The sequence below is a fragment of the Cynocephalus volans genome, chromosome 2, assembly GCF_027409185.1.
Source record: "Cynocephalus volans isolate mCynVol1 chromosome 2, mCynVol1.pri, whole genome shotgun sequence".
Taxonomy (NCBI): Eukaryota; Metazoa; Chordata; class Mammalia; order Dermoptera; family Cynocephalidae; genus Cynocephalus; species Cynocephalus volans.
In genome coordinates, this window is record NC_084461.1 from 190,078,505 (window position 1) to 190,222,683 (window position 144,179).

The 144,179-nt window shown below is 43.7% G+C and overlaps 2 protein-coding genes across 4 annotated transcripts; both read left to right on the forward strand.

The window, feature by feature from the left end:
* The first annotated feature begins 22,490 nt into the window (after positions 1–22,490).
* Positions 22,491–95,072, forward strand: RPH3A (rabphilin 3A). Of its 2 annotated transcripts, XM_063087273.1 has the most exons (20): positions 22,491–22,561; positions 26,500–26,511; positions 38,064–38,210; positions 53,514–53,643; positions 54,915–55,001; positions 56,582–56,747; positions 58,138–58,176; positions 58,276–58,428; positions 63,528–63,614; positions 64,096–64,158; positions 65,059–65,295; positions 67,511–67,590; positions 76,853–76,927; positions 78,380–78,489; positions 82,839–82,965; positions 85,161–85,217; positions 85,957–86,111; positions 89,230–89,311; positions 94,071–94,167; positions 94,942–95,072. In XM_063087273.1, the coding sequence occupies exons 1-20, from the start codon at positions 22,491–22,493 to the stop codon at positions 95,070–95,072; spliced, it is 2,106 nt and encodes a 701-aa protein (XP_062943343.1). The 2 variants fall into 2 exon arrangements, with proteins under 2 accessions (XP_062943343.1, XP_062943344.1); XM_063087274.1 differs by lacking the exon at positions 26,500–26,511.
* A 13,476-nt stretch (positions 95,073–108,548) lies between these two features.
* OAS1 (2'-5'-oligoadenylate synthetase 1) lies at positions 108,549–120,518 on the forward strand. 2 transcript variants are annotated; one of them, XM_063085744.1, is made up of 6 exons: positions 108,549–108,788; positions 109,762–110,050; positions 113,039–113,223; positions 117,657–117,889; positions 118,702–118,852; positions 120,087–120,518. In XM_063085744.1, exons 1-6 carry the CDS (start codon positions 108,612–108,614, stop codon positions 120,153–120,155), a joined length of 1,104 nt encoding a protein of 367 aa, XP_062941814.1. In that variant the 5' UTR covers positions 108,549–108,611; the 3' UTR covers positions 120,156–120,518. The 2 variants fall into 2 exon arrangements, with proteins under 2 accessions (XP_062941814.1, XP_062941815.1); XM_063085745.1 differs by having other exon boundaries at positions 120,106–120,518.
* The last annotated feature ends 23,661 nt before the right edge of the window (positions 120,519–144,179 follow it).

A 144,179-nucleotide genomic window follows, 5' to 3' on the forward strand; every position in this document is an offset into this window, starting at 1 on the left:
CATAGTGCATGCAGTAGATGCTCAACAAGTATTTGTTGGATAAATGAACACTCACAGTGTCAATCTAATGCTCCTTGCTCTTGTTGGAAACTTTACCTCCTCTCCAGGCTACTCTAACCTAATGGGTCATTAAACAGTAACAGGAAAAAAAAAAAAAAATCCCAAGCCTTGGAAGGGGTGGGAGATGGGCAGGGAAGGTATAGCAGCACCAGGGATTTTGGTGATTAGGAAGAAAGTGAAGGTCTTTTATAAAACCAGCTCTGCAGCCTGATCTTTTTAACCTGATTAATCACATTAAACCTTTGTCAATATCAACATTACCTCAGCCCTGGCTGCGGTAGCTGATGGAGCAGCAGACTTATTCAATATTTAAGAAGATCTGCATTGCAGGCTGAGAGTTTGAACTGCTGGTGGAAGAACAAAAGGCAAATGCTCAGGGACAGTCTTTTAAGTGGTGGATTATTTTTAAAAAGAGAGAAACAAGAGAAGGAAAAGTGAAAAAGCCCTCAGACTCTCCTTGCTTTCCCTACGTTCTGCTAGATGTTGAACAGCACACCCTAGAGTTATTAGCTCTGATTCAGGACAAGACAGCGCTGCTGGCAGAAGGGAAACTGTGGATCAGGAAATTTGGTCTCCCGGGTTCCATTTTCTGCATTGCATAAAGTGGTAGTTCTCAGAATGTGATCTCCAAAGCAGCAGAATCAGCATCACCTGGAACTTGTTAGAAATGCAAATTCTCGGGTTCTGTCCCAAACCTCCGCAGTTAGAAGATGGGGCTCGGGAATGGGCATTTATTTGTGCTTTAAGAAGCCCTGCAGGTGATTCTGATGTACTTTCACGTTTGTGAGGCACCAGCAAGAAGGAAGGGAGCCTGATGTGGGCAGGGCAAGTGATTCTCAGCCTTGTCTGCACATTATAATCACTTGGGGGACTTTTGAAACTATTGATGCTGGGACCTACCCCCAAAGTTTCTTCTTTAGTTGGTTTGAGTGGGGTCCTACCATTGACATTTTAAAACTGCCCCCCAGGTGATTCTAAGGTGCAGCCAGGTTGGATGTGACCCTTTGCTTACCACCTGCATGACTTTGGTGAGTCATCTTACCACACAGGTCCTGTTCTGGCATCTATAAAATGGACCCAAATCCTCCCATCTTATGTAACTCACAAAGAAATTACAAAGCTTAAGCCAGTTACTTTTGTGAAATGTTTGTGGAGTGTTCAGTGCTGTGCCAGTGAGGAAGTTAGCGAGGGTTTCCTGGGATGTGCCCGTGTCTTTTGACCATTCTTGACCATTTCCTTCCGGTGCCTGATCTGCTCCTTATTTTCATCTTGGGGAACTAGGGCCACAAGAACACTCACCATCCAAGAAATTTAGAAGGGCACTTGAAGCCCTTATAAGGAGATCACTGTACCTGGGAGAGGAAACTTTGACATGAAGTGCTGAAGGCAGAAAAAAACAAGAGGAAATGAGTATAAATCCAGACTTTACAGGCTGTGTTGACAATGAGGACTTCATACTGGAATTATCCTTATTCTAAAATGAGAGCTACCAGTTATTGACTGGTATGGGCCAGTGAATAACTATGGGTCAGCACTATTCTGGAAACTCCACATGCCTCATTTCATCCCATTCTTCCATCAGCCCTGGCAAGAAGGTACAGTTATAACACCCATTTTTCCAGACAAGGAAAGCGAGACACAGAGGAACTAATAAACTTGTCCAAGGTCCCAGGCTAGCAGCAAAGTGGGGACAGAGCCAGGACTAGCCCCAGTGAAGTATCTGAAGTTAGCCACTTTATGTCAAACAGGTCCCTAAACTGAACAGGAGTCAGTGTCCTAGGAAAGGTAATTATTGAGGAGAGGTGCTGAAGGTGTCTCTAGAAGCACCAGGTGAAGTGACTCTGGGAAGATTTGAGCGTCACCTTCCCCTTCTCTTACCTCTAAATTCTCACCCTTAACACAATGCCTCCTTTTACTGGTTTCAGTTCTATGTCATAAGAGCTTGGTTTTCCATTCAAGGCTTCTACATCCCCAGGTCCCTCAATGAGCAAGAAAGTGAGGAAGTAAGAAGGCTTGTGGGGGATACTTCAGTTTCCTTTCTTGATTTTCATATGGCAGCTTGGCCATGCAAAACCAGATCAGAAACTCAGAAATAACCCTGAAAAGCCCCAACTCTTTAAGAGAGAAATGACCCTCACGTTTTCTTTTCTTGCCTCAAGAAAGAGCTGGAATTCAGGGCTGAGGAAACTCAATCCTTACTTGTCCTCAGCTTTAGAATATGGGAACCTCCCTGTACCCTCAAATGCAGTCCCTATTTTATTGTAGAAACTCAGCCAGCAGCATGGCTCCTAATGAACACTTGCAGCTACCCCAGCTCACCCTTGGCTTGCTGCAAACTTTTTGCTTCTGAACATCTTCTGCAAATGCTGGAGATGGAAAATACACTTATAAACCCATTTGCTGCTCATTTCAGGTTTGTTATCTAATCAGACTCCAGAAAGGCCGTGTGCTAGATGATTCCTGTAAGTTTTCTGTCCCTGGGGAATCCCTAATCTGATCTGTTCACTCTTGGCAGTTTTCTCCTTTCCTGTTTTACATTCCTCTGCCCCCACAAAGGTGATGGTGGAGGAACGGGTTGAAATGCACCTTTGGTTTCTTGTGGGAGAAGCTGGACCAGAAACAAGCCATACTGACAGTACTTTGTACGCCCCTGGTACTTTTCCACCCAAATTGCCTCTTTGCATCAATTATCTCATTATTTGCTCCTTGCCTCCACCATACTCTGAAAAATAAAACAAAAAACAGACTAAACTACTAATCATCTGTCCCACTTAATTTTTCTCACTGTAAGATGGAAAGGAAAAGGTAGGAACACTGTCTGATTATTCTAGTACTTTATATATATTTTTATATGTGGTATATTATGTACTATATATGTAATACATTATATTTTATATAGTATATAATATTTTATCTGCTTTATATATTACCTATCTGTTTTATATGAGAGTACTTCAAAAAGTTCATAGAAAGATTCATATTATCTTTTAATTCTATTTTTCCATGAACTTTTTGAAGTACCCTCCTATATATATATACACACACACGTGTTTGTGTGTATGTGTGTGTAGAGAGAGAATCAGTTCTCATTACTTATGGTAATTGTGTTCTACAATGTTGCCACAAACATGGAATTAGTGAATACTGAACCATTGCTGCCACGGGAAAAACAGGGTTAGGTTCCTGCAAGCCTCTGGTCCCAACATCTTTATCAACTGACCAACACATAACCTTGTTTTATGTGTATTTCTGTTTAAGGACACATAATTTAATATATATTGTTGATTCATTAACATTGAACTTGTGGCCAATAGCACTATAACTCACACCTGAAGAAAGCATATCTAACATTATTTTCTCTGTAAGTGCATCACAGCCTTCTTGCTCTTAGGAACACTAGGCAGTACTTCAGCACTATGCTTGGGGACTAAACAACAATCACAGTAATACGTTGAACTTTTAGAAAACTAGAGGTGGAAAAGGGAAGGGGAGGAGAAAGGAGGGGATCTAATGACGAATTGGTCAACGGACATAAAGAATGATGAATAAGCTAACTATGCTGATCCAGCCACCATACATTGTACACAATTATTGAAAATCAACATTGTACCCCACATGTATGTATAATAAATTATCTAAAAAAAAAAAGCAAAATCACCAACAAAAAGCACAAAAATGTGAAAAACATGGCACTAAATAGATCTCAAAAAAGGAGACCTATTAACAGGGTGAGAGCTGAAATAAGAAGGCAGAGAGTCACTTTGTTTGACTTCAGCTGGAAGCATGTACATCAGATGACTCAAATTTTTAGCCACTCTGCACATGCCAGTGAATGACCATGAAAGCACTGTAAGTATTTGTTTTGGGGTTACAAATAAATTTTGGTGAGTAGGCAAATTCACAGATATGGAATCCATAAATAATGAGTTTTGGCTGTGTGTATGTGTATTGCTATCCATCAGGACTATATTGATTGCAAACCTAACTCAAACTAGTCCAAGTGATAGAAAAGGACATTTACTGGCTAGTGTAATTGAAGAGTCTCCAACACAGCTGAGGAATGACTGAATTCAGAGGCTTGACAATAGTTTTAGGACTGAGTTCTCATCATTTCTTAGTTCTGTTTTCTTCTGGGTTGACCTCACTTTTAGGTAGACTGGTTGGTAGATTACAACTTTTAGGAAGTCTATCAGTTACTGATTTTATCTCTTCTCTCTCTCTCTGTCTGTCTCTCTGCACACGCACACACACTGTCCACATTTTCACTAAAACTGGGAAGAGGAGTGTGCACTGTCGCTGTCCGTCGTGCTGAACCATAGTTCTACCCATTGCTGATTCCTGTCCAACCTACCTTAGGAATGAGACTCTAGCTTGTTTTTGTTTTTGTTTTTTTTCCCTGTCTTAATGGAAAATGTACACCATCGACACTACCCATGTGAATCAGGGTCCCAGAGGGAAAGGGATGAAAATTCAAATTATGTAATTTGAGGAGAGCTTTAAAAAGGGACAAGGGGGTGAGCAGGACTAAGGAAAACCAACCATGGGTAGTGAAGCACCTTGGGGCTAGCAATAATGGGGAGCTGTTACTACCCCCAGACCTGAAGGAGGGAGAAATAGTGTTGCCAGAACCAGGAGAGAGCTGGAGATGTAGTTGTAGGTGTATTTCAACCAGAACTGTGACCATTGTCCAGGGAGGCACTGTAGAAAGGGAGCCCTGACCTCCCTCTCCTCCCTTCATTCATTCTCCCCTAGTGCCCCACTGGCTAAATCAAAATAGAACCCAGAGGGCAAGGGAGCCAGTTGAGATTCAGCCTTCTGGGGAAGAGAGTAGAGAAGACAAGTGTGAGGAGTAGAAAATTGAGCAGGCAAGCAGAAGATATGGTCCACTACCAATACCAGTTAGCTATGCTGTGTAACAAATCACCCCAAAAGTTAGTGGATTAACACAACCACCACTTATTTACTTGCAACTCTGCAATTTGGGAGAGAGTCAGTTGGGTGGTATGTCTGCTGGTCTTGCTGGGGACACTCATGTGGCTACAGTCATGTGGTCTGAAGCTTGATAGCTGGGTAGTACAAGATGGTGTCACTCACATGTCTGGTGGTTAGCTGGGGCTCTTGGCTTGGGACTCAGTTTTTCTCTATGTGGTCCCTCAAGCAGGATAGAATGGATTTCTAACATAGTGGAAGGAGTCCTCCAGAGAACAAGTCCCAGTGGGCAAGCACTTATCAAGCCTCTGTTTGCCATATTTACTGACCTCCCATTGACCAATGAAAGTCACATGCTAAGCCCAGAGTTAGGGAGAGACTATAAAATGTGGAAGGCATGTTCTTTGGGAAACATCAGTTGAACAGTCTACCATTCTGCCCCTGTTCAGTAGAACCATGGCCTATGTTTCACGTTTTTGCTGTTGGCTTCATATACTTTTGACAGCCCATGTAAGTTCTTTGACTATTAAAAAATGATCCTTGGAAAGTTGGATGTTGAGGGTGTGTGTGTCCACATCTGTCCTTAATGCAATACAAATGCTTCACCTCCCTGAGTGAGTAGCTTTGGTAAGAAGAGAAACTAGACCAGCTTCAGATGTATACCCCCCTCAAAGGGGATGGACAGTGACTTCTCTGGTGTAGTTTGAAAGTGGCATTTGTCCGTGCATGTGTGTATTTGGATGGTGTATGGTGTACGTATATATGGAATCTGATACCTCAGGTTTGGATACTGGCTCTGACATTTGTTTAACTGGTGACTTTGAGTTTATGATTAACCTCTCTATGCCTCAGTTTATGGGTGTAAAATGAGGTGATGATTGAATTGAGAATTAATTTAGGTAACACTGTGCTAAGTACTAACATGTGTACAGCACTTAGCACTGTGACTGGGATGGATGAATGCTCTCTTTTTGTTAGGGGTCCAATGAAGAAGGAGATGGAAGAGGAAGATGATGGTGGGGGGATGACTTAGGGTCAGGCATGTCTGTGTTTGGCTCCCAGCCCTCCTACTTACTGGCTCTGATTCAAACTTAAAGTCAATTAACCTTTATAAACCCCAATTTTTCTGTCTTTAAAATGGACTCAATGGTGTCTCTTTGCAAACCTTATATGAGCCAATGTATACAAGTCACTTGGTGGAGTCCCTGGCACCCAGTAGGTGGTGAATACCATTATACTGTATCCAGCAGCCTTTATATCCTGGAGACGATGACAAGAGTAACTTAATCCTCTATCTGACCATGTGCCAGGCACTGTTCTAAGCCCCTTGCTAGTAATAACTCATTTGATCCTTCAACATCCCTATAAGGTAGGTACTATTATCATTATTATCATCCCTGTTTTTAATAGGAGGAAAGAAAAGCCCAGAGAGTTTAAATAACTGTCCTAATATCACATAGCTAGAAAGAGGCAAAGCTGGGATCGGAATCCTGGCACTTGGCGCCTCTCGGCCTCTGCACTCCTCCAGTGATGAGAATCCCATCACCCACATGCCCGGGTGATTAGGTAGACCAAGGGCTTGTAAATTGCTGAGTTTTCCCTTTATGATACTTGATGTTTTGATGGCTGTTTTCATGGGGGCAAAGGGAAAGAGAGAGGAACATTGTGATTCATTCATGTTCTCCTGCCCACACTGGCCAAGGTTCATTTTCCTGCTACTTTCCTCCACCTGATGCCAGGAGGGCCTGGCCAGGGGAGGAGAATGGATGGAGGCAGGTCTTCAAGGTCTGATATTCATGGGAACTAAGAAATCTTTTCATTCTTTCTGAAGCGGTCTCAGGTTTCCTAGAATCCACACTCCAGGGAAGTGGCCACAGCTGGACTGTGTGAGGCAGGAAGTGTAATTCCCATGGCCAAAGGCTCTGGGTTAAAATGTCACTTTGGGGACATAGGGGAAGAACCCCTGGGTGACACCTACTGAGGGTTTGCCTGGCATGGGCTAAAGGCTCTCTACCTGTTACTTTTCACTTCAACCTCAAACAACCCAAGGAATTAGGTGCTGCTTTGTCCGCACTTTACAGATAAGGAGCCGGAGGCTCTGAGAAGGTAAGTGACTAGCTCTGGCTCAGCCCACTTAGCCAGGGATGGGACACAGTTCTGTGTGACTCCAGAACCTGTGTCCTCAATCTCTGCCCTTGATGGGAGATGCTGTCCTGAACTCTATACTGTGGGTGGAAATAAGTGTGATGTGTGTGTGTCAGGGGGCAGGGTGGAGCTGGGAGTGGTTGGGGTGCAGGTGTAGTGGGCGCAGGTGTAAACTGGGGTGTGAGGGGTTTATGTGAGAGTGGATCATGTGGGTGCGAATGAGATGTGTTTATGTGGGCGTGTGCATGTGAGAGAGCGTGGGGGAGGGTTGTGGGTTGGTGCAGTGGGGTGTCTGATGTGGGTGGGGATGTGACTGTGTTTGTTGTGGCAAGTTAAGAAGACAAGAAGAACCCTTTCCCGGGCAATAGCTTCCTCTTCTTCACAAGGATAAAGGCAAAATACTCATTTCCTAAGGCATGAAACATCTTAGGCCAGAGTATTTGAGCTGTCTTTCTGGTAACCAGAAACTGGCTCTGTCTGTTTGATAAGAGGGTCAGGCCAGTCAAGAAGTTAGTATGAAAAGTTTGGCCCACATATGAGAGAAGAGTCTGTGAACTTGAGCTTTTCCTTTCCAAATATGGAAAGGGGCAGTTTCAGAAAAGCACATCACCCTCTACATGAGCCCCAACAAGTGGTTTTGCTGCTTGTGCTTGGTCACCTCCAGTGACTGGGAACTCATTGCCTTTCAAAGTAGCATACCCACATTTTGATTGCTCTGATGGTTAGAAAGCTGTTCCTTATCTTAAGCCAGATTATTCCTTACTGTACTGTTCACCCACTGGTGCCAGTCTGGCTAGGTGGCCATGTTCTAAGAGTGTTTATCTAGAGTAGTGGTTGAGAGTGCTGGTCTCAAAGGGTGACCCACCTGGATTTGTACATGACTGGCCCCACCATTCCTGTTTGGTGACCTTGGACAAGTTAATTCACTCCTCTGAGTCTCAGAAATGGGCATAACTTCAGTGCCTACCTGATAGAACAGTGGTGAAAATTTAATGAGGCAGTTTATGGAAACTGCCCAACTGAAGACTGGCGCTGTGAATTTCTGTGCTATCCTGCCTCTGCAGAGCTGTGAAACATAGACCCACAGGGCAGGACAGTGAACATGTCAAGAGCACGGGCTCTGGAGCCACCTGGCTGGGACTCCAAACGTGGTCCCATCATTTACTAGCTGAACAACCTGGGGAAGTTGTCATCATCTCTAGGCCTGGGGGTGGGGGGATGGGTGGGAAGAGAGCAGTAAGTTAATGCAGGAGAGAAAGTGTTGCATGGAGAGGTCCTTCAATAGATGGCCACAGCTGACCCATGGTGACCAGCCAGAGGGGTCCCCAGCCCCTTTCTCCTCCTTCCCTCATCTTCTGCTGGTGCCTCGCATTGGACAAACCCATCCAGGACCCAGATGGCAAGGCAGCCTGTTCGTGCTCGCATATGGGTCCACCTCTCAGGGCACAGAGCAGAGCGGAGGGTGAACGGATCTGGAGGAATGAATAGAGAATATCCCACAAAGCTATTTTTTATTAGGTTGAACCACATGAGGCCGCCACAACGCCATCATTTTTGCATTATAAAAACAGCAAATTAATATATTTAACCCAACAGATAATAGCACAGGTTGGTCAGGGGGCTCATTTAAACAAGACCCAGATTTGAATCATTGGCATTCCACCTGTTTCCAGTGAGACCTCAATGAATTTGGGCCTCACTTTCCTCTGAGAATGCTATGCTTCCCATCTACAATTTGTGAAAATGCCCCTCAGATGAGAGAACTGGAACTGATGCCATTTTCTAAGGGGATAAATGCCCCTCTCTGCTCTGAGTATTTTGTCTCTGAGGCAGAGAAGGGACCAGGATGACACTTGTGGTCTTGTATGCTGTGAGGAGACTTAAAGCTGCAGATAAGTCAGCTCCAGCTGAGTTTTAATCAGAATGAGTTTCATTGCAGCCTGGCCCTGAGTGGCAGCCAGGGGCTATTAAGCTAAATGACTTGTTTTAATATGCATACTTGCTTAATCACATTTTCCTGTTTGGAGCCTGGTGCATCTGTGCACGCATGCGTGAGCACAGAAATCAATCCTGAGCTTTTGCTCTTTTCCTTGCTCCCCACAGTGTACCTGGGGCAGAGATAAACTTGGTTAACAATTTGACAAAAACAAGCTTCTGCTTTATTGAGGAATCAGGTAATTGGCTGGACTGTGCAGGGAGCGCTGAAGAGTGTTCTGTTAACAGTGTCTGTGGTGTTTAGGTTTGTAGTCTCAGGGTTCAGAGGGACTCCAAAACCCAGGGGAGGAAGGAAAATTTTGGGGTTCCCCTAAATAGCAGGAGGCATTCTCTCCAGGAAGATTAGTTCTGATTGTTCTGCCCTGCCATTGATGTGAGTCATGTATTTATTTCTGTAGACTCATTTCAAATGTTCACCCTGTTGTGACTTGCTGGCTGTGTGTCCTTGGGCAAATGACTTTACCTCTCTGGGCTTCAGTAAATTTGGGTAAAAAGAGATCCTGTTTTCTTGGAGTGTTATGAAGCTCAAAGGAGATGTTGCATGTGAAACATTTAATGTCGTTCCTGGTCCATAATAAGCACAGGCAGGATGGGTTAGGTTGTGCTGTGTTAACAAATAATTTCCAAAGTTTCGTGTTTCTGATTCATGCTACCTGGATGGTGGGTTAGCAGGGGTTGTCCGCACTGAATTGTCCCCACTCAGGGACCCAGAATGAGGGAGGCTCCATCGCCACACATCCATGATCATCAAGACAGAAAAAGAGAAATGTGGTAAAGCGTGCACTGGCTTTCAGGTTTCTACCTGGACACCTTCATTGGCCAAAATAGGTCATGTGTCCACTCCTAGGTTCCTCAGAGAGAGGGAAGGCCAATGCTACCTGCAGTGGAGGGTCAGAAATATTTAGTCGTTAGTACTAATGACGACCACAGCACTCAACAAATGACTCTTGCTTTAATACTACTATATTGTTATTATCATTGTTTATCATAATCATTCTCCATGTACTTACTCTGGTTTCAAGAAGCCTAAGACATTTCATTCAAGAGCCAAAGCTAGGCTGCCATCTCTTTAGGAAAGCATAACTGAGATTATTATTAATAAATAATAAATTAACGATAGCTTCCATCTGACAAGGGGGTGTTTTGTGCCAGGATGTGAATTAAGGACTTCACATACAACATCTCATTTAATCTTCACAATTCCATTTTGAGATGGGTCCTATTTGTCCCCACTCTACAGATGAGGAAACTGAGATGTAGGAAGGTGAATAAACTTGCCATGGCTCATAAGTGGCAGAATGGGCTTGGACCCTAAACTCACACCCTTGGTCATCTTGCTGACGGGTCTGCTAAGAGCCTCTGGATCTTCAAATGGAAGTTAGGGTTGACTGAATGGAGAGGGCTAAAGATTTTATGCACTGTCGTTGTTGACCCACAGAAACAGGGGTTCACCTCTGGGTCCCACTCTCTCTATTCAGCCCTCTTTCCCTTTCTCTCTGTCTTCCAACCACCCCAGTCTCCATCCGATGAATTTTCCCATTCCCTAAATATTCCATGTCCATCACAGCCTCTGAGCCTTGATTCGCTCAGCTCCCCCATCTTCCCTTCCATCCTTTACGTGTTGCACACTCCAGCTCATCCTTCAAGGCCCAGCCCCAAATTTTCCTTCTCTGGGAAGATACTATCACCCCCACCCCAGGCAGAGCCAATTCCACAATCCATCTGCTCCCATGGCATTTTGTACATAAACAAAATCTAAGCCTTTTCTAGAAACACAGACAGCCATTTTAGAGGAGGGAAAAATTATTCTTTGTTTTTAATTAATGCCAGCTCTCTTGTACTGATTTTTAATGGTGCCACCTCATTTGTCTTATTAAATACTTAGTTTTGCTTTTAATTAGTGTTGTTTATTGTCACTGAATTTTAATTGTCAGTGCAGGGTCTCAGCAGGCCTTGGTGAGGATGCCTTAGAAACATTTCCTGTCCTCCAAGGAGCTTGGGTGGCAGCACCTCTGAAGGGGTGGCTGAAGGCTGGTGTATTTTTCTCCAGGCCTCAGCCAATTCTGGTTGCCATTTGGATTCCTGTTTACTCCAAGGTAGCTTGGTCTCACCATAAAGACAAACAGAAAGAACTCAAGAGGATTGCAATGTCAAAAATTCAATTAAAATTTGACATGAAAAGAATAAAAAAAAAAAAAAAAAAAAGGAACATATTGGCTCATGGTAGCCAAAACAGCCATGATAGATTCAGGCATGGCTAGATCCAGCATTCCTACAGCATCATCAGGAATCATTCTCTCCCCATCTCTCAGCTCTGCTTTCATCCTTTAGCAAGCTTTTCTCATGTGGTGGCAAAAGTGATCAATAACAGTTACAGGCTTCTGTTCTACCAGCTTAGCAATCTCAATGGAAAGAGAATGCTTCTTTCCACATAGTTCCAGCAAAAGTCTTAGGGCAGATCAGGTCATGTAACTGAGATCATTGGCTCAAATCAGGTCATGTAACTATCCCTGAGCCAATCACAGTAGCCCATGGGATATAATATACTGATCAGCCAGGCATGGATCACTGACCCACCTCTAGGGACCAGGTCTGAGTGAGCTCCACCTGAGCCACACAGATTGGTACTGAGAGAGGGATGGTTTCCCAAAAGAAAATCTGGGTGTCATTACCCCAGTAAAGGCAGTCCAGATAAATGCTGATAGGCAAAAACAAGAAATATGTAGCTCAGATATCTCACACAGGCCTAAACAAACACCCAGGATTTAGATCTTTGTTCTCCCTGGTCCTACCCTCAAATAACATTAACAGTGTCCTCCCTGACTGATTCTTGGCAAGCATTTTAGATTACAAAGTCCCTTCACATGTATTAACTCATCAGCTCTTCCCAACAACCCTGTGAGGTAGGCATGACAAGGACAGGAATTTTTATGTACTCATAGAGTATCTAAAACTTGCCAGAGTCACACAGAAAACAAAGAGGAGAGCTGGGGTTGGATTCCATGATTTGGGGTCTAAGGCTGGCAATTGTCCTACCAAAAAGGCTGCTCCACCAGTTTTTGCTGCATAGCAAACTACCCCACAAATTTGTGTCTTAGAATAACACTATTATTTATCTTGTGATTCTTCAGGTTGGTGATTGTGTTGAGTTCTGCTGGTGGTTATTCTGGTCTAGGCCAGAGTTGGACGACCTTGGCTGGGCTTGCTCATGTGATCACTCATCCTCCAGCAGGCTAGCCTGGCTTCTCATACAGTGATTGCAGGTTTTCAAAAGCAGCTAAAGAGACCAAGCTCTGAAGTGCTAGCATTTTCAAGTTTCCAATTGTATCACATTTGTCCCGTGGCTACAGAAAGTCTCATAGCCAAACTCAGATTCAGAAGGTGGAGAAATAGATTTCAGCTCTGGATCTGAAAGAGGCATGGATACAGGAAAAGAAGAAATGAGGCTATTTAGTTTCTGTTTTTGCAATCAGTCCACCCCATCTGCAGTGAGCTTACCTCTCCATTTCTTGACCTAGGTGAGATATAGTGGGCTAGATGCTCCTTTAGGGAGCAATGCTGTTGGAGGGAATTTGGACCATGGTGGCAAGCCACGGGGGCATTTAGTACCCTTCAAATTACATCATGTAAGTTATGACCCACATTTGCTGCTGGAGAGAAAGAACAGTGATGGTGATTATAATAGTGGTGACAATAATTAGTGTTTACTGAGCACATACTACGTTCTAAGTACCATGATGATTGTCTTGCCTGCATCTTTATACCTTATTCTTCACAATAATCCTAAGAAGGTAGAGTGATTAAGTATGCAGAGTCTGGTGTCAGATGTAGTAGGTACAAATCCCAGCTCTGACAATCACCAGCTGAGTGGGGAAATCACTTACTCATCTAAGCCTCAGTATCTCCATATGCAAAATGGAGATAATATTAGTACCTTCTTTAAAGGGTGATTGGGAAAATTACATGAGAGCATCCATGGAAAGCAGTTAGCCCAGTGCCAGACACACTTTAAGTAGCCATTATGATGAGGTGGGCAGTGTTGTGATGACCATCCTCATATTATTGATGAGAAAATAGGGTCACAGATGTTAAGTATCTGCCCAAGACCATGCAGCTTAGAAGTGCAGAGCACTGGCAGGTGGACACTGTGCCCTCCATAAAACCTGTAAAATGGGGACTGTTCTGTGGGAATCTTTGAAGCCCACAGTAGGAACCATCTGTTATTGCTCTATGGCAATGGAAAAACCATGTGGAAGGGATAGTGAGTTTGTTTTGTTTCAAGGCCAGGAACACAAAGTTGCCTTCATCTCCAGCACCTCTCAGACCTGTCTCTGTCCTAGTCTCTGGCACCAACCAGCTCAGCATGGAGGGAGCCAAGCCCTTATCATTCCAGCCTTGGCCAGATTCAGGGGAGGCTGGGGATGTCCCAGCTGGCTCTCAGAACAAGGAGAAGCCAGCAGCAGCCTGCACCACCTGGTTGTGACTGAATGTGTTAGGCCCAGTGGGACTGAGAGAGGAGCAAGGCAGGCAGGCAAGCAGAGGGGCATTCAGTCCCAGCAGGTGTGGCGGACAAAGCAGGAGACCACCACCCTTCTCTTTGCTCTCCCAAGTGTGCTTGTCCTGGCAAGGGTGTGTAGGACCCTAAATGCCTGGCAAAGAGTCAAAGCTGGATGCATACTGAGACAGAATAGAATATATCTTATATATACTGTATTCTGTGCCCCTCTATTTTATATATATTCTGTTCTGAGCCTCATGTCTCCTGCATTACTCAGAGTGGAATCCTACAGGGCCCTCCTGACCTGACCCCCTTGCCCCACTAGTGCTCTGATCTCAGCTCCCCCTTGCTCACTCCACTCCAGCCACTCTGCCTTCCTTTCTGTTTCTCCAACTTACCAAGCACGTGCCCACCCCAGGACCTTTCACTGACTTTTCTCTCTGCCCCAGATATCCACATAGCTTAGTCTATCACCCCCTTCAGGTCTTTGCTCAAATATCATCTCTCAGTGAGGCCCCCTCTGGCCACCTATTTAAAATTAAACTTTCCTCCCAATTCCCAATCTCCCTTCCCTGTTTTATTTTTCTCTAAAGCACTCATCACCAGCTAACACATTTTATACCTGATTTGTGTACTGTCTGCCTTTCCCACTAGAAGGTAAGCTCCATGAGGACAATAATTTTTGTCTTCTTGTTTGTTTTAATGCTGTATCCCCTGTGCCTAGAACAGTGTCTGGCACATAATATTAGCAGATGTCCTATAAATATTTTTAATTTATCCCATTTCCCAAGAGAAGCTGGCAATCTGCATTTTTAATTAAATACTGTGCTTCTAAGATACTGGCTTAAGTTTACTTTTAAAGAATACTGTGTGGGCCAAACAAAACTTATTTTCAGCCTGGATTCTGTTCGTGGACACTACCCTTTCCCCCAGTTTGAGGTCTTTTGGGCAACTGCATTTCCTAGCCCATCAGATAGTCTGAGTAAGTTTTTTTAGATACCTAATTAAGCAGTGATGGGCTGGACTCAGGGGAAGAGAGGAGGAGCAGGGAAAGAGATGGAGAGGTGGAACTGTTTGGCACCATACAAGCTGGTGGCTGCAGGTTCTGCTGCAAAGCATCTGGTTTAATTCCAAGACAGTGGGGCAGGGAGGCCAGCTGTGGCACTGAACTCCATGCAGACAGCTGCAGCTCACAACATGGGTTTCTGCAGTGCCTCTACCAGCCCAGCTCCTCTGGGTCATGTTCATACACCTGCCGCAGCTCAGAACCTAAGTGGGATTTGAGTTGTTCCTTCCTTCAAGTACAACTGGCAGAGGACCTAGGAGATTTTGGGGGGTTGAACCATTGTTCCTTAGCAAACGATGCTGAAGGGAGGCAAGGGAGAAGTAAGCAGAACAAAATGCAAAGGGGTCCGGGGAGGGAAGGCCTCACATCTGATTTTTCTGGGGTTAGTATGGGGTCTTCATGGCAGTCTAAGATGCAGAGTGGTGCGAGGGTTAGCATCAGGCTGTGGAGGCAAGCCTACCGCTTCCATGCAGATTTATTGAGTGTCCACTGCATTCACTCAGCTCTATAACTATGTGAAGATTTATTGAGCACCTACTATATACCATCCTCCAGACTGGCTGCAAAGTGAAAATGTGGGACCCTTTGTTCAAAAATTAAGGCTTCCAAGATGATAACAGAGAGCAATAAGCCAAGTATGGGCCCTTGTAAGCTGGAGGTCCTTCTACACATGGAATCCTGTTTCGGCTCTGCATGCACTGGAGGTGCACCTGTTGAACAAATATGGCTCCAGGCCCTGCTCTCAAGGATCTTACAGAACAGGTAGAGAGACAAACAGCAAATAAAAAAGAATAATAATTGCAAATCGTGATAAATATTACAAAGAAATGAACAGGAGGAGAGTAAGTAATAGGGTGACGGGTAGTAACTTAGACAGTGGGTCAGGGAAGACTTCTTGGAGGAGATGACATTTGAGCAGAGACCAGCAGAGCCATGTGAGAGAAGAAGGAAGATGCTGTCAAGGCAGAGAGAATGGCAGAGGCAAAGGCCTGGAGGCAGAAAGGCCAGTGTGACTGGAGCAGATTGGAAATACAGGGAGAACAACAGAAAGAGGGTCATGGGGAGGGTCTTAAATCTTATCCTCTGTGCAAAGACAGCCATTGAAGTGCTTTATTATTTTAAAATTACATTTTGTAAAAAAAAAAAAAATGTTCATTTATTTTTGAATAGGTAGCACATCCCCCTGGTTGCAAATACAAAGGGGTAGATCCTGAAAAGTCTCCTCCCCATCTCAGTCCCAGCTCCCCAGCTCCACTCCCAGAGGCAGGCAATGTTATCTGTTTTTTACGAGTTCTTTGTAGAGATATTTTATGTGTATCAACCAAAAATCACATGCACATGTTCTACTTTCTCATGTGCACACAGATGGTGGTATTCTGGAACACTGTCCTATACTCTGATCTCTTCACTAGATAATTTATCTTGATCAATCCATATCTGTCATAGTGTCCTTCTTTATAGCTGTGTAGTACTCCACAATATGGATGTATCATCACCCAGCTAACTGGGGCTTATTATTAGACACTTAGATTGCTTCACTGAAGGAATTTAAGCAGGACCTTGGGAAGCCCATGTAAACTCTCCATGACTCAGTTACCCACCTGTAAAATAGGATAAGAAGAGCAGCTACCTCATAAGGCTCCTGTGAGGATAGAACTTGAAAGGTGCTCAGCACATAGTAAGCCCTTTTTTTTTTTTTTGTCTTTTTCGTGACCGGCACTCAGCCAGTGAGTGCACCGGCCATTCCTATATAGGATCCGAACCCGCCGCGGGAGCGTCACCGCGCTCTGAGCGCCGCACTCTCCCGAGTGCGCCACGGGCTCGGCCCAATAGTAAGCCCTTTTTACTTGACCTTTCATAGCTTTTGCTTTTGTTACTGAACATAGACTGTTCCTTAGAGCTTGTACCAGGACTGTAAGGAATATGTGCCCAGCTAAGGAAAAAGAGTTAGAGCCTCTGGGTTTCCAGGAGAAGCAGTTATTTTATGCTTTCTGAAGTTGCAGCTGCAGGACTGGGTTTAAGCCATGGCCTTGGCCCTGCCCTAGCCAAAGCATGATCTCTCAGAGTCACCTGACAGAGGCTGGGTGGGCAAGTTTCTGTTCATTTCTGAGGCTGAGAAGTGCGAATGCAGCCAGGAGCCAGAGGGCCAGGACTAGACAGTCACCAACCCCCCAAACACTCGTCAGAACTCAATAATCTAAAAGCCCAGGGAGAAATGAACAGATATGAACAGAGTAATGAGTAAGCAGATGGGCTTTAGAGTCAGGGTTTGAATCCTGGCTCTGCTACTTGGTAGCTGTGTGATTTTGAGACTCAACCACTCTGAGCCTCAGTTTTCTTACCTGTAAAACAAGGATATACCATCTACCTTGGAGTAGGATAGTAAGGACTAAAGCAAATAATGAAAGTATGGAATTTGATATATAGCAGGTACTCAAGAAATGTTAGTCATTGTTGCTGAATAAACTATAGAAGAAGCAGGAAAAGGGAATTACGATTTTACAAATGCTTACTGTGTGTCAGGGACTGTAGTCAGTGCTTCAACTCATGAGCTCAGTGGTCCTAGGGCTGGAAACCTAAGATTTTTTTTTTTTTTTTTGACCGGTAAGGGGATCACAATCCACGGCACGGTGTGGTCAGCACCACGCTCAGCCAGTGAGCGCACCGGCCATCACTATATAGGATCCAAACTCGCAGCCTCCGTGCTCCCAGCGCTGCACTCTCCCGAGTGAGCCATGGGCCAGCCCAAAACCTAAGATATTTATGCAAGACATGCATCTGTATCTTTGCTTCTGGCTTCAATGGTTGGCTTCCCTCTGCTGGTCCTTCCTGAGCCTCAGGCCTCCATCTGCTGTGGTGATGGCTTCTCTGTAGTGGGCAATGGGAAGGGGGGGGGTGGTCTGAAAATGTCAGAGGCTCACCACTGGACCTTCTCCATTTCTGTTAACTCGCCCTCAAATCTGAGATCTTGGCTGGACCATGAGGTATCATCTGCAGGCAGGAAGGAGAACGTCTTAGGATCATGTTCTGTTAAATCATAAAATGGCTAAGTGGCTCCATCCCCACAGCTCCGTGTCCTCTGCTCCAGGTGGCTCTATCATGGCCTCTGTCACCCTGTGACCTACAGACTCTCCAGGGACTTTCTGAGAAGCCGATAATCATCAACTCCTTGAGGTCAGCAGCCGAATTACAAGACTGAGCACAAGGTCAAAACTGTTGTGATATGAAACCATGACCCTAGAGGAACCCTGTCTTAGAAGTTTTCTTTTTACACCTTATGCTCATCACTTAGATTCTATATGCTTAAGGGTTAAGATTAAAACTGAATCCCTTTTGTCTCTCCTGCTTTTCTAATCAACTTTGTGGACAAAGGCATTCCAAAGAAAGGCCAAGCTGATTATTAACCTATACTGTTGCTTAAAGAAGCCTGCATTAGGCATGCACATTAGTCAAAGGTCTGAGTCAGGTATTTTAATGTTCCATTGATGCTTGGCTGAGATTATTGTCTTTGAGTTTTCTCCCAGGAAATAATGACTCTGGCCTCTGAGATAACATCAGGGACACTAAACTCATCAGTCCATCAGCCACAGCCTTCATTATGCCAAGAACCCTGTCCATTATGGGACACTGACATCTGATTAAGAGCACCTGCTCACCCCTGACTAAGTCTCTTGGAATCCCCTTTCTCCATAATCCTTCTTCTTTTCCTTTATAAACCCCAGATCAGGTATCAGAAGGTGAGATGGCTTTAGCCTGATCATCTCCCAGATGCTGCTTATCTGAATAAAGCTTCCAATCCTTGCACCAAAAAAAGAAAGAAAAGAAAAAGAAAAAATGGCCAAGTGACTGTCCAGGGTGATGTAATGAGCTTGTGGATCAGAACCACACTTTCTGTGGGAAGCAGGACAGGGCAATGGAGGATGTTAGGCAAGGATGTAACTTCAGCCAAAGTCTGGCCTCCGCCTGATCTACAGGGAGCTCTGGAGATGATGGCACCACAGAGCTGTCCTCCCTGAAACAAGGGGGCTGTGCTTTTATACTCTCCCCTTATCAGTTAGTCATTGGCTTTGGGCTGCTCCCTGGTGTCTCTGGGCAAAGCAGCTTCTTCTGGCTGAGGGCAGTTCTCTGGAAAATGGTGCTGCTAAGAACCCTTAGTTGCTGACACCCCTAGAGGCTGGGGGATGGTGCAGCAGCTGTGAGAGGGATCCAGGTGGGGCATCACCAGTGTCTATTATGTCCCCTCCCTCACCTGCATCCCCACCCCTTGCCAGATTTGCCTGCGGACACAGGACCTCTTTTCCCTGGGTGTGTTTCTCCAGTTGTTCAAAGAGCCTTGACTGCTCAGACATTTCCCTCTCCTGGTCCAGGCCTGTAGACTGGCATGAGCACTTGACAAGGAGTCTAATCCTGGGATATTCAGTGCATTGAGAACCCTGAGTTGCTAAGCTGAAATAATCAGGGATGTCTAGGGAGGATTCTGGCCTGGAGGGATGGAGCTGGGTGGTTTCCACTGGCAGTCAGCTGGTGAGTTTGAACTTTGCAGGTGAAATTTTCGTGGGAAACGTACTCCTGGTTTGTGTGTGTGTGCATGTGCAGGAGAGGGTGGGCAGGCCTGGTTTTGTCCCAAAGGCAACAGGATTTGGAAATTAGAGTTCCTGGAAATCCATCATGTGTCTCCCCTGCCCCAGCTCTCTCTGCATTCCAGGGTCCTCCAATGGCAGCATTTCCTCTCTGCTGCAAAGCAGGAGGTGAAGCATTTGATCTCAATTGCAGAGTTGGCTGTCCGGACCTAGGGCAGCCCAGGAAACTCATTCCCAGGGACTGAGGCTCTCTGCACCCAGCAGGGGCCAGGGGCCCCAAGGAAGACTGAGCTGCCCTTGGCACAGGCAATAATGAGACAGTTAAGTTTTTTTTCAGCACATTTCCTTCACAACAGGAGCCATCTCTCCTTTCTTTCTGTTTTCAAAGTGGAAACAATGAAATGTTTCCATATTAATCCGGGAAGATTATGTTAACCACATGGGGGCAGATGAAATGGCTTTTCTGTAAGGGGCCTTCTTCCCCAGGAGTCCAACTAGCGGCCCCGCCTCTGGCTTCCCCCACACAAAGATTTAATCGTTCCAAAGGCTGCAGGATCGGAAAGGGAGTTTGCTCTGTGTCCCGCCTCCCAACTTCTTATCTATTCAGCATCACAGAAAATAAGACTATGTTGTAAGGAGACTTGCAGGGAAATCAGCACCCTCTGGACACACTGATGCAGTTTCTGTTTGTTTTTAAAATAACTAGTGTAATTTCCACCTCCACAGTCTCTTTACCCTTACTCTCTGGCAAGACTTTCGAAGGTGGGGTGGGGCCAGATTCAGAGAGAACATAGCCAGGCTAAGTTCAGCTGGACTGACTTAGTTGATGGACACACACACACGCATTCAGCAGATGTTAATGGAGCAACTTCTCTGTGCCAGACTCTCAGCTGGGCGTTGGAAATTAAGCAGCGAACAAAACAGAAAAAGTTCTGCAAGGAGCTTACATTTTGGCAGGGGAATTCAAACTCTAAGCAAACAACCAAATATAAAAATAAGCAAATTATAGATTTGGGTAGTGATAAGAGCTATGAAGAAAAATAAATCAGAGTAAAGGGAACCAGAGGGGGGAGGAGCTGTTTGAAATTGAGTGATCAGGGAGGGCTCTTTGAAGAAGTGACATATGAGAACAGAACTAAACAAATGGAGAATGAGCTGAGCATATGCAGGAAGTTCCAGGCAGAGGAAGGAGCAAGTGTGAGTGTGTTTGGTGTTTTCGAGGAAGCAGCAGGAAGACCCATGGGGCTAAGGAAGAGAGCATGAGAAGAGTGGGAGAAAAAGAGACGGAGGCCACAGGGAACCAAGCTGTGCTAATGGGTTTAGATTTTATTCTAGGAGTGATAGGGAGCCATTGAAGATCTTTGAGCAAGAGAGTGACATGAGCTGACTTACTTTTTTTGGGTGAAGGGAAGGACATAAAGTCCATACATCTTAAATGTTTAGCCTGATCGCTTTTGCAGATGTATATAACGGATTAGTGACCACCCAGATCAAGATACAGAACATTTTCACCCCACGGAGGCCCCCTCCTGCCCCTTCCCTATCAATACCCTCCCCAAAGTTAGTGATTGGTTTGCTTTGATTTCTGTCAGTGTCAGATAGCTTTGGCTGTTCTTAATCTTCATGGAAATACTGTCAACTTGTTTCTTTTCCTTTGTTCCTGGCTTCTTTCACTAAGCATAATGTCCGTGAGATTCATCCACGCTGTTAAGTTTATGATGAGCTTTGATTGCTCACTGTATTCCACTGCACAAATAGACCAAATCTACTCTTCTGTTGATGTGCGTTTGGATAATTTCCAGTTTTTAGCTCTTATGAATAAAGCTGCTATGTACATTCTATACAAGTCGTGGAATATAAGCAGTTTTTTCTTGGGTATATACCTGAGTAGAATTCCTGGGGCACAGCGTAGATGAATGTTTAGTTTTAACAGACACTGCCAAACAGTTTTCCAAAATGGTGGTACCATTTTTTCAGCTTTATTGCAATCTAATTCACATATCCTATTCACCCATTCAAAGTGGACAATTCAGTGGCTTTTAGCATATTCACAGAGTTGTACATTCATCACACAGTCATTTTAGAACATTTTCATTACCCCCCAGAAGAAACCTTGTACCCTTTAGTCTCTTCTAGCCCTAGGCAACCATTAACCTGCTTTTTGTCTCTTGTAGATTTACCTGTTCTGGACATTTCATATAAATGGAATCATGCAATATGTGGCCTTTTGTGACTGGCATTTTTCACTTAGCTCAGTGTTTTCGAGGTTCATCCATGTTGTAGCATGTATTGATACTTCATTCCTTTTAATGACCAGGTATTGTTTATCCATTCATCAGTTGGTGAATATTGGGTTGTTTCCACTTTGTGACTATTATGAATAATGCTGCTGTGAACATTTGCATATGAGCTTCTGTGTGCACAAATGTTTTCATTTTTCTTGGGTAGATATGTAGGAGTGGAATTGGTGGGTCATAGGGTAACTTGATGTTTAACCATGGTGGTGCTATTTTTACAAGCTGTGATACATGTTTTTCAAGATCTCCCTGGCTGCTGTGTGGAGCATAGACTGAAATGGAGCAAGCATAGATGCAGGGAGACCAGGAGAAGGCTACTGCAGTCAGTCAGGCAAGGCTAGTGGTAGTTTGGATCAGCATAATAGCAAAGCTGGCTGGAATCAGGGGGGCAGATTCTAAATCTATCTGGAAGATCACACCAGTAGGATCTTCTGATGGCTTGGATGTAGAGCATTAAAAAAAAAGGTCCAGGGATGACTTGAGGGTGAGTCAAATGACCTGCTCAGGTGAAAGACTTTGGATTTGAGTTAAAAACTCTGAGCCATGCCCAGCTGGATGTGTGGCCTTGTGTCAACAGTGAATAGGAAAAACCTGGGTTTAAGGAGGGAGCTCTCCTCTTTGCTCCATTTGTTGCCAGTAGGTGGCTGTGACTTCCAGTGGGACATTTCCCTCTTGGAGCCCAAGATTCCCCATCTGGAAAGTGGAAGTCTGGAGGAAGTTTCCTTTCTTCTGTGTATCCCCTGGTGTGCATGGCACAGAGTAAGGATCAGAAGAATAAGAACAGTAAAGAATAATAATAGAATAATAATAGGAATAATAATAGAAAATAATAATAGTAGAGAATAGTAATAATAACAAGCTGAATGACCGGGCGATGTCCTCTCTGGATCGATGTTTTCCAGGAGCCCTAGACCTCCACCATGACTGATACCGTGTTCAGCAACAGCTCTAACCGGTGGATGTATCCCAGTGACCGGCCCCTTCAATCCAAGTAAGTCTCTGGGTCTTCTTGGGAGTGGCTTGTTTTGGGTCCGTGAGGTCCTAATAGTGCTACTCTTGAATGAAGAGAGGAATAGTGAGCAAAGAAGTCAAGTTTACTTCCCTGGGGTGGGGGAAAAGGAACTTAATGGGAGTTTTGTCACGGAAGTTTCTCCCCTGGTTTGACTGCTTTGCAAGGTTGGAAGAACAAGATTAAATGCTGAGCGCCATGCCCCACGTTAGAGGAGGCTTGGTGGAATGGAAAGAGAACTAGCCTGGTGGCCAGAGCCAGACTTGGGTTCTAGTTCTGGACTGGAGCTAATCTACTAGGTGAATCTCTTTCCCTCTCTGGGCCTCAGTTTCCTCATCAGTCAAATAAGGAAGTTGGACTAGATTGGAGGTTACACACTGGTGAGTCACGGGCTGACTCTGACTTGTAGAATCGCGGTGTTTTTTTTGGGGGGGGGTTGTCCTGATTATGTGGAAATTGGGAGATAGTTCCAGATTTCTGTCATCTCTTGAAGTGGTGAAAGACCTGACAACAGTGGACCATAATTTTACCATGTGAACAGTTCAGCAGGAGCTGAGTAGCAGCTGATATCTTTAGACTAGCAAGAGCTTTCCAATTTTCCACAGTCCTCAGTGTTCTCCGTTGTGTCTCCAATACCTAGCCTGCTTTTGGCATTTATGTTACCCATCTATCCCTGTTGGTCGCCCTGGAATAGATGACCTCTAAATTTCTTTACCTCTGATCTACTGTGGATTTTATGTTGGATAGTATTTTAGAGCCAATTTCGGAGTTTAAATGCTAGGTAGAACAGTTGAGAATATGGTTATTTTTGTGTAAGTAATAAATGTCAGGGTGTGACTATTTGCTAATGGTTGTGGCTTGCACAGGGAAAGTGGAAAGGCTTTTTAACAAAAGTCTTTCCTTTTTGGAGAGCACTGTTTCCCTAAATTTGGTTATTTGGACATCACCTTCACAGTTTTTTACCTTATCTATGAAACATCACTATCATTGTTTTCTCTAAATTGACTCACAAAATGTAAACACTTTAACAAGGAAATTTTAGGTCATGCATGGATATAAGCAGATAATCAGTTTATGTTTTCTATGAAAAAAGGTAACCATAAAAATAAATAATTAAAGGAAACGATGTTATTCTATTCTAGCTATACATGGTAGCCTCCCTAACGCTCTCAGCTTGAGAGCTGCTCTCCACTTCTTAAAAAGGGAGCTCAACTCTTGGCTATTGTAAATAGAGCTGCAAAAAACATGGGAGTACAGGTATCCCTTTAACATGATGATTTCCACTCCTCTGGGTGATGGTAGTCAATGCTGTACCCCCCAAAATATGTATGATCAATTATGCTCTAATAAAAATAAAATAAAAGAAAAATCGCCTTATAAAGGTATAATTAATATACCTTCAACAGTACACATTGAAAGTAATTTCAAATAGAATTTGATAATTTTTAAACAGGTGTATACCATGAAATTATCACGACAATCAAGATAATGAACATAATCATCAGTCCCCAAAACTTCCTTGTGCCGCTTTGTAGTCCTTCCCTCTTGTCCCTCCCTCTTTCCACCCATTCCTAATACTCACTAATCTTTTTTCTGTAACTGTAAATTAGTTTGCATTTCCTAGAATTGTATATAAATGGAATCATGCACTGTGTACTTTTTTTGGGGGGGGGAGGTATCTATCTTTTATTCAGGTGTGACTATTTTGAGATCCCAACCGTATTGTTTTGCATATCAATAGTTTGTTTCTGTTTATTGCTGAATAGCATACATTATGTGAAGATACCACAAACAGTTCATGCATTCATGCATTGATGGCATTTGGGCTGTTTCCAGTTTGGGGCTTGTACAAGTAAAACTTTGTATAGTCATATGCTTTCACTTCTCTTGGGTAATTACCTAGGAGTGGAATGTGTCTGTCATATGGTAGGTGTTGGTTTAACTTTTTAAGAAACTGCCAAACTATTTTACAAATTAGCTGTATTAAGTTTCCACCAGAAGTGCATGTGTATGAGAGTTCCAGCTTCCCTACCACCTCACCAGCACTTGGTATAATCAGTCTTTTTAATTTTAACTGTTCTAGTATGTGCATTTTATTGTGGTTTTAATTTGCATTTGCCTAATGAGGAATGATGTCAAACATCTTATGTAATTTTGACATTCATATAACCTCTTTGTTGACTTATCTGTTCAGATCTTTTGTCCATTTTTAAAATCAGGTGATTCATCTTCTTGTTATCAAGTTTTACAAGTTTTCTTTAATGTTACAGATAAAAGTCCTTTGTTGGATATATATATATATTTTGCAAATGCTTTCTCCCAGCCTATAACTTGCCTTTTCTTTTTCATAAGAGTCTTTTGAGGAGAAAAAGTTTTTTATTATGATGAAGTCTATTTTGTTTATTTGTTTTGAAAGGGAAAAGGGTCTTGGAGAATTTTCTTACTTTCTAGTAATCTCATAGCTGCATTTTAAAAAAAGGTTTGTTTTAATCTGTCTAGGACCTGATATATATTGGTGAGGGGTCTTTCTCAATATGTAGTCCACTTACATACTCCCAAGCAAAAGTCCTGTTTACTACTTCTACCTAAAACTTCCTCCAGTTCTATGAGTTTTACAGTTTTGAAGACACTATTGAACTCTGTTGATTTCCTTTTTGATAAGAAACTCTAGTTTCCAAAGCCCCTCCTATGATGACTTCCTGCAGCCAAACTTATTTTGCAGAGAATATTTCATCAGCCTAAAAGTATGTCTCTGTTTGATGAACAGTTGCCTGAAGGATGGATGGGGTAAAATATTTATTTTATTTAAGAAATGTCAGTTAATTAAAATCCCATCCATTAGAGTTTACTTTAGTCAATATGAAGCCAAACAATTTGCCTTAAAATTAAATTAGAATTATTCAAACAGTCTGGATGCAGTTCCATTAAAGCCCTGGGCTTTATCTAAAATTTCTTGGGCTCCCGTGAAACATCTTGGGATTCTGAATGCATCCAGCTGGCTCGATTGTCACTGTGTTTTCTTCAGATATCAAAATTATTTTCCAATAAATGCTAATGGGTGAATTATAGTCATCACCCATGCTATCTAGTCTGCTGTAGTGGTGATGTGCTAAGGCAGACACTTCTAATGTCTTTCTTCAGTAAATTAAGAAATCTAGTCTTAATTAACTGCTGGCTAGCTAGGCAGATACAGTTACTGCTTTTGTGATTTTCAGATATCTTCCTTTCTCAGCCTCCTTGGATCTAAAGATTGTGTTTGAAATTAACAGGGGGATTTGAAAGAAATGAATGCACCTGCTCCTTTCTTGGTTGGGGCAGTGGTTCAGTTCTCCATCCCGAGAGTACTTGGGGAGAAATGCCAATCTCTGAGAGTTGATATTTCTATCTAGCTTTCAAGTCTACAAGCCAGAGACTGCCAGAAATGGGAGGTGGAAACTGAGGCACAAAGAGAGGATATGACTTGCCTATGATTGCACACCTAGTAAACAGAGATGCCAGTCTCCTTTCTGGAATGGAAGAACTTGCATCCCCAAACTGGGGTACTACAAGTTCTACTGTTCAGGGCTTGTTGCTCTAACTAATGTGGTCCTTATCCCCCAGTGTTTGAAATAATAGAAACAAAGAATGATAGTAATCAGGCTCTCATTAAATGATTTCTCTTCAGTGCCAAAAGAATTATCATTCAAATACACAAATGATTAGCTTGGTTAATTCATAAGCCAAACTGACTGGTCGATTTAATCAAAGATGTGGATTTTATAACCCTACAGCCTTGTTTTAGATGTGCTGAAATAAGATAATGATGACTAAAAATGAATAGTAGGTCATCATAACTCAAACTATGTGGTTTTTGTATCCATTGTTATAAAATTTCTTACCTAACTTTATTTCTTTTCTTTCTCCTCTTTCTTTGCCTTCAGTGATAAAGAACAGTGAGTACTTTATGACACTTTCATTTTTCTACAAAACATATTTTATCGATTTTTCTGATCAAGGTGGCTTGCCCCTAAAGAGAGATGGTTTAAAAAGGAACGAACATATTTTACATACCTTAAAAAAAAAAGAAAAAGCCAAGTTAGTAAAAAACACACACCCATCTCAAGAAAAAATTTATGATGTTTCCAAAAAAATTTCACACTTGTTAAAAGGATAGAAAATATTCCTTAGAAGAGCCCTCAATTAATTCTTGTTGGTAATTTGTGGGATTTCAGCAACTGTATTGACTTGTGCCTCTGTTTCAGCAGCATTTTGCCCGGGAACACAGTTCTTACATAAGGAAAATGTTAATTTCAATAACTGCTACCATTAATAAAAGATGACATTAAACAGAACAGAGCTTGTGGGATGTTATGTGCTGAACACTCAGTCCCTGTCACCTCATCCAAGGTCATTCTGATTTCCCAGCAAAATGCTTTGACTCACGGCTGTATTTTTGCTCGCAACTTTTGTGTTTTTAATTGGTCTCATTTTCTAAATATGCATGACAGATTGGATGCTGGGTTCAATAAATGAACAGCCAGGCTACAAAGTTGTGTGCACACAATTTAAAACATTTTTATCCTCTTCATGGTGGGACTTTGGAACTCACTGTCAATGTGCTCTTTGGCACTTCTCTTCACCTCCTTGAGCCCTGGCTATCTCATTTGTAAAATGAGTATGATAACCTTGCCCTTCCTCCCTCACCAGGTGGTGGTAGGATCAAGTGAGATGTGCAGGAAAGCTTTATAAACTGTAAAGCACCAGGCAAAGTCAGATGGAGGTGTGAGCCGCACCCTCGCCTTCCCCTGTGTTTTTACCGTGAGCACTTGCACAATTTAGTCAGCTTTTTTGGACCCAAATGATCATATCGTCAGGCCCAGAACACTCTAAAGGTTTACTTAACACAGATAACACTTAAGCAGGTAACCAGGGAAATTCTTCTCCCTGCTCTGTGCCTCAGTTTCTTCATCTGTCAAGTATGAACTTTGAACAAGCTGACCATTTGAATGCTCTACAGTCTGTTGTTGGCTGGTAGGACCCTGGCCAGGTAAGATCTACTTTTTATAAAATTGTAAATATATTATTCAGACATGACAGGGCGAGATGCTGAGGAATTGTCAGATTATAAATATGAACATCACAGCAGAGAAGTTCATGACTCCACAGGGTCTCAGGGCTCTTAGAGGCTTCCTGAATACTGAAAGTTAAAAGGTAGAATGTATGCCTATCCTCTTCCCTCCTTCCCTCCTTTCTTTCCTTCCTTCCTTCTTTCCTTCCCTCCCTCCCTCCCTCCTACTTATGAGTGAGAACATGTATTTCTCTCTCTGTGCCAGGCTTATTTCACGTAACATAATTTTCTCCAAGTTCATCCATGTTGCTGCAAATGGCAGAATTTCATTCTTTTTTGTGGCTAAATTGTATTCCATTGTGTATATATATACACCACATTATCTTTATCCAGTTGTCTATCAATGGGCATTTAGGTTAGTTCAATATCTTGGGGCTGTAAATAGAGCTGCAATAAACATGGCGGTGCAGGTATCCCTTCCACATGGAGATTTCCAATTCCTTTGGGTATATACACAGCAGTGGGATTGCGGGATTATATAGTAATTCTATCTGCAGTTTGAGAAACCTCCATGCTATTTTCCATAAAGACTGTACTAATTTACTGTCCTACCAATAGTGTAGAAGAAATCCCCCTTCCCTGCATCCTTGTCAGCATTTGTTATTCTCTGTCTCTTTCATAACACCCAGTCTAACTGGGGTGAGATGATATCTCAGTGTGGTTTTGATTAGCATTTCCCTGATGATTAGTGATATTGAGCATTCTTTCATGTACCTATTGGCCATATAAATTAATTTTAAAATGTCCAAATGTGTGAGAGAGGATGGAATCTTAGAAAAACTGAATAGAATTTAGTCTGGCTTAGAGGGTCAGCAGGAGCCTGAGGTCCCCTGGGCATTCTGAGGGCCTGGGGGAACTACAGCGCCCCTGTGCACCTCCTTTACTCTGGACGGGCTTAATTTCACCCAAAAGGGCCTTTACACCAGCTGGGCATGTTTAAACGTTTGCTGCCCTTCCTTCCCCATCCTTTCCTTCAGGATTCATTAAAATCTCATTTACTGAGCTGTAAAGAGACTTCCTGCTGACACCTGCCCAAGTTGGCATCCTGGGGGAAGAGAGGAGGAAGAAGGGAGAGAAAAAGGATTAATTTTCTGCACACTGCTGCTGTTGAAAGCTTCAAAGCCTCTGTGGCCCGACAGCACCTCCATCATCCCACACCTTTTGGGAGTTATAATTTATTAATAGAGACATCTGGTGGGTATTTATTATGCAACTATTGTGTGCATGAAATGAAGAATCAAGGTGGGAGGCAGGGAGGAGGCGGGAGGCTGCCCTTCGCAGTATTTTAGGGAGAAACTTCTGTGAGTAGCTTCCACCGGAGTCAGGACTAATTCCCTTTGTCTTGGGCCATGGATTCTGGCTTTGGTGGGAGGATTCCTCTGACCTTTTCAGGGTGCACCTAAGCAGGTGACTTCAGATAGCAGCTGAAGCAGGTCTAGAAGGCCATTTCTCGAGTCTCTGATCATTCTTTCTCTCCACCCCTGTTTCTTGGCAATTCCCTTCCCTCTAGTGAGTCTCTTGAAAATGAGCCGGTTGAGGGCACAAATCTTTTGACTTTTTGTTAGCAGCATAACTCTTTTTCTGAACGATATTTTATTTGGAAGCTAAATATTTGACAGGTAAGAGTGGAACTGGATAAAGACATTTAGTGGCTAAAAGCATTCAAAATATCATGGTGAACTTTACACAATTACAATTTAAAATAATACTAAACTATTAATTAAGTGTAGGAAGTCTAACAAGCTTCACTTTTTTTTCTTTTTTGCCATATTTGATACTCTATCATTTAGCTTTTGCTATGTAACAAACCATCTTAAAACAACAATTTTTTTTTAACAATCCCCTATTCATGGGCACCTGAGTTATTTCTAACTTTTCACTATTTTCACCAAAAAATAAATCCCCCAAATAAACATCCTAACCTCACATAAATTTGTGTACATGTGCAATTATTTCCATAGGATGGATTGCTGGCGTCATAGGATATGTATATTACATTTCAGTGAGTACTTTCCAGTTGCCCTCCAGGTCACATTCCCATAACACTGCATGAAACTTCCACGTGTCAACGAGCGAGCACAAGCTTCATGCTGCACTCACTCCAAGCACGGTCCCCAGAAGGGCAGCAGCGGCAGCATCACCTGGGAGCCTGATGGAAATGCAAATCCTCAAGCTCCACCCAAGACCTCCTGAATCCATATTTCTGCAGATGGGACCCAGAAATCTGTGTTTGAGCCAGCTCTCCAAGTGATTCTTAGGCACGCTAGTTTGAGAGGCACTGAAATCTATCACAGGTCACCCCACTGCACTGTCCAGGAGCTTTCATGGGTTCATACTGGTACCCACTTGGGGTTTGCATTATCTTTTCCCAATAAAGGTGTTTAGGTTCTAGATTGGGCAGTAAAACATCTACTAAAATGATCACAGATGTATTTTGGGTAAGGGGCATAGAACCAATTCCTCCCCCACAGTTTCTCCCCCTCCCTCCACCCCAAAGACAGCTCTGAGCATTTCGTCCTGTGGGCGGGGCACGGCACATCACATGCGCACACACGGCACATCACGCTCTGCAGGTACGCCAGCTCTGGACAGGTGCTATAGAGCCCCGGCTCCCATCACCTGGGGGCAGTGTCCTTGTTTTCATCCCCATCCACACACACACACATCAGCATTTGAAGTCAGTGGTGGGTTCTTGGTGTCTCTGGAATTTACATTCCCCTAATTAGACCGATCTACTGTGGTCCTCAAAATGAAGCCCAGTTGGAAAAAAAAGGTGTTTGAGACCAACAGTCAAAAGCTCCTGAGATTTGAAGTGCTAAACGGCATCCTCTAAATCCAAGAGCCACATGTCATCATGATGAGGAGGGTGAAGGGTCCGGGGCAGCAGACTCTGGTTTGGGAGAAAAAGCATGAGACTGGACCAGTTGACTGCCTTTTGTAAAGGAGGGACAGCATGGTGGCTCAGAGCACAGGCTGTATTCCCCATGCAAAAAAATCTGCTTCAAGCTGTGTGACCATAGGCAAGTGAGTAACTCCTCTGAGCCTTCGGTATAGTAGAGAGGAGAATAATGCCTACCGCATAAAATATTGTGAAAATTCAATGAGGCAGTGAGTGTGAACCCTGTGAGGTAAATATTATTATTAACTCCATTTGACAGATGAAGAAACTGGAGTTCAGAGAGATGCAATAATTTTCCCAGTCACATAGTGCCAGGATTTGAACGTGGATCAATCTGAATCCAAAGCGCAAGGTTTTTTTCCCCCATTGCATCCTAATGTCTCAACAGGTTCTGGGTTCAGTGTTTCCAGACTGAGACAGGAAATCTGGGAGCTGCAGGAAAAAGAATTGGTCCAGGAGGGGTGTTTCCGAAAGTTCTTTTTTTCCCCCAACATTCCTGCCACTGAAAGTCAGGCTAAGTTACCTAGAAATTCTCCATTTCTCTCTCTCTCTCTCTCTCTCTCTCTCTCTCTCTCTCTCTCTTTCTCTCTTTCTCTCTCTCATATGTTGATCCACATGGGCGGGGAATTGAGTTTGGACACTCTTACTGCCCTACCATTAGGGGTGTCTGCAGATGTCTAAGGAGATTCCTGATTTCAAAATACCACACACCAGCCACTGACCCAGGTTGCACATCTTGTTTTATTCTTTTTGGTCCCCTCCCACCCGGAGTTCGTGACTCATTCTCTTCCCTTCTCCTCCCTATAAAAGCATTCTATTCATTCATTAATTCAGATTCAGTGCCCACTATATGTGCAGTGCCATTAGGTAATTTTCCACTGAATTGTCACTATAGCAAGGATTTAAGACACAGTTTCACACCAAAATGTTGAAGAAGAAGGAGGAGGAGGAGAAGGGGGATAGAGGAGGAAGAGGAGGGGGACACAAGTTAACCTTTTTTGAGCATTCACCAAGTTCCAGGATCTAAGCTAAGCACTGTATATATACAATCTACTCATCCCTCATATGAACCCTATGATACTATTATCCTCTTTGACAAATGAGCAAACTAAGGCTCAGAGATGCTAGTAAGTTGTGCCTAAGGCTATACATCCAGGAGAAGGCAGCGCCAGGAAAGGAATCTAGGCTCTGTGGCCCCAAAGCCTACTCCTTCTTACCCTCTCTTAGGTGATAGCATCTTCATAGGAACGAGGGGAATGAGTTTTTAAGGCTGTAATAGTAGGCAGCCACCAGGTCTGCTTAGGTAGAGGATCTTCCCTGCCAGCAGCTGGTTTGTAAGAGTTAGTCTGGGAAACCCCAACAGTCACCTGAAGAGGCAGCCCCATGAAATCGTGGAGCCCAGTCTGACATCTCAGTGTGCTCCCAACGTTCCCAATACATGGTAAGTCTTCAGTTCATCAATTTGAGTCCTTATCCCTCACTAAAAATTTAGGGCATCTCTATAGATTAAAAGGATGGTCACACTAGTGAGACCTACTGTGTACTGGGTTCTTGCCCTGTGCTAAGCACTTTGCATGCATTTTCACATTTAATCCTGCCAGTGGCCCTGTGGGTATATTCTACTAACATACCCACTTAACAGACCAGGAAACTGATGGTCAGAGTGGTGTAGAGCCCCAGGACACACTGCCAATAACTGGCAGACCCAGGGTTTCAATCATTAACCCCACCAAGTGAAGGAAGGCTCAGGTTGGCACACAGTAGGCTCTCTGGGTGTTTTCTGGATTGGATACAATACTCTGAGTAACTTGTCCAAGGAAAGCGATACTTTGGCCTCCAGCTTTGGTCTTTAAAAAGATCACTGGACTCTGGTCTTAAGGATGCAGAGTTGGTGTCCTGTGCCCAGAGGCCCTTGGCAAGGGAGCCACTGTCTTGTCACAAGGACCAATTCCCAAGGACGCCATGCCCACATTGCTCCCCAGCCCAGAGAGGCCTAGACAGACCCATTCTGTCTCCTGTGAGCAAAGGCTTTGGTTTGAAAAACCAATCTGTTTGCTTTTGGAATTAAAACAGGAAAATCCACAGGAGGCTTGTGGGTTCCCACTGAGAGCAATCGGCGACATTTTCAAACACTGGATAAGCTGTTTGTCAACTGCGTGTTCTGCAGCAGAGGATGGGGGAAGGGTTTAGAGAGATGCTGACAGCCTCCAGCACTGTCTACTCACCTGCAGTCTGCAGATGGAGGCAATTCTCCTGTGCAGGGCCTCTCAGAGACCCCCACCCCTGCTGATGTCTCTGGAGCCATGAATGTCCAGGAGTGTGATTTTCCTGTGCACAGTGACTCCAGCAAGTTGTTTGGGGGTGTGTGAGGCATTGGCTTCAGGTCTGGCCCATGGCTGACCATGCTCATGACTTACTGTGAGCTGCAGGAATATATCACTGGAAGGTCTCCACTGGGTTCCAGGTCCAGAATCTCACTGGTGTTCAGTTTTGGTCACTGAGCTACTTTGTAAAGGCAGGAAATAAATGGAAGCGCATCAGAATAGCCATCAGGGAGAGAAGTGGGGACAAAGGAAAGAAGAACAGGGCAGTTGAAACATCCATCTCCAGAGAAAACCAAAGGAACCTGGGGACAGGTCTGAATTAGGTTATGACTAGGGCTCTTTGGGAAAGGTAGGTTGTCTTCATTATGCAGGAGTCCACTGTATCCTTTAAAGGTAATGAAAAGAAACAGCAGGATGAGGGGTTATTGGCACACTGTATGGAAGATCTTTCCAACAGAATGGCACAGACTGCACATGGGAGTGAGACTTCCACCGCAAAGAGCATTCAAGCAAGGATAAAAGAACACCTGCCAGGGAGGCCATGGCAGACAGACTTCAGGGTGGTCCCCTATGATCCCTGCCTCCTGGTGTTCCTGCCTTTGTGTAATCCCCTCCCCTTGAATGTAGGCAGGACCTGTGCTTTGCTTCTAACCTATAGAATACAGCCAAGGAGATGGGATGTCACTTGCATGATTACATCATGTTATATGAGACTGTCAGTTGACAGAAGCTAGAGATTCTCCTTGCAGACTTGATGACAGAAGTGGCTCACAGGATGAAATTGGAGAAGGGCATGTGATTAGGAATTGCAGGCAGCCTCTGGGACCAGAGGGTTGCCTCTTGCCAACAGCCAACAAAACCCTGGGGCCCTTAGTCATACAGCTGCAAGTAGATGAATTCTACCAACAACCCAAATCTGCTTGGATGTTGGTTCTTCCCCTATCAAGCCTCCAGATGAGAACACAGCCCATTCCACATTCAGCTGCAGCCTTGTGAAACTCTGAGCAGAAGACCCAGTTAAGCCATGCCCAAACTCCTGACCCATGGAAACTGTGAGGTAATAAACATGTGTCATTTTAAGCCCCAACCTTTGTAAGAATTTGTTATGTAGCAATAGAAAATGAATACAGACACTATGGATGGGACATTACATCCACCTTTCTCTATCCTCTAGCTGGACTGGTTTTTCCAGTTATGTGATGTTTTAGTGGCTTAAAACAACAGAAACTATTTCTTATCTCTTGTGGTTTCTGCGACTGGAATTTGAGAGTGGCTTGGCTGGGCGGCTCTGACACGGGGTTACTCATGCAGTGGCAGTCACATGTCACCTGGGGTGGCAGTTATCTGAAGGCTTGATAGGGACTAAAAGATCCACTCACATAGCCAGCAGATTGGTGCTGGCTGTTGGCTGGGGGCCTCAGTTCTCTCCACATGGGCCTCTCCACAGGGATGTGTGAGCATCCCCATGACATGGCAGCTGGTTTCCCCCAGAGCAAGTGATCCAAGAGCCCAAGGTAAATGCTATAATGTCTTCTATGACCTGGACTTGGAAGCCACACAGTGTCACTTCTACTGCATTTAGTTAGTAATGAGGGACCAGCCTAGTATCAGTGTGGGAGGAGACTATACAAGGGAGCATCTGAATACCAGGGGGCAGGGATCCCTGGGGACCACCCAGTAGGCTAGCTACCAGACTGGTCTTTCTCCCTTTAGGCATGCTGCCCACTCTCTTGACTCTGGGCCTTTGCTAGACCCAAGCTCTTCCCATACCTTCCCCTCACCCCTCCAGCTTATCTATGAGGTCTCAGCAGGTTCCAGCCATAGTTTTGTGGGACCTGAAGCTTATATAATTTAGGGGGCCCTCTTCAAGATCAAGATGACAAAAATGTCTTTCTTTTGCAAATGTTTCTAATCACATGACCTTTACTAGGGCCTGTCCCAGGGCCTTAGAAGGTGGCTATACAAAGGGTCCTAAAGCTTCAGCTTTGCCAGGATCACAGTGAATCCTTGTCATGTCCTTAAGGAGCTCTCCCTGATCCCTAGTCTAAATAACTTCCATTGCTTCAGCCTCTCTGTGTGTCACACATGTATGTAGACATTTAACCTCCATATCAGCCATAAGGGACCAGGTCTTATTCAAAAACTCTTTTTAAGTGATATTACTCTCAGATATTAATCTAAGTGCCATGGACACAACAGTAAACAGAGCCAGACAAGGTAATCTATATTCTGGTGGGAGGAGAGGAACAATAAACAGGTAACAAGAAAAAATTTTTAAAAATAACTTCAGCTAGAGATGGGTGCACTGGAGAAAGTGAACTGGTGTAATGAGAGGTCAGAGAAGTCCTCTCTGAGATGGGAGTGAGAGAAGGAGCTAGCCATGGGAAGATCTGGGGAGAGAAGTGTTCCTGGCAGGCAGATCAGCAAGTGAAAAGGCCCTGAGGCAAAAACAAGGTTTGGGTGTTCAAGATTGAGCAGAGAGATCAGTGTGGCTGGAGCCAGGGGAAGCAAGGGGTGATGAGGACAGAGAGGCAGGTAAAGGACAGACCAGGCAGGACTTGGCAGAATGAGCAAGAAGACTGGGTTTTATTTTTATTAAGGTAGAATTCATATACCACAAAATTTTTGATTATTCACAGCGTTGTGCAATAACCACTTCTACCTAGTTATGGGTTTTATTCTATGTCAGTGAGATGCCACTGGATGATTTGGAACAGGGGGGAGGGGACCAATGAGCATAGTTAGCATTTGTTTATCTCAGAGGCACCTGCTCCAAGACTATACCTGGGAAGGCAAGGTGTGTTTCCACCTGAATTTTCCCAGGCCACATCCTCCTTCCCTTTCTCTCAGTAGGACTTGCCCCAAGACATCTGCTTTTCTTTCAAACTCTTCCTTCTCTGCTCTTCAGAATAAACCAGCTAAGGTGGAAGGATGGCAGAGGAGGGAGGAAGAGGGGCTTTTAATTTCCATCTTCGAGTGTCAAAAGGCAATTTCATGCCTGCTGACATGATTAGAGCAGTGGAGGTAGCCAAGGCTGGCGGCTAATGGGGTGCCAGCTCCTGGGGATTCGGAGTTACTGATTTCTTCCTTAATGGGGACAAGAATGTCTAGTGGTGTTTGCTCCTGCCTTCCACATGGGTGATGCCTCTCAGATCCCTGGGGCATGGACCATGGGATTAGTGGAGAGGATCCTAACCTGCCATAGACCACAGTATGAACTACGCATGCTGCAGCCTCTGATCCTCTGCACCCTCGCCAGGGCTACGGGCGCTCTCTTCTTATGGTGGAGTCTAAATGTGCAGGCCGCCTGGGTCTGAATCCTGCCTCTATGTGACCTTGGGCAAGTGGTCTAATTTCTCCATGCCTCAGACTCCTCACCAGGAAATAAGGACAGCCCCTGCCTTGTAGGGCTAATGTGAGGATTCAATGAGATCATGCAGGTGCACAGAGGATGTGGTGTGAGGACTAAATGAGGTAGTGTGGGCACACAGTAGGCACTATGTCAGTGTTTGCTTTAAAAAGTAAAGGCAAGGAAAGCACAGGATGGAACTGAAAAGGTTACAGGAGCTTTTGAGGCTGGGAATCTGGACATTTACGTGAAATCAGGAGTTTCTTATAAACTTAGTTGGCAACTAATTTAAATCTATATTTTAAAAAAAGCTGTGGCCCAGAGAGTAGAACAGTGGTTACCAAAGACTGGGGAGGGGAGGGGGAGAAAGAGAAAACAGAAGAGGTGGCCAACAGGTATAAAATTATAATTAGATAGGAGGAATAAGTTCTGGTGTGCTATTGCACAGTAGGGTGACTACAGGGAATAGTTAAGTTTTCTATATTTTATAATAGAGAAGAGGCTTCTGAATGTTTTTGCCACAAAGAAATGATAAATGCATGAGGTGATGGTTACATTAACTACCCTAACCCGATTATTACATAACCCATACGTATATCAAAATATCGCTGTACCCCATAAGTATGTATAATTATAATCTGTCAATTAGAATATTTTTTTAAATGTAAAATTTTAAAAAACCTGTGGCCCAAGCAAAATGTTTTTTGCCAGGCAGACGCTGGGGTCAACTGGGGCTCAGGGCTTCAGACCACCAGCCCATAATTGTGTCCACAGCAGCTGTAGAAGTCTAGTGTTCTGGAATTGTTTTCTGAGAACACCACGACCCTGCAGGTTTCCATGAGCTTTCTGTAAATGCCACTTACAGAGTGTCTATCATGTGCTAAGCACTTAAGAAAAGCAGACTCTTCAAAACCCTATGAGGGAAGTATGTGTGTCCCATTGTACAGATGAGCAGACTGAGGCTCTGAGAGATAGGATTCTCTTTTCTAAAAAATTTTTCCATTTTATTAAATTTATTTTTTCTTAATTGACACATAATAATTGTACATATTTATGGGGTACAATGTGATATTTGGGTATATGCATACAATGTGCACTAATCAAATCAGGGTAATTAGCACATGCACCACCTCAAACATTTGTCATTTCTTTGTGTTGGGAACACTCAAAATCCCTTCTACCAGCTATTTGAAATTATACTTTAAGTTGCTGTTACCTGTAGTCTCCCTACAGTGCTATAGAACACTGGAACTTATTCTTCCTATCTAGGAACAGTTTTGTAGCCATTGACCACACTCTCCCTATTCCCCCTCCCCTGCTACCTTTTCCAGTCTCTAGTAACCATTATTCAACTCTCTACTTCTGTGAGATCATTTTTTTTTTTAGCTTCTGCATATGAATGGGAACATGTGGCATTTCTCACTTGACATAATTTTCTCCAAGCTCATTCATGTTGCCACAAATGGCAGGATTTTGTTCTTTTTTCTGGCTGAACAGTATTCCATGGCGTATATATACCACATTTTCTTTATCCAGTCATCTGTTGATGGACACTTAGATTGGTTCCATATCTTGGCTATTTTGAATAGGGCTGAAATAAACATGGGAGTGCAGATATCCCTTTGACATGTTGATTTCCATCCTGAAATATGATTCTTTTGCCCAGAGCCTCCCAGCCAGTGAGTTTTCCAGCAGGAATTTGTACTGAGGTTTACCAGACTCCAGGGTCTACAAGTCTAACCACTCCTTTACCCTCCCTGCTGGATTTTCTGTCTAGCCTCATGTCTTCCCAAATTACCTTTCAGGCTTCAGGCTGGCTGGTCTGTCCACCCCAGTGGTCAGCCTGACAGACAGAGGAAGCAGGAAGAACTGACAGATGAGGAGAAGGAAATCATCAACAGGGTGATCGCTCGAGCTGAGAAAATGGAAGAGATGGAGCAAGAGCGAATTGGGTGAGGCCTGACACTTCCCATCCATCTGAGAGCCAGCAAGGCAGGAGGCTGTGCTGCAGGCATGTGGGGTGGGGCAGGGCTGCCTCTGGGCTTCGTCATTTGTGACTTGCCAGGTCACCCACCCCAAAACTGGAATCCTTGTTGCATGAGGTGGGAGGAGCTGGGAGAAGAGACAAGGGAATTGAGGAGTGAGTGGGCTCAGGAGGCTGCTTATCCCACAGGATTCTTGTAAGAATTAAGAGAGATGAGGCATGCCCAGTTCCTGGCCCAAGCTCTGGTGGTACATTGCAGAAGGGGAAGGGGAGGGGTCTTCTGATAGGGAAATGGGAGATTGTCATTGGAGGCTGCAACGGCAGGGATGGGTGTGAGCATCAGGTGTATTACCCAGTTACAGCTGCCTAGAGGTGTGTTCTAGAGACATTGACCTTGTAGATACCAGAATGTCAGCTGAGGGTGAGGCTAGGATGACAGAGAATGAATGTAAAAGGGAGAGCACATTTGAAATGATTTATATAACAGAATTGGAAAAATCAATCCTGCAAGAGGCAGACAGCATGTGAGCACATCAGCAGAGGTTAATCTCGTGGGTCTGGACTCAAGGAATCTCGGGTTCCACCCCAGCTCCTCATTGTCCACTGTGGGTCTTGGGCACATGGCTTCACCTCTTTGAGGCCCCATTTGCTTACTGGCAGAATGGGGGAAATAATTATCCCACATGATTCTTGTAAGAATTAAGAGAGATGAGGTATGCCCAGTTGCTGGCTTAGGCCCTGGTAACACTACATGTTTATGAAATGGCAGGAAGGAAGGGGAAGTGGCATTTGGAGGGCAGGGATAATGAAAACGTGTGGGCGAGAAGCCAGGCTTATCGGAAGGATGTCTGATGTGTGAGAGAGTGGCAAAATCATGAGCAAGGACAGTGCTGGACAGCAAGGGAGTGGTATGTGGGTGGGCTTGAGAAGGGGGGAGTGGGGAAATGTGGGCGATCTTCAGGATGGGAGGAGTGACTGAGAAAAGAGTGTGTGTGTGTGTGTGTGTGTGTGTGTGTGTGTGGGTGGGTGTGTGTGTGTGTGGGTGTGTGGGTGTGTGTGTGGGTGTGTGTGGTCCCTTAGCATGGGTGGAAACTTTGGCTGTCAGGATGCAGAGAGGACAGCAAGTGGTCCCCCAAGACCTGGATCTCAAATAGGGAATGGAGAGTGGTAGATCCTGACATGCCACCCTACCCCCAACCCCTACCCAGGCCCTTCTGCCAGGGTCAGCTGTTTCCAACTGCTTACAACTGATGTAGCCACTGAGTGCCTGATTATCCCCCTACCTACACACTCAGCTGGAGGTTAATGAGGTTCTTGGATGGAAAATGATGTTCTGGAGAAGCAGGAAGGGGCTGCCTTTGATTTGAGCTTCTGCAGATAATTTCACTCAGGACAGGCAGTGGAGATCAGAGATGCTGTTGACAAATGACAAACTCCCTCCATAGTCTGTGTCAATTTTGCACTCGATACTCTGTCAGATTCCTTGGGCAGTTGCCAAAGGGATGGGTCTGACGGGCTTGCCTTATAGGGTTGGGTTGTTATTTTGCTGTATAAAAGATATATCAGAAATAGGGAGTTCTCAGGCTGGAGGTATTTGTGTGTGTGTGTGTGTGTGTGTGTGTGTGTGTGTGTGTGTGTGTGTGTGTGTGTGTGTGTGTGTCCACCTCACACAACGGGCCTCAGCCTTGCAGAAAGGAGGAATATGAATGGTAAATGCTTAAAATGTGGCCTGGCACCCCTGGCCACAGCTGATTGGAAGAGGTATATTACCTGACATAAGCCAGCCAATCAGTACATCCCCTGGGAATTTGGACCCTGGACGAGATTAGAAGAACTCCTCTCAACCTTTTTTCTGTATAACACCACCAGCTAACATATTTTATATTTTACATATTTAATTTGATTACCATATGTCTCTCTCCATTAGATTAGAAGATTCATGGGGATATGCATTTTTGCCTGTTTTTTTTACTGCTGTCATAGCGTGCCACAAAGTAGGTGCATAGCAAAATATTTGTTGAGCAAACGAGTAAACATGGCAGAAGTTGCTGCCCCCAATTTCTTCCAACATGGTCTGTGGCCAAGAGGCTGGGAAGTTTAGAATCTTGCCCAGGGTCTACTTTCCCAGGGAAAGTACTCCGATTGGCTGGCTTATATTAGGTGCTATTCCTCGTCCAATCAGCTGTGGCCAGGGGTGCCAGGCCATGTTGTACAAACACGGCTGCTGGGCTACCTCTGGGGAGAAAGCTATGGGGGTCCTTGAGGACCAAGCAGATCCCAGCTTGAATGTTCTAGAACAGGGTAGAAGGAGTTTCTGCCTTGTCCTACATGCTCTGCCGTATTTCCCCTACCAACCTGGTGACATGGCAGCAGAGCATAGTGGTTAAGAGCTGGGGTCCCAAAGTCATAAAGACCTGAGTTCAAATTCCAGCCACTTACTCCCTGTGTGACCTGAGGTAAGCTGCTTTTCCTCTTGTGCCTCAGTTTCCTCATCTGCAAAAATGGGAATAACATTAGCATATACTTCTCAGTGTTTAATTAGCATGCAAAAGATTCTTGTACATAGCATGTTCAATAAATGGTGTTAAATATTTAACAGTGAATTAAAAAACAAAACAAAACCAAAAAATGAGGAAGCTCATTTCTGATACTAACTGAAGCCTCTGTTCTAGAATTATGCCCTGAGACTCCTGTTTGGCAAACCCTGGAACTCTAACAGTCCCTGGCATCCCCGAAGGAGATTTGAGAGGTTTCCAGGGACACTTGGGTTGAGTCCTTGGTGACAGAATGTCCCATTGCTGAGATGGTGTGTTTTCTGCCTGGTTTTCTAGAGTGGAGAGGACAGTCCCGGAAGATTCTGGCTGTGGCTGTTTTGCCGCACCTTTCCAGCAGCCAGCCCTCGATGGGAGCATCACCAGAGGCAAACCCAATGCTATTTGTGTTTTATAAGCTGAAATCTGCCCTGATTCCTGTTTCACCCACACTGTCCTGGGAGGAGATCAGAGTGGAGTCAGATGAAAGCTGAGTCACATGTGGAGCAAGTCTGAAAATGGGGGTCCTTGTGGGGCTCCCACTGCAGAACCAGAGGCTCTCAGCTTCCCCACCTATAAAAGAAGTCAGTCTGATTCACAGGATTCTTCTTGCTCAGGCTCTATAGTATTTGGGGGTGTCTGGTGGAAGACCTCATACTGTGTTGTTGGCTGCAGCTCTCAGAACAAATGAGCACTTTCTAACTATGTTAAAATTGCAGATGTATCTATGTCCCCTTCTGGGTTCAGACACCAGCTCTGTGATGCTGAATTTTCCTTCTATTACCTGAGTGAAAGTAATCTGGGAGAGGCATGAAATCATTGTTAGTAAACACGACAAGTAATCACCATAATGGGTATGTACCATTTATTGAACACTTTCTATGTCCCAAGCCCTGTATCTAAAAACTTCATATGAATTGCTCATTAATTGCTTCTGTCAAACCTATTAAGTAGGTGCTATTATATAACATCCCCATTTTTCAGGTCAGGAAACTGAAGTTTACAGAGCTTAGGTCACTTGCCCAAGGTGACATAGAGGCAACGTATACCCCTGTCTGGCTGACTCTTAAAATTGTGCTTTAGATACTATGATGTGTCTTTTCTGAAGGCCTGTCCTGAAATTCCTAGACCCTGTAGAAACTGGAAATTTTAATAGCTCACATCTGGAGGGAACATTTCATGAGATGTAAGTTAGAACCCCTTCTGTGCTAGCCCAATAATTCTTTCTAGCCCTTATTAACCTGTCTGTACCTCCAAAGCTGCCAGAGCTGGTCTCCATGTTGCTGTGGCTCTGAGAGTTCCAGGAAAGAAATACTCTCAGGCTTCCCAGGAGGCTCTGCCTCCCTGGAGCAGTTTCACTAGAGTTGTCACTCTGGGGAGCTCCAGGCCATGCAGCAGGCCAGAGCTGCTTTTCTTCCTAGAACCCCTTTGCTTCTGCCCAGGAGAGTCCAAAGCTTTGCTCACCACTCAGCCCACAACCCAGCTCTGCTCTCTTCAGAATCCCAGGAGGGAGAGATGATGGCTAGAAGAGAAACTCATTAAACAGTCTCATTTTGCCCCCACATTCCTTATATAAGCACTAAGTGGGATCTCAGAGTTTATTTTGCATGCCTGAGTGCTACAGACTTTTTATATTAGTTAGGGTACTTTGTCTGCAAGAAAGGAAACCAACTCCTGATAAGTTGCTTCTATATAACAAACCACCCAAAACTTAGTGCCTTAAAGCAATAACAATGTATTGTTTTTCATTGTTCTGGGGTTAAGAATCCAGGCAGGGCTCTGATGGGTGGGTTTTCTGCTCCATGGGGCATTGACTGGGATTATTCACTCAACCCCATTCAGCTGGTGGCTAGGTGGGGCTGGACGGTCCAAGAAGGCTTCACTCCAATGTCTGTGCCTTGGTGCTGTCCATGCGGCCCCTCTCTCTTCATGTGATCTTCCTTACTCGGTAGCCTGATCTGATTTCCTTTATATGGCAGTTGGATCCCAAGGGAGCAAAGGTCTCTTAACAGCTAGGTCTGGAACTAGAAGGGCATCACTTCCACCACATTCTGTTGGGTAGAGGAAATAGATCCCATCTCCTTTGGGAAGATTGACGTGCATGTGCAGGGGAAGAAGGCATTAACAGCAGCCATATTTAGAAACTCTACCACAATATGCAAGAAGGGGAATTTAAAGATTCAGAGATATCTCAAGGGATCCAAGAACAGAAACACAGCCTAGTTTCATGAACGGTCTGCATTTTATCCCACATGTTAGAAAATATAGCCATGCCGCACTCCCCCATTTTTATAGCACTTCTCAGTTCTAATTTCAAACTCCCAGGGAAGGAATTCTGATTGGCCCAGCTCATGCTAGGTGCCCACCCCTCATCCAATGAGCTGTGGCCAGAGATGCCAGGCTATACAACATGGCTGCTGAGTGCTTCTCCCAAGTGTGAAAGGAGCCTTTGTACATTGGAAAGACACACATAGGGTATCCATGAGACTTTTAGAATGTATTAAGTTCAGAATTAAACATTTTCCTGGAAAATTTGTTTGCATCCCATCACCCCATTGGTAGGTCCCTCTGTATCCTTATTATATTTCTTTCCATCCAGAACCTCTCAAAGGCATTAGCTCACATATCCTGCCTGCGAAGGGACTTGGGTGGCTTCTGTTCCAGGTCAGCTTCCCTAAACAGATGGGCCCCAAAAAGTAATTAGGATTTGTCATTAACCTTGGCATTCAGATGCTGTGATGGAGGAGGAAGTTGGAGAGATACAAGGAGACCTGTTGTTGACAGAATCTGTTGCATTCCTAGCAGCCCTCCATCTCAGGTCCATTGTCCCATCTTTCTGGCACAGAGTTTTTCCAAAATATGGATGGAGGGAAAAGTGAGTAATAATGCTTGGAACTTGCTATATCTAATTAGGTAGTCATCTGTCTTATGGCTTGACAAGCACACAATAAGCCAGGTCATATGCTCCTCTTTCTAAAGGAGACCCTTCTGCCTTTTCTTTAAAACCTGAAGTCCTATATAGTCTATGGATGGGATCCAGGAGCTTGGGGGCATCCTGCTATTGTAGACATATTTACGCATGTGTCTATGTACTTTTTTTTTCCAGGAGAAATGTTCATATATTTCATCAGGCTTGGGGGGGACTCTGAATCCCCCAATGTTGAGAACTACCAAGTAGTATCTCAGTTTTTCCTGGGTTGGGCTAATGCTTTCCAATGTCCACCCAGGCTTAATACTTTAGAGAATCTGTTTGTACAAGGTAAAAATAGTTTTCTTAATTCTTTAATTAGCCCAGTGCCTGTCATAAAAGAGAGCACAAAAAAATACATGTTGAATGAATAATACATGTTGAATGAACCATAAACTCAACTGACTAAGCCTCTCAATGAATTCTTTAATGTCGTGGCCTCCCTGACCTCATCTCAATAGGAAGTTGGACCAGGCAGTCTCTAGCCCAGGATTTTCCAACCCCAGAATTATTTACATTTTGGGACAGATAATTCTTTGTGGTGTGGGTTGTCCTGTGCATTGCAGAATGTTTAGCAGCATCTCTGGCCTCTACCCACTAAATGCCTGTAGTGTGACAAACAGAAATGTGGTTGGTTCACAAAGGAAAGAAGAAATGAACTGAAATTACAATCAACTTCTAGGGAAATAATCACAACGGACCACTCTTACAAAGCATTATGTGCCCACACTGTGCTCAAAGCTTTATGTGGATTCATTTATATAATCCTCACAACAATCCTATGCAATGGTCCATATTATTATCATTCCCATTTTACAGATGAGGAAACTGTGGCACAGAAAGGTTAAGCAACTTGCCTAGGATCACACAGTTAGTAAGTGGAGGGACTGGATTATGAGCCCAGGCAGGCTGGCTCCAGGGTCAAAATCTTATTCTGCTATTTTACAGAGACAAACATTCATTGCCAAGCACTGTGCTAGGAACTTTAAAATATGTTATATGGACTATTTCCTTTAATCCTCATAATGTCCTCACTAAGAGACAGACTATTGCCTCTGCCTCACAGTTGAGAAAAATGAAGCTCAGGGAGGTTAAGACACTTGCCTAGGAGCACACAGACTTTATACAGACAAACCAGACTTTGAACCTGAATCTGTTTTTCTGCTTTATCCTATTGCCTTTTGGGTATGCAGGTGGAAAAGAAAATTGACAGATTATTTCAGAAATTTAGAGAAGTCAGCAGTTTACAGGGTATCCCAGATATTCACTCAGGTTAATTGATTCAGTCTCACAAGCTTCTTCCTTCAATGGAACAGTTCATTCCTCTCCACCACGGTGATTCTTGTCCCCTGCAGGCCTCAGCACTACATTCTCTCAACTATATTTTCCATGACAGGAGAGGGCAGGCAGAGGGCTTAGAAAGAGCTCCAACCATAGCACTGACATGAAACACAGATTTCTTTCTTCTAGCATCTGGGCAGCTAGACCTAACCTCCAATCCCATCTCTGCCACTCGTGGACTGTATGCACTTCCCCTCTGTGTGCCTCAGTCTCCCTATCTATAAAATGGGAGTGAAGAATAGAGCTGACCTCGCAGGTTGTTGATGGCTTAAGGAAAACAATACCTGCAGAGTGCTCAGCACAGCACCTGGCACAATAAGCACTCATAAGCAATAACTATGACTATTATTATTACTAGGTTTTTTATGACATAGCGTCTTGCCCAGCATTGACTACATTAGTCCAGCAGAGCCCTCTAGCTGTCTTTCTCTCTTGGTTCCCTTGACTCCAACTCTGAGCTGGGGTAACTGCTCCCTCCCTAAAGTGCTGAGGCCCAGGCAGAAATTCTATTCACCAGTCCCTCTTGGAGAGAGATTGGGATCTACAGATCCCTAGGTGGTGACAGTAATAAACAACAGGGAGAATTAATGAGTCTGAAACGCACACACCCCACCTGCCAGCCACATGACTCATGATGGAGCAGCTCAATCATTTAAGGACGGGGCCTAAGAGACCCTAGCATTGGAGCCTTGGGCCAGCCCCTGTCAGAGCAGCTATTTCCCCATTCACAGCAGACAGTCCAATTTGACTTCAGAAAGCACTAAGTTTAATAAACTCAGCAGTAATATCCCCCCAATTGGCAATTAGAGTGAGGCACAGAGCAAGAGGCATGATTCTGGAATTGATGGTGTATGAGAGAGAGAGAGAGAGAGACAGAGACAGATGGAAACAGAGGGTCAGAGACAGAGTAGAGAAAGGTTTTTATGAATCAAGAAATCATAGTTAACAGCTGCTTTTGAAGGCAACTGCTCTGGCTCCATCCATCAATTGGTGGAACCCCAGCTTTTAGCCATTTCCCCACTGATCCAGGAATTAGCATATAAACTCATCACACCTGGGCAGCCAGGGTGTCTTCCCCAGACTCTGTGGCATGCCACATTAAGACCACTTCCTGGTGCAAGTGTATATCCATTAGCCTTCTCTTCAACATTCATCAACGCACTGCAGCAGTACTGGCCAGAAAGCTCAAAAGCAATTGCCTGAATGTTTCTGGGGCCAGTTCAGGCTTCTTGGGAAGCCTGAGGTTAATAAGCAAGTGGCTGTCAGTCCTCCACTTAGCTTATGTGCCAGTCTGTGGAAGGAGGTAAATTGGAGCTGGGCTTTCCCCAAGAGCAGAGTGTGTACAGGCATGCACCCAAAGGCATATTCTTTCATATAGGTCCTGGTCATGCATGTGCGTATGTTCATGTGTGTGTGTGTGTGTGCTTATAGGTGCATGTGGACATGTGCCCCTACAGGTGAGCCTTTGGGCATATGCATTTATGTGTGGGTGCATGTGCTATCCGTGTCTGTGTGTATGTGTGTGTTTAGAGATAGGTATGTGAGTCCTATAAATTTCTAATCACTGCAGCCCCTTTAAAAGCTTTTGAAAGACACTTCACAGGCAGATGAGAGCATCCTGGTTACGCAGAAAAAAAAAATGTGAGTACAGGGAGTTATATAAGCCACAAATTCCAGAAGAAATAATTAGTAGCAACCATTACTGAGTAGTTACCATGTTCCAGGCATTTTACAAACACTATCTCATTTTATCTTTGCAACAATCCCAGGAGGTAAGCACTTTGTTTTCCCTAATTTGCAGATGAAGAAACTGAAGCTCAAAAAGGTTGAGTAACTTTCCTGGGGTTACAGAGCTAGGAAGTGGCAAAGTCCAGATATGGAGCCAGGCAAACTCACTCAAGAAATGGCATCCCAACCCCTACATCATAACTGCCTCCTATTTCTAAATTCTGAAAGTGTGTATGTCGGTGTGCCTATATGTAGGGCGTCTACACTTTCTTGGAGTTGAGTGTGAGCACCTGGAGAAGTTGGAGAGTCCAAAGCTTAGCTTGTCTGACATTCACAGCCATGGCTGGCAGGCTGGGGAGGTGAAGCTAGAGAGATGGCTGAGCATCTCTCAAGTCCTTTGCACATGCTGTCCCCTCCCCTCCTCTGAAGACCCATCCTGACTGTTCCTGTGCCTCTGTCATGAGTTCTTGTAGCTGCCCGTACTTGTCCTTCCAAGTACTCTCTACGAGTATGATTATAATGATCTGTGGGATTATTTCAATGATGTCTGAGTCCCTCACTAGAACACCAGCTCCACGATGGCAGGGATCTCATCTGTACTGCTTATGGTTAGACTCTCACTGTCTGCTTGCATGTAGTAGGTGCTCCACAAATATTTGCTTAATGACAAATAGCCTGTCTGCCTCCATTTGGATGGCAAGGTCAGACCAAATTGGGAATCCACCTCCCACCACCTCCAGAGGTCATCACTGGTACCCAGAGGACGGGACATAGCCTTTCTGGTGCCTCTGTGAACATCCTGGGAAATGAGAGGTGCCCACCCGACTCCACTGAATAACCCACAGCTCCCCTTAAGCATCCAGCCTCAGGATGCGTAGTTCCTGGATGCCAGGTGTGAGTAGTCATTATAAAGTTAATCAGGCATGTAAAGACATAGCTAGAGAGTGACAGCCACTTAAAGCATCCAGTTAATTGACACACAAAGTGGGGAAGGAGGGTGGAGACACTACACAAGGAAACAAAAGCAGGCTGCCAGTGTGGACTGCTCTTCTCTTAGTCACCGAGGGTCTTTCCATTCCAAAAAAGGGGGAATCTTGGTGTTTCAGTCTCAGGATCCGAGAATCCCTTGATGCTGCCCATGGGAGGAAATGTGAGGTGCGTGTCATCTAATCCCTCACAAATAGTCTGGGAAAGGAGGGCAAGAGAGCAATGGCTGTCGAGGTCATTGATTGGATAAGAAGTAGGAGTCAAACCCACATCTTTTCACCTCGGTCTACATGTTCTCTATCTTCAAAAATGTACTTTCTTCTCTAACTTAAAGGTGACTTATGTTTATTGTAAGGAAGTTAAGAATGTATAGAGAAGTCCAGTTAATTGAGGCTTAATGGGAGTAGAGGGGGCAGGGAGAGGAGGAAACAAAAGTTACCCGTAATCCCACCGCCCAGTGATAATCACAATAAATATTTTGGTGTGTTGCCTTCCTGATTTCTTTTTTCTTTAGTGGACACAGTGAAGATATTCAGATGAGCATGTTCCAAACCCAAACTCACCCTCATCACAAGGCCGCATCCTGGGTGTTTGGTCTTTCCCGCCTAGCACAATAAGGAGAGCACTTGCCCGTGTGGGTCGCCTCACCACTGCCTTCCCTGCTACAGCGTCTCTCACAGTGTGGCCAGGGAGTCACCACGGCAGAATCATTCAGGGAGCCACTTTAAAATGCAGGTTTGCAGGCCTCACCCTAACCCTGTGGAATCATTCTGCAGATGTGAGCACTCTCCCCAGGTAATCCAGGTGCACCATGAGTTTGGGGAGTATTCTCCCATTCAGAGCTCTTAACACAGCTACGGGCTTGACTCCTATCCAGGCTTAACCAGATTCATAGCTGAGAAGGTTTTGAATCAGGGCCCTGGGTGTAGGTATTTTTTTTTTTAATTGAAACGTAATTGATTGTACATATCCGTGGGGTTCTGCCCGCGTGCAATATATGATGCTCAAATCAGGATAATTAGTGTATTCAACATTACACAGTATAATCATTTTTTATGGCCCTTTACCAATTTCTCCCTAAACCCCTTCCCCCCACTTTCCCACCTGTGGTAACTTCTGTTCTGTTCTCTCCATTTGAAAGTTCAATGTGTTTTTTTGATTGTTGCATCTTTATTTATTTCTTTTATTTTTTAAGTTTTATTTGTTTTTGTTTTTGTTTTTCTTTAGCTCCCACTTATGAGTGAGGACATGTGGTATTTCTGTTTCTGTGCCTGGCTTATTTCACTTAATTTTCTCTAAGGTCATCTATGTTGCTGCCAATGGTAGGATTTCATTCTTTTTTAGGGCAGGGTAGTATTCCATTGAGTATATACTCCACATTTTTCTTATCCAGTCATCCCTCAATGAACATTTAGGTTGGTTACAATTCTTGGTCATTGTAAATAGAGCTGCAGTAAACATGGGAGTGCAGGTATCCCTTCAACGTGATGATTTCCATTCCTTTAGGTATATACCCAGCAGTGGGATTGCTGAACCATATGGTAGACCTGTCTGTAGTTGTTTGAGGAAACTCCATACATTTTCCATAGTGGTTCTACCAATTTACAGTCCCACCGTCAGTGTAGGAGAATTCTCCTTTCTCTGCATCATTGCTAGCATTTGTTATTCTCTGTCTTTTTGATAATAGCCAGATCGGAGTGAGACAATATCTTAATGTGGTTTTGATTTGCATTTCCCTGACATTTAGTAATGCTGAGCATTTTTTCATATGTCTGTTGGCAATTTGTATGTCTTCCTTTGAGAAATGCCTATTCAACTCCTTTGCCCATTTATTAATCAGGTTACTTGGTTTTTTACTAAGTTGTTTGAGTTCCTTGTATATTCTGGATATTAATCTCTTGTCAGATGCATGGTTTGCAAATATTTTCTCCCATTCTGCAGTTGTATTTTCACTCTGTTAATTGTTTCTTTTGCTGTGCAGAAGCTTTTTAGTTTGATATAATCCCATTTGTTTAATTTTGCCTTTGTTGTCTATGTTTTTGGGGTCTTATTAATAAAGTCTTTGCCCAATCCTACTTTCTGAAGTGTTTCCCCTATGTTTTCTTTTAGGAGATATATATAGTTTTATACATTGAAAAATCCATTTTGAGTTGATTTTTGTATATGGTGAGAGGTACAGGTCTAATTTCTTTCTTGTACATATGGATGACCAGTTTTCCCCGCACCACTTATTGAAGAGATGGTCTTTTTCCCCATTGTCTGTTCTTGGTGCCTTTGTCAGAGATCAACTGGCTGTAAGCATATGGATTGATTTCTGGGTTCTCTATCCTGTTCCATTGGTCCAAGTGTGTTTTTATGCCAGTACCATGAACTTTGTAGTATAATTTGATATTTTGGTTACTATAGCTTTAGAGTATCATTTTAATTCAGGTAGTATAATGCCTCCAGCTTTATTTATTTATTTTCAGGATTACTTTGGCTCTTTAGGGTCTTCTGTTGTTCCATAGGAATGTTAGGATTCTTTTTTTCTGTTTCTGTGAAGAATGTCATTAGTACTTTGATGGGGATTGAATCTGTAGATTTCTTTGGGTAGTATGGACATTTTCACAATGTTGATCCTTTCAATCCAAGAGCATGGAGTGTCTTTCCACGTCTTTGTGTCTTCTTTAATTACTTTCAGTAGCGATTTGTAATTCTTTTTTTTTTTTTTGTGACCGGTAAGGGGATCACAACCCTTGGCTTGGTGTCACCCACACCGTGCTCAGCCAGTGAGCACACCGGCCATCCCTATATAGGATCCAAACCCGCGGCGGGAGCACCGCTGTGCTCCCAGCCCTGCACTCTCCCGAGTGAGCCACGGGGTTGGCCCAGCGATTTGTAATTCTTGTACAGATCTTTCACCTCCTTGGTTAAATTTATTCCTAGGTATTTAATTAATTAATTAATTAATTTTTTGGTGACTACTGTAAATGAGCTAGCTTTCTTGATTTCTTTTTCTGCTAGTTCATTGTTGGAGTATTAAAATGCTACTGATTTTTTGCATGTTTATTTTGTATCTGCAACTTTACTGAAATTGTTTATCAGCTCTAAGAGTTTTTTGACAGTCTTTAAGGTTTTCTGTATATAGGATCACATCATCTGCATGGGTATTTTTTTTAATGCTGCATGATTGACAGGCAGTGAGGGTTAAATCATCTCCTGTATGCACATAGGGTGCTCCTGCCAAGACTGGTAAAAACAGGCATTTCTTCTGGGGTGAAAAAGCTGAATGTTCCATCACCAGGATAAAGACCCGTTTGTGACTCATAGTTTTCTATGACACAATTTTGAGTTAGCTTCCTGCAAAATTTTATTTCCAAGTTTAAGATCTTTGGCTGTGGGGTCTTCCGTGTTGTGGCTCTAGCATTTGGGGTTAGAGAGGGTATCTAATGGGCAGGCTGCAAAAAACTCCCTGCTCATTTCCAATTCCCAGGTGGAGAAGGAAGGTCTGCCTGTCCCCACCACACATTCATCCTCTTTATTGGTCTGTACTGAATTCACAAATAATAAGGATCCCTCAGCTGAGACATCTGAATACTGGTCTTAGATCTGTTATATTTCCACACTGTTTGCTGCCACTGATAGAAGCTAACAAGAACAATGTGTATCAATGGGGCCTTTTGGCATTTAGGATTGAATTGGTGGGAGGAGCAGGCATTACAGTGTGGATTTGCAAGTGGTGAGCGAATCCACAGCCTTGATTTTCCAACAAGAGGCAGAAAAACCTTGAAAGTTTTCTTAACAAAGCACACTGCAGTTTAGAACTGGGTCAGCTGTCCCATGCTCTCTTCTTGAGCTGCATTGGCAAAGCTTGACATGAGTCAGGAGGCCATCGGAGCTTCGTGGAAAGTGAAGATGATTTACTGCAGCAGAGAACTAGATTCTAGCCCTGGCTGAGTGATCCACACAAGCCTGTCACCCCTGTCAGTGCTTTGGGACTCCCAATCGTAGAGTGAAAGCAAAATCTAACTATTTTCTGGCTAGGGCAGTGGATGAAGGAGAAAAGAGGTGGGAACAAGATTTTAGACAAGAAAAATGTTCAATTACCATCCCCTGTTTCTATTATCCTACTTCATTATCTCTTAATATTTTATAATTCCATAGCACTGAAAAGCATCATGAGGTTTATCTGCTTCAGTCAACTTCAAAGTTGTTTTAAACCCTGGAACCAACTTTCCAAAGGAAATCTAATTCAACAGCCCAAACAAAGAAAAGAGATAAATGCAAACGTGCACCCGATGAGATGGGGTGTGATGGCCCTCTGATTCTCTCCCTTCCTGCCATCACAGTGGATGGCCCCTGAACTGGCTCTGTGGAACCCCTGGGATGCCATGAAACATGGTTTGACAACCACTGATGTAACCCAATGGCCTCCTGTATTCCAAATGAGAAAGCTGATCCGGAAGCCAGTAGAGGCAAAAATCAGGGATGATCCAGATTTCTCAACCATACGTTGAAGGTTCTTTAGTGCAATACGATAGTGATGCAGCTGGTGTGTATCTTGTCTCAACTCAGGGAAGTGAGAGGCAGACAGGACAGAACCAGCTGGGGTGACTACACATGTGCAGCTTGGTACTTGCCAATGACTGAGTGTCCCTTGGTGTGGGAAAGGCAGGGGAATCGAGCAGGATGGAGATTGGACTGATTAAGAGGATCCTCATGGCTCTGCTTGGCACGTGGCTGTGTGTGCAGTAGCGTGGTATAGCAGTTAAGAACAGGGACTCAGGAGCCGTACCACCTGGGTCTGAGTCCCAGCTTTCACCACATCTTAGCTGTGTGACTTGGGGAAATCAATTAACCTCTCTGTGCCTTAGTTTCCTCATTCAATAAATGGAAATAGGAATAGTTCTTAGCTTCTAGGGCAGCTAGAAGGAGTCATTAATAAAATCCAGGTGGATGCATATCTCTGTGCCTGGCACATAGTAAGTGTTCAATAAACATCAGCTGTTATTATTATAGGAGGTCTGAGACCATGGACTAGGGGTTTGCTCCTGGTTACTGCCTCCCCCCATCATCCTATAGAAATAATTTCTAGGAAAGGCATGGGGGAAGGGGAATGAGAAAGAGCTGAGGAAGAGTGTGCTGCCTTCAGCTCTGCACCTCCTGCCTCCTTAAGCAGTTCTGTCCAGTTTGGGTCACAGTGGAGGCTCTGGAGCCTACAGGTGCTTTTGGCTCTTCAAGGAAGACTCCCAGGTTTCTGGTTTGAGCAAATTAGCGTATGGTAGTGCCATCTCCTGAGAAATGGGAGCAGGTTTGCTGGGGATGGGGATGGAGAGCAGCCAGGATGAATAGTTCAGTTTGAAAGTGTAAGTTTAGATACCTGTGAAGATATCCAAGTGCAGATGTCATGTAGACAATTAGATAAACAGATCTGGAGCTCAGAAGGAAGTTTCCTTGGAGGAGGTGACACGAGATAGAAAGAACTAGATAAGGTTTTTAGTCTTAAGTCAATAGAATAGATGGACTTTAAGGGGTATGGGAAGAGGTATTTGATGTTCTGAAAATGTATTAGAATTTCATGTGCCTGTGCCTTTTTCTGGGGAAGGGTCCACAGCTATTATCAGATACTCAAGGGCCTATGACTCAGAGAAGGTAAAGATCATCAGCCTGGCACTGTGGGATATGCTGGTGGTCCCAGATATATAAGGTCCTTATTATACCCTGTCTCTGCTTCCAGGCGCCTGGTGGACCGCCTGGAGAACATGAGGAAGAATGTGGCTGGGGATGGGGTGAACCGCTGCATACTGTGTGGAGAACAGCTGGGGATGCTGGGCTCCACCTGTGTAGTGTGTGAGGACTGTAAAAAGGTACCATCACCCTCCTCTCCCTCCTTCCCTTCTCAGCACCTGCAGAGGGGTTGGGCTCCAGTTTTGAGAGGCCCTGGGTCTTAGGGATGGAGCTTGGATCCTGAAGGTTAGTTGCCAGGATATAATTCTTTCTGGGATGCTCCCACACCCAACTGTCTTCCAAGGTAACCCCAATCCTGATCTTCCCCTGGAAGTTACTCTGATACCTCTGTCCCCTTAGAGCTGAGCTCCATCCAGGATTAACTTGGGAGCTTGGGGTAGAACATGAGCTTTGTTAAAGCCTGTGAGTATCCTGGTTGTGGCTTAGAAAGTTATATGTCCATCTAAAGAGCATGCTGGGCACATGTATACATGTGTGCATATGTGGGATGTTTTAGCATTCTCTTACCTGGGGATATGGTACAAGAGACTTAAAAATCCTCTAATTAGAATTGGAGAAATTAGAACCATTGGGCTTCAAGAACATTCATTCATGAAGAGGAGTCTTTTAGTGTTCTCTTCAACCTTCCCCCTCTCCTTAAACTCTCTGCACTTGACAATTCCAGGGCAGAGATACAACCACCTTTGTGTCTCCCTGATTCCAAGGAAAGGAATTAAGGTGAACAACCCAGCTAGAGACATCCATAATGTCACGTGGCATCTCCTGCTTGGTGTCCCATTTGGCAATTTAGAATGGAATAGTGGGGAAAGTGTATCTCTTCTGAAAAACCTGTCTGCTGCAGTCAACCATATAGTGGGAATTTTGTGAACTATTAGGCTTTCCTATTTGTCTTGACTGCCAGGAAACTCAGCCAAAAGTATAATGTTCCATCACACAGTCATGACATTTACTCAGATAACTTCCTTGTCCCTGGGGAGTAGAACTTCTCGTCATAGTCTAGGTTGTCTCACTTCCATTTGGGAGAGAAAGAAGAAATAAATTAATAAACAAAATAGATGGATATATGGCCTTTCCTCTTTAAAAGTTATGTCCACAATCTCCCCTGTGTGAATGTTGAAAACTCTGACTGCACAGGAACTCTTGGAGAATTCCTTCATCCAGTGCTTGGAAATGACTCAAGTTCTTGTTATTGGAAATAAAACTCAAATTGGAACTCTATCCTAACTGGCCTTGCTCATGGAAGGAAGTGTGAGGAAAGGAGAGTTCTGGTTCTTTGCACCCACGAGGAGAGAAAGGGGGTCCATTGCCACCCCTCCCAGACCCTTCTCCCAATCCCTGTCAGCTCAGAGCATGGCTCACCCAAGTGTGCGTTGGACTGTTTTGTCCCCAGAATGTCTGCACCAAGTGTGGGGTGGAGACCTCCAATAACCGCCTGCATTCTGTGTGGCTCTGCAAAATCTGCATCGAGCAGAGAGAGGTGAGTGACCTGGTCCCATCTGGCTGCTGGTGTGCCCTCCCTTCTTTGTCAGTTCCCTTTTCTTCCCTGGAATCAGGGAAACAGGGTGGCACTTGGAGGCTGGGGGTCCTGATCGGGTTTTAGATGTTAAGGGTTGGTATGAAAAGAAACAGCTTAGCTGTGAACACTGGCAGAGGACCTCTGAGTGTTTGAATGAATTTCTTTTCTCCTCCTCTACTTCTGTGACTTTTCTCTTCCTCCTCTCCCTCCCCTCTTCCCTCTTTCTTCATTGCCCTCTGGACTCGATTTTTCTCTCGTCCCCATTTCTCTCCTTCTGGGTCTTCCTCTCCCACTGTCTTTTCTTTCTCTTTCCCTCTATTCCACTTTTGTCTCCATTTTTTCCCCTTCCCTCATGCTCCCTGTCATTTGAGCTCTTTTCTTCGCCTTGTGTTTACTGCCTTCTTTTCCGTCTCTTTCTCTCTGTGTCTCACTCTCTTCATGCTTTTTTCTCTGCACTGTCTTTCTCTTCACGTTGTCTCTGTTTCTTTGTCCCATGGAATCCTTCTCTTCCCCGGCCCTGCTTTTTATTACCCATTTTATCTCAATTAAGTACTTTCTCCTTCTCCCACTTTCTTCCTTACTCACCTCCTGCTGCAGATTTCTGCCTTTGAGACAATGTCTCAATGACCATGTTCTCTTCAGTATCAGTCAGGTTTCCAGCAGAAAACAGTTGACACAGTGCAAAAGGGTAATCAAGAGTTTGATAAAAGGTGTTATTTACAAAGGTCTGGGCAGAGCTAAATGAAATCAGCAAGGGTTGGTGAAGCACCCAGCACCAGCAACGGCAGGATTGCTGCTACCACTCTTAGGACTGAAGAGATGGAGAAAGGAGCAGTTGCCAGACTGGAAGTTGGGAGAAGCCTAACAAGAATGCAGTCCTGTCCAGCTAGCAGAGTGAGATCCAAGGAAATAAATGCCACAACCTCACTCTCCTCTTTGCTGCAAACTCCTCTGGTGTTCTTCTTGACCAAATAAACCTGAAGACAGAGTCAAGGGAGTCCAGTTACCACAGTGCATATTAGTCATCCTCCTGCAGCACCGATCAGGGTGGAGGACAGTGGAGAATGGATCTGATGGGGCAGTGGAAGATATTCAGAACACCATCCTAGGTGTGCTTCCCTGTTCTAACCCATAGGGCCAGGAAGAAGGCAAGAAGGTTTGGGGGAAGTTGTAGGTAAATCACCCTCTTTAAAACAACCAGTGTAGCAGAAAGCATGCCACATATAAGAGTTGGAAGAGTTAGTATCGAGTCCTTGTTCTTCCACTCTCTGACTGTATATTATTGGATCAGTCCTTAACATTTCTGATATTGAACATTCTCCATTAGTAAAATAGGTATGTTCAAGCCCTTTCTATTGAGTTTTCAGGGCTCATGTGTGGAGTAAATATGGACTGTGCAAGGCTGTGTACTGGTAATGAAAGTGTGCTGGCTGTTGTGTCAGTGTGCTGAGGGCATGGAGCAAGGACAAAAATTAGCGTTCATGAAGACAGTAGCAATGGTGCATAGCTACCATGACTTCAACCCCTACCTCTCCTCCCAGGTGTGGAAGCGTTCTGGAGCATGGTTCTTCAAGGGCTTCCCCAAACAGGCCCTCCCACAGCCTATGCCTGTAAAGAAGACCAAGCCCCAGCAGCTTGTCAGCGAGCCTGCTGCCCCCGAGCAGCCTGCTCCCGAGCCCAAGCACACGGCCCGGCCTCCAGCTCGAGGTAGGACACAACTAATTCTTCTTTCAGGACCAAGGACAGATCTTGGCTAACTGGTCTGCCTGGAGAATGTCTTGACCTCATGTGTATCTCTGTCCAGTTTACGGATATTCATCCTCTGGACTTGGGTCTAGGATTCGTATGTTCCCTTCGCAGCTCACCATAAACGCTTATCAAGAGGGCAATATAGGGGGCCGAGCCCGTGGCGCACTCGGTAGAGTGCTGCGCTGGGAGCGCAGCGACGCTCCCGCCGCGGGTTCGGATCCTATATAGGAATGACCGGTGCACTCACTGGCTGAGTGCCGGTCACGAAAAAGACAAAATAAATAAATAAATAAATGTTAAAAAAAAAAAAAAAAAAGAGGGCAATATAGGGAACGCTCCAGCAATTCCAGGTTGCCAAGAGACTTTTTTTCATCCCTGATGGAATATTTAGAAGTACCACAGAGGTAGAAATTAAAATTAGGAACTGTGAGAGACTCCTACCACCAAAATAAACACTGGAACCTGAGGGTATTTGGGGCTTGCTGAGAAGGCCTTCCTGGCCCCTGATTTTTCTTCTATCAGCCATGAGAAAATCTGAAATTGGGCTAATTAAAAGTAAAAGATGAATAGAAAGAAAATTTTAGAAAAAGAAAATTACCACTGCTATTGTTACTATCACTATTATCCAAGTAGTATTATTAATTATTAAAATGATTTTTTTAAAGGGAGATGCAAAACAATATAAAGGAAAAAGCAAACAACCACAATAAAAACACATTTTAGTTGGATGAGTCCGCTAGAACCGACCAGATAAAGCCCTTGCAACAATTTCAATTAACACTAAGTGATAACATCTGGTCTGAATGACATTTCCAGAGCTGAGTGAAGGCAATGCTTCTGAAAGGAAGGTTAGAGTTGAATGCCTCAAAAATGGAAGCATCCAACAGTGTCTCCTGTAAGACAACTTCTCAAGGTACCCAACACAGTGCCTGGCACCCAGAAGGCATGCAACAAATGCCTTCTTCCTGATAAGGCACGAGCAATTCCTACTTTTTTCAGAGATGGACAAACTGTCAATATACACTGCATCCCTGAAGAGTCCTTAGTTTCCACCCTTAGAGCATTCTTCTTCCTGGTTAAGCATTACTCCCTCTAGGCTGAGAAGTCTGTAGGGTATAACTGTTCTTTTTTAAGCTTTTGTATGCTCCTATGTGTTTGAACATGCAAGGGAAATAATATTAATGAAATTATAAACAGGAACTAGATCAGAGGGGAGGTTGGGAGGGAGACTTTCTATTTTCAAGAAGTGTTTTGGGAGTGGTAGATGAGCCCCTTTGTGGGCCTCTTATGTAATGGCTCTCCAGGCACCAGGAAACCAGTGTTCCTAATCATTTTTCTCTGTCTTCAGGTGACACTGAAGACAGGAGGGGCCCAGGTCAGAAGACAGGTGGGTTCTGCTGACTCTGTCTTAAACTTTGGGACAGGAGTCCTTTCACCTCATTCCCTCATTGCCCTTTCTCCACTCAATTGATGCTTCTCCTTCCAGGCACTGACCTGACCTCTGCTCCTGGGCGAGGAAACTATGGGCCTCCTGTGCGCAGGGCCTCTGAGGCGCGCATGAGCTCATCTAGCCGGGACTCAGAGAGCTGGGACCACGGCCACGGTGGGGGTGCAGGGGACTCCCGCCGGAGCCCAGGAGGTGAGACAGATGGACAAACCCAGAGGCTTATCTGGATGAGGAGAATCAGAAAGAATGAGGAGGACAGTATTTTTATTCATTCAGTATTTATCGAGCACCTATTGTGTGCCATTTTCTATTCTAGATGCTGGTGATAGTTTATGGTAAGGGAAGGACAGGATTCAGAAGCAATTCTGGCTCCAGACATCCATAATTTTGATCATGCAATTTTTATTTTATTTTATTTTTTGGTGCTAATGCCATATGTAAGAAAAACGTGAATTTTTGCCCTCCTTCCCAAAAAATCCCTGGGGGAAAATCCCCCTTGGCTTTGAGTGAGGTTAAGGACAATTCACTGTCAAAGATCCATCCAAGTCCTTTCTTTCTTTGGCAAGTTGTCTCTGCTGTGAAGATGGAGAGGGTCATCATGGCCCAGATGTGACTGACAGGTGCTTTTATCAGGTACCCAGCACCTCTGGTCTCACTCGTGGTGGATTTTTTTTTTTTTCTATCCAAATTTTCTGTTGTATTGAATATTTTTGAAATATGTGGACCATTAGCCGGGGCTTGAATATTTTTGTCATTTGGGGATTTGTTGTAACAGGATTTGGCATACCCTGTTAAAGTGTGTGCAGTATTTGCTTAGTCCTCCCCCAAGTGTTTATGGTACACTGAAACGGATATTCAGTCTTCCTGACACTGGTACCTGAAGAGTTCTGATGTCATTTGGGTCCCTTTCCTTTTGAAGGGAGGTTTACAAAAAGCTTGCCCCAGAGCATCAAGTCACAAAACAGTCTGGGTTATTACCTTCACACACAATCACCTTTCAAAGCATGGAGTAATACATGGGTAATGTTCATTTATCTGATAACTCCGGTTATAAGAAACACTCAGACAGGGCTTAACTTCTACTGGTATTGCCAGTGACATACCAACACCAGTCTGCATATGCCCAAGGCCCTGAACACTAGTTTGGAAGCCAGCAGGACATGTCTGTAGGGTGTAAGATGAGGTGTGCGTGGTAGATACAATCTGCTGACAGCTTGGTTGTTCTGATACAGGATGGCGATACTGCAGTGAGGTCTGATGTGTCTGATGGAGATACTGAGGTTGCTGAAAGTGAACTGGCCGTGAGGGCTGGGAGGCTGTCTGGAACACACTTAGTTGCGTGGTGGATTTTTTTGGCAAGAGTGCTCACTGGGGGGTGTCCTTGATCCCTGGACCTTGAATGTCTACTGTGGTAGGGATATCTGTGTTCCATAACCCCTTGTGTGAGACCTCACTGAAGCTTCATTTCTTTTGTAGTGAGGGGCTGAGTCTGGGTCTAAGTCAGGTTGACTGAATATTTAGGTCCCATGTTGACCTCTGGCCTTCTCTTCCTGAATTATGGGTTTGTGGCTTAGCACCTCAGTTCCTCTTCATGGCAGCAGCAGAGCTGGGCACATACCTTGTGCTTCATCTGCTGCCCAGACTCCCTAGTGAACCCACGGTTCAGATGGACAGAGAAAGATGAATTTCTCAGATACGCAACATCATAGAATATTTACTGAGTGCTTACTATGTGTCAGATACTGTCCCACATATATTAACTTATCTAATTCACATATATTACCTTATTTAATCTTTGCCATAACCCCAAAATCCACGTATGAGACTTTTATTTTTCCCATTTCACAGAGGGAGAACCTGAGGCTCAGAGAGGTGAAGTCACTTGCCCTAGGTCACGTAGCTGATAACTGGTTAAAATGAGAGTTAAATACTTATGTGTCCGACACAAAGCCTGTACTTTTTGTTTCTCTCTTCCAGAGGTGAAGTTTTTATTGGCAATGATTTTTAACATCTTTTTTATTGTTGTAAAACATAAGTAACATAAAATTTACCATTTTAACCATGTTTACTTGTACACTTCATTGACATAAAGTACGTTTACCTTGTTTTCCAACCACACCACTATCTCCAGAACTTTTTTGTCATTCCAAACTGAAATTTTGTATCCGTTAAATAACAGCTCCCCATTTTTCTCTCTTCCTGGCCCCTGGTAACCACTATTCTTTCTGTTTCTATGAGTTTGACTCTTCTATGTACCACATACAAGTGAAATCTTACAATATTTGTCGTTTTGTGTCTGGCTTATTTCACTTAGCTTAATGTCTTCAGGGAGCACCCATATTGTAGCATGTGTCAGAATTTCCTTCCTTTGAAATGTTGTGTAATATTCCACTGTTTGTATACCCCACATTTTGTCTATCCATTCATCTGTTGATGGGCATTTGGGTTGTTTACACCTATTATAAGTAATGCTGTAGCGAGCATGGCACACAAATATCTGCTCAGGTCCCTGCATTCAATTCTTTTGAGTATATACCTAGAAATAGAATTGCTGGATAATATGATGATTCTAAGTTTCATTTTTTGAGGACCCACCATATTGTTTTCCACGGGGGCTGCACCATTTTTAAATTTCCATCAATAATGCACAAGGTTTCCAATTTCTCCAAATTCTTGCTAACACTTGTTATTTTCTAGGGTTTTTTCTTTTGTTTTGTTTTGATTTTTTTTTGGGGGGGGTTGAGTTTTGCTTTTTGTTTGGGGGGAGGGGATTGAGTTTTTTTAGTTTTTAATAATAGACATCCCAATGGGTGTGAAGTGGTATCTCATTGTGTTATTGTAGTTTTGATTTGCATTTCCCTAATGATTAGTGATGTTGAGCGTCTTTTCATGTGCTGATTGGCCATTTGTATATTTACCTTACAGAAATGTCTATTTGAGTCCTTTGCCCATTTTTTAAATTGAGTTCTTTGTTTTTTGCTCTTGAGTTGTAAGAGTTCTCCATATTCCTTATCAGATAAATAATTTACATATATTTTCTCCCATTCTATAGATTGTCTTTTCACTCTGTTATTGTGTCATTTCATGCACAGTTTTTAATTTTAATGAAATCCAATTTATTTTATTTATTTATTTTTTTTTGCTGCCTGTGCTTTTAGTGTTTTATCTAAGAAACTGTTGCCAAATCTAAGATCATAAATATTTTTTTCTATAGTTTTATAGTTTTAGCTCTTATATTTGGGCCTTTGATCCATTTTGGTTAATTTTTGCATATCAAATCGTGTGCTTTTACCTCTATATTATTTTGTCTCCTGAGGGAAAAAATCACAGGACATCTCTGACCTAGATTTGGATTCTCTGTCCCTCAAGACTCCATGTAAATATTTCCCTTTTCTAGGAAACTTCCAGTATCCACCTGCCCCACCTTGAGTTGAGTTAATTGCTCCCTCCTATGAGTTTCCAGAGCAGTGAGATGCAGCCCTAATGCAGCGCTTATCACCATCTACAACATATTATAGCCTGAATCTCTCTTTCTGGTCTAATTCCAGGGACATGTCTTTCTCTATTAACTTGTTATATTTCAAAATATTTATTGAGTATCCACCATAATTTTAGCTTCTTCCTCCTCATTTTCCAGCCTATACTAAGATTTCTGGTTCATTACAGGCTCTCAAGTGTTTGCAGATTTGAAGTAATGGTTAATATTAATAGCAACTAAAGTTTATTGAGTACCCACTGTGAGCCAGGCATGTGAATAAACCTTTTCATGTGTTATTTCATCTAATTCCATCAACACTTTGGTATAGGTACTATTAAAATTATCCTCAGTTAATAAGTAAGGCAAAGAGAGACCAGCAAAAACAACTTGCCTGAGTCACGTGAAAGTGATAGCAGAGCTGGTAACTGAAACCAGGCATTCAAACCCAGGTAACTCCTAGCTGGTCTGCTGTAACTTCCATTGGAGGGGCTGAGAGCAGCTCAGTGGAACTAATTCCCAGTAAAACTTCCTTGTTCCAGGGCTTAATCCTGGAATCTCAGGGTCCACCCTCACAAAGAACAGAAACTCAGAGGTTCTCTGAGTTAGGGCCATGATCATTCTCTGCTTGCACATTTTCTATAATGGGGAACTCACTACCTCATGGAGCAGCCTGTTCTATTGTTGATGAGCACCAATGTCAATTACACATTGCTCATTTAACAGGTACTTATTAAACATCTACTACATCCCAAGCCTGGTATTAAGCAATCAACAAGTCCTACCTTTAGGAGCTCACAGTCAAAGGTGGCAACGTTTAAGCATCTGTCCAGCAGAAAGATCTAAATTCAGGAAAGGTGGGATCCAGCCCAGTGAGGTAGGAGAGGGCAGGGCTTTGTTCCCAGAACATCACACCTTCTGGGTGCCAGGAACTGCTGTGTACATTGTCCCACTCAATTCCCCAGCGGCTCTGAGGGAAGCGGTAGCAGCTAAGAGTCTCAAGCACAGACTCTAGAGACCAACAGCCTGAGTCCAAACCAAGCCAAGAGACATTGGGTGAGCGCCTTAACCCCCTGTGCCTCAGTTCCCCATCCTCCTTCTGGAGATAATAAGGCATGCACCTCATGGGGTTGTTAGTGTAGAGATAAAGTACTTATATATAAAGTCTCTGGCACATGACAAGCACCAAATAAATATTTTCTCATTATTACTATGAGGTGGGTAGAATTGCTGTCTCCATGAGACATTCGAGGATCAGAGAGAGTGAGTGACCAGCCCAACGTCACACAGCTTGTAAAGGAAAAAGCTGGAATGCAAAGCTAAGTCCATGTGAAGATATAGATTATTTTAATAATGATAATATACCTGTAATGTCAACATCTGACATGTGTTGAGTGTTTACTGCAGGCCAAGCACTGTTCTGATACTTTGCCTATACTGTATCATTGATATTTTAATCACAAGCCTAGGAGGCAGTATGACTCCCTTTTAACAGATGAGGAAACTGAGGCCCAGAGAGAATAGGTGACTTGTGCCAGGTCACACAGGCAGAAGCAGGATCACAGAACCAGTGCTTTTTAACAACCATGCTGCTGCTGTGATTGCTTAGAATGGCCTGGGTATTGAAAGGAGAGAACACATCGAAGGCAGGAGAAGAGGGTTGGAAAGAATTGGGGGGGCGGGGGGGCGGTGCCACCTTCGTAGAAATCCAGGGGGCTTTGCCTCACGTGGGCTGAATGGTCCCAAGCTGCTTCTTGCTGTGTGTGTGTGAGTGTGTGTGTAACATCATGGCTGTTTTCTTTTCTTTCCCCTGCAGGTTTGAGACGGGCCAACTCGGTCCAGGCCTCCAGACCCGTCCCAGCCTCGATGCAGAGCCCAGCACCTCCTCAGCCTGGGCAGCCAGGTACCTACCACTCACCTGCCCACCTTCCCAGGCCATCACTCAGCTGTGACCCGAATACCTGTCCCCTCTTGCTTGCAGAGCCCACTGGACTTTCTGTAAAGCTGCAGCCACTAAATCCTAAGCTCTTCTAAGAGCATTAGAAGGCTGCTGGGTGGGGGGTGGGGAGTGAAAATAGGAGGGGGAGCATCTTACCTACCCAGTGCAAGAAACAGCAGTGCTCTATTCATCAGGGTTTCCTACCTCCGGTCTCACCATCCTCACTTGACAGAGGAGGAAGCTGAAGCTCGGAAGTTCCGCAAGTGCTGAGTCTTGGACCCAGGCTTTTCTGATCCCCAAATCCCTCAGTGGGACTGTTCCTGAAGCCCTGGTTACCTCTGCTGCTGGGCTTGTGTCCACACCTGTGGATTGAGGGGGGAGAGGCAGACACCCAAATGACATGCCGCCCTCTGCTACATCCTCTTTCTCTCTTCTCCACACTCAGGGCCCCTGGGCAGCAGCAGACCCGGTCCTGGGCCAGTGGGACGTTTTCCAGATCAGAGACCAGGCAAGTGTTCATTTCCTCCTGTGCCCTTGCCCTCCCAAGTGGCCACTTCTCTCCCACTTCCCCAACAGAGGGCCAGGGGCTGCCAGATCCTAGCTCAGTCTCTACCCTGAGACCAATCTGATGAGGTCAAAGCAGCCCCTCTAGATCCAAAACTCTGGATAGTCCATACCAAGATTAGATGGAAAATGCCAACACATATGGTGGTTAAGAGCACAGACTGCCTGGGTTCAAATCCCTGCTCCTCCTCTTCCTAGCTGTGTGACCCTGGGCAAGTCACTTAACTTCCCTGAGCCTCAGTGACCCTCTCTATAAAATGGGATTAATACTAGGAGTGACCTCACAGGGTTGCTGGGAGGATAAACAAACAAATATGTAGAAAACCTTGGCATGTTGCCTGGAATGTATTAAGCCCAAGCTAAGTGACAGTGATTATTATACATAATTTATATGCATTACCATTATCAATCATCATAGCTACAACACAGTCATTGCTTTCTAATGTGCTGAGCACTACTGCACATATATTAGATCATTTTTAAAAAAATAATACCTACTACTAGTTGTATACTTTCAGATATTATAATCTCCATTTTACAGATGAAGAAACTGAGGCTCAGAGACATTGAGTAACTTGCCCCAGGTCACACAGCTTAGATTCAAACCCAAGCTATGTGGCTCAAGTCCACACCACTGGTCAGTACCCCACGAGGTCTATTTTGCCTACATCTAGATCAGCTGAAGGGTCTCATTGTCAAACCCAGATTCCAAGACCCCACTGCCCAGCCCACTGATTCTGGGCGGGGTCTGGGAACCTGCATTTTGGAGTGCTTTCCGAGGTGCTGTTGTTAAGAAACAGGTATTCAGCTGTCTCTTTCCTCTCCTGTCTTCATCTCCCTGTAGAGGTGGCTCCAAGTGACCCCGGCTATACAGGGACCACTGCCCCACCCAGGGAGGAGAGAACAGGGGGAGTTGGGGGTTACTCAGCATCTGGAGCCAGGGAGGACCGAGTGGGCCACCCACCGGGTCCCTACCCCCAAGCATCTGCAGCTGCCCCCCAGCCTGCTGTGGCCCCTGCTCGCCAACCACCACCCCCGGAGGAGGAGGAAGAAGCCAACAGCTACGACTCAGATGAAGCAAGTAGGTGGCACTTAAGGGAGCGGCGTCTGGGAAAAGTCACTTCAGGAGCTGACCCCAGGAAAACAGGAATGGCTCCAGGGACAGCCCTGAGTACCCCCATCCCCCAAATATGCCAAACCTAATAAACATATTAACCAAGTTATAAAAATACAAATTTGTGTTCCTAAATTCACAAAATGATATCAGCTGTCTAAAGAGTAAGGGCTATATATTTTTTTTTATTGTGGTAAAAAAAAATAACATCAAAGTTACCATTAATCGTTTTAAAGAATGCAATTCACTGGCATTAACTATATTCTTGATGTTCCTCAAAAGTTAAACAGGGACTTATACTATGACCCTGCAAGTCTGCTCCTAGTGCATGTATCTCTATTTTCATAGTTTTTAATTCTTTAATGTATATTTTCTAAAAGTAATTTTTTTAACTATGATTTAAAAATTACTGGACACTTCTTGCCTCCATTCATTTAACGATTTATTAAGTGCCTGATCTGTACTTCTCCCTTGAGTCCCAGGGACACACACAGACACACAGACACACAGACACACACAGACACACAGACACACACACACACACAGACACACACACACACACACACCAGTAACATTTCTTCTCCTGGGTGTGACTGGGAGCAGCAGGGGAGATCTGGGGTGGCTTTTGTGAGTTGGACAGAGGCAGGACTGGCAAGTGCCCAGACCACTATGTATTGGGAGGTAGGGAGTGTTCCAAGAGATTCTGGTCAGGTGGAGAGACCAGACCCACACAGAAGAAATGGACCAAAGGCTGTGTGACCAGTGGCATGGCCTTGGCTGGTCATGTCATCTCTCCTCATTAAAAAATGAGAAGCAGAACACTATCTCCCACACAGGATGAGGAGCAGGTGAACTGAGATACCTCCTGGGAAGGTGCTTCGTAAACTGGAAGTCATTACATTGTTCTAATAGTGTATTAACAAGCAACATTTGCTGAACACTTCTTTTGTGCCGGGCACTATTCTGAGTGTGTTATGTGCATTCATTCGTTTAATCTTCCCAACAAGCCCGGGAATAGTTGCTTTTACTACTCCCATTTTACCGATAGGGAGATGAGTCTCTGAGAGGTTTAGGGACTTATCCAAGCTCACACAGCCAGTGACTATAGGGGCTAGCAGTCAATTGCACAGTTGTAGCAGATCAGAGGCCAGACCTGGGTGAAACATCAGCTGTCTCCGCACGTTGCCTGTGCTCCCCTATGGGTCATGGGTCTGTAGTCTCAGGAAAAAGGAGTAAGGGGAGTCCCCCACCTTGTCTGCCACGGGCTGTTTCTGCTCTGGACATGTACTGTGTCTGTCCACTTCTCTGCCTTGCCTCATCCTGGTCTTTGTCCTGAAACAGTGTCCACTGCTCTTTCCATCTGCCTTAAATGGCCCCCCTGACCTGCCAAGCATAGAGGATCCCTCCCAGTGCCTGTTATTAGCTTATCCCACTGGTTTATTACAAGCCTGTCTCCATTCTCGTGTCTATAGTCCTCATGCACTTATCTCCAAGTTTGACAAGTATTTATTGAGCATGTACCAGGTGCCTCAAACTTTTCTAGGTACTGGGAATACCATGGCAAAAAGTAACAGGCAAGCTGTCTGATCTATTGGAGCTAACATTCATTCTAGTGTACGGAGACAGTTAACATACCAATGAGTTCATTTCAAATAAAGACAGAGCACCATGAAGGAAATAAAATAGGCTGAGTGACTGTGAGGTGGTTGTTTTAGATGGAGTGGTCAGGGAGGGCTTTTCTGAGGAGGTGACATTCAAGCTGAGATGTGGATAATAAGAAGGTGCCAGCCATGTGAGGATCTAGAGGGAGAACATTCCAGACAGAGGGAACAGCAAATGCTAGGATTCATTTATTCCTTTAGCAAATAAGTGAGCACCTGTACTGTGCACACTGGGGACACAGCAGTCAACAATATAGCCCCAACCCTTGCCTTTATTGGGCTGTCAATCTAACAGGGCAGGAAGTCACTAAGCAAGTTCACAGATGGTTAACTGATCACATATGTGCTATGGGCTCTAAAAAGTGGAGGATCTCCTAGGATCAGTTGTCCAGAATAAGGACCAAGACCTTTTCTCTTCTGTAGTCTCAATACATAGCCCAGACCACATAGTAAGTGCTTAGGAAATGTTTGTCGAATGACTGAATGAACATTCCCTTGGTTCCTGTCTCTTCCCCCTTCAGCCACCCTGGGAGCCCTGGAATTCAGCCTTCTCTATGATCAGGACAACAGCTCCCTGCAGTGCACCATCATAAAGGCCAAGGTGGGTAAAGGGGCCAAGCCAGGGGACCTCTCAGGGTGTTCAGGCATTCCCAGAAGACTCAGGTGGGGATGGGTTACCAGGCCTGTCTCTTGTTGCCATGTCTATCTGTGACAGTGACAGTGATGAGAAGAGGGCACTCATTAGCCTTGGTGAATTCTTTTGGGGGAGGTTTTCCTCCAGGGATGGTCCCAGAAGGGGTTCACTTATCAGCAGCCACCTCCTGGGAGTGGAGTCAGCCAAGCTTCAAGGGCAGAGCCACATCTGCCCAGGCTGGTCCACAGAGTCTCTGGAGAGGACGTGGAGGTGCCGTCAGGAGGCAATGACAGCCTGGCTTGATCGCTGACATGGCCATGGAACAGCACCATCCCATGTCATCCTGGCTCCTTCTGCTGATGTGGCCATCAGGCTGGAGCAGCAGTCCAAGTTGAGGGCCTGTTGTTGCAGATATAAGGACACTAATGCGGCTTTTGGTGGTGAGGGGTGGGAGAAGCCACACTACAGGCTCCAGGGGGAGGGAGCTGACTCGATTCCAGAACCTAAGGAAAGCTGGGTGAAGCCAGTGCAATGTCCCCAACCCCAAGTCTGGCCCATGTGAAAGAATAAGCAAGGACTCAGGAACCAGACTCCCTGGGTTCAGATACCAGCTCTGCCACTTTGTAGCTGTGTGATTTAGGGGAAGTTACTTAACCTCTCTGGTCTCAGTGTGTCTGTTTGTAAACTGGGGATAATGGTAGTGCTTCTCCCATGAGGATGGTTGTGGGAATTAAATGTAAGGTGGCCACATGTTCCAGTTTGCCCATGACAGTCCCCATCTGTGCCATTTGCCTGGCTATAATAATTAAGAGTTCCTTCTTTCTCTCCAAAAATGTCTGAGTTTGGATGATAAATGAGGTATGAAAAGGTTAACACAACTCCTAGATCAATAGATCCCTCTGCCAAGTCACTTCTACAGCAAGCATTTGCTAAGCACCTATCATGTACTGGCCACTGTGGAAAGCACTTAGATGCATTTAAACCTGCTGATAACACGGAGAGTTAAGTACATATAATATCTTGTTTCATCTTCATAGAAATCTCTGAGGTAGGGATCCTTATTACCCCTTGGTACAAATGGAGAAACTGAAGCTTAGAAAGTTAAATCTTTTTTTTTTTAATTTTATTTTGTCGATGTACATTGTGGTTGATTATTGTTGCCCCTTACCAAAACCTCCCTCCCTCCTCCCTCTCCTCCTTCCCCCCAACAATGTCCTTTCTGTTTGCTTGTCATGTCAACTTCAAGTAATTGTAGTTGTTATATCTCCTTCCCCCCCCCCAGTTTTCTTGTGTGTGTGTGTGTATTTATATATTAATTTTTAGCTCCCACCAATAAGTGAGAACATGTGGTATTTCTCTTTCTGTGCCTGACTCATTTCACTTAATATAATTCTCTCAAGGTCCATCCATGTTGTTGCAAATGGCAGTATTTCTTTCTTTTTTATTTTATTTTATTTTATTTTATTTTATTTTATTTTATTTTATTTTATTTTATTTTATTTTATGTAGGGCCTGACTTATTTCTTTCTTTTTCTTTTTTCTTTTTTTTTTAAGTTTTATTTTGTCGATATACATTGTGGCTGATTATTGCTCCCCATCACCAAAACCTCCCTCCCTTCTCCCTCCCCCCCTCCCCCCCAACAGTGTCCTTTCTGTTTGCTTGTCGTATCAACTTCAAATAATTGTGGTTGTTATATCTTCTCCCCCCCCCGTTTGTGTGTGTGTGTGTGTGTGTGTGTGTGTGTGTGTGTGTGTGTGAATTTATATATTAATTTTTAGCTCCCACCACTAAGTGAGAACATGTGGTATTTCTCTTTCTGTGCCTGACTTGTTTCACTTAATATAATTCTCTCAAGGTCCGTCCATGTTGTTGCAAATGGCAGTATTTCATTCGTTTTTATAGCTGAGTAGTATTCCATTGTGTAGATGTACCACATTTTCTGTATCCACTCATCTGATGATGGACATTTGGGCTGGTTCCAACTCTTGGCTATTGTAAAGAGTGCTGCAATGAACATTGGGGAATAGGTATAGCTTCGACTTGATGATTTCCATTCCTCTGGGTATATTCCCAGCAGTGGGATAGCTGGGTCATATGGTAGATCTATCTGCAATTGTTTGAGGAACCTCCATACCATTTTCCATAGAGGCTGCACCATTTTGCAGTCCCACCAACAATGTATGAGAGTTCCTTTTTCTCCGCAACCTCGCCAGCATTTATCGTTCAGAGTCTTTTGGATTTTAGCCATCCTAACTGGGGTGAGATGGTATCTCAGTGTGGTTTTGATTTGCATTTCCCAGATGCTGAGTGATGTTGAGCATTTTTTCATATGTCTGTTGGCCATTTGTATATCTTCCTTAGAGAAATGCCTACTTAGCTCTTTTGCCCATTTTTTAATTGGGTTGCTTGTTTTCTTCTTGTAAAGTTGTTTCAGTTCCTTGTATATTCTGGATATTAATCCTCTGTCAGACGTATATTTTGCAAATATTTTCTCCCACTCTGTTGGTTGTCTTTTAACTCTTTTAATTGTTTCTTTTGCTGTGCAGAAGCTTTTTAGTTTGATATAATCCCATTTGTTTATTTTTCCTTTGGTGCCCCGTGCTTTTGGGGTCGTATTCATGAAGTCTGTGTCCAGTCCTATTTCCTGAAGTGTTTCTCCTATGTTTTCTTTAAGAAGTTTTATTGTTTCGGGGTGTATATTTAAATCCTTAATCCATTTTGAGTTGATTTTAGTATATGGTAAGAGGTATGGGTCTAGTTTCATTTTCCTGCATATTGATATCCAGTTATCCCAGCACCATTTGCTGAAGAGGCAGTCCCTTCCCCAGTGAATAGGCTTGGTGCCTTTGTCAAAGATCAGGGGGCAGTAAGTGTTTGGGTTGATTTCTGGATTCTCTATTCTATTCCACTGATCTGTGTGTCTGTTTTTATGCCACTACCATACTGTTTCGGTTATTATAGCTTTGTAGTATAGCTTAAAGTCAGGTAGTGTTATGCCTCCCACTTTATTTTTTTTGCTCAGCATTGCTTTGGCTACACGTGGTCTTTTATTATTCCATATAAATGTCTGGATAGTTCTTTCCATTTCTGAGAAAAATGTCATTGGAATTTTGATGGGGATTGCATTGAATTTGTATATCACTTTGGGTAGTATGGACATTTTCACTATGTTGATTCTTCCAATCCAAGAGCATGGGATATCTTTCCATCTTCTTGTATCCTCTCTAATTTCTCTCAGCAGTGGTTTGTAGTTCTCATTATAGAGATTTTTCACATCCTTGGTTAACTCCATTCCTAAGTATTTTATTTTTTTTGGTGGCTATTGTAAATGGGCAGGCTTTCTTGATTTCTCGTTCTGCATGTTCACTATTGGAGAAAAGAAATGCTACTGATTTTTGTGTGTTGATTTTGTATCCTGCTACTGTACTGAAATCATTTATCAATTCCAAGAGTTTTTTTGTAGAGGTTTTAGGCTGTTCGATATATAGGATCATGTCATCTGCAAACAGGGACAGTTTGACTTCATCTTTTCCAATCTGGATGCCCTTTATTTCCTTCTCTTCTCTGATTGTTCTGGCTAGTACTTCCAACACTATGTTGAATAGGAGTGGTGAGAGTGGACATCCTTGTCTAGTTCCTGTTCTTAAAGGAAAAGCTTTCAGCTTTTCCCCATTCAGGATGATATTGGCAGTGGGTTTGGCATATATGGCTTTAATTATGTTGAGATACTTTCCCTCTATACCTAACTTATAGAGAGTCTTTGTCATGAATGAGTGCTGAACTTTATCAAATGCTTTTTCAGTATCTAAAGAGATGATCATATGGTCCTTGTGTTTGACTTTATTAATATGGTGTATCACATTTATTGATTTGTATATGTGGAACCAACCTTGCATCCCTGGGATGAATCCCACTTGATCGTGGTGAATAATTTTACGTATGTGTTGCTGTTTTCTGTTTGCTAGTATTTTAGTGAGGATTTTTGCATCTGTATTCATCAAGGATATCGGCCTGTAGTTTTCTTTTTTGGTTATATCTTTACCTGGTTTTGGTATCAGCATGATGTTTGCTTCATAGAATGAGTTTGAGAGATTTGCGTCTGTTTCAATCTTTTGGAATAGTGTGTAAAGAATTGGTGTCAATTCCTCTTTGAATGTTTGGTAAAATTCCGCTGTGAATCCATCTGGTCCTGGGCTTTTCTTTGTTGGGAGCCTTCTGATAACAGCTTCAATCTCCTTTATTGTTATTGGTCTGTTCAAATTTTCTACATCTTCACGGTTCAGTTTTGGGAGCTTGTGTGTGTCCAGAAATTTATTCATTTCCTCCAGATTTTCAAATTTGTTGCCGTATAGATGTTTATAGTAGTCTCGAATGATTCCTTGTATTTCAGATGAATCAGTTGTAATATCGCCTTTTTCATTTCTAGTTTTTGTTATTTGAATCTTCTCTCTTCTTTTTTTTTTTGTTAGCCATGCTAATGGTTTGTCAGTTTTATTTATCTTTTCAAAAAACCAACTTTTTGATTCATTGATCTTTTGTATTGTTTTTTTGGTTTCAATTTCATTCAGTTCTGCTCTGATCTTAATGATTTCTTTCCGTCTGCTAACTTTAGGTTTGGATTGTTCTTGTTTTTCTAGTTCTTTAAGGTGAAGTGTCAGGTTGTTCACTTGCCATTTTTCCATTCTTCTGAGGTGAGCATTTAATGCAATAAATTTCCCCCATAATACTGCTTTTGCAGTATCCCACAGGTTTTGGTATGATGTATCATTATTTTCATTAGTTTCAATAAATTTTTTGATTTCCTGATTGATTTCTTCTTGGAACCATGTGGCATTAAGTAGAATGCTGTTTAATTTCCATGTGTTTGTATAGTTTCCAGAGTTTCGTTTGTTATTAATTTCTAGTTTTAATCCATTGTGGTCTGAGAAAATACATGGGATAATTCCAATTTTTTTGAATTTGTTGAGACTTGATTTGTGACCTAATATGTGATCTATCCTGGAGAATGATCCATGTGCTGATGAGAAGAATGAATATTCTGAGGTTGTTGGATGGAATGTTCTGTAGATATCTGCCAATTACAATTGGTCTAGAGTATTGTTTCGATCTTGTGTTTCTCTGCTGATTCTTTGCTTAGATGACCTGTCTCATATTGACAGTGGGGTGTTCAGGTCCCCTGCTATTATGGTATTAGTGTCTATTTCCTTCTTTAGGTCTAATAGAGTTTGTTTTATAAATCTGGCTGCTCCAACATTGGGTGCATACACGTTTATGATTGTTATGTCTTCTTGATGCATCAATCCTTTTATCATTAAGTAGTGTCCCTCATTGTCTCTTTTTATGGCTTTTAGTTTAAAGTCTATTTTGTCCTGTATAAGAATAGCTACTCCAGCTCGTTTTTCTTTTCTCTTTGCATGGTAAATCTTTTTCCATCCTTTCACTCTTAGTCTATGTGAGTCTTTATGGGTGAGGTGGGTCTCTTGTAGGCAGCATATAGTTGGGTCCTCCTTTTTAATCCAGTCAGCCAGTCTGTGTGTTTTGATTGGGGAATTTAAGCCTTTTACATTAAGAGTTGTTATTGAAAGGTGTTGATTTATTCCTAGCATTTTATTGGTTGTTTGGTTGTCTTAGGTGTCTTCTTTTCCTTGCTCTCTGATTTACTGTTTGGTTTTTGTGTTTGTTGGTTCCTTAGGTTGTAGATAGCCTTTTTGTTTGTTTGTTTTCTCTTCATGAATGCCATTTTTATTATACTAGTGGGTTTTGATTTTTCTTGGGTTTTTATGGCAGTGGTAGTTATTTTTCAGGATCCAAACCCAGTACTCCCTTGAGAATTTCTTGTAAGGGTGGTCATGTGGTGGTGAACTCCCGCAGTTTTTGTTTGTCTGAGAAATATACTATTTGCCCTTCATTTCGGAAGGATAGCCTTGCAGGGTAGAGTATTCTTGGCTGGCAATCTTTGTCTTTTAGTATTTTGAATATATCATCCCATTCCTTTCTAGCTTTTAGGGTTTGTGATGAAAAGTCTGATGTTAGCCTGATTGGGGCTCCCTTATAGGTGATTTTACGCTTCTCTCTTGCAGCTTTTAAGATTCTCTCTTTGTCTCTGAGTTTTGCCAATTTGACTATAACATGTCTTGGAGAAGGCCTTTTTGGGTTGAATACATTTGGAGATTGTTGAGCTTCCTGGATCTGAAGATCTGTGATTTTTCCTATACCTGGGAAGTTTTCTGCCACTATTTTATTGAATATGTTTTCAATGCAATCTCTGTTTTCCTCCCCTTCTGGAATACCCATGACTCGGACATTTGAGCGCTTAAGGTTGTCTGATATCGCTCTCAGATTTTCTTCAATGTCTTTGATTCTTTTTTCTTTTTTCTTTTTTTTGTCTCCCTGTGTTATTTCAAACAGCCCATCTTCAAGTTCAGAGGTTCTCTCTTCAACTTCGACAAGCCTGCTGGTTAAACTCTCCATTGTGTTTTTTATTTCGCTGAATAACTTCTTCAGTTCAGCAAGTTCTGCTACATTTTTTTTCAGGACATTGATTTCCTTGTACATTTCCTCTTTCAGGTCCTGTATACTTTTCCTCATTTTATCATGATGTCTAGCTGAGTTTTCTTGTATCTCATTCAGTTTCCTTAGAATTATCACTCGAAATTCCTTGTCAGTCATTTCAAGGGCTTCTTGTTCTATAGGATCTAGAGTTTGAGATTTATTAACTTTTGGTGGTGTACTTTTTTGATTTTTTGTATTTCTGGTATCTTTTTTATGATGTTTATTCATTGTGGCAGGGGGTTTCACAGTCCACTGGTTTAAGACTATTGACTAACTAAGATGTTGCTGTGGCTGCCAATTTGGTATGGCTACCTCCATGCCTGCTCAGTTGGCCTCTAGTGCCTTGTGTGTGTGGTTGCCTCGGGTCTTGGGCCTCTCCGGGGAGCCACCACTCTGGTCAACTTGGACTCTGCTGGGCTGCTGGATCACAGGGCGTTACCGCAGGGTGTGTGGTCTCTGCTGAGCTTCCACTTCCCGTGCAGGACTTCTCCCTGTTCCATGTGCTCTGGCCTGGGCTGCTGGATCACGCAGTGGCAGCCCCACAGGGTGTGTGGTTTCTGTCGAGTCTCCACCTCCCTAGCCGGACGTCTCCCTGCTCTGTGAGCACTGGGCTGGGCTGGGACTTGTCTTCTTCAACCCTCATCTATTGGCCGGGCCTTCAAGACCCTGCTCGGCACTGCCTCGCCCAGGAAGTCTACCAGGTTTCTGCTAGGCACAGACGACCGGTCGCTCTTGGTGCCTTTGTAGCACTCTGTAGATCTTTCTCAGGACTTATCACCTTCCTCCTGGTATCGCGGTTATTTGTGTGCTTGTCTTATCTCCCACACCAGAGCGTGAGCTCCTCAGGGGAGGAGCCTGCAGCACACGGTTCACCTTTGAATCCCCCTGGCGCAGACTGACTCCAGTGCCTGCCCACTGTCAGCTCTCCGGCAGGTTCAAGCGAACTTGGGAAAGCTCCGACCACACTATTCCTAACCAGAAATCGGTTAGGCGTTTTTCCGATCTGGTGGCCGCAGAGATGGTATCTGCCTCCCGGTAACAGGAAATTTAGCAGGGGCCGGAGCCCAGGGTGTGGTGGAGTGACAGTTAGCCCAGCCTGTACTGCCTTGCCCTCCGGACACTGGCCGGGGATGCCCCACGCCACCAGCCCCACCAGAAAACTGTGGAGGGAGTGGGAGGGGTGGCCGTTCGACAGGCACCGGGAATCCCCACACCTTGGCAAGCAAGTGGGAAGGCTCAGTGAGGAGCCGAGCCGGGCAAGGAGTACAGGCCTGGCCGAGACAGGCCGGAGCTGCCACCACCTGAGAAACTGTAGGCAGCCCCGGGGCCGGTGAGTGGCCCGGTGGGGCAGGCAGAAGCCAGACGGGCGTCCGCCCCCCCGAGCAGGGCCGGGACGGGGGTCACTCACGGGGCTGGGCCGGGCCGGGGGGCTCCCTCTCTGCCTCTGCATCATTGCCATCCCCATCCTCGGCCTCTGTCTCAGGTGCTCACTCGGTCCTGTGGCACGGCTCGGGAGCTCCCAGGATTCTTCTTTTATGCTGGCCTGAAACCTCAAATCCTGAATAGGGCAGCTGGCTGCAGCAGCTAAGAAACAGTTCTTTTCCTGCTCCACACTTCAAAGCTGTTGCCTGTAAACGAGGCAGCCTCTCCTGCCAAGGGCAAAGTGGCGGTCACCCCCCACGACCGGCCACCAGCAGCGGTCCTCCCTTAAGAGATGGCAAGAGGAAGGTTCACAAGTTTCCCAGCTGCCTAAGGCCCAGCGGCCACCTTTTCCACCTCAGCTACTCAGCGCCAACCACCGCAGCCACCGCCATCTTAGGATCCGCCCTAGAAAGTTAAATGTTAAGGACACACAGCTGGTAAAGGATGGAGCTCATCTTCACAGATGAGATCTCATTTAATCCTCGAGGAACTCCATGAAGCAGCAGCTGCTGTAAGCTCCATTGAACAAATGGGGAAACTGAGGCAAGGACCTCACTGGACAAAATACATGACATTAGTACTGTGAGAAGGAACTGTGGGAGCTCAGAGTTGGGACACTTGCCCCAGCCCAGGTGTGGAAAGATGGAAAGAATGTCTGAGTCCCAGGAATTTTAAGGTTGTTTGTATTAACAAGCTCAACTTAATTCCTACCACAGATTCCTTTCTCCACAGTGTCTTATCCGAGCCTCATCCCAGTCCTGTGAGGGGTGCCAGGCAGAGATTGTAATCCCCATGGATGGAGAAACCAAGGTCTAGAAGTGGCTGCAGGAGTTAGGGCCAGAACTCAGGAGTCTCCTCCTTCCCCCCGCCTCTCCTTGTCCCCACCCTGACTATTCTGGGACATCTTATCCCATCTTAGCAATAACAATTCAACCTTGATGGAGTGCTCACTACGTGCCAGGTACTCTACAGGTGGGATCACATTTAAATTTCACCATCCCATGAAGCAAGTACTGTTCTCATCCCCATTTTACAGGTGAGGAAACTGAGGCTCAGAGAGGTTTAGAAATTTGCCTAAGGTTATACAGCTAGGGAGTGACACGACTTTAAACCCTGTCTGCCCGATTCCAGTGCTCTTTGCACACAGAGTGGACCGACAGGTGGGACAGATGCCAGGGGCTATGCCCATCACCTATGAAAGTTGAGCTCCAGGCTCTCCTGAGATCCTCACACCATTCCCTCCTTCTCTTGCAGGGACTGAAGCCCATGGATTCCAATGGCTTGGCCGATCCCTACGTTAAGCTGCACCTCCTGCCAGGAGCCAGCAAGGTACCATATGGCCTGGGCATCTCTGCAAGCTGGGTGCATGAGCCCTGGCAGGCACCTAAGGTTCTAATCTCACAGCCTAAAATAGCCTTATCTGTTCCAAATATCCTCCTTGTCCCACAGTGGTAAAGCCCTTGCAAGAGGTAAAGGGTGGGCAGGGAGTCAATATCCCTCAAGGGGCAGGGGCTCTGCCCATTTCTCCAACTCAGAAACCTGGGATCCAGGGAGCTGCCAAAGGCCAGGAGAGAAGCAGATGCCCTGATTATGCCCTTCACCTGCTCAAATACCTGCAGTGGCTCCCCAGTTCTGACCATTGGGCACCTCCCCCACCCATTTTATACCCCAAACAACACCTTCATCTCTCAGTAGAAATGAGAACAACTCTCTCTAGATTTTAGGGCTAAGCACTTGAGATAATATTCTATGAGGGAAAATGTACCCCTGCCCCTCCCACCTTTCTCTCCCCTTCCAGCACACCCACTGAGTGTTACTTTGCTCTGGGATTAATTCTCTCTCTTTGAATTGACCCACCTGGAGCACATGCTTGGGAATGGAAGTGTGCCTTCCTGGGTTTTATTTTTTGCTTCGTTGTGTTAATTTGACATGGATGCCCTAAAGGCAAGGATGACATACACTTCATTACATGGTCTTGGGAAATACCTTTTAAGTACCTCTGCAAGTATCAAATGCCCCAAAGACAAAATAGAGCGCGTGCGCGCGCACACACACACACACACACACACACACACACACACACACACACACACATTGTCTCTCTCTTTCTTTGTTCAGATCAAGGAAAGACAGTCCCTCACCTGGCCATGGCCACATTGTGAGGTGTCTGGGTGTTTGGTCCCTCCCCTCTAACTCCCCAGTAACATTGGCTTCCTCTCCAGATGCTCTCCCTTGTCCAGTCGTAAATCCATACTTGCTTTGCCAAAGAATCCAGTATGAGTCATTTACACATTAGTGTGAATCAGATTTGTCACCAGGCCACCTCCTCTGGGTATAGTTATGTTTCTAGCTTTCTCTCTCAGAGTAAATTGAAATACTATGTCCCCTCTAGGGAATTTCAGGTATGGATGATGCTTTATGGGGGAACAGAGGGAACCATCCCAATATCCCCTGCCTAGAAAGAGATGACACTTATTTCTAGCTCCTTGGCTTATAAATGATTATTTTTTTCAAAGAAAAATGTCTCTTAAGAGAAAGTTCAAAGAGAGGGCCCGGTGTATGGCAGGAGAGGGGGACCCAGTGTCAAGCATGAATCCCTTTGTCTGTAGCCATCACCCTAGAGAACTCTCAGTCCCTGAGAACATGCATTTGGAAACAGTTAAGCTCCTGGACACTCCTCCAGGGAAAGCCACCCCCCAAAATCAGCCCAAAGGATGGAGCCCCAGGGCTGGCTTTCCACTGAAGCAAGGTATCTGTCTGTCCATCTCTCTGGGACTGTAGTCCAACAAGCTTCGCACAAAAACTCTACGGAACACGCGGAACCCCATCTGGAACGAGACTCTCATCTATCATGGCATCACCGATGAGGACATGCAAAGGAAGACTCTCAGGTGCCTTCCGGGTGGGCGGTGGGCAGGGAGGGGTCTGAGGCTGGGCCGAACTCAGGGCACAGCTCCCAGGGGCCCACCCTGTAAAAAGAGCTGTGTTTGTTTTTTTCTTTCACTTTTACAAAAGCAATATATATTTCTGGTAGAAACTTGAAAATATAGATAAGTGAAACTAACTGTTAACATCCTGATGTCCGGACATCCTGATGTCTGGACGTGTGTTTGTGTGTGTGTGTGTGTGTGTGTGTGTGTGTGTGTGCGCGCGCGCGTGCGTGTGCGCGCGCGCACGCGCACACGTCTGGACATTCAGGAGTGTGAATGTGTGTTTGTGCAAAAGTTTTTTATAAAATTGAGTGCTTATAAAAATGTTGATTAAAATGGATCATCCTATTAAGTAATATGCCCATCTTACTTAACAATATATTGATGTCATCTTGTATTCTTCGACAATGCTGTATTAAGCTGCATTTTAAACTATATAAGTAATAAATACATTCTTAGAGAAAACAAATCTCCTTTTAAACAACTGTCCCTTTCCCCACCCTGGGTCTCCCTCCTCTTTCTGTGAGTGTGTGCATCTCCATATAGAACATGTAAATACGTATGTTGCTGTTTAAAAATAGAAAGTCTCATGCTGTATAGATCTGGAACTTGCCTTTTTTTCTTAACAATATATGTTAAGCCACGAGAAGAGTTATAGCCATGAAAAGACACTTAGATCTACCTAATTTTTAACTGCTTCAGAGAATTCTGCAGAATGGATTTCTCACAGATTTTTAAAATGTTTTTATTACTAAATATTAAAAATATATAGAAAAGTGTAGAATATAATCAAACATCCATGAACCCAATATTCAGTCTTTTAAAAATCTTAGTACTTTGCCGTATTTACTTCAGCTCTTTTTTTTAAAGAAATAAAGCACTGCAGATGCAAGATGAAGCTCCTCTTGTATACTCTATCCCCCATCTTGTTGTCTTCCTTCCCTGCCCAGAGCTAAACGCTATCTTTGTATTCTTTGTGTGTCATTCCCAAGCATGTCTTTTACTTCATAATTATGTATCTTTAAACAATATATGGCATTGTTTGCATGCTTGTAAATTTTATGTAGATGTTTACCAGTTCATTTAGCCAGTTCCCTATGGATTGGCATTTAGATTGTTTCCAGCTTTTCTCTATTACCAAGTTGCAATGAGCGTGCTTCATTCTTCCTTGTGTACATGTAAGTGTTTCCTTAGGCTACAAACCAAGGAGAAATATTGCTGAATCATAGGATAGGTAGTGTTTTTCAAAAAAATTTTACAAGACATTCAAACTGCTTTCCAAATTGGCTGTTCCAAGTATATTCCCACCAGCTCCAATATTATTTTAAGTAATATTTAAGTCAACTTTTTTATTGCAATGTAAATCCATTTAGAAAAGTGCACCTGTAACAATTGTGCAGATTGATGAATTTTCACAAAGTGAACATACTGGGATCAAGCATCGGAATATTACCAGACCACCGAAGCCCCCCATGGTGGCCCTTTCCAGTGAGGGCCTCCCCTAGTTAGGACAAATTAATTTTGTCTGTTTTTGTACTTTATATAATCTAAGTCATACAGTGTGGCTCTTTTGTGTCTATCTTCTTTTACTTAGCATATGTTTGTATTATTCATCCAAGTTGTTGTATGTAGCTGTAGATCATTCATTCTTGTTGTTATTTAGTATTCCATTACGTGAATAAGATGCTCTTCAACTTACGATGGGGTTATGTCCTGATAAACATGTCGTCTATCGAAAAATCATTACGCCAAACCATCATAAGTCAGGAACTGTCCGTATACCACAATTTTATTTATCCATTTTACTATTGATGTATTTGGGTGCTTTTCAGTTTGGGGCTATTACCAATAGTACTGCTAGGAACATTCTAGTAGCTGTTTCTAGGTGCACAAGTGTATCTATATCTGTGGTATATACACCTAGGAGTATAATGGCTGAGTGTATATTCAGCTATATAGGAACTGCTGGTTTTCCATGCCAACATACACTCCCATCAGCCATTATGAGAGTTCCAGTTGCTCTACCGCCTCATCAGCACTTTTTCATTTTTGCCATTCTGGTGGGCACATATTGGTGTTGCATTGTGATTTTGCATCTCCCTGATGACTAAGTGCAACATTATTTTTAATGTATACTATTACATTTTGATGGTTACTTCATAATTTTCTTAAGCCGTCCTGCCATCATAGAATACTTATGTTATTTCTGCTTTTTCACAATTATAAACAATACTGCAATAAACATCTTTGTAGTTAAATATTGTACTTAACTTATTACGTTTTTGAAATAAATTCCTAGAAGTTGCACTACAGGGTCAAAAACAATGATTATTCTTAACTCTTTGAAGACACCTGCCCTGCAGAAGGCAGGTGTCGGTTACATCCTAGCCAGCTGAGTAGAGACAGCTTCTTCCTCTAGACTTGTACATGTGGGACTCAGTCATGAGGGTGTTTGAGCCCTCCAGGACTTTGAACATTGTTCAGCCAATGGTGGTGGCCGTGGATGGAGGTGCCTTATTGTTCATGCCTGCCCCCACAGAATGGCTTCCATGCCTTGGGAGGACAAGTCCTTTCTTCCTCTTAGAATACATCAGAATGAATCATCATTCCTTGACCCATCCTTTTGATCTCCTAAGGGATCTTTCTCCTGATCTTTGTGTGCCTCAGTCCTACTCAGTGCTATGCAGAGTGGATAACAAAAGATAATATGGTGTTTAGGATTCAGGGAGACCTGGATTCAAATGCTGGTTCTGCCTCTCATTAATGAAAAATTATTCAACCTCTCCGGGCCCTAGTCTCCTCTCTAAAGTGGAAAACTCATATGTTTGTGGGAAGGGAAAATTAAACAAGAAAAGTTCGGCTGAGTTCCTAGCCTCGCTTTTCGAAAGAAGATACTCAAATGGCCATAAAGTCTATGAAAAGGGAGCTTAACTTTACTAATCACTGGGGCTACGAATGTGAACTAAAACTGCAATGACTTAGGATGTCCCATCCAGACACGCTTAAATTAAATGCTGATAAAATCAAAGTTGGAAAGAATGAAGAGTGACCACAATCTTCATAAACTGCTGGTGAGAGTATGATTGATGAAATCACTTTGGAAAACTGTTTGGAGGTTCCTACTGAAACCAGACTTATGCCTAGTTCATGGGCTAGCAGTTCCACTCCTAGGAAAATCCCCAATAGAAATATGTACATGTGTACACCAAAAGACATGAATGTGAATGTTCCACAGCTGCTTTATTCCTAATAACTCAAAACTAAAGGCAGCCCAAATGTCCATCAACAGCGGAATTATTATGGTATATTTACCGAATGGAATAGTATACAGCAATAAGGATGAATTACTATATATATGGATGAATCTCTGTATTAGTCCATTTCTGTTGCTTATAACAAAATACTTGAAAATGGGTAATTTGTAAGAAAATGAAATTTATTGCTTTACAGTTTCAGAGGCAGGGAAATCCAAAGTCCAGGGAACACTTATGGTGAGGGTTTTCTTTGGCGGTGGCTTTACAGCAACACAGGGGTCTCACATGGTAGAAGATGGCACAGCAGAGAGAGCAAGAGGTCAATCTCCTCATTCACTCTCCGTTTGAAGCCCTCAGTACCACGCCCCTGACCACTACTATTGATCCATTCACTACTGCATGGTTTTACAATCTAATCACCTCTGCAAGGCCCTTAATTCATCTTTCAATTACCAGAATAGGATTTCTCACCCTCTTACACTGTCACAGTGGGGACTAAGTTTTGGGGGGACATTCAACCCAAGGCAGTCTCGCAGACATAATGTTGAGCAAAACAAGCCAAACATAGAAGAGCGCATACTACGTGATCTCACTTATATGAAGGTCAAAAATAGGACAAATTATTCCATTCAACCAGAGGCTAAGAGAGTGGATATATTTGAGGCAGATAATGACTAGAAAGGATCCTGAGGGTCTTCTGGGCAATGACATGTTCTCTATCTTGATTACTCTACTGTATACATATGCAAAAATTCGTGAAGCTATATGCTTCATATTTTTATACTTTACTGCATAAAGTTATACAAGGGTACTTTGAAAAGTTCATGGAAAATTTTGTATTATCTCCTAATTCTATTTTTCCATAAACTTTTTGAAGTACCTTCACACTGCAATAAAGAAATAAAAGGAACTCGACCCAGTGATCAATAAATAGGAAATTTTATTATTCCTATGCACATTGTACATTTCTTACCAGCATCAACCACAGCTCTTGGCAAACAGTCGGAACTCAATATTTGTTCCTCCTTCCTCTCCCCACCCCTGTGTCAATGGCAGGATCTCTGTCTGTGATGAGGACAAATTTGGCCATAATGAGTTTATTGGTGAGACCAGATTCTCGCTCAAGAAACTGAAGCCCAACCAGAGGAAGAATTTCAATATCTGTTTGGAGCGAGTGATCCCCGTGAGTGCCTTTGCGCCCAGGATTCAATGAGGGGAGGGCAGGTGGGGGATGCTGCCCCCCTCTGGGTCTGCACTGGGGAAATAGATCCACAGGGTACTGGACAGCAGAGCGGCTGCAGCAGCGATTGAGGCAAGAGTGAAGTTTCAGCTCAGAACATCAGGGTTGCATCCTTTCTCTGTCTTTTACCGACCCTGTGTTAGCATCTTTTCCCCAAATGTCAGACTCCTCCTTGGTAAAACTGGAAAGGCAGTGTGGTATGGTGGAGTGGTCTGCCTGGGTTCAAAGTCCAGCTCTGCCACTTTCTGCTCTATGGCTTTGGCCAAGGGACTGAAGTACTCTGTGCCTCAGTTTTCTTGTCTGTAAAATGGGTGTTATAACAGTATCTGCTTCGTGGGAGTGTTGTGTTTAAAAAAGAAAAAAAGGAAAGAAAAGAAAAAAACCGTAATCAGAAGAACCTATTATGTAATAAGTACTCATAAATTAACAATTGTTAATATAGGAAATGATATTGCCTTACCCACCCATCAGTCATGAAGACATAAAGCATCTTGCCAACAAATAGGAGGCTGCATAGCATAGTGCTTAAGAGTGTGGGCTCTGGAGCCAGACTCCCCGGGTTCGAATCCTGGCTCTGCCACTTATGGTATAAGCTGAGGCAAATTATTTAACTTCTCTGGGCCTCAGTTTTCTCATCTGTAAAATGCAATAATGTAGTCCCAACCTCACAGAATCTTTTAAGGATTAAATGTGATAATACATAAAAAGCATTAGAACTGTTGTTATTGATGTTGTTAGAATGTGGTACTTTTCCTTTGAGAAAGAACAAGGATTAAATTGAAGTTCTCCAATTGGGCTGCACCTCAGAATTAACTGGGGAATTTTTAAACCAGAGCTTTACAAGCTAGGATTTGTGAAAGTCTCCCCTGGAGACTCTGACTTAGTGGAGTAGGATGGGACCCAGAAATCTATATTTTTAGAGATAATCCAACCTGCCCTTGTTGTACATGTGGGCCACCTTGGGCTCAGAGGGGAGAATGAGTTGCCAAGGTCACACCAGGAGGCAGTGGCTGTGCGCTGTGGGCATCAGCCAGAGCCCAGTTCTCCCACAAGCACCAGTGCCCCTGGACCCCCAGGGCAACAGGCCAGGTCCCCATGGGGAAGCTGTGAGAACAGGAGGGGAAATCCTGCAGCATCCTCCCACCAGATGGCCAGCCCGAGGATGAAATCTCTGTGTGCCGTGCCAAATTTTTATCACTCAGGCAAAAAAAAAAAAAAAAAAAAAAAAAAGACACAACAAGGAAAATTGCAAGGAAGAATTTTTGCCGAATGCCAGGCTCCAAATAAATCCTTAAAGACAGCCCTAGGAGTAAGCTATTTCCTCCAGGTCTTTACCTGGTAACAGCTGGTTCTCCAGGCTTCCTCCTCCTTCCCTCACTCGATGAGTCCAGTTGATCCAGACAATGGTCAGGCCCCTGCCTGGATCGTCAGCCCCTGGGTTCACCCATCTTGCTATCTTGCTATGGCAGATACAGCTGGGGGACAGGCAGGGGCTGCAGTGGCCACAGAACACTGCTGGTCATCTTCTTCTGCTCTTCACCCTTAACCCTTCCACCACCACCCCCGCCCCCAACTATGTCCCACTGAGGACAGGAGCCTAGTAAATACTGTCCCCTTCCCTCTGGACCTCAGTTTTCCTTATCTCTAAAGTGGGGAGGTTGGATTTAAACAATGGTTTTCAAACTGTGTCTCCCAGAGCCTTAGAGTTCAGCAGAAGGACCTTAGGAACCATGAGAGGAAGAAGCCGCTGGTGGCCAGACCCCAAGACCACTGTGCCACTTCAACCAGAGCAGATGAAAGCTTCTCTGTTTTATGTGTGGGGTGCTCTGACACTTATTGTCTGTGTGACCTTGGGCAAGTGGCTTAACTACTCTGACCCTCAGTGTCCTCATCTGTAAAATGGGGATTGTAATAGAACCTACATCATAGGTCGTTGTGCATTAAGTTGGTCTGCCGTGTGGTTACATTATACACATTTTAGCTAGAAGGGAGAATGCGGGAGGACTACAGTAGCTTGGAGAACCCACCCTCATGGCTCTGGATGCTAATGGATGTGTGAGGGGCTTCTGATCCTTCCTGTGTAGGGAGATGAGTCCCCTAAACAACATTATCATTTGTTTCTGTTTCCTTCTTTTAAGATGAAGCGTGCCGGGACCACCGGGTCAGCCCGAGGCATGGCGCTTTATGAGGAGGAGGTGAGCGCTAAACGCGATCGAAGCCACAGTAGGGTCTGCGCTGGGCTGGGCTGGCATCTTCCGCTTTTCTCCTTCCCCAGCCCCTTCCTCACTCTTTCTCCCGCAACCACCTGCCTGTTGGTTCACCATGAGAACTACCCTTTGCCCAGGGTATTAAAACATGAGACTGGGGGACCCTCCTCACCCCTGAAGCCTCTGATGTGGGGGCAGCCCCACCTCATACCAGGATGCCCGTGCATTCCTCAGCCATGTTGACAGAACTTTGCTGACAGTCCTATGGGCTAGAGCAGTGGTCTGCTCCTTCTGTGGGGATGGAGAGGCTCTCTGAGCTGTGTGTCTGGCAGAGATTGAACTAAACCTCCATGTCCCCTGCCCAGTTTCCTTGTACGACCTCAGGAACTGCACTGTGAAAAGACTGGCGGGGTCAGGGGAATCTTAGATCAGAGTCAGGATCTGGTCAGGGCCCGGGTCAGTCAGGGCCAGTCAGTGACCAGGAGCAAGCTCAACCTATGCTCAAAGTCAGAGCTCAGTCTGTGTCTAAGTCAGAGAAAAGCTGCTGGCCCCATGTGCCTCAGACTGTCCCCTTGATGGCTGGGCCATCTGCTGTCCATGAGGCTGACCTTGCTAGTGCTGACTGAGCCCCTCCCCCCCTCCACGGGCTCTTCCCTCGTGCTTGCCATCATATTGCCCAGCCCCCTCCTCTCCTTGGCCCACACTGCCTTCCCCCTACCCCATGCAGCAGGTGGAACGGATTGGTGACATAGAAGAGCGTGGCAAGATCCTAGTGTCCCTCATGTACAGCACACAGCAGGGGGGCCTCATCGTGGGCATTATACGCTGCGTGCACTTGGCTGCCATGGATGCCAATGGCTACTCGGACCCATTCGTCAAGCTGTGAGTCAATGCCTCCGGACCACACATGGGCCCCAGAGGGAGTCCCAGATCCTTGGAAGGAGAGAACCAGAGAACTTCCCCAGGGTCATTGTACAATGAAACCCAGAAAGGGAAAGGAAACTGCCCAAGGAAACAGTGAAATGGATGCCAAGAACTGGCTAGAGTGTGAGGTGGAGACTCAGGCAGACTGGCCACTTGCCCACAGATGAGGCTTTGTCTCTGTCCTCCCTGAGGGGGAGGAGCGGGGAGCATGGTTGCAGTAGCCCCTTGGAGTCAGCCACACACCCCTCTAGCAGCTCAGAGCCACACCACCAGAGAGGCAGTCTGGTTTTTTCCAGATTTATTCTGGAAATGCTCAAAGAAAAGTCCTTAGATTTGGGGGTTATTCCAGTCATCTCAATCACGGGGAGTAAAAGAGACTTTATCTGTGTTAGTCCGGATCCTCTGAGAAGAAGATGCCAAGACAGGACGAAACAGATGAGGGTTTAATGAGGGGAAGTGCCTGTATGGGACCCCAGGTGAGGGGAGGAGGGAGGGAAGTGGGAGGGAAGCATCCTAGATGCAGGTTCAGTAAGGACTTCGAGGAGCCATGTCTCCTGGCAGTGGGCCTGCCTAGTATCCCTGCCGCACCTGGTCATCGGCTGGGAGCACAGCCTCGGCACAAACGTGGCAAGGACTTCCAAGTGCTGCATCTGGGTTTTGGTCAGGTAAGCTCCCTGTAGCTGGAGGTCTGCCAGGCACATTCTCAGGGCCACTATTGTGTGAGACATGGGGCTCAACTCCCATCTCTGGGAAAATCTAGCTGCAGACTATAAATAAGTTATTAAGCCTCTTGCTCAGTTTCTTCACTGGTAAAATGGAGACAGTAATTCTATTTATCTCTAAGAGTTGGCATGAGGCTCAAATGAGATATCACGTATAAAGCAACTGGAATAGTGCTGGGTACAGAAATGTCTAGCACCTCAGTGGGAATCTGCCTTGCTTTGTGGCGGCAAATGTGTGTTTCCATGGATAGGGTTAAGAGCATCCAGACTGCCTGGGCTTGAATCCCATTGTCAATAGTCTCCAATATTCCCTAGCCATGTGACCTTGGGCTCATGGCTTACCCTCTCTGGGCCTCAGTGTCCTCATCTGTGAAATGGAGAGAGTAATAGTGTGCATTATTAGTTCAGGTCCTCCAAGGAGGAGACACCAAGAGGGGATGAGATGTGCAAGAAATTTGTTGTGGAAAATGCCTGCGAAGGAAATCAGGAAAGGTCCAGAGGAGATCCATAGAGATGACAGACTTTGATATGGGTCTGATCCCTGTGGAGGAGAGAGGGGAGGAAGGAAGTTTGGGGAGGAAGAATCTTAGGCTGCAGTGAAGTTCCAAGGAAGTCTCTACCAGGGTAATGGGGAATCCTTGAGCACAAAGACACCCATCCAAGGATCCTTGCATCTCCCAGAAATGGGGCTACCTAGTGTCCCTTCCAGGTTCACTTCCTGGCTGAGAACAGCCCATGGGAGGCATGCCCTCAACGAGAACATGATGAATTCAGAGCCCAGAAGCTTGTCAGTCAATTTCACTTCCTGCAGTTGGAGATCTGGACGGTGTATTTTCATGAGGTCTGGTACACAATAAGTGCTCAATAAATCCAGGCTATTATGGTTATAAGTAACCACCACCACTTCTCTTGCTGATGACAAAGATATTTATTAATGTTCTCTCCAGCTGGGAGACACTGATAATAGAAACCAGCACTTCCCTTAAGCCCATGACCCAAGAACAGGCTAGTGTGGGCTTTCTTTCAGGTTTTCTTTGAATGAGGATTTAGTTAACAAAGAACACACACACGTCAGGATGAGTTTGATTTCCAAGAGTAATTTGGTTCTGCTTTCTGATATGGCCCAAGAGAGAAAATGAGCACACAGGGTGTTGTCCGGTACTCCATTAAATCTCAGCCACACGTGAATTGGTTTTCTTAAATAATTCTCTCCACTATTCCTGCCCTCATCCATCTAGTCCTTTCAGAAGTAGAGTTGCTGTAGTGACTAGGGAAACAGCTGCCCTGGTGGACATAGTTGCAGGAAAGGAAACAAGAAAGCATTAAGCAGTTTCCAGTCGAATAAAGATTTTTAAAATTCAGAACTACCTTTTATTTTTGCTCAGCACTTGGTAACTTTCAATTCCTCATTTGATTCTCTTCTTAAAAATTATCCTCAAAAACAGTTCTGTCCATGAGAAGGAAGTGTTTGCCCTCTTTACAGGTCAGGAAACTGGAGCACGGTAAGGTTACTCTCCTGTTCGAAGTTGCTCAGCTAGTGAGAGCCTAAATCAGAACCCAAATGTCCCAGCCCTTGGGAGTTTTTAGCCCATTTTGTTACTCACCCAGCAGATATTGACTGAGCACCTACCACATGGCAGTCATTGTGCCTACACTGGGGATGAGCCTTCTAGGCAGAAAAAACTGTGTGTGCAAAGGCCCTGGGGTCGAAAGGAGAAAGTAGTGGGGTGAAAAGCGTGGCAAAAAATTAGGCTGGGACAGAGCAGGGACCCAACCACACAGGGTCTTAAGGCCACATAAAGGATTTTGAACTCTACCCTGAGGACAAAGAGAAGCCAGTGAATAGTTTTGAGCAGTGGACTGTCAGTAATCAGATTTACATCTACTTCTTTCTCCATATGCCCAGCATCTCCCCAGGACTTGGGGGCAGCCTAAGGGGCAGCAGATGGTGAAACACAAGCACCACCAGCCATGGCCCTCAATTTGATCCCTAGGGAGAAAGTGGTAGCTAAGAGCACAGACTCCAGATATACCACCTGGGTTTAAGTCCCAGCTGTGTGACCTAGGGCACATGTCTCAACCTCTCTGAGCCCTCAGTTTTTGTGTATATAAAATGAGTGGTCATAGTTCCACCACCGAGGGTTCAGGTGAGGATGAATATACCTAAGGTGTTTAGTGCAGTGGCTTGCACCAGGGAGATGCTGTAATGCACATTGGTCATTATCAATGTTGATTCACTTTCTGATTTATTCATCAATTATTATCCTGACACTCGAAGGAGGCTTTGGGGTCATCAAGGGGCTGTTCTTATTCATTAAACTCCATCCATAACAGCCTCTCATATCTCCTCCCAGCTGGCTGAAACCAGATATGGGAAAGAAGGCCAAACACAAGACTCAAATTAAAAAGAAAACCTTGAACCCCGAATTTAATGAGGTAAGGCTGCCCCATTCTTTATCATGCTTGGGGATATTTCCTGTGTGTGAGAGAGGAACAGATTCCTACTAGAATGTTGTAACTCACGTCAAAAAATGTTTCTGTCATAGACCAGCTTGAATTATCTAAAGAAGAGGGAATGAGTTCCTTGTCACTGGAGGGAATCAAGCCTGGGACAAAAGGACACAGATTAGGATTGTTATAGGGAGGAAGCTACATTTAGAGACAGACTGAATTAAATCATCTCCAATGTCTTTACCAAATCAAATAATCTATAATACCGAAGTTTGAGAAATAAACATGGGCAGTGATGCCCTTTGTCATCCACTCAGTTGGCGCTGCCCTCTCTCACTCCTCACACTGTCTAGGTACCCACTGAACGCACTCCTTCCTCTGTGTTCTCACTGCCACTGCCTTGGCTCAAACCCTGGACTTCATGCTTGGACTATTGCAGTAGACTCCTGATTCACTTCTCTGTGTGTGGTAACTCCTCTACATAGCGTGAGCTTTCCAAAACACAAATCTAACTTGTCACTTCTTAAATAAACTTAACGATGGCTCCCTTACTTCTTAGCATGACAGTGAAGCCTCAACTCACCTCCATTCCTGCCCCACCTCGCATACCCCCTCCTCAAGTCACACAAAAGTCCATGCAAGTCCCTTTGCACCAACTTCTCCCTTTTCCTGGACTACTGTCTCCCTCTTTTCCTCTCTGGACAACTCCTACTCATCCCTCAAGACTCATTGTAAGTGTTAGCTCCTGCAGATATGCTTCCTCTACATTTGCAGCCTTTGTGCATCCTTCCACCTTATGGTATCGCTCTGGATTTCAATTATCTATTGACAAGCCAGACAGACACTAGCAGTCCCGAAATTTCTGTTGCATTATAAAGGATTGGATGGAGAAAAGAATGGAAGAATGGATGAGTTCTAACTGAACCCACATGTACGGTTCCCATCCTAAACCAAAAATAAAGAGAAAGAAGAAATGCACAATCAGGTGATATGACACCAGTTTTGAGCTTGGACCCCCATCCCTTAGCCTCACTCCAGGCACTAAGCAGGCATTGGTTCACATTCTAATCTCCACATCTGTCCTGGAGCAGCCCTTGTTCTGTTGTACTTACTACATTTTCCTTTCTTGGCCCCACCCTTGAGATATGATGTTGGGTCAGAGCTGGCTAATATTGGTTTTTATGGTATGTTGCAAAGTGGGAAATGGAAGCTACAGTGCAGTAGGCTTAGCACTGTTTTTTTTTTCTTTTAAAAATACACCCATATGCATGTACATGGGGAATGTACTGTATAAACAGAGCACAGGAGCAATCACTGACCACCTAGTCCTGTCCTTCTTCCCCAAGCCCCTCTTTCAACGGGACCCCTGATTTCCTAACTCAAACTCATGAATTTTGAGTAAGGAGCCATTTACAGCTGTCCTGCCCTACCCTCTCCTGGAATCTGAAATAAAATAAAATTCAAATGTCCAATAAACTCATTAGCAATAAAGAAAATATGAACCAAGACCAGATATCAAATCTCAAAATGAACTGGCACAAAAATATTCTTAAATATTGATGCTCAGTGTTGGTGAGCATGTGGGGAAATGAACAAACCAACACAAACTCTGAAGGGAAGTTTATCAAAACACTTCAAAAACTGTAAAATTAAAAAATTTATATTCCATTTATTTGAAGAATGGATAATATCATCACATATTTCAGAATTCAAAAAGTACAAAAGGAGTTCTGGTCAAGATGGCAGAACAGGGGCCGACCCCGTGGCTCACTCGGGAGAGTGCGGCACTGGGAGCACAGCAGCGCTGCCGCCGCAGGTTCAGATCCTATATAGGGATGGCCGGTTTGCTCACTGGCTGAGTGCGGTCACAAAAAAGGACAAAAAAAAAAAAAAAAAAACTGAAAGAGGATGGCAGAACAGTCTGCAGCATCACTCCCTCCCACAAATCAACTAATTTACAACCACTGAAAAGCAACAACAACCAAGCTGGGGCTGTTAGAGCTCAGGGGAAGAGGAGGAGAGACCTACAGAGTGCATGAAGGCAGAAGAAGCCACGATGAAAGAAAGAAAAAACTGCTTCAACCATTTCAAATCATGGCCATTTCCAGGCTGGAGCTGCTGAGCACATGGAGCAGGAGCTGGCAAAAGCCACAACTGTGCCCTTCAGATGGAGTTGCTTGAAGACAACAGGGGAGAAGAGGGCCTTGGTGGCCCCCAGGCCAGCAATACCACTAATAGTGTTCCTGTGAACCCACATAGGACCAAGGAGCCACAATGAATGAAAAAAAGGAGCCACTCAGAGGCTGGTGAATCATCACAAGGGACTGGAGCACAGCCTGTCCCATGGGAAATGTTTGGAGCATGGGCAGTGGGGGAGACAGGCCCACTGGGGGAACACTGGGGCACAGCAAGGACAGCTGATCTGCTCCCCAATCAGCAGAGGACCAATCAGAGGAAACTGTTCAGGAATATAGAATTGCATGGGGTGCAGTTTGATGAAAAGACTCAGGCCCAGACCAGAGTTTCTACACAACCCAGGTGCAGTGGATCTTACTAAACCTGGAAGTAGTACCTACAAAGTCAACCATTAAAACCCAAGCTGCACAAAAAGTCTTCCCCAGGGAATCAGCAGCAAAGCAGCAATTTAGCTCAAACACAGAGCTCAAGTGCTGGTCCCCACAGGAAGATCCCCCATTTTAGAAGTAAGCAAAGGACAACAAATTAGTTCCAGTGAAGAGTTTAAGTGGTAGGAACAGCAAATAATCCAATACAGAACTGAAAGAAAAAACAGAGTACCCAGTGGGGCCCACCCAGGTTCCTGAGGCATAGAGCCAGGGACCAGACCCTCCTCCCACAACCAGGCACACCGCCAATTCCATGGGGCCTGCCCAGGGTCCTGAGGCATGGAACTGGGAGTCACCAGCAACTAGGTAAGGAGCATGCCAAAAACATCACCTTCATGTGGGTGGCCCACCACAACCACCACAATAACCATGGCTGCTATGAAAGCAGCTAGATGCCACAACCACCGTGCAGATGGTCCACCAACCACTGGAGTGCATTGACACAAGGAGAGTCACCGGCAGAGACCAAAGAAAAGAAGTGCATGTCTCTCCACAAAGCCCATTCCAGAGAGACAGAAGAAGCACCTGCTCTACAATCATATTGGGGGACCTGAACACACCACTCAGTATTAGATCACCTAGGCAACAAATCAACAGAGTAACCATGACTCTTTTAGAAGGAGAGAAGAAATCTAGGGTTACCAGAGGTGGGAAAGGGGAGGCAGAGGGGGTGGGGAGAGATTGGACAAGGGGGATAAAGAATAAGTAAACAATATATATGCAAGTAATATTGATTTGATCAACATATGTCAATGTTGAACCCCCAAAATATGTGTAATCAATTATGATTCAATAAAAAAAAATTTTTTTAAATACAAAAGGGTGTCTAATCAGAATCCCCTTCCTACTTCAACCTCCAGCCCCTACTTCTAGTCTTCTGAAGCAACAGTAGTCCTTTCTGAGATTTATATACAAGGGTACTTCAAAAAGTTCATGTAAAAATAGAATTGAAAGATAATATGAATATTTCCATGAACTTTCTGAAGTGCCCACATATATACAAAGCAAATACACTCATATGTGTAACCAGCTTTCTTATTGTACACAAATGGCTTCACAGTATGCCAACCATTCTGCATCTTAAAATTTTACAAACTCAAATTCACTTCTTGGAATTTACCCTAAATAAATCATCATGGATGTACATAATTATTTAGTCACAAGGGTGTCTTTTATGGTATCATTAACAGTAGCAAAAAATTGGAAACAACCTAAACACTCAACTGTTAGGAATTAGGTTATGGTATAGCCACAAAGCCATTAAATGTAGCCATTAAAATGATGATGGAGAAAAATATTTGAAAAATACCTGCAAACATGCTAAGTTGGTTTTTACCATAGGTTATAAGGTGGAAAGAGGAAGCTACAATACTGTGTATTCAGTATTATTTCATTTTTTAAAAACATACATCAGTGTAAACATGCATGAGGGGATGTTGACAGTGGTTATTGAATAGTTGGATTACAGGTAACGGGTAATCTTTTTTTTTTCCCCTTCTTTGCTTTAACAATAAACATGAATGAATTTTGTAGCTGAGCAGGAAAGTTATTTTTTTGTGACTTACATTTTTACTTTTAATTAATTTATTTTAATTGTACATTTTTATGGGGTACAGTTTATTGTTTCAACACATGCATGTATTGTATAATGATCCAATCAGAATAGTTAGCATGTCTATCACTTAAACACTTATCATTTCTTTGTGATTATTTCTGAGGACATAAACACTCAGACCATTTCAACTATCTTTAATCCTTAAACAATAGAGAGGGGAAACCCCCTACAGAAGCTACCAGGGGGGAAAAACTAAGTGTGTGGACATCTGCCTTTAAGGAAACTTGAACAGGACCAGCTCTATTTTTAAAACTTCACCAGCCTTCCCAATTTCAAACAGAGAATTCACTGAAAGGGGGATCGCAGGGCTGTTATATAGAGCGTTTGCTGAAAGGGGATCACTGGGCCTATTGCAGAGGTTCAGCAAGGGGAAGACCTCTTTGCTCCCAGGATGCCCAGCTCAAGGGCTCTTCTTGGCCCATGAACTCCTAGGACTCAGCCTCAGCTCCTTATGCTAAAGGCTCAAGGGACCCTCTCACTCGATGTCTTCTTCTGTTGAATGCAGGAGTTTTTCTATGACATCAAACACAGTGACCTGGCAAAGAAGTCCCTGGACATCTCCGTCTGGGACTATGACATCGGCAAGTCCAATGATTATATCGGTGAGTGCTCTCAACTCCAGAAAACTGCCCACCTCACTTTGTCTACCCCAGAAGAGGAGAGCCTCATCCAGGGCTGCAGAGTTGAGGTCACTCCTTTTCTTTTTCACACATTATCCAAATGCTATGTCAAGACACATGATTCTGACTTTGGTCCAATTTGGGGATGCCTTTGTTATGGAAAGTCTTATAAACTTGATTATATGCTGAACAGGTTACCTCCAGTGGAATAGTTAAATCACAGGAGAGTGGGGTATGTGGTCTCTGCAGAAAATAGGGTGCAAAGGGGTTCTCCTTAAACTATTTGCAAGTCCAGGGTGAAGGTTTTAATTTTTCCAGTTCCCCTCCAATAATGAAGAAGATACGTGGTTAAATGTGGCACAGGGAGGGAACTCCAGACAAGGCACACCTCCTGAGAAAGGTGTAAAGACAGGATTGAACAGGATGATGAAAGAACTCTTTGGAAATAAATGATAAGTACCCAGAAGTAGTGGCAGATAAGTTTCAGTGAGTGGGATGGTGAATTGTAGGGAAAAAAAATTGACAATGAAGTTATGACTTGGTGCTACAGTAGGGAGTCATTGCAGGCTCTTAAGGCAGAGAAGCTGGTAGTAATAATAATAATGGCAACAACGTTATAACAACCACCCTCTATGGAAGAGCCATCCCAAGTCACTGGGCAGTTTTTTCCCAACTACACATTTGGGTCTAGAATGAGAGTCCCATTTGTCCCTCTGTTCTGACCACCTGTCCCTGTCTTCTCATTTCGTCCTTCAGGCGGCTGCCAGCTGGGGATCTCGGCCAAGGGAGAGCGCTTAAAACATTGGTACGAGTGTCTGAAAAATAAGGACAAGAAGATCGAGCGCTGGCACCAGCTACAGAATGAGAATCATGTGTCAAGCGATTAGGATAGTGCGAGATCCCCAGCTCCATGTCCCACCCTGTGCTCGGGTCACCCCCAGCCTGCCCCAGCTGCCCACTGCACTCTGGTCTCTCTTCTCTAGGCCTCCCTCCCACCATCTCCTGCTGCCCTCTCTGAGCCTGCCTTCGAGGTCTCCCCTCCTCACATCGGGCAGTGCTGCCAAAGACCTCTGCTCCCTCCCCAATGCTAGGATGCAGGCTCTGAACGCAGCCCCTCTCTGGTCCCTAGGATGGAGCAGTAGGGGTGGGAAAGGAGATGTTTACAAAGAGGTGGTTCATTTAATAACCTCTCAGTTTGGGTAAATTACAAAGGTTCTTCATCTTTTGGGACTGTTTTTAGACCCTCCTGGCCTTGAGTACACACACACACGCACACACACACGCCCCTTTCATCCCCTGTGTTGTGTCTGCATGTACCCTCAGTTGTCAGCAAACCCAAACACACCATGAGGACAAGTATTGGGGCAGAAATGGAGTATCCAGGCTCCCACTGTCTCTCCAGCACACACGCCAATTTCCAGGAAAACAGAGCACTGTGTTCAGGAAACCACCCTCCCTGTTCCAAATGCGTTGGAAAATAGACATACAGAATATACCGAGGGACTTTGCAGCCCCTTCTTTCAGAATGTCACCTATTTGCTTCCTAGCAAAAATAATAATAATAATAATAATAATAATAATAACCCTTTCTCTATTGCCTCTTCTCCTCCCTCTTCCTTTTTCCTGACTCTTGCATAAGTATCTCTCCCTTTCTCAGCCTCTCACCTCTTCTCTCTACTCCCTGCCTCTCTTCCTCTCTCCTTTCTCCCTCTCTAAGGGGGTGTAACAGCAAAAACAAAAGAGTGCATCTTAACTCAACCTCACCCTGTTGCTTTTTCTCACCAGCCTGCCCAGCAAACTCTGAGAAACTGGCCGAAACCTCAAGCTCCCCTTGGGCCCATGCTTGTCAAATCACCCACTTCTCCTGTTGGCACAGCCAGATACCCTTGGGCCCTGGGCCAACTGCTGGTGCTGCCACATAGACGTCCATAGGTGGGCTTTCTCACCACACCCCCACCCAAGTGGGCACACAGGAGGCATTTAGAAGCCCAGAGCTATGGGTCTGAGGGGGCCTCCTCCGAAGCCCCCAGCCTTTCTCCTTCCTCTGCTCTTAGACAATTGAACAAAGTACCCCTCCCCCAATACTCTTTGACTCTGTTTCATTGACTCTCTCCCATCTGTCCCTCATTCAGAACCACCTCCAATCTCTGTTTCTCTTTGTCTCTGTCTCTTACACTATTTACCACGTTTCCTGGGAGACGACATCGTGGATGCAAAACTTTACACTGGCAGACCCTGATGCCAAAGGCTTTTGGTCCATTATCAGTCACTGAGTTTTTCTTCCTAAAAAAAAAAAAGAGAGAGAAAAAGGCAATGTGGGCAAACAAACATAAATCTGAGTTGAGGTTGGGGTTGGGCAATCTTCGGTGCCCTGTGAGAAAGGTTTGGTTTTCCCAATTCCGATTAAATCCTCCCCTGTGAAAATTAACCTAAATCCTCCCAAGCCCCCACCATTCTCTACAGAAGCCAACAGATGGATTCTAAAACCCTCACTTTCCCCAAACTCACACCTATTAACCTTCCCTTTCAATGCCCTCCACTCTCAGCTCCCTGCACAACTCATTAAAGGACTCATTTCTTGCCTAGAATGACCATTTTCTACAAGCTCCTCACCTTCCCCAAGGTTGCCAACAGCTTCCTGGTCACCATCTTTCCTCTTGAGCCTGTTTTTCCCCATTAGTCCCCTGTGACACCTACTCTCAGCCCACCTCCCTTCCATGGTTTGCCCTTAAGAGAAAGCATGCTGGCTGTGTCGCCCAAGCCTGATGCTGGTGTTGATGCTAGAGTCGGCATGCAGCAAGCTCACAGTGCCCCCAGTCTGGGTGCACGCTTTCCCTGACAAATGTAACCACCTCCCTGCCTAGAATATACACATGCTGTCTGGTGCATGCACAACCATCCACCACCTTTCTTTGTGATGATGTAGCCAAAAATAAAGTAGGAATATCCAAGAAAACTGGTGGTCTGCATTTTTCCTTTCGTGTTTCCTGGAGGTCTTCCTCCCCACCAGTACACATGCTGTTCAGATAGTTAATATTTAAGAGCATCTACTATTTTCTAGGCACTGGGGATACAGCAGACAAATAGGGCAGATATGGTCTTCACCCACGTGGAGTTTGCTTTCTAGTGGTTTTCATCTTGGGCAGATGGGCTCGGGGTAACTTGGCTGACCGCACACCATCTTAGAAGCATGCTTTTTGCTGGTGCCCATCCTACAAGAAGGCAGCATCTTGATCCTCTCCCTCCTATCCCACACCCTGGGGAAAGTCCCAACTGGTTATGGAATCAGACATTGCTAAGGCTAAAAGAGAAGAACTGAGCCAGAGCCTAGTTCAATCAACTCACTTACCAGACAGACGAAGAAACCAAGGCCCAGAAAAAGGAATGACATGTCCACCGTTTCACAGAGGCAATGCCAGGAAGGGAGCTAGATCATTGGACTCCCAGTCCAGTGTTCTTACACACTGATTAATAATAACACAGATCACCAAGTGTCTCCCTTGTATTCTAGCACCTTCCAACCTGCAAGGGTACTTCAAGAAGCTCATGGAAAGATTCATATTATCTCTTAATTCTAATTTTCCAGGAACTTTTTGAAGTACCCTTGTACATTTAGCCTTCACAGATAACCCCTCATTAGAGATTCTAGCAGTCCTGAAAATGAGCTGAGTAGAAAACTTTCCAGAAGGATTCTTCATCTCACTAGAATCTATTCCAAAAGTGCTTAAGTGCTTTATGAGAAACACTGGTTACTTCCCAGAAGCTGTCAATTCTCTTCAAAGCCAACTTTAAGACAATTTCCTTTTCCTCATTCCCAGAAGGGTGAGTATTAGTGTTGGGGACAGAAGTCGGCACCTTAGAATCACATGGGAGATTTATTTTTAAACCACTCATCCTTCCCCCACCTCCCCGCAGACTCTGCTAAACCCTGAAGACAAGGTATATATTTGAAAATATTTCCCTGTTGATGCCTGTGATTTCCACTTCCATCATGATGGGGAAAACCACTGCTCTAAAACTTGATCAGTTTTTCCTGCAAGTCAGCTAGCTGCCACCAGGTGAAGAGAGATGCCAGTTAGAGCCATGCAAGTCTCACCGAAACAGCAGAAGACACTTCTTGCCACTATACCTGTGTTCATGGCAGACATCACTAATCAATACAGCATCTTTCCCACAGAGCCTACTAGCAGCCTCTGAATCCTTCTCAACACAGCATTCCAGGCAGCCACCACCAGTCAGTCATGGACGGTAGTTGAAAAGAAACCTAATTTCCATCCTTAAAATGGTTGATCTCCTTCCCCCGACGTGGCAACATGCCTAACAGGCAAAGATGAATACACATGAGGATATTTTTCCTAAGTGTTTGTACACCTAACCTGACTAATTATGCTTCCCCCCACCCACTGAAATAAAACAATCTGCAAGAGGTAACATGGGGTGATACAAAGCACCTGCCCTGAAAAGCACACCAGCCTTTAAATCAATTCAGTCCAGCATTCAAATCCTGACTGTCACTTTCTAGCTGTGGAACCTTGGCCCACTCACTCAGCCTCTCTGAGTCTCAAGTTTCCTCCTCTGGAAAATGCAAACAGTAATAAATACTTCAGAGAGTTGCTGAGAGATTTCAATGGGATAATCAGTGAAGAGTCCCTGGCACATAGTAGGGGCTTGATTAATACCATTCAACTTGCCAGCCTCAAGGCTTGGGCTCCCCCACCCAGCTCACATCAGGGGAAAATGCCTTTGAGCTGGCATCGATAATATACACGAGACATTGGATCTGAAGTGGGAGGAGCTCAGATGAGGAAGAAAACATATCTCCAAGGTCTCCACACAGTTGGGAGCAGAGGCTCCAGCTGATAGCTACAGGAATTCAACGTACAACGAGAGATGTGCATTCTGAGTGGGAGTCAGAAGTGAGACCAAGTTACCAAGGCGTGGTCTTCCATCAGGGCTGGCCAAAGTGAGGCAGAGAGAGGGGTAGGTCATGGGGTTGGTGGTTCCTGGTGAAAGCAGTTCAGGTCCAACCACGGCTGGAAACACAGCCAAGTGGATTAAACTCTCAGTGTTCTGAAAGCTGCCAGGCTGGCCCCTCCTCTGCTCAATCGGGTTTGCTAGGGGCGCTGGCCTGATCGTCAGGTGATACATTACAGTGCCATAAAAACGTGTGTGCATGTAAAAGATACCTTCTGCTTGGCTCTGGTTCAAATTTGCTGTGTGACTGTTGGAGGAACTGTAAATTAGTACAGCCATTATGAAAAACAGTATGGAATTTTCTCCAACAACTACAGATAGAACTGCCATACAAGCAGCAATCCCACTGGTGGGTGTATACCCAAAGGAACGGAAATAATCATGTCAAAGGGATACCTGCAGTCTCATGTTTATCACAGCCCTATTTACAATATCCAAGAGTTGGAACCAACCCAAATGTCCATCGATGGATGACTGGGTAAGGAAAATGTGGTGTATGTACACAATGGAATAGTACTTTGCCATAAAAAAGAATGAAATTTTGCCATTCACAGCAACATGGATGAACTTAGAGAAAATTATGTTAAGTGACTTAAGCCAAGCACAGAAAGAGAAATACTGCATGTCCTCACTCATAAGTGGGAACTAAAAAATTAAACAAATAAAAAAAGAAAGAGAAAAAAAATTTTGCTGTGTGACTTTTAGCAAGTTCCTTCGCCTCTCTGGTTCTTTGACTACATAAGTAGGACATCAGAATAGTACAATCCTCTAAATTAATTCCCAGGGCCTACAAAAGTACTTTCATTTCCCAGTCATTCAATGCAAAACAAGGCCTTTGTGCTGAGGACAGCCCCTCTGACTGAAATCCTGCCTTGTCTTTCTCAGGTAACATAAGAATAAGTTGTCTATAATGTCCTGTGTCAGTTTCTTTAAAGGTAACCATAACTTAAAGCCACCTGCAAAAGCTTGAGGGCATAATCCTAGGTGTAACTGAATTTTTCCAATTATAGTCTCATTTTTTTTACAGTTGTCTCACTCTCAGCCAGTTCTATGCAACTAGTTTTATGAAACTTGCCTTGATTGTATCTTTCAAAGAATTCCATGGTTGGTTTTCTAAGGACAGCTCTCTTTTGCACTCACATTGGATCTGTTTACATATATTTCATCAAAAGTATTTAACAACTACAATTGCTATAAAGACTTTGGGGAGCAAACAGAATCTTTGATAAACATACACTCCAACTGGTGAAGGAGATGAATAAGACGTGGACAGAGGCTCATCCCTTCATGTCACAATCCATGCTGGGCGTAAGTCAGCAGTTTCACGCAGAAGTGGGGAGTGCCAATTAATTGATTATCTGGTCGGGAGAAGTGTTGTTAAGAAAGATGATTAACTGGCATTTACAGAATACTTCCTCCAACAACAAGAGAATATGCATTCTTTTCAAGCTCACATGGAACATTCTCCAAGACAGACCATATTCTGAGCCCCAAAACACGCCTTAACAAATTTAAAAGAAGAGATACTATACAAAGTATGCTCTTTACCACAATGGATTAAATAACAAATCAATTTTTAAAAATAGCTGGAAAATTCCAAAATATATGGAGATTAAATAACACACTTGTATTAGTCTGTTTCTGTTGCTTATAACAAAATACACAGAACTTGGTATTTTATGAAGAAAATGAAATTTATTGCTTACAGTTTCTGAGGCTGGGAATTCCAAAGTCCATCTGGTGGTGGCCACAGTGACCCAGGGGTCTCACATTGCAAGAAGGTATAAGCAGAGAGAAGAGAGTAACCTCCTCATTCACTCTCTTTCTAAAGTCCTCAGAAACACACCCCTGACCACCATTTTTAATCCATTCACTACTGCATGGTCCTACAAGCCAATCATCTCTTCAAGGCTCCACCTTTCAATTACCATAATAGGATTTCCCACCCTCTTAACAGTCACAGTGGGGGCTAAGTTTCTAATACATAAAACTTGGGGGACACGATTCAAGCTTCAGTGAGTTTTAGGGGGACATAATTCAATCCACTACATTTGTACCCCATAAATATGTGCAATTATTACATATCAATTAAAAAATAAAAATTTTAAAAATAAATGACACACTTCTAAATAACACATGGGGCAAAGAAGTAGTCTCGAGAAATTTTAAAATATTTTGAACTAAATGAGAATGAAAGAAACAACCTACCAAAATGTATGGGACGCGGTGAGCTTTCAGGGAAATTGAAAGCTTGGAATGCATATATTAGAAAAGAAGATCTAAATTTAGAGAGGGATGAATAGGTGAAAGATGGGGATATTTAAGGTAGTGAAACTTCTGTATGATGCAATAATGATGGATACATGACATTCTGTATTTGGCAAAACCTACAGAACTGTACAACACAAAAAGTGAATCTTAATGTAAACTATGAACTTTAGTTAATTGTAATATATTAACAGCAGTTCATTAATTGTCACAAATGTACAACAGCAATGTTAATAGAAGAAATTATGGGTGGAAAGAGAGGGGCTTAAGGGAACTCTTTATACTTTTCAATTTTTCTGTAAATCTAAAACTGCCATAAGAAGTAAAGTCTATTAATTAAAAGGAAAAAAACATAGTATGTTTCCCTTTAAAAAGAAGAAGAAAAAAGAAAGAAAAGAATACAGTACTGTGTTTGTGTGTATCTGTGTGTGTTAACATAGAAAAATATCTGAAAAGATCTATCCCAAAATGTTTGTAAGGTAGCTTCTGAGTTTTAGGATCGTGGATATCTTTATATTTCCTGATTTTTCTGACATTTTTTCTTTGTGTGATATGCATGCACTGCTGTAAAAAAAAAAAAAAATCACAGGAGACTATAAAACAATTTTGTCAATGACACAAAAAGACAAAGAAGGACAACTAAAATGTCTTTTTAAGTATGATTTCTCTCGAGAAAGTGAATTCTCAAATGTGGCTTTGGGTGCCAAGAAAATATCAGCGTGAAAGAGAAACAAAAGCTCAAATGGTAATTTAATGCCAAGATTCCAGCTTTCATCTCCTCAGTGAACAGGGAACCCTAAATCACAACAAGTGGAGGTCAAGATGGCGGAAGAGGAGAGCGGCCTGCTGCTTTTCCGCCACGAGTAGAAGCAGCCTGAGGCCCGCGCCAGATGCAGCTGTAGCAGAATCGGCACAAAGAAATGGTTTTGAAAGGGTGTCTTTACCCTGCCGAGAACCGGGAATCTTCCCCCAACCCGCGCGCCCAACCCGCCAGTGCACCACGGCCCGTGTCCCAGCCACAGCTGCAGACGTGGAAACATGGAGGCCTGAGCCAGCGTGTGTCACCCCGGGCTGCAACGGTGACCGCATCTTCTGACCCCCTGCCACCACCCGCCGTCCCTGGAGCTGGAAGCGAATCAACCGGCAGCCGAGACAGGGAGACGTCCAGCAGGAGAGGCAGAAGCTCCGCAGAGACCACACGCCCTGCGGGCCGCCACTGCCTGATCCAACAGGTAGGCTTCACCACCGCCACCCAGCTTCATTCCCAGCCCAGCCCAGTGCACACAGAGCAGGTAGTCGTCCGGCAGGGGAGGCAGGAACTCCACAGGGTCCACGCTGCTGCCGTGCAATCCAGCAGCAGGTAGGCTTAACCGCTGCCACCCGGCTCCATCCCAAGCCCGGCCTAGTGCGCACAGAGCAGGGACACATCCTGCAGGGGAAGGGGAAGCTCTGCAGAGACCACAGCTATGTGGTGCCTCGGCGCATCCCAGCAGCCCGGGCCAGAGCGCAGGGAACAGGGAGTCACTGAGGTAGCCATACCAAATTGGCAACCACAGCAACATCTTAGTCAGTCAATAGTGTCAAACCTGTGGACTGTGAAACCCCCTGCCACAATGAATAAACATCAAAGAAAAGATACCAGAAATACGAAATATCAAGAAAGTACACCACCAAAAGTTAATAAATCTCAAGCTCTAGATCCTATAGAACAAGAAGCCCTTGAAATGACTGACAAGGAATTTCGAGTGATAATTCTAAGGAAACTGAATGAGATACAAGAAAACTCAGCCAGACATCATGATGAAATGAGGAAAAGTATACAGGACCTGAAAGAGGAAATGTACAAGGAAATCAATGTCCTGAAAAAAAATGTGGCAGAACTTGCCGAACTGAAGAAGTTATTCAGTGAAATAAAAAATGCAATAGAGAGTTTAACCAACAGGATTGTGGAAGTTGAAGAGAGAACCTCCGAACTTGAAGATGGGCTGTTTGAAATAACACAAGCAAACAAAAAATAAATAAATAAAAAAGAATCAAAGGCATTGAAGAAAATCTGAGAGAGATATCAGACAACCTTAAGCGCTCAAATATCCGAGTCATGGGTATTCCAGAAGAGGAGGAAAAAGGAGATTGCATTGAAAACATATTCAACAAAATAGTGGCAGAAAACCTCCCAAGTATAGGAAAAATCACAGATCTTCAGATCCAGGAAGCTCAAGGATCTCCAAACGTACTCAACCCAAAAAGGCCTTCTCCATGACATGTTATAGTCAAATTGGCAAAACTCAGAGACAAAGAGAGAATCTTAAAAGCTGCAAGAGAGAAGTGTCAAATCACCTATAAGGGAGCCCCAATCAGGCTAACATCAGACTTTTCATCACAAACCATAAAAGCCAAAAAGGAATGGGATGATATATTCAAAATACTAAAAGACAGAGATTGTCAGCCAAGAATACTCTACCCTGCAAGGCTATCCTTCCGAAATGAAGGGCAAATAGTATATTTCTCAGACAAACAAAAATTGCGGGAGTTCAACACCACACGACCACCCTTACAAGAAATCCTCAAGGGAGTACTGGGTTTGGTTCCTGAAAAATAACTACCACTGCCATAAAAACCCAAGAAAAATCAAAACCCACTAGTATAATAAAAATGGCATTCCTGAAAAGTAAACAAACAAACAAAAAGGCTATCTACAACCTAAGGAACCAACAAACAGAAAACAAACAGTAAATCAGAAAGCAAGGAACAAAAGACACCTAAGACAACCAAACAACAATCAAAAAAATGCTAGGAATAAATCAACATTATTCAATAACAACTCTTAATGTAAAACGCTTAAATTCCCCAATCAAAAGACACAGACTGGCTGACTGGATCAAAAAAGAGGACCCAACTATATGCTGCCTTCAAGAGACCCACCTCACCCATAAAGACTCACATAGACTAAGAGTGAAAGGATGGAAAAAGATTTACCATGCAAACAGAAAAGGAAAACGAGCTGGAGTAGCTATTCTTATATCTGACAAAGTAGACTTTAAACTAAAAACCATAAAAAGAGACAATGAGGGACACTACGTAATGATAAAAGGACTGATGCATCAAGAAGACATAACAATCATAAATATGTACGCACCCAATGTTGGAGCAGCCAGATTTATAAAACAAACTCTATTAGACCTAAAGAAGGAAATAGACACTAATACCATAATAGCAGGGGACCTGAACACCCCACTGTCAATATTAGACAGATCATCTAGGCAAAGAATCAGCAGAGAAACACAAGATCTAAACAATACTCTAGACCAATTGGAATCGGCAGATATCTACAGAACATTCCATCCAACAACCTCAGAATATTCATTCTTCTCATCAGCACATGGATCATTCTCCAGGATAGATCACATATTAGGTCACAAATCAAGTCTCAACAAATTCAAAAAAATTGGAATTATCCCATGTATTTTCTCAGACCATAATGGGTTAAAACTAGAAATCAATAACAAATGAAATTCTGGAAACTATACAAACACATGGAAATTAAACAGCATTCTACTTAATGACATATAGGTCCAAGAAGAAATCAAGCAGGAAATCAAAAAATTTAATGAAACTAATGAAAATAATTATACATCATACCAAAACCTGTGGGATACTGCAAAAGCAGTACTAAGAGGGAAATTTATTGCATTAAATGCTTACCTCAGAAGAATGGAAAGATGGCAAGTGAGCAACCTAACACTTCACCTTAAAGAACTAGAAAAACAAGAACAATCCAAACCTAAAGTTAGCAGACAGAAAGAAATCATTAAGATCAGAGCAGAACTGAATGAAATTGAAACCCAAAAAGCAATCCAAAGGATCAATGAATCAAAAAGTTGGTGTTTTGAAAAGATAAATAAAATTGACAAACCATTAGCATGGCTAACAAAAAAAAAGAAGAGAGAAGATTCAAATAACAAAAATTATAAATGACAAAGGTGATATTACAACTAATTCATCTGAAATACAAGGAATCATTCGAGACTACTATAAACAACTATACGCCAACAAGTTTGAAAATCTGGAGGAAATGGATAAATTTCTGGACACACACAAGCTCCCAAAACTGAACCATGAAGACGTAGAAAATCTGAACAGACCAATAACAATAAAGGAGATTGGAGCTGTTATCAGAAAGCTCCCAACAAAGAACAGCCCAGGACCAGATGGATTCACAGCAGAATTTTACCAAACATTCAAAGAGGAATTAACACCAATTCTTTACAAACTATTCCAAAAGATTGAAACAGACGCAAATCTCCCAAACTCTTTCTATGAAGCAAACATCATCCTGATACCAAAACCAGGTAAAGATATAACCAAAAAAGAAAACTACAGGCTGATATCCTTGATGAATATAGATGCAAAAATCCTCACTAAAATACTAGCAAACAGAATACAGCAACACATACGTAAAATTATTCATCATGATCAAGTGGAATTCATCCCAGGGATGCAAGGTTGGTTCAACATACGCAAATCAATAAATGTGATACACCATATTAATAAACTCAAACACAAGGACCATATGATCATCTGTATAGATGCTGAAAAAGCATTTGATAAAATTCAGCACTCATTCATGACAAAGACTCTTTATAAGTTAGGTATAGAGGGAAAGTATCTCAACATAATTAAAGCCATATATGACAAACCCACTGCCAATATCATCCTGAATGGGGAAAGCTGAAAGCTTTCCTTTAAGAACAGGAACTAGACAAGGATGCCCACTCTCACCACTCCTATTCAACATAGTGTTGGAAGTACTAGCCAGAGCAATCAGACAAGAGAAGGAAATAAAGGGCATCCAGATTGGAAAAGATGAAGTCAAACTGTCCCTGTTTGCAGATGACATGATCCTATATATCGAACAGCCTAAAGCCTCTACAAAAAAACTCTTGGAGGTGGTAAATGATTTCAGCACAGTAGCAGGATACAAAATCAACACACAAAAATCAGTAGCATTTCTTTTCTCCAATAGTGAACATGCAGAAGGAGAAATCAAGAAAGCCTGCCCATTTACAATAGCCACCAAAAAAATAAAATACTTAGGAATTGAGTTAACCAAGGATGTGAAAAATCTCTATAATGAGAACTACAAACCACTGCTGAGAGAAATTAGAGAGGATACAAGAAGATGGAAAGATATCCCATGCTCTTGGATTGGAAGAATCAACATAGTGAAAATGCCCATACTACCCAAAGTGATATACAAATTTAATGCAATCCCCATCAAAATTCCAATGTCATTTTTCTCAGAAATGGAAAGAACTATCCAGACATTTATATGGAATAACAAAAGACCATGCATAGCCAAAGCAACACTGAGCAAAAAAAATAAAGCTGGAGGCATAACACTACCTGACTTTAAACTATACTACAAATCTATAATAACCAAAATAGTATGGTACTGGCATAAAAACAGACACACTGATCAATGGAATAGAATAGAGAACCCAGAAATCAACCCACACACCTACAGCCATCTGATCTTGACAAAGGCACCAAGCCTATACACTGGGGAAGAGACTGCCTCTTTAGCAAATGGTGCTGGGAGAACTGGATATCCATATGCAGGAGAATGAAACTAGACCCATACCTCTCACCATACACTAAAGTCAACTCAAAATGGATTAAAGAATTAAATATACATCCTGAAGCAATAAAACTTCTTAAAGAAAACATAGGAGAAACACTTCAGGAATTAGGACTGGACACAGACTTCATGAATACGACCCCCAAAGCACGGGCAACCAAAGGAAAAATAAACAAATGGGATTATATCAAAGTAAAGAGCTTCTGCACAGCAAAAGAAACAATAACAGAGTTAAAAGACAACCAACAGAGTGGGAGAAAATATTTGCAAAATATACATGTGACAAAGGATTAATATCCAGAATATACAAGGAACTCAAACAACTTTACAAGAAAAAAACAAGCAACCCAATTAAAAAATGGGCAAAAGAGTTAAGTAGGCATTTCTCTAAGGAAGATATACAAATGGCCAACAGACATATGAAAAAATGCTCAACATCACTCAGCATCCAGCAAATGCAAATCAAAACTACACTGAGATACCATCTCACCCCAGTTAGGATGGCTAAAATCCAAAAGACTCTGAACGATAAATGCTGGCGAGGTTGCAGAGAAAAAGGAACTCTCATACATTGTTGGTGGGACTGCAAAATGGTGCAGCCTCTATGGAAAATGGTATGGAGGTTCCTCAAACAATTGCAGATAGATCTGCCATATGACCCAGCTATCCCACTGCTGGGAATATACCCAGAGGAATGGAAATCATCAAGTCAAAGGTATACCTATTCCCCAATGTTCATCGCAGCACTCTTTACAATAGCCAAGAGTTGGAACCAGCCCTAATGTCCATCATCGGATGAGTGGATATGGAAAATGTGGTACATCTACACAATGGAATACTACTCAGGTATAAAAACGAATGAAATACTGCCATTTGCAACAACATGGATGGACCTTGAGAGAATTATATTAAGTGAAACAAGTCAGGCGCAGAAAGAGAAATACCACATGTTCTCCCTTATTGGTGGGAGCTAAAAATAAATAAATAAATTCACACACACACACACACACACACACACACACACACACACACACACACAAACCGGGGGGAGGGCGAGAAGATATAACAACTACAATTCCTTGAAGTTGATATGACAAGCAAACAGAAAGGACATTGTCGGGAGGGAGGGGGGAGAGGGAGGAGGGAAGGAGGTTTCAGTAATGGGCCACAATAATCAACCACATTGTATATCGATAAAATAAAATTAAGAAAAAATTAAAAAATAAAATAAAAAATAAAAATAAATCAATTAATTAATTAATTTTTTTTTTAAGTATGATTTCTCTAGGCTGGGGATCCCCCATTTTTCAGAGTAGAGTCTGAGGAAAGGCTAGGCTGCTTGTTAATGAACAAAAGATAAGTTTCGGAAAGAGGGGAAATGAGCTGACGCAACTCTGTTGTGATTCCCCCAAGGGAACGGCCAGCTCCTCCCTTCCGAGGAAACGAAACCAAAGGCAGCCCAGGCTCAGCCAGAGGCGGGCAAGGTAAAGGCTCACAGTGCTGCTGCCACCAGCTCTCCTGTCCCTGCCCAAGTGTCAGTGTCGTGATGGAGCTTAGAAATACCCCAGCCAAGGATCTGGACAAGTTCATTGAAGCCTATCTCCTGCCAAACAGGGATTTCTGCACGAAGGTCAAGTATGCCATCAACACTATCTGCAGTTTCCTGAAGGAAAGGTGTTTCCGAGATAACTACCAGTCTGTGTGGGTGTCCAAGGTTGTGAAGGTGAGGGGAGAGAGAGAGAGAGAGAGGGAGAGAGAGGGAGGGAGGGAGGGAGGGAGGGAGAGAGGGAGGGAGAGAGGGAGGGAGGGAGGGAGGGAGGGAGAGAGAGAGAGAGGGAGAGAGAACAGCACAAAAACATGAGATCTTCAGGGCTGGTGGTTTCTGATCTCTGCATAGCAAAGACATAACCACAGCTTGTTAAAATAGATTCTGAGGTGCTAACACCAGTGTTCAGGGTTCAATCCCTGCACCTGCCAGCTGCCTTCCCCCCAGTCCCCCCCAAAAAAATAGATTCTGGGGCAAGGTCCTATACCTGTATTATTAACAAGTGTCCCCCGTGAAGTTTATGAACCACTGTCCTACGCTAGCTCCATATCAGAGATAGGGAAAGTGAGGTCCGGCTCTGGCAAATGATTTGCTAATTAGTGGCTAGGCTGGGGACTCAGCATTTCTGCAGTCTCACGAGCTGATTAAGAGCATACGTTTTGAAAGCAGATAACACCTACTGGCTGTGAGACCTTGAGCAAGACACAATTTCTCTGGGCCACAATTTCTTTATCTATAATTCCCAATACCTTGTAGGGTAATGCAGATTAAGTAAGATAATGGGTGTAAACCACTTAGAACGAGCTACTCTAGGGTCTTTAATAACATAAAGTAGTAAAGGACAAGGAGTAAAGAACACAGCCCCTGGAATAAGGCACCCAGGGTTTGAATTGCATCTCTGCCACCTACTAGCTTAGCTGGGTGATTGGGCTGATATTCAATCTCCTTAAGCATTTGTTTTCCCATTTGTAAAAATGGGAATTAATCATAACAGTACCTAAATCATAGAGTCATTGTGAACGTGATAGGAGTTAAGACTTGTAATGCCCCCAGAACGGTGGCTAGCACTCAATGTTAGTGATTGTTGTTATCATTTCATATAGGGAGGCCCTTCTCACTAAGCATCAGTTATACTTGTCAACTTTTTTAGGGTGGTTCCTCAGGCAAAGGTACAACCATCAAAGACCAATCCGACGCTGACCTGGTCGTCTTCCTTAGCCCTCTCACAAGTTTTGAGAACCAGTTTAGGTTCCGGGAAAAGTATATCAAGGAAATTAAGAAACAGCTGGAAGCCTGCCAAAGAGAGAGAAAATTTGACGTGGAATTTGAGATCCAGAGTTCAGAATTATTCAGCCCTCGCTCACTGAGCTTCACCCTGAGATCCCCCCAGCTCCGGGAGGGTGTGAAGTTTGACGTGCTGCCTGCCTTTGACGCCCTGGGTAAGTGTTTCCAGCCACAGGGTTTTCAGCCTCTGGCCTATAACACAGAATGGTTTTCTCTCTCTTCATATTTCTCAGCAGAAGTCTCCCACAGTTTGAGAGCTTTACCCAACAAGGGCATCCCTTTACTATGTGGGGGGAGATTTTAGAATCTCTCCTGGGGCAAGAATGAATAAGGTCATAATCCTTCATGGGAGGGACATTAAACACCAGATTGGCACAATTTGGGGACAAAGACATTTCTTACAGAACATCTGCAAAACTTACTAGTTCTATTTATGGCAAAACGAGTGGATTTTACCTTTCTAAAAATGGGCTCGCATAGATCTGGCTTAAAGTTAATAGATCAATTTCATCTTTCTTCCAACACATGAGGAAACTTCATCAAACTCACGCTGAGGGTTGAGGTCTGTACATGAAATCTGCAGAAACGTTTGGAAAGAAAGAGGAACCTCTTGGAGGCTCAATTTCTACACTAGGAAAACTGGTAAAACCACACCACATATGTCATAACGTTATTTTAAGTATTAAATGATAATCTGCATTAAGCTCTCAGAAAAGGCCTGGCACATAATAGGTGTTCAAAAATATGAGTTCCCCAACTGTACACTAAGATACCCCAGGACACCACGATGAACTCCTGGTGGAGTGGGGTGGGGGGACAGTTAAGATTTTAAATTTTCGAGGGAAACATAGTGACATCCGTTGGACATGGCGCAAACTGCTACTGTTAAGTTGTTCGGACCGAACTACTTCGTAGAACTGTGAGGGATTTCTTTTGGCCTGGGAGAGCCATGAAAAAATACTGACGTTCTCCAAAGGCACCAAGAAACGAGAAAGTCTGAGACTTTCTCCTTTTTGTCATGTACTGTGTCTGGTGCTGGGGTACGATGGTTACAAAAAATAAGAGGGGGAGAGAGAGAAGGGGAGGTTAGAAGAGAGCAGGGTGCATTGGGGGAAATGCGGGAAACTGAGTCTGAATGGAGTGGAGAGGGCGAGGAGGAAGTGACTCAGAAACGAGCCGGGAGAGCTGATCCTGCAAAAGCCCAAAATTGGTAGTGAATTTCTCCTAAGCACCCTGGGCAGCCGCGGAAAGGTTTCCAGTGCAGAAGTAACATGATAAGATTTGCATTTTAGAAGGATGGCATTGACTGTCATATGGGAAATGGATCGGAAGAGGCAAGGCTGGTGGAGGGAGATAGCCAATTAACAACCATAAGCGCAGGGCCGGCTGGTTTGCTCAGTCGGTTAGAGCATAGTGTTGATAGCACCAAAGTTAAGGGTTCCGATCCCCATCTGCAAAAACCAACCAACCAACCAAACAAACAAAAAACAACTATAAGCACAGATCATCATAGATGACCCATTGTGCACCCACTATCTACTGTGTGCCAGGCGCTGTTCTCTGGTTGTGAATAAGCCAGACGAGGAACCTGTCTCCTGGAGCTTGACAATAAACATATAAACAAGATATATGGAGTAATATTTGCTGGGATAAAAACTAAACAGGGTGATACTACAGACAGTGATGAGGGTTGGAGGACTTTTTTACACAGGGTGGAAAAGAGGGTCCTCTGAGGAGGTGACATCTGAGCGGAGGCCCCAGTGATACAAAGGAGCCAGCCATAAGAAGACCTGGGGTTCTGGCCAAAAGAAACAGCAGGTGCAAAGGCCCTGAGGCAGGAATGAGCTTGGCACACCTGAGGAAGAGAAAAAAGGCCAGGGTAGTAAGTGGCCGAAGAAAGCCAGGCAGCAGGTGGATGATGTAGCAAGGGCAGATCACACCAGATCTCGTTGGCCACCACAGGGACTTCCGAGTTTTTTATTCCAAATGTCATGGGAAGAAAGAAGTGGCATGATTAGATTTTAAAAGATCTCTCTAGGTGCTGGGTTGAGAAGCAGCTGTGGGGGAACCAGCAAGCAGCCCACTGCCATAGAACAAGCGAGAGATGATGGTGGCTTGGACGGGGTGACGGCAGTGGAGATAGAAGGGAGGACTGGGAATGAACCTCAGGCTTCCAGGCCCTGGGTCTGCTGCCCTTTCCACAGAGCCCCATGGCCAGTGAGCTTGTCCCCCCAGAGTGACTAAAAGAACCTCAGAAGAGGGCTGACATCTTTTTTTTTTTTTTTTTAATTTTATTTTGTCGATATACATTGTGGCTGATTATAGCTCCCCATCACCAAAACCTCCCTCCCTTCTCCCTCCCCCCCTCCCCCCCAACAATGTCCTTTCTGTTTGCTTGTTGTATCAACTTCAAGTAATTGTGGTTGTTATATCTTCTCCCCCCCCCAGTTTTGTGTGTGTGTGTGTGTGTGTGTGTATGTGTGTGTGAATTTATTTATTAATTTTTAGCTCCCACCAATAAGTGAGAACATGTGGTATTTCTCTTTCTGTGCCTGACTTGTTTCACTTAATATAATTCTCTCGAGGTCCATCTATGTTGTTGCAAATGGCAGTATTTCATTCGTTTTTATAGCTGAGTAGTATTCCATTGTGTAGATGTACCACATTTTCCGTATCCACTCATCTGATGATGGACATTTGGGCTGGTTCCAACTCTTGGCTATTGTAAAGAGTGCTGCGATGAACATTGGGGAACAGGTATACCTTCGACTTGATGATTTCCATTCCTCTGGGTATATTCCCAGCAGTGGGATAGCTGGGTCATATGGTAGATCTATCTGCAATTGTTTGAGGAACCTCCATACCATTTTCCATAGAGGCTGCACCATTTTGCAGTCCCACCAACAATGTATGAGAGTTCCTTTTTCTCCGCAGCCTCGCCAGCATTTATCATTCATAGTCTTTTGGATTTTAGCCATCCTAACTGGGGTTAGATGGTATCTCAATGTGGTTTTGATTTGCATTTCCCGGGTGCTGAGTGATGTTGAGCATTTTTTCATACGTCTGTTGGCCATTTGTATATCTTCCTTAGAGAAATGCCTACGAGAGCTGACATCTTAAAGTTATGAATTCCTCCCTCACAGGTCAGCGCTTCAGAGACTACACACCTGACCCCCAAGTGTACGTCCGGCTTATCCGGGAGTGCACCAACCTGCAGAGAGAGGGCGAGTTCTCCACCTGCTTCACAGAGCTACAGCGAGACTTCCTGAAGCAGCGTCCAACAAAGCTGAAGAGCCTCATCCGCCTGGTCAAGCACTGGTACCAACTGGTATGGCTCCCCTGCCAGCACTGTGGGCCCTGCCTGGGCAGGGAGCAGAGAAGGAGGAGGGAGGGGACAAGGTGGAGGGAGGGAGGAGAAGAGGAGAGAAAGAGCAAGAAGAAGAGGTGAGGAAGAGAGGGAGGGAAGGGAGGGGAAAAGGAGAGGAGGAAAATATGTGAAGGAAGGGAATTTTGTGTTTTGTTCACTACTGTATCCCCAGAACCTAGAATAGTATCTGACACATAATAGGTGTTCAATGAATAACTGTTGAATAAATGAATGAATGCTCTAACTACACACACACACACTCACAGAGTCAATCACGCTCTTCAGAAGATGGATAGGGCAAGATAAGCACTTCAAACAAATGTGTATTCAGACTCCCTTCTCCCCACTTCCTGGCCGTCTGATCTTGAGCAAGCAACTTAACTTCTTTGTTCCTTCTGTTTTGTCATTTGCAAAGGGTAACATGCCATAGCAATAGTAAAGGAGGTAACACAGTGCCTAGCATAGAGTTGGTCCTAATAAATGTAGCTTCTTTTAGCCACCATAAGAGTATACATAATACTAACATGTGTTGTGTGCTTAGCTTAATTTATCTGTCTTCTGTGGATGTGATGTGCTTTTCTGTTCACTTTTTTTTTCTTCCAAATTTTGTTTTATTTTGTCAATATACAATGTAGTTGATTACTGTGGCCCATCACTGAAACCTCCCTCCCTCCTCCTACTTCCCCTCCCTCCCAACAATCTCCTTTCTGTTCACTTGTCGTATCAACTTCAAGGAATTGTAATTGTTGTGTCTTCTTCCCCCCCCGACCCCGGTTTTTTTGTGTATTTATTTATTTATTTTTAGCTCCCACAAATAAGTGAGAACATGTGGTATTTCTCTTTCTGTGCCTGACTTGTTTCACTTAATAAAATTCTCTCTAGGTCCATCCATGTCATTGCAAATGGCAGTATTTCATTCTTTTTTATAGCAGAGTAGTATTCCATTGTGTAGATATACCACATTTTCCGTATCCACTCATCCGGTGATGGACATTTGGCTGGTTCCAACTCTGGGCTATTGTAAAGAGTGCTGCAATGAACATGGGGGAACAGGTATACCTTCGACTTGATGATTTCCATTCCTCTGGGTATATTCCCAGCAGTGGGTAGCTGGGTCGTATGGTAGATCTATCTGCAATTGTTTGAGGAACCTCCATACCATTTTCCATAGAGGCTGCACCATTTTGCAGTCCCACCAACAATGTATGAGAGTTCCTTTTTCTCCGCAACCTCGCCAGCATTTATCATTCACAGTCTTTTGGATATTAGCCATTCTAACTGGGGTGAGATGGATCTCAGTGTGGTTTTGATTTGCATTTCCCAAATGCTGAGTGATGTTGAGCATTTTTTCATGTGTCTGTTGGCCATTCATATATCTTCCTTAGAGAAATGCCTACTTAGCTCTTTTGCCCATTTTTTAATTGGGTTGCTTGTTTCTTTCTTGTAAAGTTGTTTCAGTTCCTTATATATTCTGGATATTAATCCTTTGTCAGATGTATATTTTGCAAATATTTTCTCCCACTCTGTTGGTGGTCTTTTAACTCTGTTAATTGTTTCTTTTGCTGTGCAGAAGCTTTTTAGTTTGATATAATCCCATTTGTTTATTTTTCCTTTGGTTGCCCGTGCTTTGGGGGTCGTATTCATGAAGTCTGTGTCCAGTCCTACTTCCTGAAGTGTTTCTCCTATGTTTTCTTTAAGAAGTTTCATTGTTGCAGGGTGTATATTTAATTCTTTAATCCATTTTTTTTTTTTTTTTTTGTGACCGGTACGGGGATCGTAACCCTTGGCTTGGTGTCGTCCGCACCGCGCTCAGCCAGTGAGTGCACCGGCCATTCCTATATAGTATCCGAACTCGCGGCAGAAGCGCCGCTGCGCTCCCAGCGCCGCACTCTCCTGAGTGAGCCACAGGATCGGCCCCTTTAATCCATTTTGAGTTGACTTTAGTATATGGTGAAAGGTATGGGTCTAGTTTCATTCTCCTGCATATTGATATCCAGTTATCCCAGCACCATTTGCTGAAGAGGCAGTCCCTTCTCCAGTGTATAGGCTTGGTGCCTTTCTCAAAGATCAGATGGCTGTAGTTCTGTTCACTTTTAAATGCCCTGTATCTTATGCAATCTTCACAGTAATTCTGTGAGCTAGGTAAGGGTGGGTATTATTATTAAACCCCATTTAATAATAATAAAGAAAGAGAAACTAAGGGTCAGTTGGCTCATTCAGCTCATAGGTAGCAGAACTAAACCTTGAATTGGGGTCTATCGACTCAAGAGTTTGCCTGATATACAAATATAATAAGTGTTCAATATATATCTGTTAGATGATAAATGAATAAATCAATAAATGAATGAGTGAAAATAATTATGGATAACCTTCCTAATTTAAAAGTAACACCTCTAGGCAAAGCAGGACAATCATTTAGTTGCTAGACTTCTCAGTGTTTGCTGTTCCAGGAATTTTAATTATGGAGCCTGAGCATTTTAGAACTTAGAAAAGTGGTTCTTGACAAGAGAAGTATTGCCCCCTGGAAATATTAAAAATTAGTGAGGGCATTTTTGGTAACCATGGTGATAGGGGGACAAGGGTGTTACTTATATTTAGTGTAAAGAAGCCAGGAATACTAGCTGTTTTATAGTAATCAGGATGGTCCTGCACAGCCAAGAATTGTCTTTTTCTTTCTCCTGCTATCCTCCTCTAAAACAATACAAGAACCTTATAATACTTTAATTCCACTAACTACTGTTACCACTACCTCCAATTTATATGCCACTTTTGTTGTGTATTTCAAGTCTCTCTATTTTTTTAAGTGCCTCAAAACATTATTATTGTCTTACACACCAATGTTTATTTCATCCACTCATGTATTTACCACCTTCTTCACTGTTAATTCTTTCCTCTACCTCTAACCTTCCATCTGAGGTCATTTTCCTAAAGTACATCCCTTGCTATTTATTTTGGTAACCGTGTGTTGGTAGTGAACTTTCTCGGTTTTGTTTATCTGAAAATGCCTCTCTTTTTGTTGAAGTTGGTTTTTTGCTGGGTTGGTGGTCATTTCAGTACACTGAATATATCATTCCATCTTCCAGCGTCATTATTAAGAAGTCAGTTGTTAGTCTAACTATGGCTTCTTTGTAAGTAACCTGTCTTATTCCTTTGGCTGCATTTAAGATTTTGTCTTTGATTTCATTTAGTTTCAATCTGATGTGTCTTAATGACCATTTCTTATTATTTGTCCTGCTTGGGGTTTCGATGGGATCCCTGAATCTGTGGATGGATATCTTTTATCAGTTTTGGAAATCCTCAGCCATTCTCCTAATATAGTGTCTCTCCTCACCTCCTAGAACTTCAGTTAAATGTATGTTAGTCCTTCTTGCTCTGTCTTCTATATCTCTACACCCTCTTTGATATTTTCTATCTTTTTGTTTGTCTCTCCATACTTTATCCTGAATAGTTTCTTCTAATCTACCTTCCTATTAACTGCTTTTCCCTATAGCTGTGTTTAATTTGCTCTTGTTATTAATTACAGTTATTATCATTTTTATACTAGGATTTCTATTTCTTTCTTTTTCAAATCTGCCATATTACTTTTTATGGCTTCTCATTTTCTGCTAACACTTTCAAGCTCCTATTATTTCTTTTTAACATTATATTCCTAGTTATTTTAAAATCTGTGTTCAATCTTCCAGTATTTAAAGTTTTATGGATTTATTACTATTTCTCTTTTTTCTGCTGTTCATCACTTGTTTCCTTGTGTGCCTGGCTATCTGTGTGCTGGTGATTGGGCTTAAAAAATTATTTTTGAAATAATTTAAGGCTTTGGGTTATATGCAGGTACTTCAAAAAGTCCATGAAAAGATTTGTATTATCTTTTAATTCTTTTTTTCCACAAACTTTTAAAAGTACCCCCCATATATATTCCTCCAAAGGGAATTTTATTGGCTTTTGTGAGGCTCTTAGGAATACTTTAAGTACTTTCTCTTGGTTAATTTTCAAAGTATCCTTATAAAGGTATATGCTAATATTACCATTCACTGGGAAGATGAAAAAAAAAATGAGGTTCTGAGAGTCTAAGTCATCTGCTGAGAATCAGACAGTGTTGGAGCCAGGATTTAAACCAAGGTAAGTAAGAATCCAGAGCTCAGCCTCTTAACTAGAGGAAAGCAATTTTTTCCTGTAAAGAGATAGATAGTAAATATGTTAGACTTTGTGGGCAACGTGGTGTCTGTCACAACTACCCGACTCTGCCTTTGTAGCACACATAGGCGAATGGGTATGGCTTTGTGCCAAGAAAACTTTATTTACAGAAACAGGTGACAGGCTGGATTTGGCCCATGAGAAATGTACTTTACACAAAAGCTGGACAAACCCGTATTTCTGATTGTTTTTCCTCTTCTCAGTGTTTGAAGAGGATTGGGAAGCCACTGCCACAGCAGTACGCCCTGGAGCTCCTGACAGTCTATGCCTGGGAGCGAGGGAGTCGAGAAACAGAGTTCAGCACAGCCGAGGGCTTTCAGACAGTCTTGAAATTAATCATCAAATACCAGTACCTTTGTATCTACTGGACAGTGTATTACAACTTTGAAAACCCTGATATTAAAGAGTACCTGAACAGGCAGATCAATAAACCCAGGTACCTTATCCTCACATGGCTTGCCTCCCAACATAAGTGAATCCCTGGATATAGCTGTAGTGCCTTGGAAGTAGAGGAGGTGGGAGGGCTCCACACGTATTGAACATCTCCCATCGTCTATCATGTGCTGGGTACCTTACTACTGCCATTTAATTTAAATAACAACCTGCAGTTATGCCACCCATTTTACAGATGCCTAAACTAAGGTTCTGAGAGGTAAGAAGCTTGCCAAAAACTTAACAGAAAATGAGTGACGTAGCTGGAATTTGAACTAAAATAACAGCAGCAGCAATAATAATAATAATTGCTCCCAGGAATTAAAAGCTTACTGCAAGTCTAACACATCCTAATATAATAATAAAAATTACTATCATTATAACTGACACGTATTGACCCCTCGTTATGTTCTGGCCACTGTGCTGAGCATTTCACATGCCTTGGCTTTCTCTATTCTCATACCACATCCTTTGAGATGCGCATGTTCAACTCACCCCATTTCACAGATGAGGAAACTGAGGCTTAGAGAGATGAAGCGACCCTGCCCAACAGCACACCATGAATAAAGCACAGAAGTGAGATTCAAACCCACATCTGTCAGGACCAAGTGCAAGGCTCCTTCTGCTCATGCTCCCTGCCCACTGTGCAGCAGGGCACTCAGGACACATGCCATGGGCCAGTGCCCTACTGGGACCCTCCTCATGCCCCGAGTCCCCGCCTGCCCTGGGCTGGTGTTTTGCTCTGCCTGGAATATCTAGGCATCCTGGACAGAGCTCCAAGTCCTCACCTGTCTCTATCTAAACATTGTTCTTCAGGCCTGTGATTCTAGACCCGGCTGACCCTACAGGAAACCTGGGTGGAAACCCACACGCCTGGAGTCGGCTGGCATCAGAGGCTGAAGCCTGGCTCAGTCACTCATGCTTTAAGAAACAGGATGGATCTCCAGTAGGCTCCTGGAATGTACTGGTGAGACCTTCTGCCTCCTCTCTGCCCTTCATCCCCCCACTCCTCCACACAGCTAGAGCCCATTCTTTCCAAAAAATTACCTCTTGCTAAAGGTCATTATTGTATTCATATAGTTATAGGCTATGATCCATACTTTACTGTCATTAGGGTCCTAATCAGACAGTTCCTGGAACTTTTACCTCCCTTGTCCAAAATTTATTTCACAAAGAATGATAATAAATAATAACAACCACCACTTATTGACTATCTGCTTTGGGCTCAGGTTCTGTCCTAAGCCCTTCAATATACATTACCACATTAAATCCTCACAACAATCCTATAAGGTATGTTTTCTATCATCCCCATCTTACAGATGAGAAAAAGAGGCTCAGAGAGGTGAAGTCACTTGCTCAAGGACACACAGCTAAAGGAGTGGTGGAGCTGAGATTCAAAGTCACTGGACTCCAAAGCCAGTGCTCATATCACTGTGCTAAACAGCCTGCCTTGTATCATCCCCACTTATGATCTGACAAATGGGAGAGTCAGAGCAGCTGAGTGACTTGGGTTGTGGCGCACAACTAAGCAGGGGCAGAAGGACCTGAACTGGGGTCTTTCCACTCACAGGGTAGGGGTTTTTCTCATGCCAGCGGATTGATGATGTTGTGGGCGAGTTCCCTAGGAAGTAGACTCAGAGATGGAGTTTAGTGTGCAGGATGTTTTAGGGGAGTACCATAGGAACCAAGACCCATGGAAAGGAGGGGATTCAGGGAGAGGGCACAGGGAGAAGTGATCACGGATGCAGGGCTAATGACAGCCTCAGCCAAGCCCAGGGATAGTCCTGGAGCTGGAATGACCTTTACAGCTATCTTGCAGCAGACAGAGGTGGCAAGGCCTTTATACCTCCTATGTGGACCAGTCGCTGACTGGGAAACTCAGGAAGGGGAGTGGCCTTGAGCGAAAGGCTTTCTGCAGTTGAGGCAACACCTGAAGGGGCTGACAGCTGGAGTCTGCCTGGTGACACTTTCCCAGCAGCTGGGACTCGTTAGTCCTCTCTCAAAGGGGAATCCAGGTGGCATGTCGCCATACCCATTATAAATGTTAACCGAGATCCAGTTCCAAGGTAGGAAGACCAGCTCTCCTATGTGATCATGATTTACCTTTTCAGACTAAAGACAGTGAGGGCTACCAAATCTGACTTACAGGATCTCTCTGCCAAATGGTTGTAACAGAACATATATGCACCCTGATTTCTTAGGCCATTGTCCACTGCACAGGTGGAAGAGAGCTGAACATGTGCCATCCTCTGAACACCAGTGCATCTTAGGGGAAAATGCTCCCGAGTCATCCAGACAGCACCCTCATTTCCACGTGGAGCCCTTGATCCGAAGAGGGCAGAGGACTTTCCTAAGGTCTTCAGTGAGTTGCTGTCCAATCTAGGACCAGAATCCCTCTCTCCTGACCCTGACCCCTGTCCTTCCCACTATTCTGTGCTCTTTCTCTTTTCATAGACAGCATTTCCCCTCAGCTCTTGCCTCACTATGGCCTGTTCTGTGACAATGTGCTCTGAGAGACAAGAGAGATTGAGACAAGAGAGTGGAACTCCAGCCTTGACTTTCTTCTGTGTACCTGGTGTGAAGGTTATGGGTCAATTTATTATCACTAACAATAAAAATAACATTAAATACCATCTATTGTCTGTTTATTAACTTTGAGGCACAGAACCAAGAAGTATAGGTGCACGTGTATAAGTGTGTGCATATTCACTAATTCAGCTAGAAGTATTTATTGAGCACCTACTACGTACCAAGCATAGTTCTGGGCACTGGAAACACTGCAATAAACAAAGCAGACAAAAATCCCTGTCAAGGGACTGTCTGGTTAGCTTAGCTGGTTAGAGCATGGTGTTATCACACCAAACTCAAGGGTTCAGATCCCTATACCAGCCAGCCTCCAAAAAAAAAAAAAAAAAATCCCTGTCCTCATGGAGTTAACATTTGTATGGAACATTTAAAAATATTTGATGGTTTGGGATCCTTCTAATTTTCCTGTTACAAATAATCCTGAGGTAAGCATTCTTGGTTCATCCCTTGTCCACGTCTCCAGGAAAAATTCTAGAACTACCCTGTCTAACACAGTAGCCACTAGCCACATGTGGTGACTGAATGTTTGAAATGTAGCTAGTCCAAATTGAGGTGTGCTGTGAGTGCAAAATATAATGGGTTTCAAAGACTTTGTTCCAAAAAAAAAAAAAAAGAAAAGAATGTCAAATTTTTGAGCACCGAAATTTTAAAAAATTATGAGTTGAAATGACAATTTCTTGATACATTGCATTAAATCAAAATGAACTTCATCTGGGTTTTTTTTTTTTTAATGTGGTTACTAGAAAATGTAAAATTACACATGTGGATTGCATTATATTTCTGTTGGACAGCTGTGCCCTAGAAGGTGAATCACTGGATTAAAGAACAGGCCATGCTAATTTACATTGCTGTGTTGTTACTCTGTCTTTGGTGCCAAGAACCAGCATTTTGTTTATAAGACTCCAAAATATAAGACTCCCATATTCACAAAAGAACCATGCATGCTCTTATTGCTTGAGCTGCTGGTTGCCCGAGTATCTGGCAAGCAGTCTTTGGTTTGTCTGTATTACTATTCCTCCATTTAATCCCCCTGCATCCCTGGGAGATGGGTTTTACTATTATTACCATAATAATAAACTGAGGAACTTGAAGTTCTAAGTGGTGAGGGCACTTGCTCAGGGTCACCTGAGGCAAAGTCTGGACTTGAACTCTAATCTTTCTCTCTCTGAAGCTCATGCTCTTAATTGTTGCAAAACAGTCTTAATGTGTCCTCATTCACTGAATTCTTATGTTTTCCTATTCTGGCAGCCAGAGAACCAGAAGGAGCAATGTCTGAGGGCAGGAGAAGATGGATATCCTGGCTCAAGTGGAGAGCAGCTTTGCCCTTCTGCCTTTTTATTCTATTTGGGCCCTCAATAGATTGGATGATGCCTGTCTACTGATTCAAATGCTAATTTCTTCCAGAAACACCCTCATAGATACACCCAGACATAACATGTTACCAGCTATCTGGGCATCCCTTACCCCAGTCAAGTTGACACATAGAATTAACTATCACACACTCCATGCTGATAGGGAAGTTTTGGCATCAATGTGATGGCTGCATTGCGTTTTACCATGTGGATAATCCACTTGTGTTATCTTTTGAGAGTGTTTCACTGTGACAAACCATGCTACAATCAACAGTAGATTAATTGAATTAATAATTAGTTCCTTCATTGAAGAGTCTCGTGGTCACATGATCACACTTCCATCTATGACAATGCCCAGCAGCACACCAAGACTGTTTTTCAAAGGGCATGTAATTTTTTTGGCTGCAAATGACGTGGGCTTCCTCCAAAGCCCCAGAGGTCCATGTTGTAATTCTCTAGCTGGAGATTGCCATAAACTCAACATGACATCTTTTCCTGTGGCCCACCCATTTAATACTGTGGGGTCTTTCAGGTTGTACAGCCATGCAGTGGGGCAACTCACACTGCAGCCTGGGCCTGCTGCAGAGCCCTTTAGGTCCGAAGAGTGGTGCTCATTTCTGCACGTCCTCACCCTGGGATGCAGTATCAGTTTTGGTTTACTAACCTGGCCAGGTATGTGGCAGTTTCACAGGCATCTCCATGACCTTGCTCAGTGTAACAGCCCTTGACCCACAGGGCAATGTAGGATTACGCCTTTTACAAGTATGTCCTTTTTGAATATGCATTCAGGGGACAGGAAAATGACCACCAGGCAGGTCCACAGATACAGCAAGCACACTGCAAGCCAGATTTAGCCAGGGCTCCATATTTCACTCTGCCCTCTACAGACCCCTACTCTGATAGTGGCAGGGCCTGATGACACTTCGGGTTTTCATGCACCATTATCAACTCTGACTCTCTGCCCAACAGTCTTTGAAATGGTTGGGTATTACACCTTTCCCAGTGTACCATGACCAGAGTAAGTGACCATACTGTAGATCCCTTGAGGGAAACCATTACAGTATTTGCTATGGTGTTGCACAGTCCTTTCCACAGGGGACCCTGCCTCCTCTTCAGTCAGTGGGTTCCAGTTTCTGGCTCAGGTCCAGAAACAGGGAAAGGGACGTGACTTTTTGGGAGCAACTGCTCTCAGCCTCCTGTTCATCCATCCTTGACTCCTTCTTCTGGTACAAGTTGAATAGTCCCTTTTTTGGCAGCCCAGTTATTGAGACTCAAGGACACCACCTTGTACTAACCATGTCCATAACTCTCTTGAGTCAGGACCCCTGGCTGCCCCTCCAATGAGTGGAAACTCATTGTAATCATTGTATCCACCTGGCCTCTATTGTCCTGGGAGTCCTACCATTTACACTGCTGTCATTGATCCAAGTTCTGTAACAGCCCCTGCTTCCCAGGAGGCCACCACCAAAACCCTTAATGATGCATGTGGCCCTCCCTGCAGCACATTCCTTACGGCCCTGGGGGAATGTTTTATCCTGTGGGCCTTCCCTGGTGGGGCCTCCAGTCTTATGCAGTAAATATATCCACCCACTTCCCTCAACCTTTTAATTCTTTCTTCTACCATCTGCCATGGCAATTCTGGCATTTCAAACTTTCCCACACTTCTAGGAGCCATCCTAGTAGTCGGGGCAAACCACTTCCTGGGATCCTTGCTGGTATTAAATCCTGCGTTTTGGAAAAGTCTCCTAAATTGAGCAATTCTCCCTTATCCGATCTTACACTGCAGCCCCTTGATCAAGCGCCTCAACGTCCACTCCCACAGACTTCTGCTGGAACACGCCGGCTGGGTCCCCAAGCTACTTTGGGGCATAGGCCCTTTACTCCTCTATCAGGAACAGATTATCTCCAGCTGGGTTATGCTTGGACTTAAGCCAAGTCACAGCCCTAGCAGGCAAGAGGGGAGGTGAGTGCAGGTCCCCAGGGGACACACATCTTGTGGACGAGAGGCCTCTGCAGGGTCTTTAATCAAGGGGAGAGGTGCTAGATCTTAATGGGAGGAATGGGCCATTTCTGTAGCTCCAAGGGTTCAGGGGGGATTTAGGGATTCAAGATTTCTGGAACATCAGCCCAGATGACCCCATCCCATGAGTCAGGGGCCCATCTTTCCCACCCAGGGCCCAGATGTTGGCATAGCCCACCTGCCTTGGTTGGTTTAGTCTCCTTTGGAGCTCAGCCACTCTGATAAGTCAGCCCCGGGCCTGGGCTCAGCTTTCTCTGCCCTCTGGATGCAGGGGACGAGAGGAGGCCTTCTAGTTCTCATATTTTGCTTTCAATCACCTGTTAATCATTCTCTGCTTGTTCTTATCTTTTCCTAGAGTGTCACTGAGTTTAGAAATAACCACCCCATTCCATTGCCCTTTTTTTGCCATATCCCCAATATTGGTGTATGCTCCAGCCAATGCATTCTCAGTGTGGTAAGCCAGCTCAATCCTCCCCTGAGGGAAAGTTTCACCATCAGTGTGCCAGGCCCTATCTGTGCTTCATCTACCACCAGGGATGGGGTCCTTTTTGCAGCCAGGATACAAGTGGTCCAGCTCCAAAACCCATCTTAGTGCTTGTGTTCTTGGACCTTTGGGGCACCACCTGTCACTGGCTGGGCTCCCTGGGAAGCAGACTCTGAGCTGGAGTTCAGCATGCAGGAGGTATATTTGGGTGCCCTGGAGATGAACATATGTGAAAGGGAGGAGAAGGAAGAAGCTGGGATGCAGAACAGCCTTGACAGACCCTACAAGGGACTCTGGAACTAGAACAGCCCTTCCGTATTATCCTAAGTTGGGCTGAGGCAGTCAGGGCTGTATGCCCTGTCTAGGTCAGTGACTGGATGTGGGCCTGCCTCTGCAGGCAGCACTGCCAGCAGCTGGATCAACAGGCCTTCCTTAGGGGGAATCTGTGTGGAGCACCCGCGTATCTCCCACAATGTATAAATATCTCTTTATGGTTTTAATTTGCATTTCTCCGATGACTGGTGAGGCTGGTCACTTTTTTATAGGATTGTAAAATATGTCATTTAGTTTTCCTCTTTTGTAAAATGCCTGTGAAAATCTTGCCCGATTTGCTATTTAGGTTGTCTTTTTATTACTGATCTGCATAGATATATATGGAGAGAGAGCAAATTGGCTTGTAGAAGATATATCTGTACACACAAACACACACACACATACATATACACATATATATGTATTTAGGGGGTTTGTAGAAGATAAATTTATACTCATATACATATTTGTGTATTGTACTATGTATGTATATAAAAATACATATATGTATATACAAACACTTGTACATAAATGAGTATATATAGTGCTTTGTCAGTTGTATTTACTGCAAATAACTTCTCCCAACATGGCTTTTACTCTCTTTGGGCATCATTGGATACCAGAACTTTTTAATGATAATGAAGTCAAAATTATCAACCTTATTTTGTATGATCAGTGTTTGGGGACTTACTAGGAAATTCTTTCTTGCCACAAGAGCATGCAAATATTCTTTTTTTCTTTTTATTATCTTCTAAAAGACTTAAGGTTTTTCTTTCCCATTTGTTATTTTAATCCTCTAGGCCTTTATTTGTTTGTTTATTGTGATAAGAACACTCAACATGAGACCTATCCTCTTAAGAAATTTTTAAGTGTACAATTCAGTGTTGTTATCTAGAGGCATAATGTTGTACAGCAGATCTCTAGAGCTTGTTTGTTCCACAGCTGAGACTTTATGCCCACTGATTAGCGACTCCCCGTTTCTCCCTGCCCCAGGCCCTGGCAACCACCATTCTGCTGTCTGCTTCTATAAGGTTGACTATTTTAGATTCCTCAAATAAGTAGAACCCTGCAGTGTTTGTCCTTCAGTAACTGGCTTATTTCACTTAAAATAATGCCCTCCACGGTTATCCACATTGTCGCATATTGCAGGATTTTCTTATTTTTTAAAGCTGAGTAATATTCCTTTGTGTGTATATATCACATTGTCTTTATCCATTCATCCAATGACGGACATTTTTGTTTCCACATCTAAGCTATTGTGAATAGTGCTGCAGTGAACATAGGAGTGCTAATATTTCTTTGATGTCTTGATTTCAGTTCTTTTGGATAAATACCCAGACATGGGATTGCTGGATGATGTGGTAGTTCTTTTTTTAATTTTTTGAGGAACTTCCATACTGTTTCTATAGCAGCTGAGTCATTCTGCATTCTTACCAACAGTATGCAAGGTTTCCGATTTCTCCACAGCCTCACCAACACTTGTTATCTTTTGGGTTTTTTATAGAATAGCCATCCTAAAAGGAGTGAAGTAATATCTTATTGTGATTTTGATTTGCATTTCCCTGATGATGACAGACATTGAGCATTTTTTCATACACGTGGTGGCCATTTGTATGTCTTCTTCAGAGAAATGTCTATTCAAGTCCTTTGCCTATCTTTTAGTGGTGTTATTGGTTTTGTGCTATTGAGTTGTAGGAGTTCCTTATGTATGTTGGATATTAACTCCTTATCAGATATTTTGTTTGCAAATATTTTTGCCATTCCGTAGGCTGCCTTTTTACTCTGTTGATTGTTTCCTGTGCTGTGCAGAAGCTTTTTAGTTTGACGTAGTCCCACTTGTCTATTTTTGCTTTTGTTGCCTGTACTTTGTATACATGCTCCACTGATCTTTGGCAAGGTTTCCAGGAATACATAATGGGGAAAGCAGAATATCCACATGCAAAAGAATGAATGAAATCGGACCCTTACCTTACACCATACACAAAAATCAACTCAAAATGGATTAAAGACTTGAACAGAAGACCTGAAACTAAAACTTCCAAAAGAAAACATAGGGAGAAGTGTTCATGATAATGGTCATGGCAATGATTTCACCAAAAGCATAGGCAACCAAAGGCATTTATTTACATATGGTGTGTGAGGTAGGGGTCCAGTTCCAGTCCTTCCATGTGGATGCCCAGTTATCCCAGCAGCATTTGTTGAAGGGACCATTCTTTCTTCACTGTTCTGCAAGGCCCCTTCAAACATGTACTCAGGGCCCAACTATGTGTGAGTCTGTTTCTGGACTCTTTGTTGCATTCCATTGGTCTATTTTTGTATCCTTGAGTTCATACTACCTTGTCTTAATTAATTACAATAGCCTTATATTTCTGAACATGTTATAGAAAACTCTGTTCTCTTTTTTAAAAAGTCATGGCTCCCCTTGGCCCTTTCTATTTCTGTTAATTTTATACCCACTTTGTGAAGTTCCACCCAAAATATGGGGAGGCATTTGATTGGAATTACACAGATTAGTTTAGAAAGAATGACATCTATATAATACTGAAAACTCTAATCCATGAACTTGGAGTTTCTTTCCACTAATTTTAGTCTTTTTTAATGACTCTGTAACGAAGTTTTATCATTTTCCCTGCACAGGTCTTTCACGTCTTTTGTCATATTTATTCCTAGGTATTAGTTTTTTGGTTTTTTTTTTAAAGATGACCGGTAAGAGGATCTCAGCCCTTGGCTTGGTGTTGTCAGCACCACACTCAGCCAGTGAGCAAACCGGCCATCCCTATATAGGATCCGGACCTGTGGCCTTGGTATTATCAGCACCACACTCTACCAAGTGAGCCACGGGCCAGCCTCCTAGGTATTAGTTTTGGTGCTAGTGTACTTAGTATGTTTTCTTTAATTTAATTTTGTAATGGTTGGTTCCTGGAAGACGTAAATGTTTTCAGTGGTTATATTTGGTTACAACATTATATCTGATCTTTATATTTTCTGATATTATTAATTTTTTGCACTAAATTTGTGTTATTTACATGGCCACAAGAAATAATAAAGCAATTTTTCATGCAAAATTTTTTTTTCGAGAAGTATTTCTCTCAGCTAAGCTCTGATAGTTTGTGCAAAGCCAGCAGGCTCAAGAGGCTGCTGGTTCAAGGACAACTTCATGAGATTTGGAAGCACAGGAGCAAATATTTAGGGATGTCAGAAATTATCACATGAAAATGAAAGCCACTGAGCGTTTCTGAGTCCCCAGAGATAAGGCCCCATTCTGGGCTCCTCCTTGCTGAGGAAACAAAACCAAGTAGGGTTCATGTTTAGCCAATGGAGATTAGGGCAAAGTTCACAGAGGAGATTAGGACACAGCGGGAAACTGTCAAAGAGAAGAAACGTTTGGCATGAAGTGTGAGGTCCAGGGCTGATGGGTGAACCCTGTGTGCTTGGGTTCGTGCTGAAGTCCCCCCAGCTATAGGAGAGGTGAATTTTGAAGTACTGCTGCCTTGGACACCCTGGGTGAGTGTTCCCAGATACCCCCTTCTCCTCCTCACACAAACCCCCTCCCTGCACACCCTTCGAACCTGTCGGTAAGGTGACAGGTCCCTTCCCCTGCCCAGCAGGTCAGTCATCCCCCAACTGCCCAAACCTTCCTTCAGGTTTGGATCTGGAGTCAGGCTACCTGGGCTCAAATCCTGCTTCTAAATCTTACTAGACATAGGTGCCCTGGACGAGTACCTTAATTAACCGTCGGTGACGCAGGCTCTCTGTCAAATGGGGCATAATTGCAACTCTTAGTGTGATGGAGAGGATTTAATGAGCCAATGCCTGACATATCTTAAAAGTTAGAGATTATCACTATAATATTCAAAAAGTATTGATCGAGGGCCTACCCTGGGCCATGTCCTAGACTCAGTGCCGGGGATGCAAAGATAAACAAGAGAGTCCTCTGGGACAATTGTCTAACAGGGAGACAGGCACTATATATTAAATAGAGCTCTATTGATCTTATAATTATCTAATAATATATTAGACATCTAATAAATACTATGTCAGGAGTCTGTGGTGTTGGAATGAGCTGGACTGAAGCCATGTTGGGACCTAAATCCACATGGGCTGTAAGCAAACTTTTAAAAGGACAGGTTTTTTTTCTCTCCACTCTCCCCCCCACCCCCGCCCTTTCTTATCTTGCTTGCTAGATAGAACAAGGCTGCAAAGCTAATCAGTACTTTGCAAAGCTAACAGTTCCTTTTTTTTTATGTAAAAAGTTTATTTATTGTTTTTTTATTTTTATTTTATTTTTTTTCAAATTTTATTTTGTCGATATACATTGTGGCTGATTATTGTTGCCCCTAACCAAAACCTCCCTCCCTCCTCCCTCTCCTCCCTCCCCCACAACAATGTCCTTTCTGTTTGCTTGTCATATCAACTTCAAGTAATTGTGGTTGTTATATCTTCTTCCCCCCCCCCCGCGGTTTTTCTTGTGTGTGTGTGTGTGTCTGTGTGAATTTATATATTAATTTTTAGCTCCCACCAATAAGTGAGAACATGTGGTATTTCTCTTTCTGTGCCTGACTCATTTCACTTTAATATAATTCTCTCAAGGTCCATCCATGTTGTTGCAAATGGCAGTATTTCATTCGTTTTTATAGCTGAGTAGTATTCCATTGTGTAGATGTACCACATTTTCCGTATCCACTCATCCGATGATGGACATTTGGGCTGGTTCCAACTCTTGGCTATTGTAAAGAGTGCTGCAATGAACATTGGGGAACAGGTATACCTTTGACTTGATGATTTCCATTCCTCTGGGTATATTCCCAGCAGTGGGATAGCTGGGTCATATGGTAGATCTATCTGCAATTGTTTGAGGAACCTCCATACCATTTTCCATAGAGGCTGCACCATTTTGCAGTCCCACCAACAGTGTATGAGAGTTCCTTTTTCTCCGCAACCTCGCCAGCATTTATCGTTCAGAGTCTTTTGGATTTCAGCCATCCTAACTGGGGTGAGATGGTATCTCAGTGTGGTTTTGATTTGCATTTCCCGGATGCTGAGTGATGTTGAGCATTTTTTCATATGTCTGTTGGCCATTTGTATATCCTCCTTAGAGAAATGCCTACTTAGCTCTTTTGCCCATTTTTTAATTGGGTTGCTTGTTTTTTTCTTGTAAAGTTGTTTGAGTTCCTTATATATTCTGGATATTAATCCTTTGTCAGATGTATATTTTGCAAATATTTTCTCCCACTCTGTTGGTGGTCTTTTAACTCTGTTAATTGTTTCTTTTGCTGTGCAGAAGCTTTTTAGTTTGATATAGTCCCATTTGTTTATTTTTCCTTTGATTGCCCATGCTTTTGGGGTCGTATTCATGAAGTTTGTGCCCAGTCCTACTTCCTGAAGTGTTTCTCCTATGTTTTCTTTAAGAAGTTTTATTGTTTCAGGGTGTATATTTAAATCCATAATCCATTTTGAGTTGATTTTAGTATATGGTGAGAGGTATGGGTCTAGTTTTATTCTCCCACATATGGATATCCAGTTATCCCAGCACCATTTGCTGAAGAGGCAGTCCCTTCCCCGGTGAATAGGCTTGGTGCCTTTGTCAAAGATCAGATGGCAGTAAGTGTGTGGGTTGATTTCTGGATTCTCTATTCTATTCCATTGAACAGTGTGTCTGTTTTTATGACAGTACCATACTCTTTTGGTTATTATAGCTTTGTAGTATAGATTAAAGTAAGGTAGTGTTATGCCTCCAGCTTTATTTTTTTTTGCTCAGCATTGCTTTGCCTACGCGTGGTCTTTTATTATTCCATATAAATGTCTGGATGGGTCTTTCCATTTCTGAGAAAAATGTCTTTGGAATTTTGATGGGGATTGCATTGAATTTGTATAACACTTTGGGTAGTATGGACATTTTCACTATGTTGATTCTTCCAATCCAAGCGCATGGGATATCTTTCCAACTTCTTGTATCCTCTCTAATTTCTCTCAGCAGTGGTTTGTAGTTCTCATTATAGAGATTTTTCACCTCCTTGGTTAACTCAATTCCTAAGTATTTTATTTTTTTTGGTGGCTATTGTAAATGGGCAGGCTTTCTTGATTTCTCGTTCTGCATGTTCACTATTGGAGAAAAGAAATGCTACTGATTTCTGTGTGTTGATTGCTACTGTACTGAAATCATTTATCAATTCCAACAGTTTTTTTGTAGAGGTTTTAGGCTGTTCGATATATAGGATCATGTCATCTGCAAACAGGGACAGTTTGACTTCATGTTTTCCAATCTGGATGCCCTTTATTTCCTTCTCTTCTCTGATTGCTCTGGCTAGTACTTCCAACACTATGTTGAATAGGAGTGGTGAGAGTGGGCATCCTTGTCTAGTTCCTGTTCTTAAAGGAAAAGCTTTCAGCTTTTCCCCATTCAGGATGATATTGGCAGTGGGTTTGGCATATATGGCTTTAATTATGTTGAGATACTTTCCCTCTATACCTAACTTATAGAGGGTCTTTGTCATGAATGAGTGCTGAATTTTATCAAATGCTTTTTCAGCATCTATACAGATGATCATATGGTCCTTGTGTTTGACTTTATTAATATGGTGTATTACATTTATTGATTTGCGTATGTTGAACCAACCTTGCATCCCTGGGATGAATCCCACTTCATCGTGGTGAATAAATTTTACGTATGTGTTGCTGTATTCTGTTTGCTAGTATTTTAGTGAGGATTTTTGCATCTATATTCATCAAGGATATCGGCCTGTAGTTTTCCTTTTTGGTTATATCTTTACCTGGTTTTGGTATCAGGATGATGTTTGCTTCATAGAATGAGTTTGGGAGATTTGCGTCTGTTTCAATCTTTTGGAATAGTTTGTAAAGAATCGGTGTCAATTCCTCTTTGAATGTTTGGTAAAATTCTGCTGTGAATCCATCTAGTCCTGGGCTGTTCTTTGTTGGGAGCCTTCTGATAACAGCTTCAATCTCCTTTATTGTTATTGGTCTGTTCAAATTTTCTGCGTCTTCATGGTTCAGTTTTGGGAGCTTGTGTGTATCCAGAAGTTTATCCATTTCCTCCAGATTTTCAAATTTGTTGGCGTATAGTTGTTTATAGCAGTCTCGAATGATTTCTTGTATTTCAGATGAATCAGTTGTAATATCGCCTTTTTCATTTCTAATTTTTGTTATTTGAATCTTCTCTCTTATTTTTTTTGTTAGCCATGCTAATGGTTTGTCAATTTAATTTATTTTTTCAAAAAACCAACTTTTTGATTCATTGATCTTTTGTATTGCTTTTTGGGTTTCAATTTCATTAAGTTCTGCTCTGATCTTAATGATTTCTTTCCGACTGCTAACTTTAGGTTTGGATTGTTCTTGTTTTTCTAGTTCTTTAAGGTGAAGTGTTAGGTTGTTCACTTGCCATCTTTCCATTCTTCTGAAGTGAGCGTTTAATGCAATCAATTTCCCCCTTAATACTGCTTTTGCAGTATCCCACAGGTTTTGGTATGATGTATCATTATTTTCATTAGTTTCAATAAATTTTTTTTTCTTTTGTCTTTTTGCGACCGATAAGGGGATCGCCGCCCTTGGCTTGGTGTCGCCTGCACTGCGCTGAGCCAGTGAGTGCACCCGCCATTCCTATATAGGATCCGAACCCGCGGTGGGAGCGCTGCTGCACTCCCAAGCACTGCACTCTCCTGAGTGTGCCACGGGGCTGGCCCGTTTCAATAAATTTTTTATTTCCTGCTTGATTTCTTCTTGGACCCATATGTCATTAAGTAGAATGCTGTTTAATTTCCACATGTTTGTATAGTTTCCAGAGTTTCATTTGTTATTAATTTCTTGTTTTAATCCATTGTGGTCTGAGAAAATACATGGGATAATTCCAATTTTTTTGAATTTGTTGAGACTTGATTTGTTACCTAATATGTGATCTATCCTGGAGAATGATCCATGTGCTGATGAGAAGAATGAATATTCTGAGGTTGTTGGATGGAATGTTCTGTAGATATCTACCAATTCCAATTGGTCTAGAGTATTGTTTAGATCTTGTGTTTCTCTGCTGATTCTTTGCCTAGATGATCTGTCTAATATTGACAGTGGGTTGTTCAGTTCCCCTGCTATTATGGTATTAGTGTCTATTTCCTTCTTTAGGTCTAATAGAGTTTGTTTTATAAATCTGGCTGCTCCAACATTGGGTGCGTACATATTTATGATTGTTATGTCTTCTTGATGCATCAGTCCTTTTATCATTAAGTACTGTCCCTCACTGTCTCTTCTTATGGTTTTTAGTTTAAAGTCTATTTTGTCCGATATAAGAATAGCTACTCCAGCTCGTTTTTCTTTTCTGTTTGCATGGTAAATCTTTTTTCATCCTTTCACTCTTAGTCTATGTGAATCTTTATGGGTGAGGTGGGTCTCTTGTAGGCAGCATATAGTTGGGCCCTCCATTTTGATCCAGTCAGCCAGTCTGTGTCTTTTGATTGGGGAATTTAAGCCTTTTACATTAAGAGTTGTTATTGAAAGGTGTTGATTTATTCCTAGCATTTTATTGGTTGTTTGGTTGTCTTAGGTGTCTTTTGTTCCTTGCTTTCTGATTTACTGTTTGGTTTCTGTGTTTGTTGGTTCCTTAGGTTGTAGATAGCCTTTTTGTTTGTTTGTTTTCTCTTCATGAATGCCATTTTTATTATACTAGTGGGTTTTGATTTTTCTTGGGTTTTTATGGCAGTGGTAGTTATTTTTCAGGAACCAAACCCAGTACTCCCTTGAGGATTTCTTGTAAGGGTGGTCATGTGGTAGTGAACTCCCGCAGTTTTTGTTTGTCTGAGAAATATACTATTTGCCCTTCATTTCGGAAGAATAGCCTTGCAGCGTAGAGAATTCTTGGATGGCAATCTTTGTCTTTTAGTATTTTGAATATATCATCCCATTCCTTTCTAGCTTTTAGGGTTTGTGATGAAAAGTCTGATGTTAGCCTGATTGGGGCTCCCTTATAGGTGATTTGACACTTCTCTCTTGCAGCTTTTAAGATTCTCTCTTTGTCCCTGAGTTTTGCCAATTTGACTATAACATGTCTTGGAGAAGGCCTTTTTGGGTTGAATATGTTTGGAGATCATTGAGTTTCCTGGATCTGAAGATCTGTGATTATTCTTATACCTGGGAAGTTTTCTGCCACTATTTTGTTGAATATGTTTCAATGCAATCTCCGTTTTCCTCCTCTTCTGGAATACCCATGACTCGTATATTTGAGCACTTAAGGTTGTCTGATATCTCTCTCAGATTTTCTTCAATGTCTTTGATTCTTTTTTCTTTCTTTCTTTCTTTCTTTCTTTCTTTCTTTTTTTTTTTTTTTGTCTGCTTGTGTTATTTCAAACAGCCCATCTTCAAGTTCAGAGGTTCGCTCTTCAACTTCAACAAGCCTGCTGGTTAAACTCTCCATTGTGTTTCTTATTTTGCTCAATAACTTCTTCAGTTCAGCAAGTTCTGCTACATTTTTTTTCAGGACATTGATTTCCTTGTACATTTCCTCTTTCAGGTCCTGTATACTTTTCCTCATTTTATCATGATGTCTGGCTGAGTTTTCTTGTATCTCATTCAGTTTCCTTAGAATTATCACTCGAAATTCCTTGTCAGTCATTTCAAGGGCTTCTTGTTCTATAGGATCTAGAGTTTGAGATTTATTAACTTTTGGTGGTGTACTTTTTTGATTTTTTGTATTTCTGGTATCTTTTTTATGATATTTATTCATTGTGGCAGGGGGTTTCACAGTCCACCGGTTTGAGACTATTGACTAAGATGTTGCTGTGGTTGCCAACTTGGTATGGCTACCTCCATGACTGCTCAGTTGGCCTCTAGTGCCTTGTGTGTGTGGTTGCCTCGGGTCTTGGGCCTCTCTGGGGAGCCACCACTCTGGTCAGCTTGGACTCTGCTGGGCTGCTGGATCACAGGGCGGTACCGAAGGGTGTGTTTTCTCTGCTGAGCTTCCACTTCCCGTGCAGGACTTCTCCCTGTTCCGTGCGCTCTGGCCCGGGCTGATGGATCATGCAGTGGCAGCCTCACAGGGTGTGTGTTTTCTATCGAGTCTCTGCCTCCCTAGCCGGACTTCTCCCCACTCTGTGACCACTAGGCTGGGCTGCTGGATCTTGCTGTGGCGGCCCCACAGGGTGTGTGTTTTCTGCCGAGTCTCCGCCTCCCTAGCCGGACGTCTCCCCACTCTTTGTGCACTGGGCTGGGCTGGGACGTGTCTTCTGCAACCCTCGTCTATTGGCCAGGCCTTCAAGACCCTGCTCGGCACCGCCTCGCCCAGGAAGTCTACCAGGTTTCTGCTAGGCGCAGACGACTGGTCACTCTGGGTGCCTTTGTAGCACTGTGTAGATCTTTCTCAGGACTTATCACCTTCCTCCTGGTATGGCGGTTATTTGTGTGCTTGTCTTATCTCCCACACCAGAGCGTTAGCTCCTCGGGGGAGGAGCCCACAGCACACGGTTCACCTTTGAATCCCCCCAGCGTGGATCGACTCTGGTGCTGCCCGCAGTCAGCTCTCCAGCAGGTTCAAGTGAACTCGGGAACGCTCCGACCACACTATTCCTAACCAGAAATTGGTTAGGCGTTTTTTTGAACTAGTGGCCACAGAGATGGTATCTGCCTCCCGGTAACAGGAAGTTTACCAGGGGCCGGAGCCCAGGGTGTGGTGGAGTGACAGTTGGCCCAGCCCATATTTCCTTGCCCTCCCAACACTGGCCGGGGATGCCCCACGCCACCAGCCCCGCCAGAGAACCGCGGAGGGAGTGGGAGGGGAGGCTGGCCCACAGGCCCCCGGGAAGCCCTGCGCCAGGGCAAGCAAGTGGGAAGGCTCAGTGAGGAGCCCAGCCGGGCAAGGAGGACAGGCTTGGCTGAGCCGGGCCGGAGGCGCCACCACCTGAGAAAATGGAGGCAGCCCTGGGGCCAGTAAGTGGTCCGGTGGGGCAGGCAGAAGTTGGGCGGGCATCTGCCCCCCGAGCAGGGCCGGGCCGGGGGTCACTCACGGGGCTGGGACTGGCCAGGCAGCTCCCTCTCTGCCTCTGCGTCGTTGCCGTCCCTGTCCTCGGCCGCCGCCTCCTTGGGCTGCTCACTCGGTCTCGTGGCGCGGCTCGGGCGCTCCCAGGAATCTTCTTTTATGCCGGCCTGAAACCTCGAATCTTGAATAGGGCAGCTGGCTGCAGCAGCTAAGAAACAGTTCTTTTCCTGCTCCACACTTCAAATCTGTTGCCTGTAAACGAGGCAGCCTCTCCTGCCAAGGGCAAAGTGGCGGTCAGCCCCCACGACTGGCCACCAGCAGTGGTCCTCCCTGGAGTCCTTTTAACTGGATGTCAGACTGAAGGCTCTTTTCCTCACTGGTCAAGTCATCCATTAAGAACCTTTGTTCTGTGTTGGCTTTAATTTTCTGAGGCTGGGAAGTCCAAAGTCCATCTGTGGTGGTGACAGTGACCCAGGGGTCTCACATTGCAAGATGGTGGAAGCAGAGAGAGCAGAGACCACAGTTCTTTCTTTGAGACTTGTAGAGTTTTGAGAAGTGATTGAGGCCAAATAACTAGAAGCTGACCTTGGACACCAGCCAAGTCAACCAGATCTCTGCGAAGCAAAACTATGCAAAAAACTTTGCAGAAAAGGTGATTCTACTCTGGAGCAAATCAAAATCTTTCAGCATCCTGAGATAACAGCAAAGACAAGAACAGAAACCAGACGAGGCCTTAGCGAGACCTTGTACCTGACTCATAGACATGGACCCCTTCCCTCCTACTTTTCATTTCCCACGTTCCATTTCCTCATCCCCCTTTTAGAAACCTCTCAGGAAACCTGAGTCTTTGAGATGGCTTTAGCCTGCCCATTCTCCTTCAGGTTTACCAGAGAGAAGGGTTAGCCTGACATTTCTCCTTAGGCCCCCAGTTTTCCTGATTAAAAACTCACTTCCATTCTAACCAACATTTGACTTTCGATTGGTTTGCTTTTGTCTGGGGGCAGGCACCAGACCTGTGAATTCAATATCAATTTTGGGGAGCCTCAGCCAGGAGCCGAGTGTGCCCTGTAACAGTGGGAGCAATGGCAGGGCAGCCAGCCCAGCCTGGGAAACCAGAGAAGAGTTCCCGAGTGGTTCCCCCAGGAGGAACCTCTCAGCCAAGGACAGAAGAGTGCAGGAGCGTCAGTCCAATGAAGATGGGAAAGGGCATTCCTGACAGAGGGAACAGCCGGTGCGAAGGCCCAGAAATGAGAATGACTGTAATATATTTGGTAAACCAAAGGAAATTCAGCGAGGCGTGGCATGCGGACAGTGGAGGAAGACCTGCCAGCCAGCTGGAGACAGGAGAAAGACGAGTGTTCACGTCCTAGGGCTGCCATCACAAAGCACCACAAACTGGGTGTCTAAACAACACAAGCAAGCCGTCTCACTGTTGTGGAGGTTAGGAATCCAAGATCAAAGTGTCGGCGGGGTTGGTTCCTTCTGAGGGCCGTGAGATAGAATCTGCTCCAGGCCTCTCTCCTCACCTCTGCTGGTTTGCTGGCAATCCGTGGTGTTCCTCGGCTGGTAGACGCATCACCCCGATCTCTGCCATCTTCACATAACGTTCTCCCTGTCTGCGTGTGTCCAAATGTCTCCTTCTTATCAGGACACCAGTCATATTGGAGTAGGACCCACCCTAATGACCTCATTTTAATTTGGTCACTTCTTTAAAGACCCTATGTCGAAATAAAGTCACATTCTGAGATCCTGGGGGTTAGGACTCCAGTATATCCTTTGGGGGTGACACAATTCAACCCATAACAGAGGGTAATCTTCTGGGAACCTGAAGCTGTGACAGTTTTAGACTCTTTCAAAAAGTCAGATGAGGACTGAGGGGAGGGTGTGGAGCAGGAAAGTGATGTGATCTAATTTGCATTTTTAATAGCTCACTCTGGGCTGTCAGAAAAAGGGTGGAGGTGGAGGATGGCAGCCTGGACATTGACACTGGCTCTTGTTGTTAATTATATTTTAATTAAAATTGTCCATATTTAAGGTGTACAATGTGATGTTTGAATATGATACCATATACTTGCAATTGGCATTGGTTCTGATACTCTGGTCACACTTCATTTGGAGTGTAGGGTCTTCGGTGGATTTTAAGAAGTACTTTCCTCCCCATGCTCAGCCACGTGACTCCCAGAATCCTTTGAAATTAAATCTCTGTGTTTGGCCATAGGAGGCTTCTATTCACAGTCCCTTCCCTCTCCCCAGAATGGCCAGGCCTCCACAGTCTCCCACATGATGGCATTTGTACCAAAGTCAGACTTACTGTATAGAACAAACACTGTGGCCGGTCCTCTATTAACTTGGTATATCACATGGTTAGGAGCTTGGTGTATTAGTTAGAATACCCCTAGCTGCTATGACAAACAGCCCCCTGAGATGCATCCTGCATCCAGTGCAATCTAAGTGTATTTTTCATTCAAGTAATTATCATAATTGGGTGTTCCTGGTCAGTAGATGACTCTTCCATGCAGCAATTCAGGGACACTGGTTCCTTTCACGTGTGGCTCTGGCAGCACAACAGCAAAAGATGGGGGAGCCGCACCAGCTTCATAGACTTCTTGGTCTCAAGGAAGTACTTGTGACTTTCACTCACAATCCACTGGTTAGGACTTGGTCACATGACCACACCTAACCAGAAGGGAGGCTGGAAAAAATGTTGTCTAAGTGAGTGTCCAGGAGAAGAAAATGAACATTTTTTTGAACAGGTAGAATCTCTGCCCCACATGGGCTTTAGCTTCAGGCCACCGGTTTCAAACCCCAGATCAGCCTCTTGCTAACTATGTGGATGCAAGCAAGTCATTTAACCTCTCGGAGACTCAGTTTCCTCATCTATAAAATGGATGCAGTAGCAGGATCTTCCTCACAGCACTGCTTGGAGATAAAGTGAGATAATACTAGTAAAGTGTATAACACAATACCAGATACATACCTCCTGTCCATAAATATCAGCTCAAGACAGAGTCAGTGACGTAAATGACCAATCTATGTGACACATTCTGCCCTGTGATAAGTGCTTGGCCCAAAAGCAAGACTTAACACATTTTCTGATTTTTTTTGCTGTGCTTGTGTAATAAGAAGTTGTGGGAGTCAATTCCACCACAGTTCACACTGACAGTCTACACTTGGGTCTGAAGATGCAGGAAAACAGAATTCTACATAGCTCATTCAAAACTGCAACACCTTTGTATCTACTGGACTAAATCCTATGACCTGAAGACCCAAAATTGAAGCACACCTGAAGAGACAGCTCCAGAAATGCAGGTGTCTGTCCTTCCCTGCTTGGAATTGCACCTACCATTGACCTCAGGACCGTTGTATGAACTGCCACATTGAGCATAGCCAGGACCTTCCGCATTTGCAGGCAGATCCCATGATTTTTCTGCTCTCAGCTAACAGATAGTCCTCCATCCCTTTAAGTCACAAATGCACCCTCAGTTCAGTAATTTGAATGTCCATCCCTTAATATTTTCTCAACCCTTTGTTCTGTGATCAAAGAGCAGACTTCTCCCTCTCTCGCAGTTAGCAGCCTGCCTTCAGGGATGGGGCTGCAGTTGCCTTCTGCTCTCTTTCTTCCACTGGGAAGCTGCAGGATCCTTCCACAGAAGGGCTACAATAGTTCTTACTTGGTGTATGGGACTCACCCTTTCCAAATGTATCAGTTAGCTATTGCTACATAACAAAGTACCCCAAAACTCAGTAACTTAAAACACCTGTGAAAGGATTCATGCTCCCCTGAACATGGGTTGGCTGGTCCAGGCTGGGCTTGGCTGGGCACCTCTACATAAGCCATGGGTTCACTTGGGCTCAACTCCTTGCTGCCAGTTGGGTTTCACTCCATGTGTGTACATTCTGAGGCTCACACTCAACAGGCGGCAGCACATCTCTTGATGAAAGCAGAAGCACAAGAGGGTAAACAGATACATTGAAGCCACTTAAGGGCCAGGCCCAGAACTGACATGCTGTTCCTTCTCACAGGCCACTGCCAAGCAAGTTACATGAGTGAGCCCAACTCAGGGGTTGACAAGTACATGCCACCTCTAGTGGGAGGAACTGCAAAGTCACATGACAAGAGCATGGATCTAGGAAGGAGTCACTTTGGAGCCAGTGATTCATGACACATGTCTTATAGTTAGCTAGAGCTGGAGCTTTTTCTCCAGGGTTGGGGTAGATTCTTCAGTGATCCCAGGTCTGGGAAACTCTCTCCTATAATTCCCTTTCCCAGAGCCTCTATATCTTTCTTCTGATCCTTTCTATTTCCTTCCTGTTCTAGATTTCTATACTACCCCCAGCTTCTTGTTGTGAGGTTCTCTCTGCCACGAGAGGGCCCTGTTAGGCCCCAAGATGACCCATGTCAGAACTCTCACTTATGTGGTTGACATCTGGACCAGAGTAAACACCTCCCAACAAAGCCCATCCCATGGAGCCCCTTTTGTTAGGAACGACAGGCCTCTTCAGCTTTCTTGAGGATGAGGCAGACCCCAGAACCTCCATGTCTCCCAGCTAGGTGGAAAGCTCTCCTCTCTGATGGGTCTTCAGGAAGCCAGCTGGACTGAAGCAAGGGACATAGCACCTCCATCCGTCTCCCAAAGTGGGGGTGTGAACACGCAACACCTGGTAACAATTCTCTCCAGTGAGGCCACTCTACCAAGCATTGCCCCTCTCCATACTCTAGGCCCTTTAAAGATTCTTAATGTGCTTGAGGAGTCCAGGAGAGATGGAAGTGACTCTCTAATCTCCCTTGTCAAATTCCGCATTTTGGAGTTTATTGCAGACTTGGTTTCATTCTTGGTGCCACCTATATGGAGCCTCAGGCAAAACCAAGGCAACAAGAGTCCCTTTATATGCATTAAATAATAATGAGGAGGAGGAAAAGGAAGAGGAAACAAGAGGATGATGATGATGATGGCATTCTCTGAGTGCTTACTATGCTCCAGTTTCCATGTTCAGCACCTCATATGCCTTGTCTTGCCTATCCTCTGAGATAGGCATATCTGAATCTCCCCACTTCACAGAAGAGGAAACCGAGGCTTAGAGAGGTCAAGCTACCCTGCCCAAGGGCACATCATGAAGAAAGGGCAGAGGCGAGATTCAAATCCACATCTGTCAGGCCCAAGTGCAAGGCTCCTTCTGCTCATGCTCTCTGCCCACTATACGTCAGGGCACTCAGGACACAAGCCATGGACCAATGCCTTGCTGGGCCCCTCCTCAGACCCTGAGTCCTGCCTGCCCCAGGCTAGAGTTTTGCTCTGCCTGGAGCATCTAGGCATTCTGGACAGAGCTCCAAGTTCTCACCTGTCCCTCTCTGAACATTGTTCTTCAGGACTGTGTTTCTGGAACCAACCAACCCTACAGGAAATGTCGGTGGTGGAGGCTCAGAGGGCTGGTGACAGCCAGTGCAAGAGACTGAAGCCTGGCTGAATTACTTGTGTTTTGAGAAAGGGGATGGGTGTCTAGCAGGTTCCTGGAATGTGCTGGTGAGACCTTCTGCTTCCTCCCTGACATCACTCCCCTCACCCCTCCACATGGCTCTGCACCTCCCCCGGCCCCTTCCCCAGCGATGGTGACCTCAGTCCCCTGGGTTCAGGGAAGGACTAAGGTCACCTTTGGTCCCTGACAATTGGCATCTCTCTCAGTGTGATCCTCAAAAGGCTGGCTCTGGCCTCTTACAGAGTAAACCTGAACAAAATCAGGTACATTATAACTGAGACAGACTGCTGATATAGACATTATCAACTCCATTAAACTGGGTTCAACCAAATACTACACTCTGCTGGGCCCCACATGCTTATGTCACACAGCCACTTGGTGAGACCCACATTCATAGGGGGCTCTCTCCCTCTCTCTAACACACACACACACACACACACGCACGCATGCACGCACGCACGCACGCACGCACACACACACACACACACTGACACTCCTGTGTTAGCCAGCTGGTGATCAACACTTCAGGGTAGGTTGCTTTGCAGAACAAAATAATGGTCAGCTTTCAATTCCAGGCTCAGGCCAAGACTTTTGACTGATAGGTCCCATTTTTACACATCTTGCCCAAAGTCTCTGGTTTATCACTTCCATACATCCCATACACAATAAAGAGATAGTAGAACCATCATGCGCTTGCTTTTAGTATTCTCTTTGTGCAGCCTGGGTTTTGCATCTGATTTTGGTTTTGGCAGTACTGTAGGTAGCTCATTTCTCTAGGAGGCATAACCATAACCACTGTGGCCTCCCTTCATTAGCACTTACAATTTGCCAAGCATGTGCTATATTAGTTTGTTTTCTGTCACGTAGCAGGATACCTGAAACTGGGTAACTTATAAAGGAATAAAATTTATTTATTACAGTTTTGGAGGCTGGGAAGTCCACAGTCCAGGGGGTGCACCTGTGAAGGGCCTTCTTCTGGTGGGAACTCTCCACAGAGTCCTGTGGTGACCAGGGATCACACGGCAAGAATGGCCAGAGCTGGAGAGAACTAACCTTCTCACTTGCTCTTCTTATGAAGCCATCAGAACCATGGCCATGACAGCCCATTAAACTATCAACCCATTACTCCATGAATAGATCAATCTGTTCAGGAGGGCACATTCCTCAGGATCCAATCACCTCTTAAAGTCTCCACCGTTCACCACCATTTTGGAGGTTAAGTCCCAACATGAGCTTGGGGGGACATTCAAACCATAGCACATGTTAAGGACCTTACATTCATTGTCTCTTTCATCCTCACATAACCTTGTGAGGCAGCAGAGCATGATGTAAAGAGCAGGAATTTAAAAGCAAGCCATCTAGAGCTTGAATGTCTGGGTTCAAATCCTGGCTCTATCAATTACCAGCTGTGTGACACTGGGCAAATTACTTAACTTCCTTGTGCCTCCATTTTTCTGTCTCCAAAATAAAAATGACAGTAGTGCCTACCTCACAGGATTTTATGAGGATTAAATGAATTAATATTTACTTATTTATTTATTTACTGTTTTTATGTTTTTTATTTACTTTTTATTTTTATTAGCATATTCATTGTTACAAATCACACTTATTCTTTTTTATTAATTTAATTTTATTTTGTCAATATACAATGTGGTTGATTATTGTGGCCCATCACTGAAACCTCCCTCCCTCCTCCCTCTCCCCCCTCCCTCCCAACAATCACCTTTCTGTTTGCTTGTCGTATCAACTTCAAGGAATTGTAATTGTTGTGTCTTCTTCCCTCCCCCCACCCCCAGTTTATTTGTGTATTTATTTATTTATTTTTAGATCCTACAAATAAGTGAGAACATGTGATATTTCTCTTTCTGTGCCTGACTCGTTTCACTTAATATAATCCTCTCTAGGTCCATCAATGTTGTCGCAAATGTCAGTATTTCATTCTCTTTTATAGCTGAGTAGTATTCCATTGTGTAGATGTACCACATTTTCCGTATCCACTCATCCAATGATGGACATTTGGGCTGGTTCCAACTCTTAGCTATTGTAAAGAGTGCTGCGATGAACATTGGGGAACAGGTATACCTTCGACTTGATGATTTCCATTCCTCTGGGTATATTCCCAGCAGTGGGATAGCTGGGTCATATGGCAGATCTATCTGCAATTGTTTGAGGAACCTCCATACCATTTTCCATAGAGGCTGCACCATTTTGCAGTCCCACCAACAATGTATGAGAGTTCCTTTTTCTCCGCAACCTCGCCAGCATTTATTTTCAGAGTCTTTTGGATTTTAGCCATTCTAACTGGGGTTAGATGGTATCTCAGTGTGGTTTTGATTTGCATTTCCCGGATGCTGAGTGATGTGGAGCATTTTTTCGTATGTCTGTTGGCCATTTGTATATCTTCCTTAGAGAAATGCCTACTTAGCTCTTCTGCCCATTTTTTAATTGGGTTGCTTGTTTTTTTCTTGTAAAATTGTTTGAGTTCCTTATATATTCTGGATATTAATCCTTTGTCAGATGTATATTTTGCAAATATTTTCTCCCACTCTGTTGGTGGTCTTTTAACTTTGTTAATTATTTCTTTTGCTGTGCAGAACCTTTTTAGTTTGCTATAATCCCATTTGTTTATTTTTCCTTTGGTTGCCTGTGCTTTTGGGGTCATATTCATGATGTCTGTGTCCAGTCCTACTTCCTGAAGTGTTTCTCCTATGTTTTCTTTAAGAAGTTTTATTGTTTCAGGGTGTATATTTAATTCTTTAATCCATTTTGAGTTGTCTTTAGTATATGGTGAGAGGTATGGATCTAGTTTCATTCTTCTGCATATGGATATCCAGTTCTCCCAACACCTTTGCTGAAGAGGCAGTCTCTTCCCCCATGTATAAGCTTGGTGCCTTTGTCAAAGATCAGATGGCAGTAAGTGTGTGGGTTGATTTCTGGATTCTCTATTCTATTCCATTGATCAGTGTGTCTTTTTTTATGCCAGTACCATTCTGTTTTGGTTATTATAGCTTTGTAGTATAGTTTAAAGTCATGTAGTATTATGCTTTCAGCTTTATTATTATTATTTTTTTTTTTGCTCAGCATTGCTTTGGC

What these genes read in the sequence shown, in the direction of transcription:
- OAS1 (XM_063085744.1), top strand. Translation starts at nt 108,612, where the DNA reads ATGGAGCTTAGAAATACCCCAGCCAAGGATCTGGACAAGTTCATTGAA. An exon ending in GGGTGTCCAAGGTTGTGAAG is followed by an intron (nt 108,789 to 109,761) that starts GTGAGGGGAGAG and finishes CAACTTTTTTAG; the next exon opens with GGTGGTTCCTCAGGCAAAGG. An exon ending in AGGCAGATCAATAAACCCAG is followed by an intron (nt 117,890 to 118,701) that starts GTACCTTATCCT and finishes ATTGTTCTTCAG; the next exon opens with GCCTGTGATTCTAGACCCGG.
- RPH3A (XM_063087273.1), top strand. Translation starts at nt 22,491, where the DNA reads ATGACTGATACCGTGTTCAGCAACAGCTCTAACCGGTGGATGTATCCC. An exon ending in CTCCCGCCGGAGCCCAGGAG is followed by an intron (nt 58,429 to 63,527) that starts GTGAGACAGATG and finishes TTTCCCCTGCAG; the next exon opens with GTTTGAGACGGGCCAACTCG. An exon ending in TGGCGCTTTATGAGGAGGAG is followed by an intron (nt 85,218 to 85,956) that starts GTGAGCGCTAAA and finishes TACCCCATGCAG; the next exon opens with CAGGTGGAACGGATTGGTGA.